Source organism: Lycorma delicatula, chromosome 5 (genome assembly GCF_047948215.1).
Source record: "Lycorma delicatula isolate Av1 chromosome 5, ASM4794821v1, whole genome shotgun sequence".
Taxonomy (NCBI): domain Eukaryota; kingdom Metazoa; phylum Arthropoda; class Insecta; order Hemiptera; family Fulgoridae; genus Lycorma; species Lycorma delicatula.
Genome location: NC_134459.1, coordinates 6,375,919 through 6,482,219, shown reverse-complemented (window position 1 = coordinate 6,482,219; position 106,301 = coordinate 6,375,919). Strand labels below are relative to the sequence as shown.

Below are 106,301 nucleotides of genomic sequence, written 5' to 3'. Positions count from 1 at the left end.
AAGTACATTTTTTATGTATTTTTAAATAATATATTTCTACATATTTTTAAGTGGAATTCGATGTATTTTTTTTAGGGATAACTTACGTACATAAAAGAATATTTAAAATGATTTCTAATTGAGAGTGGATACAATTATAATATTATGTAGCCAACATCTGCAATTGTATGATTGATTCATGTACAGTAGGTTCTAACACGTCAGTACTGAGCAGAGTGATTCAATGAACACACCAATATTGTATAAAAATTCACTGTGTATGCACATACAGTGGTTTCATTCTGTTTTGTGATATACAGTTACTGTGTCAGGTTTGTTGGGTTAAGAGAATAAATTTGCCAAGAAATGCGTAATTGAGCCAAACTTCTGTTACAAGTGTGGGGATTCGATGCTTGAAGAACAACTATTAAGTTTGACTGCACTAATTAAAAAATGCTATGAAGTAAATTCCGGCATTAAGGTTTGAGATCAAAGTTAGAATTGATCCCATCACATCTACTATTCAACCTGTGTGAAACATCTCACTGTCTGGGCTAGGGATAATTAGCACATGAGTTTTACCATATCAATATGTGGCATGAACTACAAGATCATTGAACTATTATTTCTGTATTACAGAAACAAAAGAATAGCTAATATCCAAACGTACACCATCTGCTATTAGGAGAGTGCCTCGTGGCGAGGATTTAACTTTAGAAAATTAATCAGAATATGAGGTAGCCATTGAATTCTGACAAGAAGAGCAAGAAGGTCCTACTTTTGAAGCAGAATCCTCTTCCCATGAATCTTATTAGGTAATTCAAAGTGAATTATGACCTTGTTCAGGATTTGAATTTGTGAAAGGCTGGAAACTACTCCAAACTGATATGAAATATATTTCTTTCATTATTATCAGGAAGAGTTTCAAGATTGATATTCTGAAAAAAATAATTTAGTGTTTTGTAACAATATTTGTGCTGTGATGGATTCACTGCATAATGAACATAACTTTAAAGAAAGAAGATTGCTCATCGATTCTTTGAAAATTAGTTTAAAAATTGTCCTTTTGCACAACGGAAAAAAATTTTCTTCTGTGCCATTAGCAAATGCAACTAACATAAAAGAAAAATATGAAAATCCGATTAGAAAAAATTCAGTACAAGTACTAGTGAACTGCCGTTTACACAGAGGTAGCAGATTACAAGTACCATTGAACTATATGTTGTAGTTTATTGCGTTTTTAATGGTTTGCAATTCAGCTGCATTAAATTTTGTTACTTTCTGTGCAAATGGGGCACCAGGGGCAAAACAAATCATTATAAATAAGGAATTAATAACCAAAGCATGAAACATTTATGCCTTTTCATGTTAGGAACAGATATACTTAGAATTTGATCAAATACTGTATTGTATTTAATTGTGCTTATTCATTTAATATGTCATTTTGTGTTCTACTGAATACAATTCCTTACAGTGTGTATACAATATCAACACTATTTTCTATTTTGGTGGATTTATAACTCATATCTACGAGATGCTTGGAGAGTATTGAATATATTCCTACAGAGAGATTTTAGTTTTCAGTTGTTGAGAATTTATTTGTATTTCTTAAAAACTATAAACAAAGTTCCAAGCAACTCACATTGTTATCAAGATGATTATGCATATTATATGTAAAGTTAATTAATTGCCTGTATGATAAACAATTTGTTATTATTTATTTTATTTTTTTCTATTATTATTAAATTATTTTTATTATTCAGTTAAATCTGATATTCCAATTTTTTTATTTCGTAAGTTAAACATTTTTTCTCTTAAGAAAAATATCGATGAAGCAATATATAATGGAGCTGCTTCCTGCTGTAGAGCTTTTAGTTTTTCATTAAGTCACTGATGTCTAGAGATTACCACAATTATTGCTGTAGAGTTTAAAAGGGTAATGCAGCAACAATGATATTCCTTTTTTATTTAGCTGTCAATTCTGCATTCTAATTTGAATAATACCAACATATTTATATTTTACCATTTGGTCTTAAGTTTTGCATGAAATTATATAAATTTGTCCAAAGTACAAGAGGAGAGATCATGCCAGAAATCAAGTTCAAGAAATTTGGACATAACAGATAGAACAGATTGTAGTTAGGAAGCAAGAAAATAATAAGCAAAGAAAATAAGCAAGAAGGAATCCGGTTGTATAAAACTTGCCATAAATAAAGAGCTTGATTATCTACAGCAATACATGTACGGAACAGAATAAAAACAAAAAGCTTCATTATCACAACCGGAAACAAGTATGGAAGTGACAACTAATCTTCAGGTTCACAGTATCTTAATGGCTCTAATTTCTGCCATACAGCCATGAAACAAGATCACCTAAGTTCATTTAGAGAACTGATACAAAGAGGTAAGAAGAAGAAGTACTAGACAAGAAAACAAATTTTTATGAGACACGCAAGGATGATTTTTCTTTTTTTTGAAAATGAATGCCAATAAAAATACAAAATATGATTATATAAACTGGTTAAATCACAACCGATGAAGACTTTTCATTCACTCAGATTGATATTAAACTAAGAGAGCAGGATCGACCAAAGAAATTAGAAAAATAATACATGAATCGAGTGTAATAAACTATTTAAAGAAAGAAATGTTTTAGCGTATATCCTTTGTTGTAATCTACAGGTTGGATTCCAAATTTAAAAATAAAATAAAATTATTGATAGATTTATTAGGAAGATTTGCCGATTGGCCATGCATTTTTAAAAAAAATAATGCCACAAAAATTAAAATAATAAATAATCCACTATCTGAAGAGCAAAGGAAAGAAGACTGAATATTAAAATGGACATTTTTTAATAAAAATAAATAAAATAGTATTCTTTATCACGTCATTTTATGTTTATTGTTTTGAATCGAACAGAATAGAATTTTCATATTTTAATATTTAATTATGCTTATTGATAACTTTTCATACACTTTTTGTTCAATATTAATAAATTTAAAAAAATGTTATAACTAAAAGATAAATTAATTAATTTGGTTCTTTATATTTTGAGTATTTTTTTATGAATACTTTTAATAATAATGATAAACACTAAAATATTTTTATAATAAAAAAATGTAACAACAAATTAATAAATGTTAAAAATTTTTGTTAAAAAATAAAAATTATTTAATTACTCATTTACATTAATAAATATTATTAATTTAATAATTATATATATATTCACACACGATTATCAGTGGCGGCTTGTAGCTAAAATTAGTGGGGGTGCTGCTCCAGAAAACGTTTTTCTGGGCCTTTTCAAGGTAGGATTAAACGTTTCTGTAAAATAACAGAACTGAAAAAAAATTAATCAAATGGAATAGCTGGAAGCAGGGTAATAATTTATTTCTACACTTGTATCATATTCAAGAATATGGTACACAGTTTTTGAGCACATTGTGCTTAAAAACCGTATTCACTTTAATCGAATAAATAATAAAATGTCAATACCGCTAATATTTTTTAGTATCATTTGATAATAACTTATTAAAATATTCGCTTAAAAACACTACAGTGCAACGGTGCTTAATTTAAATTTCTATGTATACAGAAACAAATACATAATTAGTTTTTACTAATTATCTTCTCTTTCCAGCTTGTTTTTGGACAGATTTGGCAATCAAAGAGCCCTTGCTTTCCGCCATCTTCTGATAACTACTGAAAAAACAACTAAACCGCTTTCATATTCCTTCTACCGACTAAACTAGAAAAGAGAACGAACAAGGAATATTCCATACACTTGCGAAGTAAAAAAAAAAAAACTACCTTCTACCAGATGCCAGGGTCAGCACTGCGAGAGCAACAGTGCTCTCTCTCTCTCTCTCTCTCTCCCTCGCAGTCTTGTGTGCAGCTTCCTTTGTGTGTACGCACATAGGAAGATGGTGTTTGATCTGTGAAGCGCCACAGTTCCATACAAAGATTTTTGTATGAAAAAAAGATCATTTTCATAAACTGTGGGTGGGAGATAGCTATTGACATTAAGCTAAGGATTATATATTGTACAAGTGTAAAGAAAGAAGGACTCATTATATTAAATGCTTTCAATAATATGAAGTAGAAATAGGGGGTGCCCCACATTTCATTAATATGTAACTTTAATGTCATTTTTATTGATATAGTTTTGAAGTTTGCTTTGTTATTACAAAATGCAAATCTATGTAAACTGCAATCTAGTGGTAGAAATATATATATATATATAGGTTACCCTAGTTGAATTTTAATTTTATAATTTTTACCGTAATCTTCTTTTGTATTATAATATACTTTTTTTTGTTTAGCTTATTGTTTTTCAGTTTTCAATACAAGCCAGTTTTGGTTAATTAATTCGTGTAGGATGTTTGTATATTTTTTAACTTCATCATTGTAATTTAAAATACAATATCTTTTATTAAAATGGGAATGCAAGGAAATCTCATTTTTACTTCCTTGTACAAAGTAAAGGAAATATTGTGATCATTAAAAATTTCGGTTTTAAGACTTTAACGGAAATATCCATTTTGACCATCCCTGGATCCATTTTGATTAGTTTCGGTGTGACATTGTATGTTTTTACTTACATATGTATGTAAAATACATAACTCAAAACAATTAGCCATAGGATGTTGAAATTTTGGATTTACGATTGTTATAAGATCTAGTTGTGCACTACCCCTTTTGATTGCACTTGACTGGACCAAAAGTATCTAAAAAAGCCCAAAATACAAAAAATCTGGAGTTTGGGTATTTTCTTAACTGCAATAATAAGCTCTCATTTAGAGCTTTTCAATGATATGCCATAAGTGGTATTTACTTTCATCGGTTCCAGAGTTATAGCCAAATAAAATTTTAATTAATGAAATATTTGAATCTTACAAGGGGAAGGCACATCGGTTTAAATTCGACTTCATCTTTTGTTTTTTTTTTTTTAATTTTTTTTCAATATATTGATTAAAAAAAAAATGTGTATGTAATTTAATATGCGTGCAAGGAAGTCATGTGATGTTCACTTAAGATTTTTTGTTTTAATAGGAAGACAAAAATAAACACAAAACAAATTTATAAATTGATTGATTTATTTACGGTCTGTAAAGTTTATTGTTACACAATGTAACATTTAATCTATACAAATCACCTCGATAAAGTTATACATTTCTCACTAAAGTACTTTTTTCATGAACTGCTTTGTATCCTAACCAGTATTATTTTTCAATAATTTAAAATTTTTTATAAATTAACAAAAAAAATTTTACATTCTAAATTTAGATTGGTCATCAGTTACAAAAATGCTATAAGTTTTTCCAATGATGAATGAAGATACTTTTTAAAAAATAAGTGTCTCGTATGTTTTCACAGAGGTCATATTAACAATCAGTGTTGCTCAAATAACTTATGTGATTTATGTGAACGACACTACACACTCGTTCATACTGATAAGATAAGTAATGATAAATTTAATAATAATGACTATTGTTTACAATTAAACAAAAATGTAATTTTGTATACTGCTGTATGTAATGTAGACAATGTTTTTGGTCATTCTTATTTGTGTAGTCTTGTTAGACTTAGGCATATATGTTTGTTTGCAAATTGGGATTTCAATTCAATAAACATTTGCCTATTTCAGGCATAAATAATGCATTAGTCAAATCTGATTATGGTGTGGTACTTCATTGCATTCACAATAAAAAAACGTTTCATTCAAGGTGTATTGTGCTGTTTTGCCAGACATAAAGTAACCTTCCATTACATAGAGTTGAAACTTCTTATCTTAATCTACCTTATATTAACTAATATCGATATTTTAATTGAGCCCAATTTTATTTAGATATTATATTACCTTGTCCTAATTTATTCGAGATTTAAGATATCCTGTTATTCAAGAGACATTTTCTTCCTCACACAAATGATTTAAATGTAAACCTCAAAAATGTATGTTTATAAACCCACATTTATAATAATGCTATTGTGAAATGAATAATGGATTTATTTATTGAACATTATTACAAAAAAATGACAAAACTACTAAAGTTATTAATAATTGAGTTTCAGATTAACATAATTTTCCTTCCACGTCATGTATAGCTAATTATTGGCTCCTTCCTGTAGTAAATAGGAATGAAATAAAATTAGCTGTATATGGCATTTTGGAAGAAACAGTTTCATTAATCTGAGACTGGTAGTCAAACTTTAAACCTAATATGGATTCAATTAAAAGTAAAACAAATGACTTTAGAGAATTAAAACTACATTCAGATTTTTAAAGGAAGACAAAATGGAAGAAGTTAATGAATAAATTTTCAGATGTAAGAGGGAAATCCTTTTGTTGTTATTTATTCTGTTTTATCTTTTTATTTGTGTAGTGGATGTATTAATGCATTTTTCAGTCTTGTGAAGTTTTTTTCAGTTTTTCATATCTTTTCTTAAAAGAAGTTCTTCACTTTTTCTTGGCTGTTTTCATGATTCTTTCTCTAATTTTGTTGCACTCAAGCATTCACCTTGTTTAATTTCTGGCTAATCTTTCAAAGTACTTACTACAATTTTGCAATTGTCTTTGTTGTTAAGACCTAACTTTCCATTTTTATCCAAAGAAATGGCTGGATGATTAACAGCAATTTACCTCTTTATTTATTCAAATAAACAGGCATGAAATCCATTAATACAAAATCATATAAAAAAAAACAATAACAAAAGATTAATAGTTAACAAAATTAACATTCATAAGATAGAATAGGTCTTGATTTATTGGCAAATATTAAATCTATCCTCATCAGATGTGATTCAATACTTGCTACTTTTAACAAATTTGAAATATGAATTATTAAGTTATGATGAGCAAAGTGTATAGAATCACTGATTTTATAGGCAGCACATTTAAGAAAGATTGTATGAGGTATGTCTGATAAATTTAATTGCAAATCAGTAAAAGGTCACCAGAAAACAGAGCAATAATTTAGTACTGGATATAAAAAAGCATAACCGTAAAGTTCTGAAGAGTTAATATTTCTAAAATTTGTAAAGAATAACATTTAAAATTTTGAATGATTTAGATAAGTATAACCAATGTATTTACTTAGGATAACTTGATATCAAAATTCAGGGTCATTCATGGGAACTGGATGTTTTTGAAGTGGGTTGTACTCGGGCGTTTGTGGTGGGAGGGGCACGTCTTTAACAGTAGCTATCTTTTGTGTTGTAATATTATTCAGTAAATAATTATGTCAACATTAGCAGACTTTCCAAATTGAATATGAAAACATTCTTTTTAAGTTACAAGAAATAACATTTGTCGCATCTCTTTTGCATAGAGCTCAAGTCAATTTGAAGTAATTGAATATCAACTATATTTGTAATAGGCTTAAACAATTTCATATCATTTGCAAATAAAAAAAAAAAAAAATGGGAATAGTATATTATTAAACTAATGTCATTTATAAATATTGTGAAAATTGGAGATCCCAGATGCATGCCTTGTCACACTCCACATGTAACGTAAAAGGCTTAGAGGTAAAATTACCAATTTTAACACAGGGAATTCAGTTTGTAAAATAAATATACTCAAGACAACAATTTATTATTAAATCCACATAAAACAAGCATTCTAATAAGTAATTTTATATTGGCTATATCAAATGCACCATGAAAATATTTAAAAATTGCTTCTAGATATCTTCCATATGTGCACATAAGTTAATTTGTGTAATTTACTTTCAAAAAACCAAGTTGTTCAGAAGTATAAATTACCGTATGCATGTTCTAATTTTCATACAAACTAAATTATCTAAGAATTCGGCAGAAACATTGCATTTGCTGATAGGACAATAATTATTGATATTTGAATGTTAAGACTAGTAAAAACACCAGAATTCAAATAACTATTGAAGAGTTTAGTTAAGAACTGTACAAAAAAGGCAGAGCATTTCTTAACTAAAAGAGGATGAATATTTTTTGGGTCCATCAAAGAATTATCATTAAATTGACAAATGGTCTCATCAGCACCATTCTTAGTTAAAAGTAATTTAACTGAATTAATTAATCATATTAGTTAAATGTAATATCAGTCTAGGAAAAATCATTGTTAATATAGACAGTGTCACATTTTTAGCAAAACGTTCTACAATACCATCGCCCTCAGCATATTCATTTTAAAAACAAATATGAAATGGATGAGATGTATTGTTGTCTATTTTATTAGCAAATTTAAAAAAATATTTGGGAACAGTATATAAAAATTTCTCAACTTTAACAATGTAATTTAATAATAAATCTCTATGACTCAGAGTATTACATTCAATTTGTTTTTAAATAATTCTTAATAATAAGTAGATATGTGTTGTATTTGAAGCCTATACAACTTTTCCTTATTAATATTTGCGATAATAAGTTCACTACAGAAATGCTTCAGAAAATTAATTTTTTTTATAACTACTTTTGTTGTATATGTATCAACAATGTTAATATATAATCAGGTCAATCCATTTAAAGTGACCCAAAGGTGGTTGCTTGACCAATTCAAATAAGAATGAAACTTACCCACTTGTTTTCTACGTATCTCAGGACCTTAAAACTAATTTCTCTAAATTTTTTATTTAAGCAGTTTATCTATGGCGGCCATTTTTGTTACGGTGCGCCCACCTATTCTTGTGATTGCAAGGGTGTATGGCAAACATTGTAACTAAAAACCTATTGATCCTGGAAGGTTAAAACAAAAAGCAATTTATTCATATTTTCTCAAGGTAAAAGGTTGCTCTAGTGATTTTTTTACCTATCTCTCTTCTTTCTATGAGAAAATTACCCTCTAATAAAGCTGAACATGAAAAACTGTGAAATTTCACTTTTGGTAATTGTTTTCAAGAGGCAGGGATGACTTACACAGTTTTTTGAATTATTTTTTTATGTATAAGTATATGTAGTAGTTTTACCGTAAATCATATTAATGATGATACACTTACCCCTAAATTTTTATGAATTTTTGAAAACTAATTTTTATTTAAAAATTCAGATTTTGGCTTCAAATAACTCTGATGAGGCTGATGATAAAAATGTCAAATTTGTACAACTTAGTGTTTTTGTAGATGTTTATGGCAAATTAGAAACGTTTCTTGTGTATTGTACTAATAAAGAAGTTATAACTTCTCAAAAATCATGAAAAACCTGTTAAAAGCAATACTGTTTTGAGTCAAAAAAGAGGTGCTCCAAGGGAGTTTCTTGTCTTCTTGGCACTTCAATATTTTTATACTAATTACTATAGTTGAACTAGACTTGTTCGAGCCATTCAACTGCAGTGTTCATGTTATAACAGGCGCTTGAAGTTATTTCCAGTTGTCAGGAAAATTAATATTGTTGCAACATGCTCATTTATGCTTGTTGCATCATTTAGCTTTGCAGTTACAGACTGGTCAGTCTGATATTAGTCAAGGACCTGCTCACATCTTTATAGAGTGTCACAAATTTCATCTTGTGTTCAGGAGTTTTTTAAAATAAGTTTTACTTAATAATATTATATTTGCAAATTTTAAATCAGTTAAATTTTTACATTATTTTCTAGTAATTTCGCATAAAACAATGTTCTGTAGGAATTTATGTGAATGAAGAGTGTCGTAAAACAGTGTATGGAACCAAAAGAACTCACTAAAATTTGTAAATTTAATGTGAAAACAACTTATTTTTTATTTGTTAATTCAGATGTTGTCAGTAATGTTTGTAAATGTCTTCAAAAAGAGTTAAAATTTCAAAATTCAGTCACCTGTATGGACAGCTCTGTTGTGACCCTTTAAGAACTCATAAAAAAAACAGTTAAGAATAACTTAAGACAAATAACATTAGAGCAAGCTCTTAAAGAACACATTTTTCCAAATGTAATTTTAGTTCCTGGAAATTATCTTTCTGTAAACTATTTCAAAATTATTTTTTCTCGGCAGAACAAAAAACGATATGAATTCAAAAACCAAGAGCAATACATTGCTCCACATCACAATATTGAACAATTTGATGCTGCTTGTAGCATTTTGGGTGTATCAACTCCATCAAAACTGAAAACATTCAGTATGGATCAAAGGCCATCAGCATTCAAATTTAAAATAAATACGGTACCACAATAAATAAAACTTTCATTGCTACAAAAACGCTATTTCATTGAAGTACAATTTAATTTTTGCTACAATTTATTTTTTATTCCATAGTGTTTACAAAAATGAACCAATACAAAAATAAAAATGAATTCTTGAAAAATCATTTAGGCTACTTATTGAAATTTCAGTTTTGATAAGTTTTGCTAAAATTTTTGTATCAAAATTGTATTTGGATACTGGTATTGGTTAAGTTATTAAATTAGATGTATCATTAATAATTAAAAAAAAACTATTTTAAAAATATTGAAAACATCAACTTCAACACAAGAAACTTTTTATTTGCCATAAACATCTACAAAAACAGTCCAACAATTGTGCAAAATTGAGATTTTTATCACCAGCCCCATCAGAGTTATTTGAAGCCAAAATTTTAATTAAAAAAAAATAATTAGTTTTCAGAAATAGATAAAATTTTAGGGGTAAGTATATCACCATTAATATTATTTATGGCAAAACTACTAACATATACCTACATAAAAAAAATTATTCAAACTGTATATGCCATCCCTGCCACTTGAAAAAAATTACCAAAAGTGAAATTTCACACAGTTTTTCATGTTCAATGTTATTTGTAATTTTCTCATAGAAAGAAAAGAGATAGGTAAATAAGTCACTAAACCAGTCCTTTACTTTGAGAAAATATGAATAAATCGCTTTTTGTTTCACCTTTCTAGGACCAGTAGTTTTTTAGATACGATTTTTTCCGTAAACCTTTACAATTACAGAAATGCGTGTGCACACCGAAACAAAAATGGTTGCCACAGGTACTGTGCTTAAATAAAACATAAATAAAAAAATAGTGAAACAAGTGGGTAAGTTTCATTCTTTTTTGAATTTTTCAAGCAACCAGTTTATGTTTTTCTAGGACATTTCAAAAGGATTGACTCAGTTGCATTTCCTCTGCAAAAATTTCTATATCATGATCAATATTAAATCCTGGTCAGCATGGCATTTTTTCATACACTACAAAATTTGATTCCCATGTTCTATGCACAAGCTTCAAGCTTATGGGGTGTTGTATAAAAAATGAATAATAATAAATAAATATTATTTAGGGATCAAACTTTAGTAAATGTTTAATCTTACAAAATTAATATTTTTGTAATCTGGTATGTATTTATCAGATATAAGATTAGAATCCAAAATCTTAGGTAAGATTATCTCTAAAGGTAAATTATATTTTATTTATCACGATAAAAAATTCCATCATAAGAAATATGAATGCTACGTCAGTAAGATTAGAAAAAACCAATCACGTGAATTACCACAACAATTTAACAATTTATTTGATTGTAAAAGATTACAATTTGTAGAAGAATCTTTAAGGTGAGAAGCTAAATTTGGATAACATTTAGTAAAAGAAACTTTTTCTAGGTTTTCCCATACAAAACCTCACACATTAAAGTCACTTAATAATAATAATAATAATTGAACTATGACTGCACTGTTAATGTGTGTGGTAAGTGAATTAAAGATACAATTTATCTTTAACCATTCATGGGGCTCATCATGTTCTTCCCAAGGCAGTGTGGTTGATCAACTGAGGCAGAACTTAGATTTCTGCTTATTGAATGATGAATCTTACATGTTTGTATCATCTTCATCAGGCACATTTTCGTGCATCGATCTGTCGTGTTCAGCATCCCTACTTCCTTGTCTTAACTGGCGTGTTTCCAAAAACATTTTGTAAGCGATCATAGACCAGTTGTTATCTCAATCGATAGTAAGGGTTTGTCTCAGTCAGCTATGCAGAAGGATGGTTGGGAAAGCAGACTGGATCAGCTACAAAGCTTCAATTATCCAATACAACAAAAGTGGTGATGTGATCTACCAAATTTCCAATTTTTCACCCCTGATACTTGATAGTGCAAGTGAATATATCCCTCTAACATCTGGAAAATCAAGGCACCTGCTGTTCTGAAAAACAGAAATTGATAGAATGAAGAATGCAGAAGTGCATTAAGGGATCGTTGCAGTGCTTTGTGTCCTTTCAATCGGCCTATGATAGAATGCTTTGCGCCTACTGCAATGTGAAAGCTGTGTGCAATCGAGTGTTTCAGTGTGCTAAACAGAAATCATGGCTAAATTATGTCAGTACCATTTCTCAGACAATTGCATCATCTGTTGTTTGGAGAAAAGTACAGGCCATGTGCGGGTCAGGACAGTCACCACCGTCAATTGGACTGAAAAGCAACGGCATCCTCGTTACCTTACCAATTGGTGTGGTGAACGTGCTTAGTTACTCTTTTAGGTCAGTTTCACTTATCATCATACTGTCCTGAGTTTATGAATTATAAGTTGCAGGTAAAAAGTGTCCTTTTATTAGCGAAGAATTGCATAATGAATTAAAAGTTGCTTTTTCTTCTCATTACGGGAGGTGTGCCTTGAATATTTCCCATGATATTTCCACTGGAAATGCTATATGATATCGATCATATAGTTGCCTTGGAATCTGCTATTCAAAACACCTTTCGACTTTGCCAATGCCTGGTTGCTGTATTTTTTGATGTCCAAAAGAAGTATGTCACGGCTTGGAGGAGAGGAATCCTAAATACACTGTGTGAATGCAGTATTCTAGAAAATCTTGCATTTATCAGGGGTTTCATCCTGTCAGCCGTTTTGAGTAGTCGGCCCTTTTGAGTTTGAGTTGGAAAGACGATATCTGAAAATTTCACACTAGAAAACTGAATGCTTCAGGGAATTGTCCTAAGTGTTACTTTATTTGCCGTAGCTATAAATATTAAAACTAACTAACTCTTTATTTGTTGATGATTTTTCAATTTACGTAGCATCTAGAACTTTGTAACTACTAGCGAGAGACTGCTCCAAAATAAAACAACCCATTTAGAATTGTGGTGTAAAATGACTGAATTTGCATTTTCTCCAGGGAATATGAAATAACATCTACTTTTAATTTTGAGGGAAGATACTGACCCTCAATTGTTTTTGCATGGTGAACCAGTTGAACTATACACAGTGGTTAGATTTTTAATAATGTTGTTTGATCAATGACTAATGTCTGTAACATTTTTAAAGGAGCTGAAAATAAAATTTTAAAAACGATAGACATGCAGAGAGAGTTTTATCTAATAATCGATGAGGAGCTGATTGAGTATGCATGTTGCACTTTTACTGAGTTCTAGTCCATTCTTACATGGAGTACAACTGTGTAGCTTATTCATTCAGTTAGTCCACCATTCTTAGAATGCTAGCTAGATGTAGTTTATCATTCATTCATCCATCTTACTGCAGGTGCATTTCATTCAAGCTCTGTTGAAAGTGGCGAAATGCCATTAGAATAGACAAAACCAAATGATCTGTACTTAGCTCATATTAAAGTGCAACAAAATCATCCAATTTTTGATGTAGAGTTCTCTAACGCATATGAATCAATATGAGGAACAGTCGAGATCTACTGCTGGTTTTATTTCATTTTTTGGGTTCTTAGTTTTTAATTTTTGATATTTATTTACATACTATATGATTATCCTTTCTTGCTGATGAAAACGACACTTCCTTGTGCACCCATGAAAAAAGAAAACTGAAAGGATTCAGAACACAGATTATTTTTCACTATAGTAACTCATTTCTTGATCCACTAAGGCATTTTAGAAAAACACAACTCACGGAACAAAACTTGCTGAATTGAAGGATGAACAGTTTAAAACTGACAATAGTAGATTCATGTAGTAATATACACAACCAGTAATGGTGCTAATCGAAGCAGTGTTTAAGGTAACACTCAAATAACAAATTTAAACTTGCTCAGTTTGGTTTGTAAGTTGCTCACCGTATGTGTGTTATTTGTTATTGTTCGTCTAGAAATAATCTAACAGAGATTATTTCTACAATCAAGTAGCTGGGAACAATTGTGTACAAATTGTCACAATAAAATGTTCATCCAGCATCAAGTAATGGTCCAGCAAGCTCAGACACATAATTTTCTGCAACCCCTGTGCTTGAAACTGCTTCTTTTCCAGCATTTATCATGAGATTCCATGTGTGGCCATAGTAGATAAGGCATAATTTGAAAAGTTTCACCCCGTACTGATGTCATTTGTTTGCAGTAACAAAAAACAAGCCCTACTGTGAAAGCAATTATTTTTAATTGATTCATATTTTTTGTTGGGGATTCATTGCATATTGAATGTTTGGGAGAAGCAAGTCGATGAGTTGTCGAACATTGTACGCTTCTTGGAGGTTGGTGTCTGTACCTTTGCTGTTATTTAATCATTAACTAACTGTAGAAAGGCATTGGGAAAAATAACTGGTTTTCACCAGAGGGTCCCCATATCTAAATTATTAACTGCAGTGAAGATTAGATTTATTGTTTCTTTCCCTGTTACCATTGTGTTGTGCATTGTTGAAAACATTGGACCGTTGGAGGCACCAATAGTGCATACTTCAAAATACTCTGTTTCATCAGGAATTCAAGAAATCGGAGTATTGTTGCTATTACTTGTATCAGCGGAATTACTAACAGAATCAGACAAATTCATAGTTCCATAACCTTTGCTTGGCCCACTCTCTATAAACCTTTTGATTTTTTGTTGTGTCATTTACAGCTGGTTTGTCAAATTTTGATCTGTATTCAGGATTTTCATCAAAATAGTTGCCAAAATCAGCATTATCACTAGAATCATTTAAAAATAAATTATCATTCAATATACAAATTGCATGGCAGTCTCTCGGGAGATGATTTTATTGCCAAACGTATGAAAAAATGTTCATAAAAACATAGGTCAGAAAACTGTCTACTTGTGAGATTTGCCTCGCAAAACATTTAGCTCTGCTTTCTACTCCCTTTGTGAAATTAAACTATACAAAAACTTCAGTGTATAATCGTTTTTGGTGCTTCCTTATGGTGTTTGATCTAAGAAATTGAATTGACCTCTCTTTCACTTAGTTTTTAATAAGAGTGTGGTAAAAAAGAAACATTTTTATTAGAAAATATACTTTTTTTTAAAATTTGGAATAAAATAACTTTACCAAGAAACAAAGAAAAATTTCTTGTTAACTTAGCAGAGAATTTACTTCTGAGAAAATTTTTGTAAATATGTCTTAAATTTAAACACAAATCTGAAAAGTTCAACTTTAATTAGAAACAGAACGCACAATCTGGATTGGAAAAGTGATGTGATTTTAAACTGAACAATTTTCAGCAGTGTTTGGGCAAATAATGTAAATGAAAAAAAAGAAGAAAACATATCAATAACAGAAAAATAATAAAAAATATATTTCAAAAAATACCAACCACATACCTTTTGGTTTTTTCTAAAAATTATTAAACATCAAAACTCTTCTTACTTGATAAATTTGCAAATATTTCTTCAAAGCAGTACCTCAGTGTGGCTGTCATTCTGTTCAATGCATAGTTCAGCTCGGCAAATCCATGCTAGTCAGGCACGTCTAATATCATCATTATTATTCCCAATAGTAGCTCCTGCTTTTATCTCTAAGCACAGAGCTCAACTCTTTGAAGTAACTGAATATCAGCTACAATTGTAATGGACATAAACTATTTCATATCATTGGCAAATAAAAAAAAATGCAAATAACTTATTAAACTGTCATTTATAAGTAGTAGAAAAATTGTTGAACCAAAATGCATGCCGTGTCTTACTCCAGATCCAACATAAATAGGCTTAGAGATAAAATTATCGTTTTTAACACAGAGAATTCTGTTTGAGTGAAATTAATTAAATTTATTAAATTTTAAGAGAAATTTATTAAATTTCTCCAAAATTAAATTAAATTAAATTAAAATTAATTAAATTTTTCCAAGAGAATTTATTAAATCCACACGCAGCACGTTTTCTAATAAGTAATTTTATGTTAACTACATCAAACGCACAACGAAAATCTTTGTAAATTGCATCAAGATAATAACTGTCATTTAGCACATCAACAATATCTTCCAAATATGCACTTAAGTTCATTTGTCTAATTTACTTTCCAAAAAAACCATGTTGTTCAGAACTATAAGTTACTGTATTCAAGGTCTAATTTTTTATAACAAACTAACTTATCCAAGAGTTTAGCGAAAAAATTGCATTTGCTGATAGGACAATCATTATTGATATCTGAATGTCACAACTAGGAAAAATATCAGTATTTAAATAACGATTGAAGAGCTTAGTTAAAAGTGAAGCGATCATTATTGTTAAATCTAATTTCAGTCTAGGAAAAATCAGTGTAAATACTTCCAAATTTTTTAGCAAAAACTTCTACAATATCAGCACCTTTATCAGCATACTTATTTTCAAAACTAATAAGAGATGGATAAGATCTACTGTTGTCATTTTTATTAGCAAATTTTAAAAAATCTTTGGGATCAGTATATAAAGATTCCTCAAGTTTAACAATATAACTTAATAATAAATCTTCACGACTAAGAGTATTACGTACAATTTGTTCTTAAATAATTCATAATAAGTAGATCTACATTGTTTTTGAAGCTTATTAATAATTCTGGTAATAAGTTCACTAGAAAATCACTTATTCTTTTATGTTTACTATTATTTATTAGTATTTTCACTAGAGAAAATTAATTTTTTTTTATAAGTACTTTTGGTACATATGTATTAATATATGGTTGCAATTCCTCAGCAAAAATTTCTATATCATGATCAATATAAATCCCAGTCAGCATGGTATTTTTTCATACACTACAAAATCAATTTCCATGTTCCACACACAAGCTTCAGACTTATATGTTGATATATAAAAAATAAAATAATAATAAATAAATATTGTTTAGAATCAAACTCTCATTTAGTAAATGTTGACTCTTACAAAATTAATATTTTTATAATCTGATATGTATATATCACTTATAAGTAGAATTCAAAATTTTAGGTTAGATTATCTCTAAAATATTATCATATGAAATATGAATGCTGTCTGTAAAATTGGAAAAACTAAATGAAGTGAATTACCGCAGCAGTTTATCAGTTTATTTGATTGTAAATGATTAGATTTTGTTGAAGAATCTGTAAGTGAAGAGCTAAATTTGGATGAAACCTGGCACATTAAAGTCACTTAATAATAATAATAATATTTGAACTATGGCTGCTCTGTTAATGTATCTGGTAAGTGAATTAGAGATAGTTTTCTCTTCATAATAAAAATGATGAATTATTAATCATAATTATAATAATTATTCATAACAAAATATCATAAATATACTTACTTTGTAGCATTAATTTTTTGTTTTGTGTTACAGCAGAAAGATTTAATGAGACTGAAGGAGGAACCGCTTGATATTAATAGTGATATTCCAAAAGATCCTTTAGCAATTGAAGATACAAACTTAGTTAAATCAGAAAATGTAAAAGTTGAAAATGAAGTGGTAAGGATGTTAGATTTTTCATACAGGGAACACCAATTTTCCAGATTTAGCCCTCTAATTACTCCAGCCCATAGCTCAGTCCCATAAAGCAGTGTGGTGTACGTCACTCCCATAAGTAACCTTCTATGATGCAGGGTCGGTCTGCCACTGTTTGGGAGGAGGCGAGTAGTCAGTCTCGCAGTCCTCTCAGATTTTTTAGCCGCTCTATGGCTTGTATTCCAAATCTTAGCCTAGTGTCTATCCATATGATATCCACATCACTTCTATCATCAATCCCTAGCTCCTGTCTGAGAGGAAACAGCTTGTTTATATTGCGAACCTTCTGCACATCCTATCCTGAATGACATGGGCTCTGGGCTTTATGGCTATCCTTTCCAGTATGTTGTAAGGCCTGTCCTAAGGATCAATTTCTACATCTGTAATTAGCTTCTTCCAGGATCTCTTTTTAGCTTTGCGAATGCATGTAACTAGATCCTTACATTCGCGATATCTGTCTGCCATCCCAATCTCTTGTCTGCAATCGCGATATCTCTTTAAGGGCATCCCAACCCCATAGGGGAAGACATCCACCTTGTAACATTACCAGTTGTCACACCACCTCCTCTGTTCCGAGCCTTGAGGGGCCTTACTGGAGGTTGTCTTTAGACCCTCTAACTGATTACATCTCACAGTCATCAGCCAGGTCTCGTTCAGGATGCCACTAATGTAAATGCCTCGGCAGACGTTTGCATCAGTAAAGTACAAGTCAGATTTTGCCGGAAGCACAGACCCCACGCTTAGTCCAAATTTGACAACACCGTTTGTGACTGTGAATGCCTCAGAAAATGAACGAGTTATAAGTTAAATCATTGCTACACTCACACCAATCAAATTTATATTTTACGCAAGGTAGAAATTTAGACCTACATCCAAATAAGCCAACCAAATAAGTTAGGTGACTTAGCTAGATGAACTATACCCAATAAATTAGGTGACTTTGTTAGGTCACCTAACAAGGGAATGTAACCTCGTTTTTGTCCGCACAGTAGCCGGGGACAAACCCTGCATTTCCACGTGGTCCCATCATGGAGTCTGTTCAGACAAACAAGATCCAGCGCCACAGCTGTCTGCATTAATAACCTTGCCTTGACTGTGAGTCCTAGTGGAGCCCCAATCTGTGGACCACATATTGAAATCACCTACAAGGAGTGCAGGGCAATTTACAGGAAGATCCCTTGCAATAGCGGCAAATTTCTCTCATACCTCTCAGTTGGGATATTCGGTGATATATAACAAAAGTAGAGGTAAATAACCCCGACTTGCCCTGATGAAGCTCTCCTGCAGGCGCACATCCTGGATGGGTGAAGTCCCACATGTCCAGATGGCGGCACGCCTGTCTCCTGACAATACCACTTTGGTGGTGGGTGAGTGACATATGGCCCTGAGATGAGTATGATATTTGCTCCCATCTCTAAGGCATATCTGGCCAGTAGATCATGAGCCAATACAGCATGATTCAAGTTAACTTGAATTATCCTCATTTCCATACTTTAATCTGGCCAGTCCTCATTAGCAGTCTCCCTTCCAGTTCCTCTAGGGCATGCAGTAGATCCTGTACATTGTCCTTTGATGCCACAGGACAGACATTTGGAAGTCTCCATACAGTCTGCTGCCCTGTGGCCCTCACCACCACAGTTACAACATGCTCCAGTCCTTTTGTTTCAGCAGCTACTTCTTGCCGTATGGCCTGCCACAAAACATCTGAAGCACCTCAGGGGCTGCTCCATTATATCGACATGACAGAAGACCATACTAATTCATATGCAGCCTTCTGCACGATTGACGCAGACAATGTTGCAGGGAACCAGCATGTGGCAACCTTATTGTCACTGTAACCAGTTCTGATGGTACACATTTTCAGGCAGATGTGGACCAGCAGTTTCCATGAGTTTTTCATCTATGTCTTCCATTCTTATGTTACATTCAAGATCCTGGATGCGGAGTGCAGCAGTTATGGTTCTCTTGCACACTGATACTTCTTTAAGGGCGGTAGTAACCACCTGTTTAAATGCTCCAGCATTATTTTTATCTCTAATCTCATTTTGTCACCAGATTTCTGAATGAAAAGTATTTCAGCCTTGTCAGGGACTGTAACACCCATCCTGATGGTTCTCAGAAGGTCAGCATATGAAGTTTTTGTCTTCAATATGAGTGTCTATATTTAATGATTAAGCTGATCTTGCTGCTCGCTTCGCCAAGCAGAGGGGGATTTGCTGCCTGGTACAGCCACATAATAGTTCTGCTCACTCATCCTCCTGTCACATTCTAATATTTTATTTTACGCACGAAGGTAGCACACTTCATGCCTTAAATCTCTTGTCTGTACGGGTTCTATGTTTCTGCCGTTAATCCTTATTTTACTGAGGATGCCAACTAATGCCTGGGCCAGGTTGGAACTGTCACCAGAATTTATGTAGGCTATATGGAATGTATCTTTACTGGAACCTGCTCTCCTATTTTCTCACCGACTAGTTTAGTCTCTATAGCAGCTGTCAAAACATTACTTGCCTGGATCCGTGAAGCATTCAATAACCACATCACCTGTGAGTGCCTCATTGTTAGAGCTTTTAATATTCTGCTCTTGGCAATCTCGCTATCTATTACTGTGACTGTATTCACTGTGGATACACTGCCGGAGAGGACTGTGTCCTCCGGCAGCCTGGTGTATGCATTACGATATGCCTTCACAGGTCATTTTTTCTTAATAAAATTGGTCGTGAGCTTGGTTGGAACTCCATCTCCAGGCCATCCAAGTTAAGACGATTTCAAAACAAAGAGCTGGTTGCGAAGGACACAATGAACAATAATATTGGGATTCTCTTCTAATTTTTTTTTTTTTTTGAGTGCACACTCAGCATTTCCTCTGTGGTTTTCTAACAGATTCATTCTTTTCCATTTTCCGTGGAATATGAATTTGGGTCTTGCCAATGCCTCTAAAACTGCTGGTTCTGATCTTATTTTCTGTTGGTTACTATAGATTAATTTTTCAATAATACGTCCTGAAATTTTAACAATGTCATTTTCTTGTTAGGCCTATATATTTTATACAGTAAATATGCGTTATTCATCTGGCATTGTCGAACCACTTAAATACACAAATACCTTTCGTGGTATAACCTTGCTCAATTTCTCCGCTTGAAATTCTTTTATTAATATGGACTGGATTTTTTTTATGGTTTGCTTTCAGGGTCCCCGTTACATAAGTTTTTATTTCCAACAATTCATCGGTCAAGAGGTGCATTACTGTAAAAATTATCCACATAAACACCGTGTCCTACATCTAAATAATCCTGGAGCAAGTGTTTTACAACCTCTTCTACTTGGATCGTACCACCCATTTGATTATCTTCAATATCTGAATTCATTAGGAAATTAAACACTTCTTCCAATGACAAGATTCTTTCTTCTGCAGTAACGAAGAGGTTTCTTTTATTTATTCCTGAAGGGCATGGCAGCTAAATTTTTATAAGTATATGTAAAAGTATATGAATCAATTAAGGTAAAGCAATATTTTCAAAGAAATTGAAATCATGTACACGATTATGTGACATAAAATAAGAACTACTCTCATTATGTGACCGATTTTTTTAATTTAATTTTTTATAAATTTTTAAACAGTATGCGCTAAAAAATGTTTTGTATTAAAAGTATTTAGTATTAATACTAAAGTAATCATCTGTAATAGTTTCAGCCAAGTATATAAACATAATACAAGATAAGTAGAGTTTCTTATAATGACTAATTAATATTCAAAACCATATTGATTATGAATATATGTTTAAAAGTATTTAAATTTTTTGTACATATTTAGTGGCTTTTTACAAGATATAATTAATTTAATGTTGTAATTGATACAGATTTCTGCAATTTACTTTTCCACGCAACTGATTTATCACAGTATTTAAGTAGAGTTTCACAGTTTATGTTTGAGTGACTTTGTCACAAAGGTAATTGGCATCACTGTATGCCTCAATTTGTCTAACAGTTGTTTTACTATAACTAATGCCATCTTCAGGAATAGATTTACAAATGTCTGAAATCTCTTTTACCAAATTAAAATGATGGTTGAATTTGTGCTCCAGATGCATTATTCAAGGCAAAACTTAAGTCTGGTGTTTTGCCTGAAGCTAAATAATTTAAGCTTCCATTTCCCTGTAATTTTCATCATTGGAGATTAGAGGAGAATTACCAGGTTACCAATCAAGTTCAGTTGGAAAGATTAAGGTTTACAGTCACTAAACCCATATTTTGGTCGAATTAACTTTGCATATACTGATTGGACCATCTCCATAAATTTGTCCATTACAATGTTTATCCCAAGATAATTTTCCACTTCATTTATTTTTAATTCAAATCAAGGATTTAACTTTGTGATTCAAAGGAAGATACTCATGATCATTGAAGAAGGCCCTGTAATAAGAACTGTCGTCAACATGAAAAAACACTACAATTTCTTTACTGTAGAACAGCAGAGATCTGTCTTGCCATCTTCTAGAACAGACTGCTATAAGAAGTGTTAGGTATTTATACAAACACTTAGAAACTTGTTTAAGGCCATACAAATGTTTTAGTAATTCATACTCATTTTGTTTTCCATCTCATTTCCTTGAGGTTATTGCATGAACACATTCTTGTTTAGTTTGCCATTAAGGAAAGTGTTCACATCATGAGTAAGCTAAAATTGTCCTGACTGTCTTTAAGTGGGTAACAGAGCTGAAATTGTCAAAATAATCAATCCCTGGATGTTTGATGATAGCCCTTAGCAACTAGTCTTGCTTTATAGTTTATGATGTCATCTGAATCAGTCCAGACAGCACATACCCACTGGTTATCCACCACTCCACAATCTGGAGGTTTCTTCTCTAGCCTGCCGTATTTGATTCTGATGAAGAGAACTTATTTTTTCATCTATCACTTTCTTCCATTTAGACGCTCTGTCACTCTGCATAGCCTCATGATAATTTGAAGGTGATAGATGAAGAAAAACATATTCCTCCTCTTGATAGCTGGAATGTCTATTTGTTCCTGGTTAATTAAATAGTATATGTCCTCATTGTTACCTGTTGATTTTTCTAAAGGAATCAAACTCATAGCTTCTTAGACATATCAGTAAGGTCTTTACTCTGTATGGAAGAAAAATTATGATCCCTGCAGACAACCTTTTACTTGTCTAGAAAATAAACTCTATAACCGCAGTCTACATAACCAAACTGTAATGATTTTAAATCAAATTTTCATCATTTATTGTCCAGATTCCAAGGAAAAAATTCTGTGACAATTGATATTCACTTACCTTTTCAGAAACAACTCAAAAGAGGTTTTTACTTTCACCTTCATTGGTGCTGTTCTATGTAATGTATATGAAGCAGAAAGGACTGCTTCATAACGCCACCCCTAAGCGATTTGGGTAAGTGGAGTGCAGAATGCAACCAGGATTTTGCCATCTCGCAAATGATTCTGTTTTCTGTGTCAGCTACTTCAGATTGTTGTGGAGTATAAGATAGTCAGAATGTTAACACTAGCATTAATTTTTCCAAGCCTGTTTTAACAGAATGTTTGTTATTACATGGACATTCATTTGATTTATGGCTCTTTAATTTGCATTTATAAGAAATAAGTCCCACTCACCAGTTTTTAGATGATGGCCTAATTTTCCACAAGAAAAACATTTCTTGTCATAGAGATTGGCCGTAGTGTGACTCCCCTTTATAGAATTAGATCTAGAAGCACACTTCTTGGGTTGAGAAACGCCCTTGAGTTAAAGATTTTTCTTGTCCTTTTAACCTCAATTCATAGTTTAAAAGTCGTTACTGCAATTTAGACCTTGTCTTCTGTTCTGTTGGCAAGTCATGCCATGTGATATAGATGGGGTAAAATTCTTAAGGCAATATTTGTAAAAGATCTGCAGATGTCATCCTCATATATTGTTTTGCCTAAGAGTGTCATCTCATTTGAAGTTCATCATATTTGGCTAGTGGAATGTCAGATTTTGTTTTAGTTTCAACCTTACTTCGTGGGCAGTGATGCAACTAGTTTCCTTAAAAAAATTTCTGTCTAGAAAAAGAATAATTCTTTTCTTGGTCTCTACATTTGCTATGTTACATTAACAAGTATCTTCTGATAATAAGCACTTCCTGTCTCAGGCCTTACAAAGGTTGCATTAACAACTTGAAAAAATTATCTTTGCTTAAACATGTCTGCACAATAATATGCCTTATAAGGTTTTTAATTTTGTTTTTTTCCAACTTCAACAAATATTCCACAGATTGCCAACTAGACCAAATCGGTTGATAATTATATTTAAATTTAAGTGTTGGAAATACTTATCTTTCCAATTGTATATTAGAAAACCCACGTGGTCTATTCTCCATATCTAATTTGTTAATAACCAAAAACTGCCCACTACTTACTATGTCCAGTAAAACTCACTAAAATAAACTGAGATTGGTTACAAAAAACTATTTGAACACTCAACAAAATAACAAAAAACACAGACAGAATAAAAACATCATAACTAACTAATACATGTCTACTAAATAATATCGCAAATTATCGATTCTATTAAAAAGCCTCGGAAAATAAATAGAATCTCACAAAAATTAGAATTAAAAATAATATTTGAAAGTGATGTTTATAAAACGTATGAACATTGTACATAAATATTAATACCCCTTTATAATTAGTTCTTCCTCTTGCTTATTAACATTTAATATTCAATATAAAATTTGTTGTTAGGAATGATTATGAATTGAATAAATCTATTATTGCTAAAGTGAATGTGCTAGTATTTCCTGAAGGGTGTTAGGAGACTTATGGTCATCTGGCTTTAGTTAAAGTTTAATAATTTATTTATTGAATTAAACATTTTATATGTACATAATTTGAATTGTATGACAATGATGGTTAGCAAAGTATAACCTAATGTCAAACTAAGATATGAATAAAGAAAGATGTACAGACCAATATTATGAATCTGTTTCACAAACATGACAATAATATAATAAATAAGAGTTACATAAACTTGTGCTTATTGACATTTTTATATCTAAACAAGTTTGCATTGTTAATTTTTTTGAATTCTGCTTAATCTGATTAATATAGACGTTCTTTTTATCACAACTTATTTTAGTGATATTTAAATGTAATATTAATTAAAAGTATAACATGCTTATTTATACAAAAACTTGTTTGAGCCACATGCAGCTTACACAGCTTCTTGATGTGAGCCTTAGAGGGATTACATGATTAATTTTAATATTGTTTACAAAGTATTCTTTATAAATTTTCTTGTAAAGGAAAGTTATGTTTATAACTCTAAGGAAACTACCTATTTCTGTCTCCTAGTACTATTATTATTATTATATTACTTACATAAAACTAAGTTACAAAAACAATATTATATATAAAACAATAACATTACATCATTCTCTTCATCATTTCTGTTATTTAATTATCAATTTTGTTATAATTTAATTCAGAACATTTTTACACAAAATCATGATCAACAAACTTTCTATTGAAGGTTTTATGAGATAACAAAACCAGTCAACAGTTGAAGTAATCGAGACAAAAGAAGGCATCACACAAAGTACATTTTGTCATCACCCTTTTGATAGTTTTTCTGAGGTTTCTCTGTCTTCTGTTAGCTTTATTTTGTGGCAGCCACTGCACCTCTGCCTTGCTGTTGACTTCTTACCTTCAGTGTTAATCAGCCTATTTACTGTTGCAGACTCTTCTGTAGATCCATCTTGACTGACTTAAGTTTGCACATTATTGTCAAACGTCTGTAAGAAATATAAAAGCAATTCTTCCTAAATATTAGGATTTTCATTGGAAGTTGTTGTTTGATAACAAGGTCCTTCCCTCTTTTCTGTTTTGTTACCATTTTGTCTGTGTTTTGTTGAAAACATCAACACATCCTGTTAATTTTCAATTTCAATATATTTTTTTTACCTGTACATAGGGCTGTAACTACTTCACCTTTTTTCAGTTCGGTTTCTGTTAATTATTTAGTATTTCCTTTTTGATTAGCCATTTATGTACCAACAAGATTTGTATAACAATCATGTAACTGAGAAGCCAGTGATACACTATACCAATTTTCATGATAGTATTCATTCAGCTTCGAGTAATGGTCCAGCAAGCTCCAACACGTATTTTCCTGGAACCACTTTGCCTGAAATTGCTCTTTTCCAGCATATGTCATGAGATTTCATGTGTAGCCACAGACAAGACATAATTTGAAGTTTCACCACGTGCTGGTGTCTTTCTTCTGGGAGAGTATTGATGAAAGACAAACTGTTCCCTAAAAAGAATTATTTTTTATCGATTCACATCTCTTCCTGGAGGATTCATTCCATCTTGAAAATTTGAGAGAAGCTAGTCGATGAGTTGTTGAACTTTGTACAGTCTCATTATTTGGTGCATTTCCATTATTTGAAGCATGGAACATTTTCAGAAGAATCTCAAATATTGTACAACAAGTTAACTTACTAACCTGGTTAGAATACATTTGCTATATACTCTGCATTTTACCAAGACCCATCCACGAAATTATTCTACAGAATCTTTCCATTTCATTTATATCAGGTATATTCCGTTTCTTCAATCTAGAGCTTTTTTATAATTATCGATTGCTCTTTTTCTCCTTCGAAATTCAATCTTTTGTTTTCCATAATGATTTGTCATTATGTCATTAAATTTGTCAAGAAATTGAAAATGCATGATTGATGAAAAGTGCATAATACACTTCTGGGAGGTTGGCGTCTGTACCTTTGCTGTTATTTTTCATCATTAACTAATAGTGGAAAAACATTGGGATAAAATATCATGTGTATCTAAGCAGTTAGATTTAGTTACATTAGAGTCATTATCTCCTTCATTATTGTTATCATTGTATAGGTGGACTGTTGAAAACATTGGAGCATTGGAGGCTCTAACGGTGAACACTCCAAGATAATCTCAGTTTACCATTAATAAAAGAAATCTGATTATCAGGAAGACTGATTATCAGTCTACGTTATCGAATGCCTTTTCTAGGTCTATAAGCGCCAAGTATGTTGGTTTGTTTTTCTTTAATCTTCCTTCTACTATTAATCTGAGGCCTAAAATTGCTTCGCTTGTCCCTATACTTTTCTTAACTCATACATATTATTATTGTTATTTCCAATTATTCCCCTTTAGGAGAGCACGTGACCTTGAGCCAGTCATGGCTTTACTCCCTTCTTCTCTTTCTAAAACCTTTTTATCTCTTCACTATGTTTCTTTTTCCTCTCCCATATCAATCTTCTTTCTGTTGTTTGCCATTTTTGTTCTTGTTCAATTTTCTTATTTCTAATTTCATCCCTAAATTGTCTTTTGTGCTTGATTTCTTCTCCTGAGATGTTGAGTTGTTCCAGGTTGTCTTGTGTTTTTCTCATCCTAATGGACTTTAATTTACTTGCCTTGACGATGTTGAAAACTTTCTTATTGAATCTATCTTCACTCATCCTGCTGAAGTGTCATATGTGTTTTTGGTAAATGAATTGCAAAAAAGTCAATTGAAAAACCCTGTAAAATAAAGATCAATAAATTGATTAAAGCAAAGATTTATTTTTTGAATTAATGTATTAGTTTTTCTAAATTGCCTAGTTTTGATTTGAGCAGTCCAATTAGTTGGACATCTAGAAAATTGGCACCCTACTGTATTATTATTTTTCATTATTACCTTATATGTAAATTTTGGATTACATGCAGTTCATTTTTCATTTATTAACCCATTTCTATATATATATATATATATATATATATATATATAGATAATTCATTTATACACACATGCATGCACGCACACACGCACACACACACACACACACACGCACACACACACACACACACGCACACACACACACACACACACACACACACACACACACACACACACATACAGTGGATCCTTGAATCTCTCTTTCAAGTTCTCTAACTACTCTCTAATTTGGTACGTTCAGCCTCATACCAGGAACAGACGTGGAGGACATGGTCCACCATGTCAGCAACCCTGCAATCCAGGCATAGACTTGAATTTACTAAATGAAACCTAGCCAAACTCATAAAAATAAAGACAACATGGAAATCCTAGCCAAATATTTCAACAAACTCCTAAGTTGTAAAGAACAAACATAATTCTTACACTTTAATGCCAACACCCCAATGATAACACCAGCAGAAAACATCAACCCTCCCACAATAAAAGAAGTTTACCAAGCCCTGGGTGAAATGAAGAATTACAAAGCAGCTGGAGAAGATCAGACTTTTGTAGAGATCTGGAAACATGCAGGAAGATAAGCGAGTTTCCCTTCAACATCTGGATCAAAGAAGAACTAGTAGAACACTGGACGACAGTCCTCATCCATCTGATACACAGAAAAGGGGGCAAAACAGACACTAACAATTACAGGGGAATCATTCCTAGACGCAGCATACAAAATTCTTTCAATAATCATCTTCAACAGGATCGGTCTTCAACTCTAGAAAGAACTAGGAGAATACCAGGGAGGTTTCAGAGCCTGGATGAGCTGTCCAGACTAGATCATGATTCTCAAGCTAATAATGAATTACAACAGGAGAAGAAACAGAGATATGGTCATAACACTTGTAGATTTCAAGAAAGCTTATTACTGCATCCACAGAGAATCCCTACTAAAAATTCTGAGACACATTGGACTACTTATAAACTTAAAACATGATAAAAATGACCCTTACAAACAAACTGTCCTGGTTTCACCGCCAACTTGGCACTACTAGCAAACATCATTGAAGAAACAACTAAATTACAGGTATTAGAACTAATAATCATTGCATATAAAATTGGCCTCAAAATTTCATTCAAAAAAGACAAGATATTTTGCCCTAAATACAAACACGATTAAAAGGAGTAAACATAAATGGTAATAAAATCAAAATAGTAACCCATTTAAATACCTCGGAGAAATAGTAACAGACAACCTAAACTCCTCTGTACCTATTACAAATTAATTTATATTTAATAGAGCAACCCTAAATACAGAACTATTAAAATAGGATGACTTACCTTATTTCATTACATTACAGAAGTGCTTTCGTGAATTTGATTCTCATCATCAGCTGCATACATGATATATATATATTTTACAAACCATCAAACACTTGCAATCCATGGCAACATACTGCCCATTCACTTAAAGTAATTAAATTTAACTTATACTTTAAAACCTTTAATTTAAATTAAATTATAACCTCAATGAGAGATAAAAACATAAAATATAAAAGAATTTAATGAGTAATGTACTTTGTAATATAAATAGTAACAATACTTCTGATTGTATACAATTTGAGTGGTATTCATAAAATTATATGTAATGATTCTGACCATATTTATATTGGTAAGACCACTTGATTCTTTAAAACCAGATTCATGGAATATTTTAAAGTTGTAAAAAAGGCAAACTGGGTTTTTTGAATGTATCAGATCATTTGATAAAAAATAAACACACAATATCAGATATTCAGACAAACTTAAAAATATTACAAATTAAAAAATGTTATTTTAATTTTACAGGTTACTATCGATAAAGCAACCATCAGTGGAAGTACCAAGCGTTGTATTACTTGCAAGAGATGTGTAAGTAATTCTGTAAATGATGGTATTATTAAAAAAAAAAATCAAGTGACTGTAAGTGTGCATATTGTGAAGTAACGACAGAAGAAAATTTAGTTGAGAATATAAGTAGTGAAAACATGTTACCTATCCAGAAAAGAAAGAAATTGGTTTGTGAATATTGCAATGAAAGATTCAGATGTAAATGTTATTTAAAGAGAAACATTAACTTTCACGGTAAAAACAAAAAAAATAATAGTAACGTTTGTCAAAAGTCTCCTATTCATGATAATGATTCAAAAACCCACCTTATTGCGCATAAGGAAAAGAAAAATTATATTTGTAACTTTTGTCAGAAAAATTTTAATCAGCGTTCTACTTTAAAATTACATTTAAATATTCATACCAAGGAAAAAGATTATATATGTAACTTTTGTCAAAGATCTTTTAATCACAGTTCTACTTTAAAATCGCATTTAAATATGCATACAAAAGAGAAAAAGTATGTTTGTAACTTTTGTCAAAAGTCATTTAATCATAGAAACAGTTTATATACACATCTTAATATTCATACAAAACAGAAAAATTATGTTTGTACCTTTTGTCAGAAGACTTTTAATCAAAGTTCTCATTTAAAATCACATTTAAATATTCATACAAAAGAGAAAAATTATGTTTGTAACTTTTGTCAGAAGAGTTTTAATCAAAGTTCTTCTTTAAAAACACATATAAATATTCATACTAAGAAGAAAAGTTATATTTGTAACTTTTGTGAAAAGACATATTATTCTAAAAAGAGTTTAAAGACACATTAATAATATTCACACAAAAGACAAAAATTATGTTTGTACCTTTTGTCAGAAGACTTTTAATCGAAGTTATGCTTTAAAATTACATTTAAATATTCATACCAAGGAAAAAAAATTTATTTGTAACTTTTGTCATAAATCTTTTAATCAGAGTTCTACTTTAAAATTACATTTAAATATTCATACTAAGAAGAAAAGTTATATTTGTACCTTTTGTCCGAAGACTTTTAATCGAAGTTATACTTTAAAATTACATTTAAATACTCATACCAAGGAAAAAAAAATTAATTTGTAACTTTTGTTAAAATCATTTAATTATAAAAAGAGTTCAAAGATACATATTAATATTCGTGCAAAAGAGAGAAAATTATGTTTGCAACTTTTGTCAAAAGACTTTTAATCAAAGTTCTTCTTTAAAAATAATTTAAATACTCATACTAAGAAGAAAAGTTATATTTGTAACTTTTATCAAAAGACATATTCTAAAAACAGTTTAAAGACATTTGAAAATAAACAAAAATTAAAAATTTTGAAATAGACGTCTGAAATCATATTAGTCCTATTACATTCCCAAATATATGCTCTGTTCACAATTGAAAAGGAGCTGCAAACCTAAATAATAGAGTTCAGAGACTTTGATGCCATGTCACTCGCCGTTCTCTGAATTGATACTTGAAAATTTACAGAGAAATTTTTGTAAGTATATACTGTCTAAATATGTATTTTAAAATGTTTTTTTTTTTTTACTCTACAAGTTACAATATCCCTAATAAAATTAAGAATTAAAAAAAAATTGTTACATTTCTTAAAGAAATTTTTTGTTGTATATTAAGAGATTTATATTAAAGAATTTTTTTTTTGACTGATGAATAATTCATTTAATTCTCTTATGATAGATTATTTTTAATATTTATAATTGTTTTTCGTAGGAAATATATAATCCTGTTTTTTCACAATTACTTTTAACACTTCTATTTGAATTTTTGCTGGATTATCCTTTTTGTAACCTAAACTTATTGTATAGGGACAAGGGAAGCAATTTTAGGCCTCAGATTAATAGTAGAAGGAAGATTAAAAAAAAACAAACCGACATACTTGGCGTTTATAGACCTAGAAAAGGCATTTGATAACGTAGACTGGAATAAAATGTTCAGCATTTTAAAAAAATTAGGGTTCAAATACAGAGATAGAAGAACAATTGCTAACATGTACAGGAACCAAACAGCAACAGTAACAATTGAAGAACATACGAAAGAAGCCGTAATAAGAAAGGGAGTCCGACAAGGATGTTCCCTATCTCCGTTACTTTTTAATCTTTACATGAACTAGCAGTTAATGATGTTAAAGAACAATTTAGATTCGGAGTAACAGTACAAGGTGAAAAGATAAAGATACTATGATTTGCTGATGATATAGTAATTCTAGCAGAGAGTAAAAAGGATTTAGAAGAAACAATGAACGGCATAGATGAAGTCCTACGCAAGAACTATCACGTGAAAATAAACAAAACAAAAGTAATGAAATGTAGAAGAAATAACAAAGATGGACCGCTGAATGTAAAAATAGGAGGAGAAAAGATTACGGAGGTAGAAGAATTTTGTTATTTGGGAAGTAGAATTACTAAAGATGGACGAAGCAGGAGCGATATAAAATGCTGAATAGCACAAGCTAAACAAGCCTTCAGTAAGAAATATAATTTGTTTACATCAAAAATTAATTTAAATGCCAGGAAAAGATTTTTGAAAGTGTATGTTTGGAGTGTCGCTTTATATGGAAGTGAAACATGGACGATCGGAGTATCTGAGAAGAAAAGATTAGAAGCTTTTGAAATGCGGTGCTATAGGAGAATGTTAAAATTCAGACGGGTGGATAAAGTGACAAATGAAGAGGTATTGCGGCAAATAGATGAAGAAAGAAGCATTTGGAAAAATATAGTTAAAAGAAGAGACAGACTTATAGGCCACATACTAAGGCATCCTGGAATAGTCGCTTTAATGTTGGAAGGACAGGTAGAAGGAAAAAATTGTGTAGGCAGGCCACGTTTGGAATATGTAAAACAAATTGTTACGGATGTAGGATGTAGAGGGTATACTGAAATGAAACGACTAGATAGGGAATCTTGGAGAGCTGCATCAAACCAGTCAAATGACTGAAGACAAAAAAAAACCTATTGTTTCTACCACATTGAGTTTCAGTGTTTTCCTCCATTCTTTTATGAATTAAATCTTTTATCCATTCTTTTATCACATTAAGAAATTACTGGATTTAAATTACTGGAAAGAAAGAAAGAAAAGAAAGAAATTACTGGAATATATTGAAGAGTTATACGGAGGAAATTAATTAGAAAATGGTGTTATAGAGGAAGAAGAGGAAGTTGAGGAGGATGAAATGGGAGAAACAATACTGAGATCTGAATTTAAGAGAGCATTAAAAGATTTAAATGGCAGAAAGGCTCCTGGAATAGACGGAATACCTGTAGAATTACTGCGCAGTGCAGGTGAGGAAGCGATTGATAGATTATACAAACTGGTGTGTAATATTTATGAAAAAGGGGAATTTCCGTCAGACTTCAAAAAAAGTGTTATAGTTATGATACCAAAGAAAGCAGGGGCAGAAAAATGTGAAGAATATAGAACAATTAGTTTAACTAGTCATGCATCAAAAATCTTAACTAGAATTTTATACAGAAGAATTGAGAGGAGAGTGGAAGAAGTGTTAGGAGAAGACCAATTTGGTTTCAGGAAAAGTATAGGGACAAGGGAAGCAATTTTAGGCCTCAGATTAATAGTAGAAGAAAGATTAAAGAAAAACAAACCAACATACTTGGCGTTTATAGACCTAGAAAAGGCTTTCGATAACATAGATTGGAATAAAATGTTCAGCATTTTAAAAAAATTAGGGTTCAAATACAGAGATAGAAGAACAATTGCTAACATGTACAGGAACCAAACAGCAACAATAACAATTGAAGAACATAAGAAAGAAGCCCTAATAAGAAAGGGAGTCCGACAAGGATGTTCCCTATCTCCGTTACTTTTTAATCTTTACATGGAACTAGCAGTTAATGATGTTAAAGAACAATTTAGATTCGGAGTAACAGTACAAGGTGAAAAGATAAAGATGCTACGATTTGCTGATGATATAGTAATTCTAGCCGAGAGTAAAAAGGATTTAGAAGAAACAATGAACGGCATAGATGAAGTCCTACGCAAGAACTATTGCATGAAAATAAACAAGAACAAAACAAAAGTAATGAAATGTAGTAGAAATAACAAAGATGGACCGCTGAATGTGAAAATAGGAGGAGAAAAGATTATGGAGGTAGAAGAATTTTGTTATTTGGGAAGTAAAATTACTAAAGATGGACGAAGCAGGAGCGATATAAAATGCCGAATAGCACAAGCTAAACGAGCCTTCAGTAAGAAATATAATTTGTTTACATCAAAAATGAATTTAAATGTCAGGAAAAGATTTTTGAAAGTGTATGTTTGGAGTGTCGCTTTATATGGAAGTGAAACTTGGACAATCGGAGTATCTGAGAAGAAAAGATTAGAAGCTTTTGAAATGTGGTGCTATAGGAGAATGTTAAAAATCAGATGGGTGGATTAAGTGACAAATGAAGAGGTATTGCGGCAAATAGATGAAGAAAGAAGCATTTGGAAAAATATAGTTAAAAGAAGAGACAGACTTATAGGCCACATACTAAGGCATCCTGGAATAGTCGCTTTAATTTTGGAAGGACAGGTAGAAGGGAAAAATTGTGTAGGCCGGCCACGCTTGGAGTATGTAAAACAAATTGTTAGGGATGTAGGATGTAGAGGGTATACTGAAATGAAACGACTAGCACTAGATAGGGAATCTTGGAGAGCTGCATCAAACCAGTCAAATGACTGAAGACAAAAAAAAAAAAAAAAAAAAGAAATTACTATTTCAACAACTGTTCAAAATGTCCTCCTTCATTGTTAACAGTACTCTGCTCATTTTAAAATTCCTTTGGTGGCTCTTTCACCGAATCTGGATTATTTCGTAGAATTTCAAATGCATTGAAAATTCTTGCCATCAATTCTTTTTGTAGTTATCTTTTCAGCATATACTATCGATTTCGTATGTCCACACGTATAATAGGCCATTGGAGTCAGATCAGGTAATATAGGACCAATTAATTGGTCCTTCTTGCCTGATCCAGATGCTCCTAAATGTTACGTTCAAATAATTTCTGACTACTTCACAAAAATGTATAACAAACCCATAGTGTTGAAAAATAATTTCTTGCCTTGTTATTAGTGGAATGTCTTCTTAAAATTAGGGCAGGTTATTTTCTAAAAGAAAATACTAGTTTCCTGTAAGGCTACCATCAAAAATAAATGGTGCAATCATATGCTTATCAATAATGCCACACCAAACATTAACAGAAAACCTGTGTTGAAAACTGTATCTACTAGCACGTGGATTTTCAAAATTCCATTGATGTTTATTTTGAGAGTTAACTCCATCTCTTATAAATGTTACCTCATCAGGGAATAAAATAGAACATACTTAATGACAGTTTTCTTGAAGCCAATGACAATACTTTAGATGCAATGCAAAGTCGCCAAGCAGTAAATTTTGAACCTCCTGATAGTGGTACAGGTAAGAGATTTTCTTTAAGTATTCGCCATACTGTGCTATGTGGCAAACCAATGCAATTTGAAATTTGTCAAGTATTAAGTCCCGGGCTACATTGAACTTGCTATATCACGTTCTCCTTGTAAGCGACACGACATTGTTCTTGTCTTTCAACAGAATAAGAATGTGTAGGTAAAGAACCAGTTCTGCGTAAACAATGGAAAGCTGAAATTAAGGTTTTGATTTGGAACCCTTATATTAGGAAATCTTTTTTGATATTGCATTTTTGCAGCCAAGGAGTTACCATTGCAATAACCATAAATAAAAATTGTTAGCATATTCCTCATTTGAAAACTGAAATGAAATTTTGAGATCGCGGAACACAAAACACTCACCTTCACACACACTGCACAATTGAATACAACTTTTAAAAATGTACAAAACTACTCACATTCTGTAGACAAATTATGATTGTTTATCAGCTGTTAAAACCAGCTTATGAAATTAAAAATAAAAAATTTATTGTACCATTAAATTTTTTTTTGGACAATTGTGGATAAAGTTATTAAAATGGTGTTTTATCTTACTTTTTTCTGTTGATCTTATTTTTGTTAAATAATTTTATTTTTAGATGTTCTCAGATGTTAAAAGTATTATTCTTTCTGTTTGAAAATTAATGTATTTTTTCAGCCACATTTAGGATATTTTGATGTTAATAAAATTAATTTTTTGTAGCTTTGTTTTGCTTGCTAATAGTTTATTTACATCATTTTGTTCAGAATTAAATTCTCTACAAGTTTTGTGTAACATTTTTTACTTATTTATTACCCATGTAACAAAGTTATTGCACATTATGTGCAATAACTTTGTTACATGGGTTTGCTGGAAAATTAATTATCCCCAATAATTCCACCAATTAGTAAAATATTGTATCGATGCTTTATTAATATTTTTATAATCTGTACAATCTAATAGATCAGAATAATAAAAGGGAGGTTGATTTTTTTATTTTTTCAGAAAAATGGATGATGGACTTTTGCAAAAATGGATTCATTTTGATGATAATTATTTAGAAAGATGATGTGCATTCAAAATTCATTAATTTTTGCATGTTGTTTTCTCCATGCTGATTATAATTATACTAAAAAATCACTTTATTTTAGTTTTTGACTTATAAAGATTTTAAAATCAAAAAGTTGTGACAGGAGTAGTGTTTTGAATTTGTATGAGCATTTACATTTTTTCTTTTTCAAATGATCTGTATATAATTTTTTTGCTATTTGTTCTTAAATAAATTTCATTGAAATTTGTATCAACCAATAAGATTGTAAAGAATGTTATTAAATTAGTTTGAGGGATTTTATTTCATATTTCTGCAAAGATTATCATAACTGATTTGAGTTATTTTCAGCCCTTCATTCTCAAAACTACTTTTAGCACTCCACAAACGCTAAACCCAAAAATTTACTACATTAGAGTGACACTTTTTCCTTGTTTGTTGATGATTAACACGATGACCACAACAGCATATGCCAAGATTATTCTCTTTTGAATGCACATCATCTATCTAAAAAGTTATCTTCATTTTTCTTTAAAAAAAAAAAAACAGTAGTTGCCATTCATCTGTCTCATATTATGTATAAAGATACACATGAGAACTATTGTACTGTAAATATAAACATATTTTACGCCAAATTAATATGCAGTTTAAATAGTATTATAGGGTGGGTGGTTTTATTTGTATAGTGTAATAAAATTATTATAAGTGTATATTCAGAAGTTTTTTTAATTTAAAACTTTAAACTTTTTTTATGCACATATCGCTTGCCAAAGGGATATCTACTTAATCCCTTAAGAGAGATTGGAAGTGTCAAAAACAAGTATCGCTTTGTTGAGGTGAAGCTTAATTCCAAGAATATGCGTTAAATTAATTTCAAAAAGACTTTAATTCAAAAGTTGTTTTAAAAAATTTACAGATAATTGGCATGGAGAGTAAAAAATAGAACTGAAAAATCACAAACCCAACCCAACATCGTGATATTATTTTATTCTGTTTTTAACATATAAATAGATGTTTTTGCTTTTGTAAAATTAATTACTAATTTTCTTATCATTAAACTATTAAAATCCTGTATTTTCATCTTTCACATACCATTTAATTCATAAACTATCTACAATGTCGCTCATCATAGAGTTCTTAGTTTGCTAGTTTTAATTATTATTACATTATACACTTTCTCATAATTGAATACTTTCTGGATCTATGGAAAATAGCTGAAACCAGGCAAACCACCTAATGACATAATATCATATCAGCCGATTAGCATGCTACCTGCACTTAAAAAGTTTTCAAGAAATCTACTTAGATGATTAAAACCTTTTTAGAACAAAGCAAACTAATATCTGATTCCAGATTGGCTTTCAAACAGATCATATTACCATCGAAGATTCATAGTCATTGCTAATATTCAGTTAGCTTTATACAAAAAACAGCTGTTCTACTGGTTTTCTTGATATCTGCTAAGCCTTTAGATTAACGGTGGCACACTGGTCTTTTTGAAATTAATCAGCATCTACCTTTTCAGTATTTAACATTTTCATTTCTTTTTTAAGTAAATGATATTTCAAGGTTAAATTCCAGACTGAAGTGTCTCTACTATTTTCCATAAATACAGGCATTCCTCAATGAAGTGTATTCCTCACACACTTCCAGTTTACCAATTTCTCCCAACACTAAAATAGCAGCTTGTACTGTGTAAAAGTAATTCACACGTCACCAGACATCATGTTACAGCACCTTCAAGAATAGTTAAACAGCATTGAGCATGGTGAAAAATGTGGCAAATAGTCTAATAAAAATAAAAGTATGCATGTTAGTTTTATTCTCTGAACAAATGTCCATTTGTTATACTCGATGACATTCAGCTACCACAATCAAATTCTAGAAATACTTTGGTATTCACCTTGACAAAAGGCCCACATTTGGAAAAACGAGAATAACTGATTACTAAATTTTTTCAGTTGTACTGGATTCTAAATTGAAACTCAAAATTATCTCTGAACAAGTTAATTATTTACAAAGTCATATGGCAGCCGGTTACTGAGAATATTAACAGAATCTGATGCAATTATATTATTTTTTAATCCAAAGTTTATCACACCTCACAGATTTACATTTTTTTTTATAAATAATACTATAAATGACTCCATATACCTACAATTCCAGAAGAAATCTCACCTTATTAATCAAAACTCAACAATCATCCAAATGTTCTGATAATTAATCGTCAAACTGCATTTGACACTTATATCCTTTTTTAAAATTCAAGATTTTTAAGAAGTAAATCCTTCTAAGAGAAGTATGAAGGAATTATTTTTTTAACCTTTGCTGTTGAGCTTTTCTCCTTCAAGACATTTGCAAACATACATTCACCTCATCTATACATTGTCCCGAATGAACAAATTTTAGATACCTAGTTGCATTAAAAAATTTTATATCAGCTGATGTTTATTTCAACCACATTCTTAAGTAGGTTTAAACTGATTTAAAAAATAAACCATCCAATAATGTCATCTGACACCAGTGTGAAACAGCTGTGAGGTAGACTGTTTCCTTATTTGAATACTAGATCGTGGATACTGGTGTTCTTTGGTGGTTGGGTTTCAATTAACCACACATCTCAGGAATGGTCGAACTGATGATGTACAAGACTACACGCTTCATTTACACTCATACATTTCATCCTCTGAAGAATTATCTAAATGGTAGTTACCGGAGGCTAAACAGGAAAAAGAAGGACGGTTTCCTTAACCCATCAGGTTGGTCTAGTAGTGAACACATCTTCCCAAATCAGCTGATTTGGAAGTTGAGAGTTTCAGCATTCAAATCCTAGTAAAGTCAGTTATTTTTACACAGATTTGAATACTAGATCGTGGATACCGGTGTTCTTTGGTGGTTGGGTTTCAATTAATCACACATCTCAGGAATGGTTGAACTGAGACTCGACAAGACTATACTTCATTTACACTCGTACATATCATCCTCTGAAGTATTATCTGAATGGTAATTACCGGAGGCTAAACAGGAAAAAAGAAGACTATTTCCTTGCTCAATTCCTGTCGTGTCATGGCTGCTTCAGGCCATACCTGTAGCGCAGCGAGTATGATTTGTGGTTTTATTGTGGCACCTTCAATGGTGTTGAAAACGTGATCTTCGTGTACGTCACGTAGCCGAATCCAAGGGCAAGCTATGTGGCGGTAATGGACCCGCTAGACACGATCAACATAATTGAATGCGATTTTCAAGTTAGTGAGAAGCATCAGAGTGTGTAAGGTGGCTGAGGAATAGAATGGTGGCCAGCCTGCTGGAGTGGTGGGTCAGTTAAATTTTAAAGGCAGTTGCCTTTACTAGGAATTGAACCTTAGAACTCTCGACTTCAAAATCAGGTGCTGTGTTTAATCGGCCACTTTTTTACACGTCCATTTCAATTGAGGAAATGGAATTCTATTATTTGTTTTTCAAACTACAGATAAGTTTGTTATATTTTTAATAATTCAAAAATTTTTTTTAATGTTTCGTTCATTTTTTTACTCATTTTCAATTTTTTTTCATTCTTTTTTTTTTATTGTTTAAATCTGGTTATGGTTTTTTTTTATTACTTTTCATTTGCTGTATTAAACAAACAATAGAATTTTGTCCCAATTTTTATCCCTTAATATTAATATTATTTAATAATAAATCCGATTGCTTGATATGTTCATGCATCCTCGGGCGTTCAAATAACGCGCCAAGAGTAGTGTGTGGCGCGTGACTACAATCGGCCTGTTTCGTTGAAGTTAGGCATCCTCACTTGCCTGTCGCGAGACACAAGTTGCTGGGCCGGCTCCTTCAGCTGAGTCCGCCGGCCAGGGTGCTGCTCCGGCGGGGATGTTGGCATCCGCCGATATTAAATTAGGCATGTGGCAACAACACTAAAAAAAGACAGCTAATATCTTATAAAATATTTGAAGTATATTTTTATACAAAATTATATATAATTTTGCTTCGGTTTGTCGTTACAGAATTATGTATTTTTAAATTGATATCATCTCCGACCGTCATGGACAAAAATCTATACAGAAATTAAAAATAATTACTAGTTTAATTTATTAATGAAAATGATTTTTTGATGTTTAACTATTACGTTTTTGTGTTGCATTATTTTTATGTTTAACAAAAAGAACATTATTATTATTATTAAATGCTGACCTATTATTATTATTGTTTTTTTTATAAATGAATAAATCTCAATCGCTTCTAAGAATTTTCTGAAAATTTCAGTAAATTTTTACTTTTATTTTAAACTTGTTTAACTGTTACGTGAATGAAAAATTACTTATTAAGTCTGTTGTGCAAATCATATGTATTTATATATTTTTTCCAACATTATAACGAGATATCGTATGTATTGAAGTGTACAATTGCGTGTGTTGGCATTATTTATCAATAATTCTATGACCTGTTAGTGTGAGTGTTGTAAAGAAAAGATTTATATCCTAATTTCAGTATTACTTATTTATTGGTTTTCATTTTTGTTTATCTAAGTAAGTAATTTTATACCATTCTTATATAAATTAATAAAATTTAAGTTGAGTTTTTGTATTGATGGATTGGTGGTGTGGGCTTTTAACTTGTGATAAAAATTCATTTGAGTGCGTCGTAAAATGGTTTTTTTAAGCAAAAATTCATATATCGTGGGCATATTATCATTATTAGTTATTTTGGCATACGAAGTTTGTTCCACCCTAATGGTTTTTAACGTATACGCCATTACTGACATGGTGTAAATGAAGGTTAGCGAGCATATGTTAAGTTTCGTTAAATTATATTTATAAAATAAAAAATTGTTATATCAGGTGATTAGTTTTGATTATTTAAGTAGTAAATAATTGCAATAATTACCGAATTTACTACTTAAATACTCAAAATATTAACAGTAATGACTGAAACGTAAGGGGTGGAACAAACTGCACAAGTGCCGTAATTTTCTTTCTATTTATTGGAAATTATAATACTTACTTTCTTATCCGTTATTCCCCGATACTAATAAAAAAAAAAAAAAAAAACAGTTGATAGTTGACCAGTTTTGTAATAGACTGTTTAAGCTTTCCATTATATTACAATTAATGGAAAACAGATCTGTTTCATGATAACTCCTAGCAAACGTCAATGGTTTTAAGTATGTCAAGTAGAACTCGCTAAAATAAACTGAGGTAGGTTGCAAAGAACTATAGTGTCCCTGAACCAACCGTGAAAACCATATTCACAATTAATTACATACACCTGCATAATAATTTCGCAAAACTATCGATTCTATCAAAAAGTCTCAAAAATTAACATTTCACAAAAACAAAAATTATAAGTAATTTATGAAAAAAATAAAACACGATTATTGTACGAAAATATTAATGCTTCTTAACTTTAAGCTCTCAGAAATCGATAATTAACATTGAATTTTCATACGCATGACTGTTTTCATACCTTTAAGCAGATGAGTCCTTTCGTAAATATATCGGTTGCCTGTTTTTCAGATTGAATGCTTCCTTCTTTCTCCATCTTTCTCACATAATGGCATCTAGTTTTCTTTATTGTAGAACATCGCTTTATTTTTAAGTTTAATGGCAATCTGATTATCTATTAAGAGAGTTTGCTTTGGATTGACAGTAAGTGTAACAACTTTCTTTTAGATGTCAAGCCAAACCAACTATTTGGTTGCCTCTATTGTACAAATATATGCAGCTTTCGTAGAAGAGAATGATATAAATTTCTGCAATTTACTTTTCCACACAACTGATCTACCATTGGATTTAAGGAGAGTTTCGCCAGTCTTCCTTCAAATGACTGTCACCAACATAATTGGCATCACTGTACACCTCAATTTGCCCATTGGCTTTTTTTATTATATGTAATGCCATTTTCAGGAATAGATTAGAAATATCTGAAATTTCTTTTTACCAAATTAAAATGGGCCTTTATTGGTTGAATCTTTGCTCCAGTTGCAATATTCAAGGCAAAGCTTAAGTCTGTTGTTTTGCCTGATGCTAAATAATTTAAGCTTCCAACAATTTCCCTATCATGTTCACCGTTGGATATTAGAGGAGAGGTTCCAGGTTCCCAACCAAGTTCAGTTGGAAAGATTAAGATTTGCAGTCACTAAACCCATTTTTTTTGTATAATTATCTTTGCATGTACTGACTGGTCCATCTATAAATTTTTCAGTGCCTGCATTATGGCAACGTGAGAAATACAGTTAAATGCATTTCTCATGTCTAGGGTAATGAGAGCACAAATACCCCGCCGACTGCCTCTCATAATTCTCCTAGCCACCGCTAGCACAACAGTATTGAGAGCAGACGTTCCCCTGCAAAAGCCGTACTAGCTTGAAGAGAGCCCACTCCCTCCTATACTATTGTGGTGCTGGAGCATGTGCTCCAGTACACAACACAGCAGTGGCCATTCCGTGTATCATAACCAGTGGCCGGTAAGAGGAAGGAAGCGCGGGAATCACAAATGATTCTGTTTTCTCTTTCAGCTACTGCAGATTGTTGTGGCGTATAAGATACTGTCATAGAGTGTTAACACTTACATTATAATTTTTCCAAGCCTGATACAACTGTATCACAGTGCTATTAGATGGCCATTCACTTGATTTATGATCCTTTAACTTGCACTTACAACAGATAGGTCCCACTTAACAGTTTTTAGAGATTGCCTAATTTTCCACAAGAAAAACATTTCTTACCATTGTGATTAGCATTAGCATGACTTCCTTTGTAGAATTAGATCTAGAAGCACACTTCTTGGGTTGAGAATCGACCTTGAGTTAAAGATGTATCGTTCATTTTAACCTCAATTCATAGTTTAAAAGTCGTTCCTGCAATTTTAGACCATGTCTTTATGGCAAGTCATGCCATGTGATGTAAATGGGGAAAAATTCTTGAGGCTATATTTGTAAAAGCTCTGCACATGTCATTATGATGTATTGTTTTGCCTAAGAATGTCATTGCATTTGAAGTTCATTGTACTAGGCAAGAGGAATGTCAAAAATGTCAACCATATTTTGTGGGCAATGATGTAACTGTGCTAAAAAAATTTCTGTCTAGAGAAAGAATAATTTTTTCTTGGCCTCTTCATTTGTTATGTTCCATTCACCAGTTTTTTGATATCAGTAAATATTCCATAGATTGCCTCTTAGAAGTAGAGAAAAAACAAATATTGTTTCGCTTGATAACAGTGTACTCATATACACAATATAAAGGAAAAGTCCACATGTCTGTTTTCCATCTGAAAACAGACATTTCTGTTAATAATTGAAAATTGCCCGCTCGCCTACTATGTCTTGTAAAACTCTCTAAAGTAAACGGTCATCGGTTACAAAAAACTATTTGTTTTGACACGCAACAAAGGAACAAATAAACACAAAGACAGAATAAAAATGTCTTTATAGCTAACTAAATACGTATGTCTACTTAATATTGCAAACTATCAATTCTCTTAAAAAGTGTCTGTAATTAAATAGCATCAAATTAATACCCCTTTATAATTAGTTCTTCATGGTTATTAACTTTTAATATGTAACATAAAATTTGTTGTTAGAAATGAAGATGAATTGAATAAATATGTTATCACTAAAGTGAGTGCTACCATTTCCTGATGAATGCTAAGAGACTTAGGGTCACGTGGCCTTAATTAAAGTTTAATTATTTATTTATTAAATTAAACATTTTTATAAAATTATCTATACATGATTTAAAATGTATGACATGGTGGTAAGCAAGGTAATAATGTAAGGTAAGGTCATAATGTCGAACCAAGATATGAATAAACAAAGATGTACACACCAATATAATGAATCTGTTTCACAAACATGATAATAATATTGTAAATAAAGGTTCCATAAATATGTTTATTGATACTCATATCTAAACAACCTTGTGTTGTTCATTTTTTTGAATTCTGTTAAATCTGATTAATTATCATTTAGTATTTACCCCATTTTTGGTAAAAGATTTTGAACCTTTATTAGTGTGGACATGTTAAAAAATACATTTATGCTAAAATCACGCTCATTTTTTAACAAATTGTAAACGGTTGAAACTGACCTGTCTGCTAATATTTTATTGTATTCTGTTACAAGGTTTTTATCTTAATTTATATGATTAAATCGTTTATAAGATTAGTTATACCGCATCTAAGTTGCTTCCGCATAATTTTGCTGTTTTATTTTTAATTATTAAAATTCGATGTAACTTACATTGACGGCAGAAGTTATTAGTTGTGCTCTGTTAAGCATCGGGCATATGCATAAAACTGACATCAGGGGAATGAGACGTTATCTTTTTTCAAAAGTCATTTAAATGTAATATTTATTAAAAGTGTAATAGAGATGCACATTTATACTGGTTTGAGCCACATGCGGCTCACACATGCCTCCCAATGTTCTTCAGTTTGTGGCATGAGATCGGTGTAAGCCTTAGAGGGGCCACATGATTAATTTCAATATTATTTACAAAGTATTCTTGTATAAAAAAAAGTTATATTTATAACTCTTAAAGAGTTTCTTTAAGATATGTACCTATTTACATATCTTAACTGCTGTTATTACTTACATCATACTGTGTTATAAAAAACTATTTACAGAAAACACATTACATCATTTTAATTTAACATTGTCAATTCTGTTCATCATTCTGTTATTTCATTATCAATTTTGTTCTAATAATTAAATACAGAACATTTTTACTCAAAATCATGAACAACAAAGTTTCTATTGAAAGTTTTATAAGAAAACAAAATCAGTCAACAGCTGAAGCAATCGAGACAAAAGAAGGCATCACACACATAACTTTTTGTCGTTGCCCTTTTGGTAGTTTTTTCTGAGGTTCCTCTGTCTTCTGTCAGCTTCCTCATTTTGTAGCAACCACTGCACCTCTGTCTTGCTGTTGACTTCTTACCTTCAATGTTGATCAGTCTATGTACTGTTGTAGTCTCTTTTGTAAATTCATCTTGACTGACTTCAGTTTATGCATCATTGTCAAACATCTGTAAAAAAAAGGTAAAATCAATTCTTCCCTAAATATTAGGATTTTCATTGGAAGTTTTTGTTGTTTGATAACAAGGTTGTATGAAAACCATTGACAATTGAAGTTCCAAACAGTATTTCAAAAATGATTTTTTGATACCACTTTATTGAATGTAGATGGCTGGTGGAATATATGCTCATTTGGTCAGATAAATCAATAAATTCTTTTGCAGAGTTGTAGTCTGTTACCACCTTGGATTTCATGATGTCCTTCCCTCTCTTCTGTTTTGTTACCATTTCGTCTCTGTGTTTTGTTGAAATCATCAACACATTTCCGTTATTCTTCTATTTCAATATATATATATATATATATATATTTTTTTTTTACCTGAATATTGGGCTGTAACTACTTCACCTTTTTTCAGTTTGGTTTTTGTTAATTATGTTGCATTTCCTTTTTGATTAGCTATTAATGTACCAAAAAGATTTGTATAAAAATCATGTAACTGAGAAGCCAACAATACACTTGTATACCAATTTTCACAATAGTGTTCATCCAGCTTCAAGTAATGGTCCAGCAAGCTCCAACACATATTTTTCTGGAACCCCTTTGCCGGAAATTGGTTCTTTTCCAGCATATATCATGAGATTCCATGTGTAGCCACAGACAAGACATAATTTGAAGTTTCACCCCGTGCTGGTGTCTTTCTTTTGGGAGAGTATTGATGAAAGACAAGCTGTCCCCTGAAAAGAATTATTTTTCATCGATTCACATCTCTTCGTGGAGGATTGATTGCATTTTGAAACTTTGGGAGAAGCTAGTCGATGAGTTGTTGAACTTTGTACAGTTTCTTCATTGTATGGTGCATTTCCATTATTTGAAGCATGGAACATTCTCAGAAGAATCTCAAAAATGTTGGCTTAGAATCTCAGTAAGTTAGCTTACTAACCCGGTTAGAATACAACAGATTTACTATATACTCGGCATTTTACCAAGACCCCATCCACAAAATTTTCCACAAATCTTTCTGTTTCATTTATATCAGGTGTATTCCATTTTTTCAATCTAGAGCTTTATTATAATTATCGATTGCTCTTTTTCTCCTTCGAAATTCAATCTTTTGTTATGCATAATGATTTGTCTCATTACCTTAAGAAATTGAAAATGCATGATCGATGAAAAGTGCATAATACACTTCTTGGGGATTGCCATCTGTACCTTTGCTATTATTTTTCATCATTAACTAATAGTGCAAAGGCATTGGAATAAAATATCACGTATATCAAAGTTATTAGATTAAGTTAGATTAGATTCATTATCTCCTTCATTGTTATCACTGTATAATGCATTGTTGTAAACATTGGAGCATTGTAGGTTCAAACAGTGTACACTCTCAGTTTGATCTGGAATAAAAGAAATTCGAATATCGTTGCTGCTACTTACGCCAGCCGAATTACTGACAGAATCAGACATTCATAATTCTATCATAACTTTCCTCTGAATCGCTCTACAAACCTCTAATTTTTTGTCTTGTCATTTACAACTGGTTTGTCAAATTCTGATCTGTATTGAGAGTTTTCATGAGAATCTGTGCCAAAATCAGCAGTATTACTATAAATCATTTAAAAATAAATCAAAACACGAAAACGTTGTGCTGGAAAATACTAGAATTAGGTTAGGAATAAAATAACTTTTTTAGGCTTTGAATATAAATTTGTTAATTTACCAATAAACGATTACAACTTTCTAGTTTGTAGAGAATTTACTTCTGACGAAATGAATGTGAAATAACATTTATTAAAATTAAACAGAAATTTAGTTTAATAAAAAACAAAACACACAAACTGAATCTGGAGCTAAATGAAAACAAATAGAAAACTTAGCAGTGGCAGAAAATAATTGTTAAAAAATATATTTGAAGAATAAAAATCACATACATTACCACAAATCAAAGAATCAGTGAGCCAAGGGCCATTTCACATGGCCTCTTAGAGAGATTAATTTGAGCCATGTATATGGCATCATCTGTTAATATCATTGGTCTGTTCTTGTGCTCTTAAGTTTTTCATTGAGAAAGCTTGCATCAGCATCAAATATAACCTCACTTAAGCCACCATAAAACATAGACAAACAAAAATCATTAAGGAATTATAAGAGAGCTGTTTATGACAGGTGTAAAAGAGTCAAAGGTATTTTTATTAAGGTCTATTTTTATTATGGTTATTTATTTTAATTTTGTTTTTCTTTACAGATAATGAATGTGCCTGTAAATAATACTTTTACTAATGAAGCTGTGCTTCTTAATAAAAATATTAAATTAGTGACTGAACAGGATAATGCGGCACAAATGATATGGCTTCTGTTACCAGTGACTGAAACTAACACATCGCATGAGCATGTAAGCTCTTTTCTTTTTTTTTTATTTCTCTTCTGCATATCTTCTTTCCTGGTTTTCCAACAGTTCTTCATTCTTTTCTTTATTTTTCCCTTCTTTTTTCTAGCTTTCTGTGAAATCTTTACTGGTTTTCTGAACATTGTTCTGTATTGAAAAAATATTTTTATTTTCATTTACAACCACTGAACTGTGTTGATTTCCATTCTTTTTTTCGTTAAATGTGGTTGAAAATCTGTTTTGTGAGACTGAAAAAAGATTTGGCTCTCTTTTTTCTGATGAAATTGACCTTTTCTCGGTTTCATTGTATATGTAAATGTTTTTGTTACTTTGGTTCTAGAATCTTTCTCAAGTTTTTACTGTATTTTTCTATTTGATTTATTTTATCTGATTTCAAACTGAAGATGCGTCTGATGATGCAAACAGGTGCTCCGGTTTGATTAATGTATTTTAGTGTCTGATTTTGGCACCGAGATGTTCTTGTTGAAAATATCCTTTGTTGGTAGGCTAATTTTATTTTTCTCTTTCTTGTTTGATTGGCTTTTTTATCCAAATCAATAATTTGGATTATTTCTCCCATATATTTAAATTTGTTAACTTGATTGATTTTCCATATTTCGTTTTTAGGGACTCGGGAGAATCTTGGTTGGTCATGAATTCTGCATTTTTCAAAGAAATTTTTAACCTTATTTCCCTTGCAAATTATTTTAGTTGGTTTACTTGTTCTGCTGCCTTTTCAAGGTTCTGTAAGAAAATTGTAATATTTTCAGCAAAGGCTAAGCAGTTATTACAATTCCTTTCAGTTTCAGACTCAATTTTATTTAGTGGTGTGTTCCAACTTTTTTCATCTTATTTTCCCAATTTTAGTTCTAACTTTGTGATTGGAAGAGTCTGTTCAGTAATGTTAATTGCGTTGGGATCCACACCAAATTCTTCTAGGAACTTTGAATAAGGAAGTTCTGTAGATTGAGTTGTATACCTTTTTGAATCTACGAAGACAATTACTTAGTTTTATGGCTTGTAATTTTTCCCTTATTGTTTAAAGGTTCAAGATTTGCTCTACACATGATCTTACTTTTCTGAATCCTTCTTCATATTCTCCCAGTTGTTAAGTCTATATTAATTCAATTATATCTCGAAGTGCATTTCAAAGGATTTTATTTGTCACAGGTAAGAAGGAAATTCATTTGTTGTTGTTTACTTACGTTTCATCTTCTTATTTGTGTAGTTTATGTATTAATGCATTTTTCCAGTCTTGTGAGATTTTGTTCAGTTTTCTATATCTCTTCTAGCAAGTTCTTCAGTTTTCTCTTGTTTTTTTCATGATTCTTCCTGTAATTCTGCTGCAGTTAAGTTATCATCTGCTTCCTTATAATTTAATTTCTGGGTGATTTTGTCTATTTTCATTTAATTATGTATTTTGGGTTTTTCAGTTCATGTTGCTAGATTTTGGAATTGAAATATTACCTCAGGTTCTTGGTAGTTTAGTAATTTTTCAAAGTACTTGCTGGAAATTTGCAGTTGTCTTTGTTGTTATGGCCTAATTTTCTATTTTTACCCTAAAGCAAAGGCTGGGTGATTGATATTTGGTAAGTGTGGTAAATTTTAATGTACTTATTTATTTAATTGAAATAGACAGGCATGAAACCCATGAATACAATATCATATTAAAAAAAAAAAAACATAAGTACTTAACAAAATTATCATTCATAAGTTAGAATAGCTCTTGATAAGGTATTAACTGTACTGTAAGTGTACTTTACACAGTAAAGGTAGTCTAGTAATAGATGATATATGAGATTTGATTGAACCAAGAAAATATTGAAAATTATGCCTAAGCAGTCTAGTCATTATTATATGTAAGTCAAAACTGAAATAATTTAGGATAGTCAAAATAACTACTAAAAATTTTATTAGCAAATATTAATCTGTCCTTGTCATAGGTGATTCAATTCTTGGTATTTTTAACAAATTAAAAATATTAATAAAGTTAATGATCGGTAAAGTGCATAGAATCACAGATTTTATAGGCTGCATATCTAAGAAAAATTCTCTGTGGTATTTCTAGTAATTTTAATTGCAAGTCGGCAAAAGGTCACTAGACAACAGAGCCATAATTTAGTACTACAGTATATAAAATGCATAACCAAAAAAATTCTCCCGAGTTAATATTTCTAAAATTTGTAGAGAATCTCTTAATTAAATTTACAATTTTTAGTGTCTTACAGTATAATCTTCGTATTGACTGAAGGATAACTTGGTATCAAAACCTACACCTAAGTCTTTAATAGAAGATAGCTTTTGTATTATTCAGTTACACAGTTATATCAACATTTGCAAACCTTCTAAATTGAGTATGAAATCAATTTTTTTTAAGTTGGAAGAAATAATATATAAGTTAATTTTTATACAAAGTTCAAGTCAACGAAGTAATTGAATATCAGCTAGATTTATAATAATAGGCTTAAACAATTTCATATCTGCAAAAAATAAAAAAAAAAATATGAGTAGTGTGTAATGAAACTGATGTCATTTATAAATACTATGAAAATTGTAGAACCTAAATGTATGCCTTGTCTTAGGAAAAGAAGAGCATTTCAAGAATGATTGAAGAGCTTAGTTAAAAACTGTATAAAAAAGGCAGATCATTTCTTCATTAAAAGAGGATGAAAATATTCTGGGCCTGTCAAAGAATTATTAGATCAAATGGCCCCTTTCAACATCATTCTCAGTTAATGTTTAACTGCAGCAGTTAAATGTAATTTTAGTTGAGGAAAAATCATTGCTAGTATTCACTCCCAAATTTTTTTTAGCAAAAACGTACAATACCAGTGCCCTTATTAGCATACTCATTTCAAAAAGCATACAAGGTAGATAGATCTATTGTTGTCATTATTATTAGCAAATTTAAAAAATCTTTGGAATCATCAGATAAAGATTCCTAAACTTTAAAAATATAAATTTTCTATGTTTGAGAAAGTTTCTTAATAATTTTAATTAAGATTTAGCCCAAAACTAGTCTTATTTAAACATACAGTGTTTCTTACGAGACAACCTATCTTTAGTTTCAATGATTATTTTTTTGGGGGGAAAACACATCATTGTAATCATGGAAACAATTTGAATAAGTTGACGATATTTTGAAAATAAAGTATTTAATATTAAGCTTTTAATTGAGTTTGGAAAGATTTGAAAAGATCATTCAAAAAGTACAGTCGCAGCTAGTAGTTGAGCATGTATCCTGTTTGTTGCTATTATGACCAGCGACATGCAGGCATGGTTAATATTGTCTTTCACACAGTTTTATCAGATACTTTATACTTTATAAATATTATAAAGTATAATTTTTGCATTATTATTATACTGTTGGTGTTGTTATTTTCATTTATTTTTGCAACTGTTCGCAATATTTCTATCAAAGACTCATCTGTATAAAAAGAACAACAGATTACATAAAGGTATTAAAAAATCATATCAGTTAACATTATACATTTATTTTAACTATGAAACTTAAAAAGTGTAAAAGCAGTTGCAAGCAACCATTTTTTCTGGAAACCACTACTGGATTTCAGCTTTCCTCCAGTTGTTGGTAGTAACTTTATTTACCGCAAACGGGTGATAAGTTGCGTTTCCATTCTTATTACACTTCCTTCTTGTAAATAATTTAAAAATTCATTTGTAAACCAATTTTTAAAACTGTCCCTATTCATTTCTGAATGATAATCTGAAGAACAGGCTTTCAATTTACTGCTGTAAACCTTACGTTGTTTAAGAATCCTGTTTTAGCTGAACCTGCATGACATACTATTAGACTGCCTTTCTGATGAGCATTTTAGTTTTAATGTGTAATTTTCTTTGAATCTTTCCATATGCATTTATGAAAATGATTTTCATTAAGCCATGTCTTATCTATGTAAAATATATGATTATCAAATATATTTGATCATCACATGACACTTTTAATTTGTGAAATATATTTAAAATTCAATTCTTTTTAATGCAATATCTGGTTTTTCCATCAAGAAATGTTGACCATCTTCAGTTTTTTTTTTTAAATAACAAAAAACAATTTTTTTCACAATACGGCGAACGGTCGTAGACGATAGATTTACATCCAGTTTTCCCGTACTTCCTCTTTGTAGTTCTTAATGGTAGGGATTTCATTCTGAACGGTAGGGGTAGTACTGGTATAAGATTGTTGACAATGCATGACTGTTGAAATATTCCAGTAACAGATTTGCATTCCGTGTCCTACTTTCCTTGGCATTTCAAACTGAATGCAACTGTCATTACAATAGCACTCCTACATATCCTTTGTAGTGACCTTCATCTCTAATGTTCATGTTTCGGTGATGGGTTCATGAACTTTATCAAAGTAAATTGCACTACGGAATTCAAAGTCTTATAGCTTTTGAAAAAATGTTTATTTATTGCAGATTGCTTTTTTCAAACCACTCTTAATTGTACAGCCTTGTTGACCAGTAAACAAAGGTATCTCCATCTCATTCATATTACACTTAAGATAGTTATATTACACTTTAACTTATTACCCAATAAAAAAATGCTTAACTTACTATTCTAAACTGTCTTTGACATAGGGCGATACTGTTAAATAAACTTGCTAAGAAACCAGCACGAACTGAACATATCAAAATAAAATATTCGTATGATTTATTAGATATCATAGCTAAGGGCTTAATGAACCCATCAGACTGAAGACTGGCATTGCAATTGATTTTTACTAATATACAATGACATAATATTAATATACTGTAATCAATATTGAGACTGTACTGCCTACTGAGAATGCTTCTTCAGCCCTTCACATATTTCCAATTTCCACAATTTTAAATCTATTATTATGATCCTCACCATAAAACAGGAATGTTTATTAATCCAACTCAACAAATAAAAATTCTACAAAATTAATGCCTGATATTAATGGAAATTTATTTTTTTTACACCTAATGTTAACCGAAATGTGATGTTTTTACCTGAAAACAACCTGTATGCTTAAATAGTAGTAGTTTTGGGCTAAATCTTAATTACAATTATTGAGAAACAATTGTTTAATCTAATTTTAAAAATAGAAGCTTTTTATTATTGGTTTGGATTTTATAGCAATTTAAAGTAAATGTTTTCAAAAAAAACTGCAAGAAATTCACCTTTCACGCCCCTAATTTTCAAACGAATGACTAACTAAAATCGGCTGAATCCAGTTTAAAAAATAATTGGAGTTTCTGATACCTTCATTTTTATTGTGTGATTTTTTTTTTTTAAACTAAGATGCAATAGTTTAAACACAAGCGCCATCTTTCATAGTGACCACTGTAATACATAGCTGCAACTCTTCAGCAAAGATTTTTATATCATGATCAATATAAAATTCCGGTGAGGCACGACATGTTTCATAAGCTATAAAATTCCATTTCCATATTCAACACACAAGCTTTAAGCTTATGTGACAACAAAAAATAAATAGATATTTAGGGTCAAACTATCATTCATTAAATGTTGAATCTTACAGAATTTATATTTTTATAATCTGGTATGTATTCATTAGATATAAGATTAGAATTTAAAATCTTAGGTAACATTATCTTTAAAGGTAAATTATATTTGTCACAGAAATTTCACCATAAAAACAATATTAACACTAATGTTTGTAAGATTATAAAAACCGAGTCGGTAGAATTACTGCAACAGTTGAAAAAATTATTTGATTGTAAAAGATTACAATATGTAGAAAAAATCTGTAAGGTGAGTGCATTTTTAACGTTTGAATTTGGATGATTAAATTTGGCCTAACAAACATTTTCTAGGTTTTCTCATACAAAGCCTGGGCCATTAAAGTCACCAAATAATAATAATAATAATTTGACTGTGGCTACATAGTTAATGTGCATGTGTGTGTGGAGGGGGGAGTGAATTAGAGGTATAGTTTATTTTTATTTTATGAATTGTACAAAAAATCATAAACATTTACTTTGTAGCATTCATTTTTTGTTCTGTGTTGCAGCAAGTAGATTTAGTACAACTGAAACAGGAACCGGTTGATACGATTAATGGTGATATTCCAAAAGATCCTTTAGCAATTGAAGAGACAAACTCAGTTAAATCAAAAACTGTAAAAGTTGAAAATGAAGTGGTAAGGGTGTTAGATTTTGCATACATTGGAACACCAATTATCTAGATGAACCTTTGCAAGGCCAGATCTGGATAACTGGAAAAGATAATTTAAAAAATTTAATATATATATATATATATATATAGTAAAATTAAAAATAAATTTTTAACATATGTACAATGTAAGAAAAAATTAATATGGTACAGTAATGTGGTGCAAAAAATGCAATGTGTAGAAATTTGCTTTTGTAATTACTTAAGGAAAGTCCTATATATATATATATATATATATATATATATAGTATACTATAGCATATATAGTTTATCTATATATAGTTTTTTCTATATGAATTGCCAAAAAGGCAGTAAAAAAACCCCCATAAAATAAAGATAGAAAAAAGAATTCTTGTTGAAACAAAGATTTGAGTGTACAAGACTACACATTTTTTTACATGTCATACATATCCTCATGTCATTGAGCCATGGTGGGGTAGCTTTATTGTTCACACTAGTTGAACAAATTGCAGTTATTTAAGAGACTAATATATATATAATGACCTATATATATATATACAGGTCATAATCTTCATAATATAATAACCTTTGATAACATCTGGATCCATTGCCTTCTTTCTTTCCATACTACTTCTACACAATCCAATTTGTGTTTAGTTGTCAAACCTAAAACATCTCGTTTATCTTGCCGCTTCAACAACATTTTTTCCACCTTATCACACTCTGCATGAATTTCATTGTTGTTTAATTTCTTTTGCAATTTATGTTTTGGAATACTATGCCTGTATTTTCTTACATTACCCGTAAGTCCGTATTTCATTCGCTCAAAGCCAAAGCAAGTTCAGAGGCAATAATAATTATCAGAATAAAAACAGTAACCTTTCTCTGACAGGTTATATTTATTAAATATTAGTTTGTTTTCACAGTTTATAAGGGTTTTTCTTTATCTTATTTTTAAAGGAATCTGAGAAAGTTTTACCGCAGCTTAATCTTAACATGAAAACCGATGAACTTGAAATAAATTATTTACACACTGTGAAGACAGAAGAAGAGGTAGAATTTTATCCAGATCATGTAAGTATTTATTATTATTGGATATTGTAACAAATATGATTGATTTGTCTCCTGTTAATTTTATTACTGTATTTCCTTGTTAATTAATGTATTTTTTTCATTTCTGTGAGTTCTGTTTTAAAAAGATTGTTTTTAATTTTATTTATTTCTATTTAATTAATACGGACGTATTAAGTTGTGTGTAAATGATAAATTGTTAATGCGTGAGGGCAAAAGTGTTGTTTTTAAACTTCAGTGATGTCTAAAATGTGTGTATTTTAACTTGTTGATAGAGTTCTCATTTTAATAAGCTCTGGGTAATCGGTTGTTAATTGAAATCATTTGTCATATTTGAATATTTATTAGGTTAGTAATTAAACCTTACCCGATACAGATTAAACAGTCATGACATATAATTTTATTAATGAAATAAAAATAAAATAAAATTTAATTCTGTATTTACATTAGGAAAATTAACACATTTTCATATTATTACAAAAGATATTTGAAGTTATTACCCTGCAGACATGTTGCAGAAATGCTAAAGTAATCATACTGACAGTCATCTGATGCAAAATGTTATCAATGACTTCACTTTTTTTGTGAACGTTCACCTTCAGTTATTGTTAGTGCAATTTTAAAAATACGGTAGTGTAGAGGGTTTTATATTTGTACAGCATTATAACGTTATAAAAAATGTATGTTCAAAAATGTTCATTTAAAGGTTTTTTAATTTCTGTATAAAAAACCCATGATCCTCTCTAACTTTGTTGCCTAAATAGGGATTAAGCACATGTTAGGTCTCGTATAAAATACCAAGCTGTCTAACCAGAATCTAGACCCTTCAGGGCTCAGATAAACCCAGGTGAATCTTAGCCTACCCCATGGCTGCAGATGTCGCTTCGCTAGCCATTCCCAATTTACCTGGACTGGCACCCTGGACACCGCAAAGTTTGCTTAGGTTGCCATCCACTCAGAGGGCTCCACCTTCTAGTCCTTCGCATTGTATGTTATCCTCATGGTTGTGAGAATAATACTGATAAATAATAATTATATTATTCTGTCTTTACAGAAACCTGAAAAAGAAACTAAATTACAAAATAAAGAATAATAAAAACTGTGGTAACTAAAGTACTCATACCTTTGATGACAAAAAATTCATAACATTTCTTTGCAATGGTAGCAGAAATATAGTAATGAAGTAAAAGGATTAATCTATATTTTCCTTAATGAATATCTTTAATCCACAACTTCACCCACCCTGGGAGCTACGGACTCGGTTGAAGGATTAAAACCTTCTCTGGGATAACACGAGTTTATCCTGCAAATTCGAAAATAATTGGTCATTTGGTTCTTGCATGATGCGTTTACAAACAAACAGACTATATATATATATATACATTTCCAAATAATTATGATCTGGAGAGTGTACCTGATTCATGCAAAAGTTAGCTTTTAACCTACTAAAAAATACCCTGTTCGAATTTTGAAAATTTGACAATTGTTTGCAGAGATGTTACAAGAGCACCATTTGCACCTCCCAAAACAACGCCCTAGGGGCATCCCGATTGTTACCTGTTGATGTTAATGATTGGTCTAGTTTCCCATGAGGTGTATGTATATCTCACCACTCTAGCCTCATACGCAGTCTCCACAGGAAGCCTTATGTTAAACAGAAATCTTTTAAATTATTTAATATTACTTGTACTTGTAATATTATTCAATTGACTGATACGCATCATCAGCTCAAACAGTGATACAGACTCACAGTTCATTTATTCAATTCATTAAAGTTTATGCTTCAACTGGCAAATCTCCACTACTACATACATATATTTTTTTCTACATCAGAAAGATATCAAAAAACCTCAATATGCTGAGAAACACTGGTAAAAATATGGTTGCGATTGATAGAGTAGTTTTTCTGTTTATCCCTAACAAACAAAAGTGCTCTTCCTCTTTGTATAACAGTATTGATATAGAAAGGAAGTGTTATCAAGTACTGCTTTGTTGAGGTGAATTAATTTGAAGTTCTTCCAAAAATCTTTTAATTTGAAAGTTGTTTAAAAAAAAATTACAGATTGCTTGCATGATTATATAAATGTAAATGTAAATATATAAATAAAAAATATGAGTGGAAATCTCATACACAACCCAACAGCTGTTTTTAATGTGAATTGATTTTTTTAACAACTTTATGTTTTCATGCAGAACAAACATATTTTGCTGCTTTTGTAAAATTAGATGCTAATATTTTTATAATTAAACTATTAAAATCCCCCAATATCTTCATCGTTCGCATACCATCTAATTCATAAACTATATACAATGGTGACTTCACTTGTCATAAAGTACTTGTGTAGCTATTTATAATTATTATTGCTTTACATCTATTCTCAAACTTGAATATTTTCTGGATCTATGGAAAATAGCTGAAACCAACAGAACTAGGTAAATCACCTAATATAACATCATATCGGCCAATTAGCATGCGAGTTGTGTGGTGGTAACAGGCCCACTAGACACAAACAACATAGTGCTTGCTAGAGTAGTGAAGTAGACTATCATCGTGAAGGCGATCATCTGTCCAGCTGGGTGGTTGTTTTTTTTTTTCATGTTGCTGGATTTTGGAATCGAAATCTTTCCTCGAGTTCAAGGTAGTTTAATAATCTTTTGAAGTACTTCTATAATTTTTCAATTTTCTTTGGCGTTAAGGCCTAATTTTTTTCATTTTTATCCTCAAGCAAAGGGGTGGGTAATTTGTATTTTGAATCGTTGGGTAAAGATTTCTCAACGAAACAGTATAATTAAAAAATAAATCTTTGTGACTAACAATATTACATATACTTTGTTCTTAAATAATTCTTAATTATAAGTAGATCTATATTGTTTTTGAATCTTTGGAAGTTTTTATTATTAATAATTGTGATAATAAGTTATCAGCTGTGATAACCACTTTGAAAATTAAGTTTTTTTATAAATATTTTTGGTACATGATAATCAACAATATTGTTAATACATAACTGCAATTCCTTAAAAAAATTTGTTTATCTGTGGTTAATATCTAATCCCTTTCAGGCATGGCATTTCTTTTATGCTATAAAATTCAGTTTCCATGTTCCATGTACAAACTTCAAGGTTACTAATATAAAAGAATAAATATTATTTACAATCAAACTCTCATTTAGTGAATGTTACAAAATTAATATTTTTATTTCTGGTAAGATTTTATGAGGTATAAAATTAGAATTCAAAATCTTAGATAACGTTATCTCTAAGGTAAATGATATTTATCCTGATAAAAAAATTTCAGCATAAGCAATATTAACATTAATGCGAGTAAGATTAGAAAAAACAAAATCATGAGAATTTACCTCAAGAGTTTTAACAATTATTTGATTGTAAAAGATTACAATTTTTAAAGAATATGTAAGGTGAGTAGCAGTATTTTTTGATAACACGTAGCAAAACCCGGCATCTTAAAGTCACCTAATAATAATAATAATAATGTAACTGTGGCTGCACTATTTATGTAAGTGTTAAGCGATTTAAAGATGCGATTTATTTTTATTTCATAAATTATACAAAGTCATAAACATATTTACTTTTAAGCATTCATATTTTGCTTTTTGTTACAGCAAGTAAATTTACTGCAGCTGGAAGAGGAACTGCTTGATGTTAGTAACGGTGATATTGACAAAGATCCTTTAGCAATTGAAGAGACTGACTTAGTTAAATCAGAAAATTTAAAAGTTGAAAATAAAGCGGTAAGAGTGTGAGATTTTGCGTACAGTGGAACACCAATTATCCAGATAGACCTGGCAAAGCCAAATGTGGATAATTGAAAAGAATAATTTTAAAAAGTTTTATCTTATAAACTGCACTTATAATTTTATATTTAATGGGTAAGACATAAGCAAAAAAAAATTAAATGGAAAAAGTAAACATATTTAAGAAGAAATTTGAAAATGAAAATACAATGTTCAACGTAAGAAAAAAGATATATAGTAATATGATACAAAAAATAGTATAAAAATTTACTTTTATAATTAGTTCTACAAAGGCCAGTTATATATTTTTGCTAAAAAAGTATATATAAGTATATAATTGCAAAAAAGGCAGTTAAAAAATCCAGTATAAAAAATATTGATAAAAATAAGTGGTATTGAAGCAAGGATTTGTTTGAATAATAATTAAATTTTTTAAATAATGTACTAGTTTTTTTTTTAAGTTCTTTGTCTGGATTTTAAGCAGTCCAGTTATCATCTGGAAAATTGGTGTCCCAGTGTATTATCTTTTCATTACTATTATTATTATCTAGTTTGTAAATTTTGGATTACATCCGATCCATTTCTAAACTCATATGTAGTATTATTTCTGATTATTACCTTTTAGGAGAGCATGTGAACTTAACCATCATGGCTCTACTTCCTTCTCTTTTTAAAACCTCTTCATCTGTTCACTATATGTTTCTTCTTCCTCTCCTCAGTTCATCTTCTTTCTATTGTTTGTCGTTTTTGCTCTTGTTCAATTTTCCTATTTCTAATTTCATCCATAAATTTTCTTCTGTGCTTGATTTCTTCTTCTGAGATTTGCAGTCGTTCCAGGTTGCCTTGTGTTTCTTTCATCCAAATGGACTTTAATTTACTTGGCTTGATGATGTTGAAAATTTTCTTAGTGAGTTTATCATATTCAGTCATCCTGCTTAAGTGTCATATGTGTTTTTGTTAAATGAATTGCAGAAAAGTCAGTTGAAAAACCCAGTAAAATAAAGATCAATAAAAAATTTCTTATTGAACCAAAGATTTATTTCAATAGTGTTTAAATTTTTCAAATAATGTATTGCTTTTTTTTTAAGTTGCCTAGTCTGGATTCAATTAATCACCAACATACTTACCACTGTGCCAAATAACCTCAAATAACAAAAAAATAATCACCAAACATAATAACAGAACCCTAAAAACCTAATATGAAAATTTGACTTTCATGGGATGCTGCATTGTCAGTCTGTACAAAATCCTGTAACAGAGCTAATCAAAACTAAGGAAGGCAAACTTAAGGGTAAATTTATGATTATAGTCATAACATTAATACTAAGATTATTTAACATGTTTTTGTATTATTTAAGTTGTTACAAAATAGTGTTAACAACATAACAGATATAACAGTATTTTTTTACTCCAATTTATACCATATTGTAACAAGACCGGTATAGTGAGCCTGAGTAAGGGATTCCTACCGATTATAAAAGTAATGTTAAGTACAATTGCAGGAATCCAGAAAGGGACAAAAAAGGAGAAACTTTTTGTAAAGTATGGTCGTTTAACAATTATTCTTTGTTATACTGCCTGTTAACATGCAGTGAACACCTGTTTTATGGTGAGAAGAGGCCAGGTTTGGAATTCATGGGAACAAAAGCCTTGAACAACTGTTTTCACACTATGAGTTGGGTCCAGTCTGGTAGGTAAAGAGGCTAGAAGTATAAATAGCTCAGTAAAACCGGCTAAAAGAGTTCTATTAGAATCAGTCTGCAAGGTGTTACGACGTCAGTCCCACAAGGGCAGTTCAGCAAGGAGAGGCTGCGAGTTGTGTGAGTTCGGTGGAGTTTTGCAAACCAGTCCAGCGAATGAGAGTCACAGGTGTGTCTGCGAGATGGGAGTGCAAGACGTCAGTCCAGCAAGGAGAGTCTTGAATCCAGTTCGATAAGACTAAGATGATGCCACGAGTAATTCCAGTAAACAAGAAATACTATCGGTGAGTTATAGTAAAACTATAAGTGTATAAGTGGAAGAAATAATGCGATAAACTTTAGGTAGATAGCAAGGGTATTTGCAAGTGAAATTTATAAGATCGTTTGTTAATATAAGACAAAGTGTTTAAAAAGGGTTAAAACTAGCAGTTTCTTTTGTTAATGAGTTGATTCTAGTTTTGTTTTTTCTACCTGGAATAAATTCTGAATGATTTTTTGAAATCTGTCCTATGTATATAATCTGTATTTACTATTGACACTTATGACTATTTGATGTGTAATATTTTGATTGTTATTCTTTGTTGATTACATTATTTATTTGGATTTGTTATTGACACGTACTATTATCATTTACTACTATTATCCTGATTATTATTGTGGTTGTAATTACTATATTAATAATTGTGTTCACTATTTGTTTTATTATTGTCACTTATTATTATTAATTTGTCTGGTTATAATTATGACATTTTAAACCAGTAAGTTGTAATTATATAAACATTCTAAATTGTCCACCTCTCAATATTCTGATCGAGCCACGAAACATGCGACAATATACTAAGCATAAAGGTGTACAACAATATAAATATTATTTATTTACATCATCTTCATATTCTTGTATCTTCTTCACATTACTAAATCTAGAATGTTGAATCTTAATGATGAGTATGGGCAGTCATTTGTTATGGTATTATTATGTTTAATTATTTTTATTCTTTTTCTAAGATAATAAATTTAAATTTTAATTCATCTCAGTCTTTAACAATATTTTTTTTGTTTATAAGAATTGATGAATTTTAGTAATTTGCTGTCTGAATTGAAGAGAATTGTACTTGCCACCGCTTTTCTTTTGTAAAACAGAGCATTGAACATAGTGATATTTAAAAGTTGGCAGAACTGCTTTTATATCAACCATTATTGTCTTTTCTTTCGAGTGGGAGTGCGCTCAGCATTTGATCCATCCTATCAACTCTGTCCATAAATATATAATCATTGACAACGTTTGGAAGCATTACCTTCTTTCCTTTCCTTACTACTTCTATGCATTCTAATTTGTGTTTAGTTGTCTAACACAAGACATCTCATTTATCTTGCCGCTTCACCGACATCATTTATGACACACTGATTTCAATTTCATTATTTAATTTTAAAGTAGATTTATGTTGTTTTTGAAGCTTATGGAACTTTGTAATTGTGATAAAAGCATTTATGTTTTGCTTTTTGTTACAGCAAGAAGATTTACTACAACTGGAAGAGGAACTGCTTGATATTACTAATGGTGACATCGAAAAAGATATTTTAGCAATTGAAGAGACCAATTTAGTTGATAATGAAGTGGTAAGGGTATATTAGATTTTTCATACAGTGAAACACCAATTATCCAGATGAATCTTTGCTAGGCCAAATCTGGATGATTGAAAAGGATAATTTAAAAAAGGTTTATCATATATACTGTACATATCATTCTAATGTTAAATGGGTAAGACACTAAGTAAAAAAATTAAAGATAAAAAGTAAATGTATTTTAGTAAAATTAAGAAGAAATTTGGAACGTATGTACAATAAAAGAAAAAGAGATATAGTAATATGGTACAAAAAGTACATTATGTAGAAATTTGCTTGTATAATTAGTTTTACAGAAGTCTGTGTAAAAAGCTACCACATTTATTATTCAATAGCTATCAGTTCCATCATATTTCTGTTTGCCATTCTCGGAGGGAACCTTTTTAAAATTATTTTCAAAGGGGTGGAACTCGCCCTCTCCACTATACCTATTTCAATTCAAAAATCTTAAATGGCAATAGTAACATTTAATTACATTAATCGACAAACCGAAAAAAATAATTAATTTTGGTGAAAAGAAAATTAAAATCCACCCTCCCATTCGCTCAGTAGGTGTGAAAACCATTTAGGTTGTACTTTATTAAAATCCAGTCCAACAAACTAACTATAAAGTTATTGATATTACTTCTTAAACCATTTGAAATAATCATAATCTGTAGATTAAAACTATTTTTCAAATTACCAACACAAAATTTTGCTCTTAAGTATTCTCAAAAGTTTTAGGAGTTGAAAACTTATTTTTTTTAAATGAGACAATGTAGGTTGTGATACCTCATTGGAAGCCCCTTTGCATGACAAGTAATTTTGTACAAATAAAATAAAAATTGGTTCACTGGTATTTATATTATGATTAAAAATGTGGTTTTTTTAATGTTATGTTGAGATACAGTGTTACTGACCCAAAGCATTAGGTCTGAAGTCATCCATTCTTGTTAAAAATATGGGTTTTAGGTTTCTCCATTATTGATAAAACGTACCAGTAATCACAGCATTAAAACAAAAGTTAAACATAAAAAAACCAATAATAAGGTACCTTATCTTTGCTAGTAACATGCTAAACAATCTATTACCAGATAAACTTAATAAATAATTAAAAACTAATTCATAAATGAATAATAGTTAATCAAAAAATAATGTTTTAATTATTCTTTACTTAATTATATATATATATATATATTGCCTACAGCAATTTTTTGTTTTAAATTGTACAAATCTCAAACTTTTCTTTGTTACAACTTGTAATAAAATCCCAAACAAAAAAGTCCAAAAGACTGATGATATGTGGGAGATCTAGTTGGCTATGCAGTTGGACCTCTCATCTGATCCAACATCCAGGGAAGCCTTGTTCAAAAACATGGTAACATCTCAATAAAAATGTGTGAAGCACTATCTTGTTGGAAACTGTATCCTGCAGGAATCTGAGGAACAACAAAGTTTTCAAGCAGTTGAGGTACGTTTGCCTTCAAACAGTGGGCTCCATGAAAAAACAGACTGATGGTGCCATTTTTATTCCGTCATAATCGGACATTGATTTTTGATTTGTCTCTTTCATTTGCGATTGTAATTATTAGTTATTTTTAATTTTACAGGTTACTATCGATAAAGGAAACATCAAGGGAAGTACCAACATATCCAATGAATGTAAGTGTGCATATGGTGATGTAACGACAGAAGAAAATTTAGTGCAGAATTTAAGTAGTGAAAACATGTTATTTTTCCAGAAGGGAAAGAATTTGGTTTGTGAATATTGCGATGAAGGATTCCGATGTAAATGTTATTTAAAGAGACACATTAACTTTCATTGTAAAAACAAAAAAAATAATAGTAATTTTTGTGAAAAGTCTCTTATTCATGATAACGATTCAAAAACCCACCTTATGCATAATGAAGAGAAAAATTATATTTGTAACTTTTGTCAGAAATCTTTTAATCGGAGTTCTGCTTTAAAATTGCATTTAAATGTTCATACCAAGGAAAAAAATTATATTTGTAATTTTTGTCAAAAGTCATTTAATCATAAAAACAGTTTAAGGACACATATTAGTAGAACTCATGCAAAAGAGAATTATGTTTGTACTTTTTGCCAGAAAACCTTTTATCGGAGATCTACTTTAAGATCACATTTAAATACTCATACCAAGGAAAAAAATTATATTTGTAACTTTTGTCAAAAGTCATTTAATCGTAAAGACACTTTAGACGCGCATATTAATATTCATACAAAAGAGAAAAATTATGTTTGTACCTTTTGTCAGAAGATTTTTAATCAAAGTTCTGCTTTAAAATTACATTTAAATATTCATACCAAGGAAAAAAATTATATTTGTAACTTTTGTCAAAAATCATTTCATAATAAAAACAGATACAAGGTTCATATTAATACTCATACAAGAGAGAAAAATTATGTTTGTACCTTTTGTCAGAAGACTTTTAATGAAAGTTATACTTTAAAATTACATTTAAATATTCATACCAAGGAAAAAAATTATATTTGTAACTTTTGTCAAAAGTCATTTAATCATAAAAACAGTTTTCGGACACATATGGATACTCATGATAAAGAAAAAAATTATGTTTGTACTGTTTGTCAGAAGACTTTTAATCGAAGATCTGCTTTAAAATTACATTTAAATATTCATACCAAGGAAAACAATTATATTTGTCATGTTTGTCAGAAGACTTATAGTCAAAGATATTCTTTAAAAGTACATTTAAATACTCATACTAAGGAAGAAAGTTTTATTTGTAACTTTTGTCAAAAGTCATTTAATCGTAAAAACAGTTTAAGGACACATATTAGTAGATCTCATGCAAAAGAGAAAAATTGTTTGTAACTTCTTCCAAAAAGTTTTTAATCATCTTTCTAATTTAAAGGTATATTAATTTGCAATCAAAGAGAAAAATTGTTTGTAATGTTTGTCAAACATCTTTAATGAGAGTTGTACTTTAAAATCAAATCTCAATAATATGAACCATTATGACCATTAAAAATCTTATGTTAAGAAATTTGATTAAGGAGAAAAAATGAAAAGCATTCTTTCAAGAGTACATAATTTATAAAACAAGTACAACAAAATTTATTTAATCTTTATAATTTAACATTATATTTTTCTTATTTTTTACCACCCAGGACATCCTGATTAAAACCCTAGACACTAGAACTCTCACCACAGAGGCCAGCCTTTGCTATAAACTACTTACAGAGAAAAAAAAAGTAGATTTATATATTACTCTAGTTTATATGCAGATGATGTTATGCAAATTGTTCAGCTCAGAACCATGCCAATCAGATAATTTGTGGTACTGACAAATTCATAAAGGTGGTCTAGACCACTTTTATGAATTTTTTAGTATTAAAAACAATACTAAAATTACGTTTTAAATATGTTATTAATGTTGACCTTAAAATCTTTATTAGTTTTTAATCTTTTACCAATATATATATATATATATATATATATATATATATATATGTAAAAAATGACTGCTTCTTTTGTATATCAACTTTAAAAATTGATTTTATTGTTATATCCCGGTTGTGAATAATTTTCCTTTTTTCTTTCACATTAACAAACATGATTCAAAATGTTTGATAACCTTGAAAATAAACAAAAATAATATTTTAAAATAAACGTCTCAAATCACAATAGTTCTTATTACATTCTCAAACATATTCTGTTTACAGTAGAAAAAAATTTTAGAACGGATAGGAGCTGCAAACTTAAACAATAGACTTGATGCCAGGTCACTCACTCTGAAATTCTATCTGCATCTCTACTATAAGTTAACTTTAACTCTGCAAATATGATTGATATTAGAAAATTTATCAAAATGTTTTTGAAGTGTAAAAGATTTCAGAATGATGTAATTTGATTTTATAATTTGTCTGTGAAAACTTTAACGTTCAGTTAAATATTAGTATTGTCAATTAATTTACAGGTTTACTTTCTATGTTATTTATTTTTTAAAATTTAATAAACAGTGTTCCACAGAAAATAAGTTGATTTTTATTTAAAACATACACCATTTTTTTGTAAAAACTAATTGTGATTTTTATTTTAGTGTGATCAGATGAAAATTTATTGTTTATCTTGTATTAGTTATAATGAATAAAACTAAATTAAAGCTCCCCACTTTGTCCAACCTAAATGGTGGGAGTGGTAGATATGTGTCTACATTCAGGTTTTAAGTTTGAATCGTGGTTTTGAATCTTTTAACACATTAAATAAATAAAATATGATTTATCACTATCTTTTTGTATTTAAAAAAGTTTTTTGATCAATGTGTTTTAAAAATGATGTGTAATCTTATCCTTTTCATTTAATATTTTTAGTGTGTCAACCGTTGGGATTTGAGTGTGGCGACCTCATATAAAAAAATAGATAGTTTTGAGGTTGTATCATTTTTAAAAATGTCATTTTTCTATGTTTAATGGTCAAATAGTTATTTAAGTGTGTGTTTATACAGTGCCTATACTTCTTATTCTTTTATATGTCATTATTGTAATGACATATAAAAGAATGCTTTATTTTCTTGTTTACGGAAAGTGTTAAAGATAATTTGTATCAGCATTTTTTTTTTGTTTTATGTTTTGACTCGTTTTCTTTCTTTTCTTCAGTCCATTTCTTTCCACAACCATCTTATTTTTCTATTTCTTAACTCATAATTGAAAATTAATTTTCTAAGGACATCCTGATTTCTCATGGTTCCTACAGGCAAGAAAAGCCAGGAAATACAAATTTAGTTAGGAAATTTTAGGGAAAAAAATCAGAAAAAACTTTTAAAAATTGCATTTTTGTTACCAAATATTATATTAGTTATTAAATCAGTATTTTTTAAGTAATGCCAAATTATATTTGATATACTTTCCCTTTATATATTTGAGAACAGGACATGTATATCAAATATATTTCTCATTTACATTAACTCAATTATTCTTTTATAATAAAGTGAGGAATATTCCAAATTGCAGTTAATTTTTTCACTGGTGAAATTTAAAAAAAAATTTGCCATTGAAAAATTTAAAGTTGTTAACTGTTCTTGGAATTTATTTCAAACTACCGTGATTTTTTTGTTGTATTCTAGATAATTAATAATTACTTTTAAATGGTGTATAAAAATACTTTAATGACAAGTGGTTAGATATAAACTTACACCCAGAATTCAGTCAGTCGAGAAGAGGTTCCTACCTCTTCTCACGCTGTTATCATACTTTTTGTTATTTGTGTAAAATAATTTTACACCGAGCAATATGGATCGAAAGGAAATGATTTCACATAGTTTACTTTGTGAAGTTTGCTGCTTTTCTTGATTAAGATAGCAACCATTGAAAAATCTTTTTATCTGCCGACAGTACTTCAACTCGGAAGACTAAAACTTTGATCTACAGTTGTGAGAACAGTGGTTGTGATATATATGTATATTCTTTGCCCGGACTCTCCCCCTCACCCCTTCTAATCAGAGTAATAGCATTTCAGCAGCAAATGATACATTTGAATCCTGCAAAATGACAATACAATTACTTCATTTTGTTGTAATGATTATGTTTCTAAGGAGGAGATTATGTGAGTTCTCAATATTGTACAAAATAAGTTATACTTAAGTTTACGTGAAGATATTGGTGCAACTTTTAAAATTACTTTTCCTGATAGTTGTATAGTGTCAAAATTCCAGCTTGGAGCTATTAAATGCTCTTGTCATCAATCATGTTCCTGTAATGTACTTTGATGGCATTCTGCAAATACACTGGACTAATAATGACAAAATATTTTCAAGTAAATATTAGTAACGTTTGTTTTCTGTTCTAGTTTTCTTATCTGTATTACTTTTAGTTTTCCTTTAAGTTTTAATCATTATTTTCCTTATTACATTGAAATCTATGTATCTTAATGTTTTTAAACAAACCAAGTTATGAAATATAGTTTTCTTTTTACTTGACAAAATAATGTAGGCTAGTTTTTGTGAAAAAGTTAAGCAATTCCTTGTGTGCCAGTTATTTTAAAATGTTTAAAAATGCTTTAGTTAGCTTTTATTTCTTATCTGTAACTTTTAGTTACCATGATATTCATCAGCAAAAAACTTATTATAATTTTGTTATTTTTTGTTTTGTACTTTACAGTGTAAATTACTGAAACAATTTATCACAAAAATTAGCCCAATTTTAAATGTATATTGAAAAAATCATTAAAAAATGAATTTAATAATAGAATAAAAAGTGTGAGTTGGGCAGCTACGGGTACGGTAGACTGCAAACAAAAATATTTATGTACTTTGTGGAGTAAACGGCAATAGCATATCATTATGAGAGTCAGGAAATTTTAATGAATTGGTCAGTAAAGTCAGGAAAAACGAACCTTAAAATTCAGTGAAAATCCTGTTTATAAAAATTTCTTCAATTCATACTTATTGGAGATCCTTTGTAATTGTTTCAATTTAATTTATTTTGATTTTTATTTCAGCAGAAATATGTTAATTTTTAAAGCTCAATATAATAATATTTAAAAGTTGTTGCCATCAGTTTCATAGGTATATAATTTACAATACTAGAGGTACTATTGTTAACGAAAGGGAGGGCGGTGCACTCTATTTTTATTTGTGGATTTTCGCTTTCTGCTACAAAGAAGAAAAAATCCCACCTTAGCTCTGTATCATTATTAGATTTCCAGTAACACCTCAAAACTTCTGTAATATTATTATTAAATTATTTTTTTTTTTTACATCACTGCAAAGCAGTAACCCAATCATTACTAACAAAACAGATATACCAGAAAAATAATTTTACATAATAACAAGTTCCTTACAAAAATGAAACGATCAGAAAATATATTATCACCATTAAACCCACATTTACAAGGATGAAATAAATAGTCATATATTTTATAAATTAGATACATATTGCCAAAATACAGTATAGAAAAATTTATCAACCGTAAACAAAATTAGAGCTATCTTCAAAGAAAAGCTATTACATGTCGGATTAAAAAATTTTTTTTAATAAGCGAGCTGGATCTTATCGCACTCATAGAAATTGGGAATTAGTCATCTGAAATTTACATTACAGATGGACTAATATTTATTAGAAAGAAAGAAAGAGAATCATTCAAAAACAGTTTTACAAAAAAAAAAAAATGAAAATCTACTACTAATTAGACGGACATTTTAATTGCCAAACAATAATTTGCAGTACAAAAAATTAATTAAAACTAAATATAAATCTTAAAAAAGATCTAAAAATAATTAAAGTAAAAAAAATCTCCTGGAATTTCTACCTATTTTTTTTTCACAGAAAACCTAGAAATAAAAGCTAAAAGTCAATTCCAGTATTTTTTATAAGTTTGGTAGAGACAAATTTTTCACTCTCTTTGGCACTGCTCACATACTGGAAAACTTTAAACCTTCCCTCTTATTAAGGAAGATTATGTAGGGGTTTTAAGTTGTATCTTGGATAAGCCAATACAGTCATATGTAGTTTTACAAGTACAATGATGTTTAAATGTGCTGCTGCTTGTCTTCACTGCTAAATACGTTAAATAAGTATAAATCAATTTTATTTAGAAAAGCACAAACGTTTTGTATAAATCGGTTTCAACAGTGTGTCAATACAGTGTTTAACAATTGTCATACAAGAATTTAACAATATTTTATTATGCATGTGTGTGTGTATACACACATACTTAATTAGTGTATGTATGTGCGCGTGCTCACACACACACAATACAATACATAAACATACAATATAATAATATATACATATATGTTTTATATTTTATTTAATTATTTATATATATATATAAAGAGATTTATAAAAGACATACATATATATATATATATATATATATATGTCTTTTATAAATCTCTAAGTCTTTACATGTTTATAGTATGTTTTTTTTAAATTACCTATAAATTAAATTTTGATAAAATAATATAAGATAAATGGTATTTCAAACTATCTTGATCCAATTAGAATTTTTTTAACACTAAAAATTGAAAAAAACAAATCATTCTGTAATATGACTGTCTGAAGACATCAATGTAAAACAAATTCTACAAAAAAAAAAATTATAAACGCAAGGAAATTATAAAACAATGGTCATGGTTCTGATATAATTTTTTCCCCTGAAAATCAACATATTCCATTGAAATGATATTTATCAAAACCTTAACAAGCTAATTTTTTTATAAGAAAAAGTTCTGATGAAAAGTGAGGGTATAGTAGACATTTGAAGAAATTTATGTCGGTTAAATCATACAGCAATGAAAATTTCAGTAGGCAGAATGATCTTCCACACATAAATTAACCTATAATTTTGAACTAATCAGATTTTTCCATTTTTGCATTTACTATTAATATGTTGAGGTAATAGAAATGAAGTATGTTTTTTTACAAGAACCGCTTTGATACAATAAACAAGCAAATTTTATTGAAAGAATTTATCCTTCAATTTAACCTGAAAGCCTGGATCTTAACCTACAATTCTACATAATCCCGACCTAGATTTAGGCACTTATAATATAGTGTGATTAGCTTCTGCAATCCAGCTTCATAGAAATCTGCTGCCTGAAAAGTTAACCATCGCTGAATGGCTGTTCTTGATGTTGCTGTCACTGTTACCAAGGCACAGACCACCAAGGTGCTGCTTTAAATGCAGGAACAAGTGGTAGTCACTGGCTTAGTACTGTATGGTGGGAAATCAATTTGATTTGAAGCTATGTGTGAGAGGGGGGATTACAAATCCCCCCCTCCAACTTGAGGATGTGCTTTTTCTGTTTGTGTCTATTTCATGTGATTAGAACATTGATGGCAGCCTCGCAATCCCCCCAAACCCTTCCAGGATAAACATATGTCTGGATGATTTTAAAATTAAAGATTTTTCAAAGAACAGTCTTCATTTCAGCTTCTAATTTCACGAAAGTGTTAACAAAAGGCGACTGCCACTCCCCAACACTCGTGAACATGATGTAAATAATACTCTAAGATCCAAACTTCTTTTTTCACCTCAAGAAGACAAATGAGAGCAACGAATGAGGTAGAAAAGCCCAGCAGTCGTCAGCCAGAAGAGAGAAGTGGCCTGCCCATGATGCCCAATTCAGGGCCACAGGACAATACAAGGTTTATGGTCTGTAATTTATTTACAGCTGGTTTATGGAAAGGCAGGCTTAAGAAGAAAAGAACAAAGAATGATAAGAGGCCCACCGACACGGGCTGGAGTTCGGCTGACCGAGCTCAGCTGAGATGTAGCAGCATGACAGCCAGAGGGAAGAAAGTCCTGTAACTTCACCTCACCAAACACCCAACATCCTTTCCAAAACTTACAATTTTGTACCGACCCGTACATGTGACTCCCTTTGGAGAGAGGAACGGATTGCTTCCTCCAAACACTAGGGCCCCGAAAGGCATATTCCTGTTAGGCCGGAAGGTGCTAGCACTGAAAGGACTTCAAGGGAATGAAGTGGAATCACGCAGGGAGAACAAAGCTTATATGCACCTAGTCTCCCGTGATCAGCCCCGGTCAATTATCCTCACTGGTCTTAAGGACCAGAATACAAACAATTCCATCCGTAAATAAAAACACAACAATCTATATAACTGCCACTAAATAAATAATGACCCACCCGATACAACGAATGACATCAGCAAGGGACATTTGTCCATGTTCTGCAATTTGCAGGAAGTTAATAAAATCTCCCGCCATCTTTCCATTCCGTTCCTTCTGTTTTGGATTGCATGACTCAGTTTAATCAGTCTCAAAATATGACTCATTATTTATCACTTCATCCTAAGGCAAAAAATCAACAACCAATGGCCCTTGTCTATCACAAAACACAGTGCACATGATTTTCAGGGCTGACATTGTTTGCTTGAATTTCACTTTCTTGGGAGATGTTGAGAGAATTAAGTTAAAGAAGTTTAAACTAGAATTCTATACAGAAGAATTGAGAGGAGAGTGGAAGAAGTGTTAGGAGAAGACCGATTTGGTTTCCGGAAAAGTATAGGGTGAAGGGAAGCAATTTTATTTTGGGAAGCATGTTTATTTTACATATCATTAGTATTTATAGAAAATAATTCACGCATAAGTTTTATGTGTAATTAGTATTAAGCAATATTAAGAAGATAGTTCTACTAATTTTTGCATAAAGTACATAATAAAATATTAATTTTTATGTACATTATTGATTACACTGACTAAAATAATCTGTATTCTATTTAAAAGGATATGGAAAACTTGCATGCAAATCCCATACAAATTCTTGCGGAACTGGCTAATGATGAGTGGTGATTGTTTAGAAGATAACCAACCGTCTGTGGGATTCTGACGATAGTGAAACAGACTAAACATTTTTTCCATCTTAAGATGAAATTAACTGTTTTTCCAGTACCAGGTGTGTCTTAAAAATTCAATCTATTGAAAACCCATTGAAATTGTTGGAAGGAAGAAGTAACAAAAAACTGACTCTTTAGTAGTTTAAGTTCCACAAGCATAAAATATATTTGAAGATAATAGTAATGTAATTGTTCTTGAGTCAGAAAATTTGTTTGAAAAAAGTGGTCGCTACTGGAAAATACAAGTTGTCCCTAACACTGAAAAAATTGCAGGTAAACACATTGTACACATCAGATCAGGTCCAACAAAAAACATTCGTGCAAATTCTGCAGAATGTTTCAATTTGTTTTTTACAGATAACATATTGAATGAAATTTAATGATTATCTAACAAAGAAATTTGGAAAAGAGAGAAAATTATACAACATACAAGGGAGTACAGTATGTGCTATGTGAAAAAAGCCTTACTATTCATCCATGTAATAAAACAAAAGGAGCAGTAGACACTTTTGACCGAATGTGCATGAATATGAACTGCGGTAGAAAAACAAGATCGTCTATTTTTTTTAACTTTCTTGCCTGGTGCTGTAGCTTTAGAAGGGAAAGTATTGGAATCGGTCCAGTTTGGGCATATGCAGTTTTCATCAGATCTTTTGACACCTACGGAACCCAAAAAACCAGATGGAAATTTTCTAAATGTTCGTATGTACGTGTGTGTATTCAGTGTTAGGTGTCGCACCCTAAATTACCTTACACTGTCTAGAATGACTCGATCAATTTTGACCAAACTTGGTCAGATTACTTCCACATATGGGACATTGATGCCCATTAAATCTTCAACTAAAAGGTCAAGGGGTGAGGCTGTAGAAGCAATATTTCAATATCTCAAAATTTTGCCTAATTAAGGTCTTATTTTTCTTAGGCGTATTTGTTAACAATTAAAAAATAATATTTCCAAAAACGTTTTTGCCAAATTGCTCTCTCACCCCAAAAAATGCTCTAAATAAACTAGTGGCTGAGTGGGTATAATAAATATGTCATTAGTACCTACTTTCACTGTAAGGAGTACCAGTGTAGCACTGACACACAGCTCTTGGAGTCGGCTGCTATGTTGTGATGTTACAGGTATCCAGTAGAATTAAAAAAATGAATAATATTTAAAGTGTAAAAAAGTATTTAAAGTGGTCACTAGCACCACCACACCTGTGCAAATGAAATACTATACAGTATGTGTACGCACTTTAGTTAGAATCACTGAATTAAATAAACAAAAAAATATTATATTTAAATACAATGATAAATGTTTTAAATTAAGCTATGTGTATATGTGTGTGTAAGCCGTGCATTGCCAGTCTTTTCTGATTTCATCATCGATGAGTTTCAACAAGTTCTCTGTGATTATCAAGGGTCTCCCTGAATGTTCTTCATCATGCACATTAATTCTGTTATTTCTAAACCTTTCACACCATTTTCAGATTTTTCTTTCGTTCATTACATTATCATCATATACAGCAACCAACTACCTATGAATTTCAGCCAGCTTGATGGTTTAAAAACTGACTGTTTTTCACAGTCGGCAGCAACATCGATTTTCCTATTCATTATATAATGTAATAACTCACAATGTAATCAAAGATACTACAACACAACAACTTACAGACAACAATGCAGTGGCCATTACCAGCGTGGCCATGAATAACAAAGGTTTGGCAACTTTAAGGAGAGAAATTTCACATCAGTCTTTACTTTAGAGATATCCCTTGTAAATATAATTATTTTATCTGTAATTAATCTACTTTTAAATAATCTTTGTTTTACTTTGTAAATAATCATTTGTATTAGAATTATTTACTCAAATAAATACACGTTTGAGATTTTTATTTGTTATCATTATTCTTTATTTTTTTTAATTCTTGCAATTTCTAAAAGTAAAATATATGATGAAAATAGGTGTTTATGTAAAGAAAATATTTTATTAATAAAAGAAAAAAAAATCACTCAGATATGTTAAAATTAGCAACTAAACATATACACATCAAATTTACATATACTTGGTATCAAAATATTAGGAAATAACATTAGTATTCTAGGGTTAAAAGGTTGTTTGATGAAAAGAAGCCAAACATTTATTGGAAAATAGGGGAAAAAACTAATACCAAAAAGAATTTGAAGGCATTTTGCGAGTTTATCATTTTCAAAAGTAACACTTAAGGGTTTCAGCTACCTTGCAATCAGAGAAATGGGTGTGCTACTTTAATCAAGTCTTAAGGCCTAGTAAATTAATTGAAGGGGAAAGAATGTGATAAGCCACATGATGTGAATTTTTTAGTAGGGCAGTTTCTAACTTTTGAAAAACTCTACAATTGTTATGTGATATTTTAAATAGTCATACATCATATATTACTGGTAAATTATGTTTCAAATGAGTCATTTTATTTGCATTTTAATTTCATTGTTATTTGAATAAAAATGTTTTTTAATCAAAAAGTCACACATTTTGTGAGTTGTCAAATTTTTGCTTAAAAATAAATCCTAACTTATTTGGAGGGGATGCAAGGTGATATAACAATAGAGTGTTCTTTTTCAAAAATTAAACAACTTCATCATTTTATTTTGTACAATTTAAAACCATGAACATCAGAAATATGAAATTATTAAAATTCATAAGATATTTTTACTAAATTAGTTCAGATTCATTGTCAATGTCCACGTCTTTGTTTGGTACAATTGTATTAAAATAATCGTAGTAAATCGGTGGAATGTATGGTAGGAGAGATTTCACATCTTGAAATTTCTTTTCACTTATTTTTAGTGGAGCCTAGTACTTTGGTTCAAGTGTTATATCTGCCAACTCTGATAAAATTCACTTCTTTGAAGTTTCCATTTATTTTATGTTTAATAAAGAAACTTGCTGGGTTCTTGGTAGTAAAACAAAATGCTACAGCTGATGCAAAATCAACCGGTGCCCCACACTAAGTTTTTTGGCCTTGGTCACATTTTGTAAGAAATTACTTACATTTAAAATATCATTTTGTGTCATCATTTTGACACTGAATATGTTTTTCTTATTAAATTTTCTTACTACATCCATCCACATGCTAGGAACATAGATATGTTCAATTTTCTTTTGGCATTTTTCTATTAATGCAAAATCTCAATCAGATGGCAAGTGTGTATGTCCTGGTATTAAAAAGTAATGTGTTATCCCAGTAAGGGTTTTCTCTCTAATGTACTGCATCCAAAAGGCTGTCATAGCCCAGTTTTTATTCTGTCCTGGACAGTTATCACAGAAAACTACAAGATTTTCTATTTCTGGTTTAGTGGTTATGAACTTGATTAGAGCACTGCACATCTCATCTCACTACCCCTATGTCCAGTTTCTTCTCCCCACAAAAACATGTGTCCTTTGCTGTTGGTACAATCATGCAACCCGAAGTTATAGAAACATATTTTTCTACAACAAAAAGCTGGTCCAAACGTTAATTTTGGAACTGGTAAAGCTTGCTGAAGGTCAAAGCTAATGACCAGTGTTCTTGGGTCTTTCTTTTCAGGTTCAGTTTTAAGAAGAAGTCTTGTATTGTATTGCCTTGACCTGCGCCTGAGGGTATTTTAGCTTATTTTCTATCGCTTTGACATCTTCAAATTTACCCTCCAAGTGCAATGCTTGTATTTTAACGGTGCATTCATCACATATTTTGCAAGTATTAGACTTTGGCATTGAAAATCCTATATTAAATTCCATGCAGAAAATTCTTCTGTATGTATCCTGGCTAACCAGATGATGAATATTATTTTCTATGCACCACGGTAAATAATAAATAATACTCTTCATACAAACGCGATATTGACAAATCACAACCAAAGTAATGTTTTCCATCATTAATTGACTGACTATAGTGATTGACTGAATAGTGACTGACTATAGTGATAGTATTTAGGTATGCTGTTTATGTAGTCCCTAGTGGACTGTAAGTCTGCTACCACTAATTTTATTAGGCCTATTGTTGTGCTAGCTTTGGTTGTCTGGTTTTTTAGGAGTGGTTGCTCCCTTTTCGATGTCAGAAACAAGGCATTTAATCTGCCTCTTGAATTTTGAAGGCCATGTATACTTTAATATTCAGTTTTGAAAATTTTAACTTCCTCACCATTTATTTATTTACATATGATGCAGAAATTTCCTTGAAGAAACTCTTTTTAGTTTTTTTAGGATATGATCTTTTTTTAGACTGTATTTTAATGCAGCCAATTAAGTATGCATTTTTCAAATTGAAAGAACCAAGATTCCAGAACCCATTAAAAATCTCTTCTTCTCTGCCGGCAATTTTAGATCTGCATTTTTCCTGAGGGTACATGCAGGACCAAGAATACACCCAGTCACCTTTTCCTGTGAAATAGCACTAAAATACTCCCGTCCTTCATTCCTTCATCACTTGCTAGGCTAGTATTCTTCAAATGCAAAGAAGGGCTCCTTTTTCTCCATCAATGCTGAGGCTTCTTTTCAGGAGTTATTTTTGGAAGTCTTGATGTGCAGTTTATTTTTCCATTATTTTCTATGTCTTCCTGAAAGTAAGATCATTTCCAATTAAAAATAATATAAAAATGAGATAGTCTCTAATCTAAATTACTAAAACTTAGTTGATGCAACAGTAAGACAATGAGTAGGAAAAATACACTTTGTCCTCTTTGTGGCATTTTGAACTCAAAAGTTCATCGCCGCATTGACAAGATGAAAATAAACTTGTCGAAAATAAACTTTACTATTATTAATATCCATTTCCTAAAATTAATTGCCTTACTAAGTTGGAAGTAGCATTTACCCATACAAATATAAGTACAATTAAGTGGTACGAGTATGACCTGCCACACTTAATGCATAAGAGGTTATAAAATGTACAATTTCAGTCCATTAAATGAAATTTTAAATTGAATTACTGAATTAACACACAGTAATGAGAAAATGTTAATAGTTTTGCTGCTAATAATTGTTAAAACTTTTGTAGCAATAGTATGTCTAGCCACAAATTATTCTGTATTCAACTCACCTCTTCTGTAGATGATGAATTATGGTTTGAAGGTTAACAGTCTTTATCTTCATCAGTATTATCAATATCTGAAGAGGAATCATCACAATTATTGCTGGACAAAGTATTTAAAGAAAATAATTTTCTCCTAATACACAACTGGTTGTTCCTACTCTCTGCTATCTTTGGAAGCGGCTTGTTATGTTCTTCATCAAAAACAGCTGAAATGTCTTTGGAGCAATAATATAATTTGATGCAAATTTGTTAGAATGTACATAATATATAACTATATAGAGAAACAAAATAGCATTTTGCACAAAATACCATCTATCTTCAAAACCTGGGGCTTATCGTATTCTTGCCCCAAATGTGATTGCGGCCTGCTTAATACGTAGTGGTGAGGTGGTAGGTATATGATGTGGTAAATAGACCTGTAATAGGAGTAGTGCTTAAGAATTTTAAAAGGTCCAGGATATTCCCAATACGTAAAATAAGGTAATGTGTCGTGGTGTGAAAAATTATTGAAATATTTCTGCATTAGAAAGATTATTTCCGGAAGTATTGTTGAGAAAAATCACATAAGTAAAGGTAATATGCATTGCGTGCTTAATTTCATTATTTCCTATACGAAATAATCCAGCCTATAGGCTGGATTTAGAAAGGGCACTTGACTAATGACATTATATTTAATTTATATAATATTCAAAAATAAAAATTAAGGGATGGAATAAAAAGGTTTTTCTGTAGATCTGAGTTGCATTTAAAAAAAATCAATAGAAATGTGACTTTTTACAAACTTTATGACTTGGGGTTGTCTAACTATTTTATCTGTGTTGTAGAATTGTATGGAGATACTATAGGGTATACTATAGGGTAGGAGATACTATAGGGGTTTGGGGTAATATGATAACAATTAAAAAAAAAAAAAATGATAAGTGGTCTGAAACGGGGATGTTTGCTAATCGCTTGCTTACTATTACTGTTTTTATTGCTTATAAATGATATTAATAAGTATACAGGGGATGGGAGTAACAGGATGATATAAATATTAAATATTATGTTAAATGTGGATGATCTGATTTCATTTGCTTCTAAGCTAAAAATTTTGCATAATAAATGAGCTAAATGATTATTGATTTATTGACATTAATGGTAATGAGTGTGAGATAGTTGATACAAGAGAGAAGAATAAAGAGGAGGGTATGTGAAAAGCTATTGAGTTCAGTTTTCACAGAAGATATGTCAGTGAATACGGATACAGATAGGAAGTATTTAAACCTAGGTCTAGAAGGAATAAAATTAGTTTGATATTTATCAAATGAATATCAGAACTAATATCTGAATTATGGAAGAGAAGAATGGTCATGGTTGTGCTCTTTATGGCAATTTGAGAGTTAATAAGTACCATTATATGTTTTCTGGGAGGGTGTCTAAATTTTAATAGTATATGTAAGATCAAGTTGGAGAAAGAAATTATGGAAGAAGAGGAGGAAGTTAACAATCAGTTAGATGGGAGATAATGGGAAAAATTAGTCATATCTACGCCTATGTAGAAGTAGCTTTGCAAATAAGGAATTTTAATTACTGAGTGTAGATGGGGGTAAAGTATATTAAAGCACTTATTGGATATTACACGGTATATTATTATAGATTTAAAATTATCTTGCAGGTGAAGGTCACATGCTTATTCCCTTCCACTACATAAGGGAAGGGGAAATACATTCCCCCTAGACCACGGTAATAATACAATACTGAATTATACGTTTTCTCTTTAGAGATCAATGTTTTGTCAACTTGCCTTAAATATTTATTGTTATTGCATAACTCTGGTGTGCATAAGAAGTTACTACCTCACATCTGAAACTTTTGATTTCACGTAAAAATTTTCCTAATTTTCCCACATGTTCAAAAATATGGAAATGTAATGGCAACATTTAAATATGGACTTTAAAGCTGAAAAATTTGTAAAACTTTACATCAAATCTAAGTAAATTACTACAATGTATTGTAAGTGGTCATTCTGCAATCAAAATCTTTATGAAAATCTTCTACTTGAAGGTTTTCTGCATTTTTTTTTTTGTCTTGAGTCATTTGACTGGTTTGATGCAGCTCTCCGAGATTCCCTATCTAGTGCTAGTCATTTCATTTCAGTATACCCTCTACATCCTACATCCCTAACAATTTGTTTTACATCTTCCAAACGTGGCCTGCCTACACAATTTTTCCCTTCTACCTGTCCTTCCAATATTAAAGCGACTATTCCAGGATGCCTTAGTATGTGGCCTATAAGTCTGTCTCTTCTTTTAACTATATTTTTCCAAATGCTTCTTTCTTCATCTATTTGCCGCAATACCTCTTCATTTGTCACTTTATCCACCCATCTGATTTTTAACACTCTCCTATAGCACCACATTTCAAAAGCTTCTAATCTTTTCTTCTCAGATACTTCGATTGTCCAAGTTTCACTTCCATATAAAGTGACACTCCAAACATACACTTTAAAAAATCTTTTCCTGACATTTAAATTAATTTTTGATGTAAACAAATTATATTTCTTACTAAAGGCTCGCTTAGCTTGTGCTATTCGGCATTTTATATCGCTCCTGCTTTGTCCATCTTTAGTAATTCTACTTCCCAAATAACAAAATTCTTCTACCTCTATAATCTTTTCTCCTCCTATTTTCACATTCAGTGGTCCATCTTTGTTATTTCTACTACATTTAATTACTTTTGTTTTGTTCTTGTTTATTTTCATGCGATAGTTCTTGCGTAGGACTTCATCTATGCCGTTCATTGTTTCTTCTAAATCCTTTTTACTCTCGGCTAGAATTACTTTATCATCAGAAAATCGTAGCATCTTTATCTTTTCACCTTGTACTGTTACTCCGAATCTAAATTGTTCTTTAACATCATTAACTGCTAGTTCCATGTAAAGATTAAAAAGTAACAGAGATAGGGAACATCCTTGTCGGACTCCCTTTCTTATTACGGCTTCTATGTTGGTTTGTTTTTCTTTAATCTTCCTTCTACTATTAATCTGAGGCCTAAAATTGCTTCCCTTGTCCCTATACTTTTCCTGAAACGAAATTGGTCTTCTCCTAACACTTCTTCCCCCCTCCTCTCAATTCTTCTGTATAGAATTCTAGTTAATATTTTTGATGCATGACTAGTTAAACTAATTGTTCTGTATTCTTCACATTTATCTGAACCCTATTTTCTTTGGTATCATTACTATAACACTTTTTTTGAAGTCTGACGGAAATTCCCCTTTTTCATAAATATTACACACCAGTTTGTATAATCTATCAATCGCTTCCTCACCTGCACTGCCAAGTAATTCTACAGATATTCCGTCTATTCCAGGAGCCTTTCTGCCATTTAAATCTTTTAATGCTCTCTTAAATTCAGATCTCAGTATTGTTTTTCCCATTTCATCCTCTTCAACTTCCTCTTCTTCCTCTATGACACCATTTTCTACTTCATTTCCTCCGTATAACTCTTCAATATATTCCACCCATCTATCGACTTTACCTTTCGTATTATATATTGGTGTACCATCTTTGTTTAACACATTATTAGATTTTAATTTATGTACCCCAAAATTTTCCTTAACTTTCCTGTATGCTCCATCTATTTTAATAAATGTTCATTTCTCTTTCCACTTCTGAACACTTTTCTTTAATCCACTCTTCTTTCGCCAGTTTGGACTTCCTGTTTATAGCATTTCTTAATTGCCGATAGTTCCTTTTACTTTCTTCATCACTAGCATTCTTATATTTTCTACGTTCATCCATCAGCTGCAATATATTGTCTGAAACCCAAGGTTTTCTACCAGTTCTCTTTATTCCGCCTAAGTTTGCTTCTGCTGATTTAAGAATTTCCTTTTTAACATTCTCCCATTCTTTTTCTACATTTTCTACCTTATCTTTTTTACTCAGACCTCTTGCGATGTCCTCCTCAAAAATCTTCTTTATCTCCTCTGCCTCAAGCTTCTCTAAATTCCACCGATTCATCTGACACCTTTTCTTCAGGTTTTTAAACCCCAATCTACATTTCATTATCACCAAATTATGGTCGCTATCAATGTCTGCTCCAGGGTAAGTTTTGCAGTCAACGAGTTGATTTCTAAATCTTTGCTTAACCATGATATAATCTATCTGATACCTTGCAGTATCGCCTGGCTTTTTTCAAGTGGATATTCTTCTATTATGATTTTTAAATTGGGTGTTGGCAATTACTAAATTATACTTCGTGCAAAACTCTATACGTCTGTCCCCTCTTTCATTCCTTTTGCCCAGCCCATATTCACCCACTATATTTCCTTCCTTGCCTTTTCCAATGCTTGCAGTCCAATCTCCAACTATTATTAAATTTTCATCTCCTTTTACGTGTTTAATTGCTTCATCAATCTCTTCGTATACACACTCTACCTTATCATCATCATGGGCGCTTTTAGGCATATAGACGTTAACAATCGTTGTCGGTTTAGGTTTTGATTTTATCCTTATTACAATGATTCTATCACTATGCGTCTTGAAATACTCCACTCTCCTCCCTATCTTCTTGTTCATCACGAAACCTACTCCAGCCTGCCCATTATTTGACGCTGAGTTAATCTTCTGCATGTCTAATGCATTTTCTCCAGTCATCTATTGTTACGTGGTTTATTGCATCTTCCAATAATATTTTTACTTCATCTATTAGAAATGTACTATTTTTGGCTGTCACCTCACTTTTTATGTGAACCCAAATTATCTCGATTGGATTTCATGTCCCATTTCTGTCTTCAAGCTCAAACAGTATGTATTATTCTGTGTTCATTAATAATAGACAGTAATTCAGGAATTGTGTGTGAAGGACTGTGTGGTATTTTCTTCTTTTCTAACCTTGAAACAATTTCCACCTTTTTTAAGTTTGTCACTGGCACTTTCTCTTTAAGAACTAAATGATAGCTGGGGTTATCCATCACAATAACACAGCTTCTTCCAAAGACTGTAACAAATTTATAATCCGTTCTCGAAATACATCACCGTTCATTTCTTGGTGGAAGTCCCCTGTATGTTTTGACTGAAAAAATAGAGCACAGTCTTTTATAAAACCAAGTTCATAATAACCAGCGTGGCAAATACCTAAACCAGATCCTTTCCCAACCAGAATCTTAAGCTTCAACCACAGCTTGTTGAATTCAGCAAGATGCATTTCCTGGAATGGTTCTGGTTTACTCGCATTTCATCTAGGTAAATTACTGATCTAGAATAATGTCAGACCTCTCCATCAAAAATGTATGGATCATTTCATTTATGAAAGCAGAACCCTAATTTTCTTACAATTTTCCACATGTAATATGTACTACTGGAAAACATTTTTTTTTTCAAAATGAATAATTTTACTGCTTGTGAATACTCCCCCTCTTATCATAAAATTCTTGAATGGAACGACAAACTATATCTTTATTAAAATCATCTAGATCCATGTAATTATTAATATCTTTAATTGACTAGCTCTTGCTTGTGCATGATATTTTATGATCTATTATCCTTTGATATTTTTCCATACACTTAGATATCTTTGTTATCTATTTTACAAAGATTTTGTATATTTTATAATACAATTGGAAAAAACAACTAAAATCCTGTTAAATTTTACAAGTAGCATCCATAAACTTATCTTTTGTAAAACTCCAGTCAGTATAATTTATGGTAAAAAATTTTAGTTTTTTTTTATACTCTATTCACAAGAAAATCTACAATGTTGTGATTTACTTCAAGATTTAAAGTTGCGAACATAGTTTTACGGTCTGTTAAAATTGGCTTCAAAACTGTTCGTTCTCTTTTATATTCTAAAAATCAGTGTTCTATCAAACAATTACTGGAGGGCTAGGCAAGGCCTCTAACTTGTAAATTTATTAATTATTCTCTGATCCTTCTTAATATGACAATTAAATACTGATGAACACAAAGCATGTAAATTATTCTATCTTATAAATATTGACATAATTACACATCATTATAATACTAAAATTTTTATCTACTTTGAAAATCTTGCTTTACATCTAAAAAAAAAACAAAAAAAACAACCCATTCTGCTCCTGATATGAGATAGTTAGTTTCCCTGCAATGTAATTCAAAATTTGTGAAGCTTCATTAGTAAAACAGCTCATATTTACTATCTTCAATCATTACATTATCTTTAGCACTGTCAAAATTATATTATAAGCAACAGCATATGTTACTTTAATGCAATAATTTTTTATATAAGTCTCAAGATATTTAAAAAAATCCTTTTTATTATAAATTATAATAATGCATACTTTTGGTACAATGTATTTTAGTTACAACTGTGTTGACATCTACACAAAGCTGAAATAAAATTGGTAATTACAAACAAATTTATTCATCTCATGAATGCAATCATTTAATAGGAACTTGAAATCAGTATAGAAAAGTTTAAGCAACATTTATATGCTTCGCATATACACAACCCAGACAACCAGGTCACAAGACAACCCAGAATAGAACCAGGTCTATTAAATGTAGTTTCAAGATATTCATCAACCACTCTGTCTGATGGTATTTCTTGTAAAATACAACCACGAGGCTGTTAAGACTAAAACTTTGTTTAAATTCACTTCATATACATAACAATTGACTTGATTTTTTAAAAAAACTTGTTCTATGACTGGACAGGAAAATTTAACACAATTATTTTATCTATTTATATTATCTGCTTGAAGAGATGATGTTTGTGAGAATGCATTTAATATTAACTTTAGTGTTATTATATTATAATTAACAATTGCCCAAATCAGAACATTAAAAATATCAATATTTGATCTGCAGCATATACTACTTACGTAGATTAACATATCTAACCTTAATTTTATTTTTTTAGACAGTTCTCATATATATATTTTTTTTCTTAAAAATTTTGTTTTTTAAAGTTACATATTTAAATAAAGTTAACAATTAAAATATTTAAAGTTTTTTTTAAAGTTAACAATTAAAATATTTTTATTAAGTGATGTTTTTTTATATAACTCATAAGATCAGTAATAAATAAATATTGCTACAAATACCAGAATGATTAGAATATAACAGAGATTGAAAGAAAACTGAATTATTTACTTCATTCACTTAATAATCATAGTAAAAGAGAGTGGCAGAGAATTGGAAAGTGTTAAAAAACTGTAGAAGGAGAAAGCTAAGATATTTCAAGTAAAATCTGAACTATTGTGCAAAAGTTAAATTAAATCTAATTAAATTCAATCTCTTTAAGTTAAATTAAAGTTAAATCTAATTAAATTCAAATGAATATCTTCGATACTGCATAAAAAGCAATGAAAGAAACTGATAAAATGGTATCTAAATAATGTTATAAAGCAAAATGTAGAAATAGATTCATAACAGAAATGTATGTTTCCAGTATAAAAAAAAATGTAAATATTAATTATATTCTGAGTTTTTCTTGCTTCCCCAAAATTATTTACAAATTGTAGTTCACTCAGACATAAAATTTTCATATATATATATATATATTAAAAAAAACACAGATTAATTTAATTAATATGGACCATATTCTAATCCAGATATTCGCAATTAATTTACAATTCAAGCAGCCTCCATTCACGTAACTATCTTAAGGGGAGACAGTAGTTCTGTTTCCAACCTATCTTCCCGATACTAACATAAGCAGCATTTTCTCAGCTTGTATTAATCTGATCATTATGAATTGTTTGTGCTGTTTACTCTATCCTTGATACATATTTTAACATGAGGAGGATTTTTAAAAATTTTGATTTAAAAAATAAATAAAAATGTTTTTGTATTCAAGTGTGACATGTATCAAATTCTGGTCAATTAAACTTTATAAAACATACAGGAACTATTTTCAACAAATATCTCTTGTTAAAACGTGTATATGGGTATGTAAAGACATGCCTGAAAATTTGGGCTTGATTGGTCATTTGGTTTCCGAGAAAATGTTCCTTTTGTGCTAAAATCATAGAACTCTCAAAACTGTAAAAATAAAATACATCTTTAGACAGCCTAAAAACAGTCCAGCTCCATATTCTGCTTCCTGCTACGCTTCCAGCTTTATCTTGGCAACCTTCTTTTCTCTTGTGGCTAATCTTTCGTAATATGAAACTGACTTTTCAGCTTGTCAGATTCATTGTGTGTCAAGATCTTTATGGCCTTTACCATGTAATATCCAGGTTGAAGTCCAAGTCTATGAATAACATCACAAAACTAATGTTTCTTTTGTTGAATGTAGACACAGCTTCATGCACGCCAAATTATAAATACATTTTTTTGGAAGTACTGTCCACACTACATTACTGAAGGATTTATTTACATTTTCTGTAGTTCAATGAATACACTTAATCGATAAATTACGGTCTGATAAAGCTTGAAAAACAGGTATTTTTACTTTCAAAACTGCCCCAGGGATACTTCTCCTATGTTTATAAGGTGGTTGCTGAGGATCTACCAAGTGTTTATTATATTTACACCAACTCTTTATTCCTTTAGGAGACAACCTGTTACCACCTGATTCATCACTGTCATGAACACTGGAGAAAAATCTATTTGCAGCACAAATTTCAAAAAGCATAATAATGAAATACAGACCTGAACTAGCAACGGCCTTTAAAATCTGTGAAAAAAGGTAGAAGTCTGTTTGATCTGCTGGTAAATTGGCAAGTATGATTATATCCTTACCTAAATGTAAATCATCACAACCATTCTCTATGAGAATCAATGGATTATCCATACTTATCACTTCCTGCAATAAAGATAAAGTATATCATTAATGATAAGTATATATAAAATACAAGTTAGTATAAGCAAAATAATAAGTATATAAAAGAAAAACTTCCATAACGTACAGTACTTATTTACTTGCTTAATAAGTGTCCGATCAGAAAACCCTAAAAAATTTCATTTTCTACAATTACATTATGATTTCTCTTGTAAATCACTTTAATTTTAAAGCTTGCCGAATAGTGCATAAATTTTCAATGTTTGCATTATGAAGTGATGTTGGAAAACTTTATCAGGCTCATATGGAAAAATGCATAACACTTGTTTCAGAGATGAACAGTGGTGGCTTGTAGCTAATATTAGTGGGGGTGCTGCTCCAGAAAACCTTTTTCTGGGCAATTTCAAGGCCATGGTTAAAGTTTTTTTGTAAAATAAAGGAACTGGAAAAGAATGAATCAATTAGAATAGCTGGAAGCAGAATAATAATCTAATTCTACACTTTATCACATTCAAGAATATGGTACACGATTTTTAAGCACATTGTGCTTAAAAACTGTATTCAATTTAACCGAATAAATAATAAAATGTCAATGCAGTAATATTTTTTAGTATTATTAAATAATAACTTAATAAAATGTCTGCTTAAAAACAAAAGTCCTATGGCCCTTAATTTAAATTTCTGCATACAGAGAAACAAATATATAATTTTTTTTTACTAATTTCCTTCTCTTTCACTTTTCCAGCGTGTTTTTGGACAGATATGGCAATCAAAGAGCCATTGCTTTCCACTATCTTCTGATCACTACAGAAAAGACAACTAAACCAGTTTCACATTCCTTCCACCAACTAAAGTAGAAAAGAGATCGAACAAGGAATGTTCCATGAACACATGGAGTAAAAAAAAACTACCTTCCACCAGCACGCCAGGGTCAGAACTGCAGGAGCAACGGTGCTCTATCCCTTGTGTGCGTGCCCACAACAGACAAACACCACGCTGCTGGAACTGTGAAGCACACAGTTCCATATAAAGATTTTTGTATCTTTTTCATAAACTGGGGGATGGCTACTGACACATTAAGCTTAAGGATTATACATTGTACAAGTATAAAGAAAGAACTAAAGAAAAAAGGATTCATTATATTAAATTTTACCTAATATCAAGTGGAAATAGGGGGTGCTGCAGTTCCACAGTGCCTACACACGAGCCACCACTGGAGATGAATATTCTGATAATGATTAAATTGCAACAATTTTAATAACATTAAGTCACCTTAGGAATTTTTTTTGTAACCAGTACAGAAAGTATACACTCTCTTAATATTCAAATGATACTCAGTGATGATGAATGTGATATTTTAATGATCACAATTCAAAAAATTCACACTCATTCATCCATGCTTCTACAGTGGAAGTTTGAACCCTGTTCTCAGGATATTATAGAGGAATGTAAGGAAATTTGGAACAACAGTGGCATTAGATATATCTCCTCTAGCTAATATTTCATTGACTTAAATACCTGCACACTTGCCCTTTCTTAATTTTCAAATAAAAGTCCACATCTTTATGATCATATCTGCTTAGAAAACCTTCCTTTGCACAGTGGTACCTTCAGAGAAGTACATTTCAAAACATAGGTACAAAGAATAACTTCTTGGTCTATTTGGTACTCATTAAATGCTGAATAAGATTCAAATTTATGATTCAATTTATAATACCAAAATGCAGCCACAAAAACGCCTATTTTGAAAGACTTCCTTGTATATCAAATTCAGACTGTCCAAAGTCAGAACCTACTAATGATGTGTTTTGGCTATGCCAAACAACTTGGTTGACTTGACTATTAAAAAAGTAATTTATTAAATCAGCAGTACGTCGAGGTACTAAGTGACTATACTGATTGTGGTTTTTTCTATCTAAGTGAGGTTTTGACTGAAGTTGAATTTTCCATACCTATCAAAAACAAATACTTTGTCATAAGCATGAATAAATTTAAATTTTACAAATCCAACCAGCTCTCCACTAATACATGAACAGCAGTAAACCGGGAAAATAATGTGGAAGCATGAACAACTACCTCAACAACGGAACTAGTGAAGAACAGAGAAATATTGATTATATCCATTCTAATGCTTTCAGAGTTGATGATGGCTGGTGAGACTGAAAATTCCATCAAATGAAAAATGGACTGGTGGAAAATTATTATCACAAAAACAATTTTCCACCCAGAGGGAAAAAATGAAAGCAATATAAAACTGGAACTGACAATACGAAACTGACAACAGGAAAGTTTAAAAAAATAATTTTTTATAAGGAATGTTCTTATCATAGTTAAAATACGATGATTGCAGACAAAGAAAAATTAAGTTTTTTATGAATTTTTTATGAAATAAGTGTGTAACTATGATTTACTTTGCTAATAAAAGTATGTTTATTTTCTTTTCAGTTATTTACTTTACCCTTAACATTACAGCAAAGGATTAAAAAAAAATAACATGTGTATTGCAAATTAAATGTAGTTTTAAGAAAACAAAAAATTAATGCACATAGACAGATGACAAACCAGTCAAATTAAACATCTTCTCATCAGAATAACAATAATAATTTAATAATTAACTCAATGAAACAGATTATAGGTTTCAAATAACCGATTTAATAATTTATTTAGTTTAGTGCAACTGCATGATATACAAACACATTGTAACTGCTTATCTTCACATCAATGCTTTACTGCAGAAATGAAAAGTACAGTCTGGGATTATTGGTTTGAATCATCTGTAATACAAGATTTATACTGTAAATACAATTTTACCAATCATGTCTAAAGAAGACATTCAAAAATGTTTTTAGACAATAACAGTATGTTTCTATTTGTACTATCACAGACCTTGAAATACTGTATTCTCAGCTCTCACTCTCCTAGCAACCATCCTATGCCCAACAACAGTCTCGTCTTTTTTTTCAATTACCCTCCCATCGTTTCCACTCACCACATACTATGATTTGTAAATGTACATGGATCTACTTCATACTCCAGTTACTAACCTGCTTGGTTTTTTGTTAGTTAATATATTTAATTTGCTATACATTATTATTATTATTTTAGGTACTTAAAAAAAATTATAGTTGTTGATTCATGTATAAAGTTTGCCATTCTATACAGATCTATCAACATTTAATAAATCAATGTAGATAGCTCTGTTAGTTATATATTAGCAGCTGCTTTGTACCTGATAGTAAGGTGCCTGACTGTACATTGGCAGATTTTAGTTTAGGTCCAATGAACTTTTTACTGGAATTTCTAGTGGGATTACTATCCAGGAGCTGAGCATGCAATTGCCTTACACATTTATAAATTTGTTTATATTTCCCAAAAGATCTCCTTAAGGGACACAAATGCCAGGGTAGGGAAGGAGAAGCAAACAGTTTCAATCCAAAGTGAAGGAGAAAGATGGGAGGAAGTAAACAGGATGAAACAGTAGGGAGGAGGATCAAAAAGGGAGAAATTAAGAAAAAGTGAGGGAAATAGGAGTCATATGATATAAGTGAGGGACTGAGGGTAGAGGCAGTTTTCATAACTGAAATGCAGTAGGGAGAGCTGGGTTATTCCACATATCCAATTGCAGGAAGCCCACCAACCAGGTGCAAATTCCAACAGGCAGCACCCAGATCCATCAGCTCCTATAACAGACTCAAAAAGACCGAGAAGATGGGGGAAAATGGAAAATATTGGATAAGAAAATAGAAGGATTGGTAGAGCTAGGAGAGAAAGAGAAGATATGATCAGCTAACATCCTGACTTCTAGTAGGCTGAAAAGTAGAAAATGAAAACAAGAAAACAATGATTTATTATAATCACAAAAAATATTGAAGCCAGTCATTGTACTTAAATATATTTCTGATGTAGATCATTTAGTGTAGCTGGGATGCATCTTCATATTTTTTTAAGTTTATGTTTATGATAGTTTATAATCAGATGATATGGTACAAAAAAAAATTATGTATAGTTTTACAAAATAATAGAAGTTTGTGTAAGAAACTTTTGTTGTTTCTACAAGAGCTATTATTACAAGGAAAAATGCATGAAATAATAGTACTGACTGAAATATTGGTTTTTGAGGAAGAATTATTTAAATATCAAATAGATAATTGTAACTGTTTCTCTAACAGTAATTCTGGTTATAGAACAGGAGGAGTTATTGTGTATATTAAAAAGGAATAGAGGGCAACATTGTATTGATTATTCTAAAATAAATTTTAAATACCACACATGGTATACAAATTGAAATTGAGTAAAACAATTTTAATTTTAATCTAACTGCTTTCTACATATTTAATTTGGTGTCAAAGGATATCTATTTACAGGAATTAGAGAATTATTTGCAAGCAACTGAATATGAGAATGCAATTTACACCGGTGATATAAATATAATTAGTATGATCGATAATGCAACAACTGCTATTTATTTACTTCTACTGCAAGGTCATGATTTTAGTTTTATAATGAACAGTCCTACAAGACTTATATCTAGTAAATGTATAGACAATATTAGTAACATAAGGAAAAAATAAGTTCTGAAAATTATGATTTTGAAATTCTTGATAAAGACACTACAGATCATTCATCGATCACAGTATTCATAATTTTAGTCTAACATGTAATAAAATTAAGGATAATGTTAGTAAAGTTTACATGAATATTGATAAGCTAAAAGAAAAACTTAATTCTATAAACTGGAGTATCGTCTTCAAATCTGAAGATGTGGACAATGAGTGTTTCAACTCAGTAAAAAACATATATACATGTAAAACTAAAGATAATCCCTTAAAGGCATGAATAAATGTTAATCTAGTATGTAGAATTGAAAAAAGAAATACATTGTATAAAAAAACAAAACTGCATGCAAACAACATAAATATCAAAAATGTTATGTAAAATATAAAGATAAATTACAAATCGATTCAGAAATCACTAAAGATAAATATTTCAGTGATCTTACTTTCAAGAACCAAAAATAATACAGAATAATGGATGTGCATAGATCATTTATTAGGAATAGCTGGAGCTAAAAATAGTGAAATAGAATCATTAAAACTTATTGATGATGATGTTAAATGAGACAAATGCTTAATTGTGGAGGAATTTAATAATTACTTTTTAACTATAGTGGAGGAGATTAAGAAAGAAATACAAACAAGTGACATGCATTCTGATAAAACATTAATAAATACTGCCATACTGACATAAATCATTATTATCTGCGTCTCAAAAACTTCTAGAAAAAATTATAAAAACAGATTCCTACAAAAACAAAATTTTTAAATAAAAATCAATATGGTCTCACAAAGGAAAAAATACTGAAGATACCCTTTTAAATTTTATGTCCAATATAATAGAAGGTAAAAACAAAGGTCAACAAGTAGCAGGTTTGTTCTTGAATTTGAAAAGAGTGTTTGATGTTGTTGATCAAAATATTTTGCTTTAAAAACTAGGAAACCAGGAATAATAGGTCAATACAATAAATAGTTCAAGATATATTTAAGGGGAAGATCTCAACAGCTCAAGATAAGAGAAAAAATGAGTTCTCAAGGTACTGTTTAAGTACAATATCCTGCAGCGCTCTGTACTTGGAACTATTTTATTTATTATAAACATAAATGATTTATGTAATGGAAAATTTAATGGTACAGTGACAACATTTGCTGGTAACAGATCATTAGATTATGAAGCTGATATATGAAATAAAGAAAAACATTGAAGAAGACCTTATGAAAATTAAGTAGTGGTTAATGAAAAACTACTTAAATTTAAATTTAATGAATACATATTATATAATTTTTCAATTAAAATGTCTGCCAGAAACGTTATATAGCATAAAATATCACAATTTAAAATGTAATATAAACATAAATTGTACATACCAAGCTATACTGCAAGTAAATACAGTTAAGTATCTGGTAGTAATTTTATATATATATCTGTTTTGCAAGGAACATATAAGATAAACAAAATAAACAGAATTAAATATGTGTAAATTTTATTTCTTGGAGAATTTTTGTACAAAAAACTTACTAAAGATGTTGTACCATTCCTTGATAGAATCGAGATTAATGTATGGTATGTATAACTTGTTGGGGAGGTATGAATTATTCTAATATAAATGCATTATTGGTAGCACAAAAATACGTAATAAGAATGATTTCTCATAAAACAGATTTAGCGAATCTTTACCAATTTTTAAAAAACTTACCATATTGCCTTTAAGATATTTGTTTGTTTTTAGAGTCCAAAAAATTTTTTATAAAAGGTGTAATATGTATAGAGTAATGCACACATATGCCATGGGTAATTTAAGTAAGAATGATAAATTGTGTCGCCTTTACCAAAATTGGAACAGTATAGGCATTTTTATTCACTTGTAGCTCCGAAGGTGTACAATTTATTATCTAATAATACAAAGCAATCAAGAAATTTTAGAGAATACAATACTCTATTATTTGTATGATTACTAGAATCTGATGAAACTGAAAAGTTATTATTGTAATTTTATTACACTGGTCAACATGATTTTTGTCTCACGAGTACCAACAAGTGTACTTATGCAGTATTTTATCCTGTTTTCAAATATGTATTTGGAATTTCTGCATCACCCACAGTTTTTTATTTTAATTTTTTTAAATATTTTAAAACGTTTTTTCGTTCATTTGTCTATTGAGAAGTAAAAGCTCCTAGAGTATTGTAAATATGATTGAACCAAATGAGCTAACTCAAAGGGTAGTGTTGCTACTGTTGTGTAGGTTCAGATGTGTACAGATATGTTCTAGTGTAGGCATCATTCATTTAGTTCTGGTTCATTTAGTGTCAGTTATGAAATAGTAGTGAACCAGTAAACATGTCATTGTGAGTGCTTTGTGTGTCTGAATTATTGTGTATTACATATTTCCAACTTTATTTCTTTTAATTAGTCGTTAGTTACAAAATGCCCAGAGTTGGTTTAAATCATCGTAACAATTTTTGCTATGTATATGGTGAAAAGAAAAGTGACGCTCAAGTCACTTTTACTGCATTAGTAAAAAAGTGTTATGAACTTTATTTTGGGTGTAAAGTCGGGAACCAAACAAAGGCCTGAGCCCCAAATATCTGTTTTTTATTGTGTTCTAGGCTTTTTACTGCATGGAAAAATGGCACACGCCATATGCCATTTGCTATCTCTATGATTTGGAGGGAACCCAAAGATCACGTTTCTGATTTTTATTGCTGCTTAACAGACATTAAAGGGATTACATCAAAATCAAAACAGAGTAGTGTACTCTAACTTGCAATCTGCAATGATACCAGTTCCACACTGCAAAGAATTGCCCATACCAAAGGCTCCACAACATGTGACATAAGATGAAGAGAGCTCAGAGTCTGATGGAAGTCAGGAAGAAAAAGAAACAGATTCTAGTGATATAACTTTTGAACAAAGCTGTTCATCTGAGCCTTATTTACTGACTCAAGGAAATCTTAACAATCTCATACGAGATTTAAAGTTATCCAAAAAACAGTCTGAAATGCTTGCTTCCTGGCTAAAAGGATGGAATCTTCTTCAAAAGAATACAAAGATATGTACTTATTGCAATTGTCATTCTGAATTTAAAGACTATTTTTCTGAAGAAAATGGCTTAGTACTTTGTTGAATGGCACTTGTTCATTGCTTCCTTTAAAGTTAGTAAAAAGAGCTGTGCTTCTGCGTAATGCAATAAGTCCCATCAGTACCTGTGGCTCACTCTGCTAGTATGAAAGAAAAATATGAAAATTTTTAATTTATATTGGAAAAGTTTCAATATGCAGTATATGAATGGAATGCTTGTGGTGATACAAAATCAAATTATACCCGCCAATTAATTATAAAAATATCATGTAATTACGCAAATTTCAAAACTAAGTTTATACTTTTGCATATATATGTAAAGCTATTCATGTCTGTATTATATACATTTATACACTACCTTTATATCCAAGTTGTTAAAGTCATAATTTCTTCATAGGCGCATCCATTTCTTTTTTAAAAAATTGTCACCAACTTTCCAGAGCAAAATCTCCTTTGCATATGATGACCGACATTCTCGTTGGTCCTTAGGTCCTTAGATTAGCCACCCGCAATGTGCTAGCTTTTTCTGCTTTGCTTGAAGATGACATTCATGTTGGTTTTCAGATTCAACCACCCGCAATGTGCTAGTGTTTGCCTAAATTTCTTGAATATTACATTCATATTGATCCCTCAGATTCAGATTCAGTTACCTTCAATGTGCTAGCATGTGCCCGTTTCTTGAAGGTGACGTTCTTGTAAGTCCTCAGATTCAGCCACCTGCAGTGTTCTGGCATGTTCTCACATAATCTGAAGCCATTGCTGTCAATGATCATCTGTTTCATCTGTTTAAGAAAGCTTTGTTTTCTTCGTTTTTGGTTAAATTTGACCATGGACCTACATTTTTTTTAGACATACAAATCACTATGTTCAAGTTTATACACTTGTCAATGATAATATTATCTGAAATTTTACTGAACACTATGATCTGAATTCCCTCACCATCAAGAAACTAAGTTTTATACATTGCATTTCAATCTTAACTTATTCACTTTTATGTTCAAACTGAGGCAACTGATATCTCACACCTTTTATATTGTTAAAGAACTTTCGAGATCTTCTCTATTGCAAGTGTGCTCCAAAACGTTCTACAAACATTCAAAAGAATCTAGAATGGTCTAGCTAGAGGTTCTAGTTAAAAAATTTCCAAAATGAAAATCTCTTATAATGTTTAACCTATTATAATGTTTTAAGGTTCTCACCTTACCCATCAGTCCTGCAGTAGTTTTGATAGGAGTGTCTAACACCCATAGTATTTTGCTCAGTTAGTAAATAATAATTGTCCCAAGTTTGTCAGTAATTGATCCTGTGGTTTAGGAGAAAATATGGAACAAATAAACGTAAGTTGTTCAGAAAGTAAGAACCGTTTGCACATAGCAGTTTCAGTCACAACAATAGATCAAGGCCAGCTAGTCTAAGTTGTTCTGTTAGCAATTTATGAAATTTTGTAGGTGTACTGTGTCAAAGATTGACCTTGTATGTGTTTATAATGAATAAAAAAATTGAAAATCCTGCCGACTGTGAGGTACGATCAGTCATATTTATATTCTTTGAATGCATAAATTGTTCATCCTGTGAAAATGCATTGTCAAAATACTTCTGTATATGGTGACAGTGTAATGAATGAAAGAAACATAAAGAAATGTTGATTTAAAGGTATTGTTGATTTATAACACGGAGGACATCTGTTCATGATGAGCAATGCTCAGAATGTCGTACTCTCATTAATAAACAGCTGAAAAAGCAGATCTAAAGAGAACCAGTATTTCACATTAGAACTTAGTGATAAATTTCCTGTAAGTACATGAAATGTAATGTTTAGGTGTTAAATTTCCTGTAATGTTTGAACTTATGAGTTAAGTGTGGGGAGAAATAGCTTAAAAAATGTAGATTATGATGCATTTAAAAAGTTAAATACAATAGAGTTGTTATAAAACAAAAATGCCTTTTACTTCATAGATGGCTTTGTACATAAATACCCATCCACACGATCACATATACACAAACAATGAGTTTATTTATATTAAGATATGATATGTAAAAGCTTCTACATCAATGCATTTGAAGAATTTGAAACTTTAAAAACTAGTAAGGACAAAAATAATCAACATCTATTATTATTTAATGATAATGTAGAATACTAATGATAATATAGACTATTAAACAATAGAGGTTTAGGTGTAAAAAATTCAAATTACAATATAGCCATGTCAGTATATTCTTAGCATTTTTAAGATGCATTATTATAACATTGCCAGTACGTTCTGAAATACTTAAATATGCAATGAGGAATATATTTTTATTTATTTTAGTGTATCTAAGGTTAATATGTGAACTCCATGATACAATAATTCAGACAACCTCCATAATACGTCTCATAACAAAATGTATATTACAAAATGCGTATCGAAATACATATTTCATCAAAAGTCACAAGGTGGATAAATGAAAAAGATGTATAAACAATTTCTACTTACTTTCATTTCTCCTGAAAAGAAAATATTGTACACAGAGATATGTTTCATCAAAGTTTTAGTTAGATCTGTTTTGCCTTTTATATCATCAGAGAAAGAAGCTGATAATAAATTATTTCAGTTTTATTGATACAACCTGTATCAATGTGGTTAGTGGTTAAGAATCTTATAAATAACAACAGAATAGTAATAACTTTCATTTTCAGTGATAACTAATAAAAAAAGGATGAAACATTAGGAAATCCAAAAAAATGAAAAGCAACTTTTTTGACTAAGCACATTCATGCAAAACAAGAAACATTTAATAAAGTAAAATAAGCTGCATACCTGATGTAAAGCAACTTTTTCCTCATTGTTATTATAATCAACAACTAGAACTGGAAATCCAGTAAGTACAACCCATGAATCTACAACATCCTGAAATCTTACATTCATAGATAGTGCACCTGATCTATGTCCTGCAATTGTAAGTAGTTTCCAAAGATCACTATTGATGAATCCATCTTTATTAGTTGCAAAAAAACTACTTATACCTTGTTGAAATAGATTTTCACCCAAAATAAGAGATATCATTCGAAACAACAAGGCACCTGCAAAACAATTAATTTAACATAAATGTATTACACAGTACAATTACAAATCACAAAGCTAAAATGAATATTTTGAGATTATACTTTTTAAAAACCCAAGCTACCTGAAAATTTTATAAACAAATATTTTATGTGACAAAATGAAAAATAATGATCATCTACGTTTAAATTACCATTCATATGATCACAACATTTATCGTATGAAAGTTGGACGTCATATTCGTAATAGTTATAAGCAACTTAACAAAACACTTGTCAACTCTCAAAATAATATGTAAGAATGAAAATCACATCAACTCTCAAAATAATATGTAAGAATGAAAATCACATGCTCACATGTGACACTCCTTAATGATAAAGATTTTTTTCAAAGAGTGAAGATTTTTAAGCAGAGAAAGTTATGAAACTTAAATGACTTCGTTTGGTATAGTTGAAGTAAATATACCTTTCACATTTTGAAATCATACAATTCTATACCTTATTGCTATAGTATATATAAATTATACAAATAAATATTTTTTCAATACCAGACAGCAAAATGTACATGTAAGTTCATAATATTATTCAAAATTTCAAAAATATAAAACAATTTTGAATAAATTGACAAACAATTTAAATATTATGTTTTAATGTAATATATATTGATTTTAATACAACTGATGATGTAGGATACTGCAAAAACTAGTTACTGGAAATTAATATCGTAAGTTTTACTAGTCTAATTATATTTTATATATTAAAATAAATATATAAAAATTTATATTTTATATCAAGTAAATATTTATATACCATGCATTTTGTGGGATTTTTATTGTTATAAATTCTGAATGGAATACAAAGTTTAATTATGTTGACTGACTGAAAAGTAAATGGCCGCTTTGATGGTTAAACAGTCATAATCAGTGGACTCTGAGGAAAAAAATATATAAATGCAAGAAGATAAGTAAATAGATGAAATAAATAAATGAAAAAAGAAGAAATAACAAGCAGATATTGTCTGATAAACAACACTTTTGAAACTATAATAGCTAAATAAGTTAAAATTTTAGATTTTAAGTAAAATCTTAAACTTTACATTTTAAATAAAATCTAACAATTTAAGATTTTAAATAAAATCTAACAGTTTAAGATTTTAAATAAAATTGAAAGATTACCATTATGAGTGTTCTATATATTTAGAACTGATTATTAAAAACATCTATGAGAATAAGCCAGATCCATATGAATTGAGGGGGGGGAGTAAACTGTTCCCAGAGAGTAAAATTTCAAATGACATATTTTATTAAAGGATAATTTACATTGGTTGTAGAAGCTTTCTTTAAAAATGTGGCAATACTATTTATTGATAGAACCCAGCATGTCTTTTATTCACATTTCAGCACTCATCCCTATGGATATACAACCAGTAGAAAGATAACAGAAATGCTGTTTAAAAATTTCTATCAGCATGATTCTGTATTAACAATAAAATCTTTTGGTTGAAATCACTCCACCAGAACTGAAGAAAATTTTGAAACAATTAGGGAACCCATCTCATAGTGTTCACTGAGAAAACATGCAGGTTCTCTTGGTGCAATATCTTAAAATGACAGTTCATAGTATGTTGTAGCAGAATCAGTAATTTAATCCATGAAAAATTGAGTGCTATTGATCTAATTGTTAAGAGAAATATTTATTTAATCAACAGATATGTTGTCTTTCTACTAGTTGTGGGATCCATGGGGATGAATGCTGAAATATGAATAGACATGCTGAGTTATATCAATGGTATTCCTACGCTTTTAAGGAAAGCTTCTACAACTGATATAAAATTTCCTATAACACACTATGTCAATTGAAAGTTTAGTTTGTGGGCTATGCTATTATGTACTCCACTGTCATAAATACATTTTAAATAATCAGTTCTATATAGTCCAGTAATAATCCTAATAATAATTCAACAACAATTTTTATCACAGAATCATAGACCCACATATCTTTGAAGACCATGATAAAATTGTAGTTAGAGTGTTATATCAAAGTTTGTGGGCATTTATAAAACAACAGCATCATCATCATAAAAATAATTGTCATATAACGTAATGCTCACACTGCACTGACAACAATGGGTGTGTTAAAGGAAATGTTCTCAAGTCATGTCGTGTTCTAATACAAAAATGTTTTACAACCTGGTAGTTCACTATGATTTGGTTTATGGTTTTGTAATTGTTTTAGGGATTCTGAAATATTTTATTAGTCTTATTTAATATTAATTTGCGTAGATAGCCTGACAGGGTATCTAGGCTAGTTCAAAGGGAATTTGAATTAGTTCAAATTCCCTTTGAACAGCACACACGGGGTTGAAACCAATATTTCTACGTTCTACTGTGTTTTGTTGTATATTTGTTTCTTTTATTGTTTATGTTACTTCAGTTTCTGACATTTATTTTTTATTAAGTAGACGTTATTTTTTTTTTAACAGCTATTGTTAATCTTTATTTGTATGGAGTTTGCTATTGGTCAATGTCATCAGTGTGTGCATGATTATGGATCCATCACGTTCTCACTTACACCACACATCTACTTGAAGTCGGGGTTTTCTCCATGCGTAAGGGTTAGGGTGAGGACCTCCACATCTTGGTGCAGGCCAATAGCAGTGATGCTGAACAGATAAGCAAGGATATTTCTGTGAAAGTCGAGGGCACCACTATGGCTGTGACAGGAAGGAATGGTAGGAAGGTCCACATCCTTATTAAGGATGTGGATGTACTCACCAATCAGAATGAATTCATTACAGAGTTTTGGAAAATCATGGGGGAGTCAGTGTCGATCGAAGTTATGTCCATGCGACCGGCCTATGTGCAACGCAGGTGGTCACTAAAAAAAAAATGTGGCAAACGTTTATCCTGGGGATAAATTATTGGCTGATGGACGTATCCGTATTGGATAGGTGGGTTGTAGGATTATGAGACGTTCATTTGACGACCTTTGTTTTTGCTGTTGGAAGCCGGGCCACAGGGTCAATTCATGTACTGGGCCAGACCATAGTGGCCACTGTTTCACCTCTGGTGAGGCTGGTCATCTTTGGAAGGACTGCCAGTGAGAGGCTGGTATCCTTCCTGTCGGTTGCATGGACATGAACCCAGAGGTAGAGCAAGGCTTCACCTGCGACGTGAAGAAGGGGTGCCTGCTCGGTGCTGATGGGTGTCTCTGGGGGACAGCCCCATCCAGGAGTGGGAGGCTCTGGCATCCATCATCAATGATTGGACGAGGGCTCCTTCACAGCGCCTCTGGAGGAGGGAATCTAAGACCTTAGTCTCGGTGGGGGATCCCCTTGGGGGTTCCCATTAGAGGCAGTGCATTAAGACTGGAGTCCTACTGAGGGGACCCCATTGGAGTCCTCTCATTAGAGGTGTGGTATATACTGTAAGACTTGAGTCCTGGCTACCTGAGCGGGACCTTGTGTTCTGCCGAGGTAGTTTGAAGCGAAGACCCCCCTCAGGTGAGCTGAGTTATGCTTAGTTGCTTAATCTGGCTCCAGGAGGCGGGGTAAATGAAGGAGAATAGAACAAAAAAAAAGTCATCAGTGTATGTGCTTGTTACTGGCCAATTGTTTTTATGTGTTTATATTTATAGTTTGTAAACATTGTTTTTGTTTAATTTTAATTAGTTAACATTGTTTAGGATACTGATTTTGTTGTGTTTATGATTTCAGAAATCATAAAGGAAAAAATGGTAAGTCCAAGCAGGTTAAACCTAGCGAGGAGATTACGGGAATGAATGAAATTAGGCTCGACGACTGTTCATCCTCTTCTGGGAATGAGGGGTCACGAGCAGGTGCACCCAGTTCTTCACAGGCTGGAAAGAATAAAGATCAATTAATGATTAAGAAGTTTTCTAAAGGTAATGGGAGGGCTGGAGATTCAGTCCTGTTAGTATGGGCGTTTGTGGTAGGCTATATAGGATGAGGCAGAGGGTGGGCGTTACGTGCATGATCTCTTTCCAAATGTTGGTTTATGAGACACCTCTTGCATACACCCTAATAAACATGTGACGCAATTTCTTTCCAAGCATCGGGCTTTTAGGGACAGAATGCAGAAATTCGGCCAGTTAGATTCTGGGATGTGCCCTCAGTGTAGACAATTGGATGAAACCTACCACATTTTTTATGAGTGCTCGAAGTACGAGTTAATATGCACAGAGACCATCTGTTGGCTTGATCTTATCGGGTCGGTGTTGGATCTCTCCGTGTAAACTGGAGCCTGGCCGAATGGGCGATAGTGGAGAGTTTTATATAGTGTACTTAGCAAAGGAAAGAATTGCTGAGGATATCTAGAACTTTGCTTGGATTTCTCTTGTATTCTGTTTTTGTTGATGTTTCATTTTATTAATTATATTTTTGTTCTTTGTTTTGTTTTATGTTACTGTGTTATTATAGTTATGTGTAATATTTTATGTTTTGTGTTGTGTGTTGAAATCACTTTTACCTTCTACAGTAGGTAGTTCAGTTCCTTTGTTTAGTTCAATTCTTTCAGTCTTACTTAAGACTCAGTAAGATGTGCTTTGTTTTGAGTTCATTAAATAGTAGTACACTGTTGGAAATGTCATTCGTGGCAGTTACATCAGTGGCATCCTGGGTGAGGCGGACTGGAATATGTCAAAAGCTAAGGTCTCAAAGATGACTTCCGGTAAAGCCCATAAAAGCTAGGAACGGAGAGTGTCTTCCCCTACAGGGGTCAGGATGTCACTAATTTCTGTAACTACTAGGCATAAGCAAACATATACATATTTTTTTCATCACAAATCCCAGAAACATCAATTAACTGCAACACAGGCTAAAATATAACATAGCAACTATCTCTAAAGACTCTCCAAAAATTCTGGGGTTGAATTTGTTTTGAAATATGGGGCTTATGGTTGAGAAAACAAACCTCCTTTAAATCATCATCAGTGGTACTATTGACAGCTTGTAAAAATTGAAACAAAGAAGATAATAGATAAAGAAAATTTAATTATTATCTAAAGAAATGTGACAAATAAATTAAATGTGATATAACAAATTGATAAAAAACAAATTAATTAACTGCCTTACTTGTAGACATTAGGATTGTTATAATAAATAAATTTTTATAAAACAGAATTAAGTCATAAGGATAAAAATAAAACAATAAAAACAAACTAAAATTTCATTTTATAACAAATTATAAAACTAAAATTATATATTCTGTCCATTATATATAAGAAATAAAAATAAAGAAGAAAAAAATTGTAACTCTTAAAATGATTTATCTCTTAGTAGTTTTTTTTAATTTTATTTTAACCCCTGGGACCATTGTTAGGTATTGCTTTAGAGGATGAAATGAATGACAATTTTTTTTAGCGTATGAAAATTCCACGCCTGACAGGGACTCAACCCGGGACCGCCAGATGAAAGTCTGAGATGCTACCATTCACACCACAGAGGCTGGCAGTTCTTAGTAGTTAGATGCAGTTATAATACTTTTATTTTTCATCTGTAAATAAAAAATTGAATGCATAATGCAATTTATTCTTGATGAATCTTTTATTACTATAATTACACGGTCCGTTTCATACCATTTCAGCAAGTTTGCAGAAAAAAGAGTGTCATGTATTCTGCGATTTTTTTTAAAGTAAACTACTGATAAAGAATATTTTTTACTGAAAACCAAAAAAATAAAATGAAACATCATGTAAAATTTCTTATGCAAAATAAATGTAAATAACTGTATAATATTAAGGATGGAAAATATTTTTCTAAGGATACAAAAAATTTTTTTTATATTGAATTTTTACAAATTGAGTTTTTTTTAATTTACTATTTTGAATATGTGAAGCAATTTAAATTATTTAACTATATTACAATTTGAAAATTGAATTAAAATAAAAAAAGAAATACTGGAACTGTAAAATGTTTAAAAAAATCACCTTGAAAGGAAATCAACTGTACTAAGAGAACAAACAAATTTTAACTTAAATGATACTACAAATGTACAATTCTGATGCAGTCAAACTAATCCAAAATTTTTCTGTCAGAAATTAGGAACAAATTAGGAAATTAGGGCTTGCTTTATAGATATTGACTATGCATTGACAGCAGCACACCAAACAAAATTTAGTATGTTGAATATGATTCAACAACATGATTGGAATAGCTAAGACTATTTGATTATGATACCACCAAACAATTTAATGACTAATAAGCTTTGCCCATTTCTACAAAATTTCTATGGCAATACTTAAATGCTTCAACACCATTCATTCACCTTTACTAACTTCAATGATTGATGTGGTCTTCGTTAAGAATTTTCTCAATTATCTTATAGAATTTGCCTTGTAGTTCTCATAACCCTTTACCAATTTCTGATCATCCATTGATTATTTTTGGCAGTCAATACACTGACAGTTGATAAATGTCACTCAAACCTCTATTGCTTATTTAAGACGTTAGCTCATATTTAATCACAAGATCATTCATCATTCTTATTGTCATTCAAAACATTTCAAGTGGTTTATTTAGGTGTTGCAAAATAACAAACAAAAGATAAAATTACTTAGGTAATAAAGAATCAAATAAAAAATCAGGTTCAGTAAAGAATAAAATCAGTTAAGATGAACAGCCAACCTTCTTTTCTCCAAACCCCTGAACAAAGGTTATGAATAAATTAATAAGCACAATAGTTATATTTATAATGAATTTTAGCCATACTTAAAGTTATGAAGATTTACTTAAAAGTGGTGTGGGAATAATGTAGATTAATGCTTTTCCAAGAAGAATGATTGATAATGAAAAGATTGAAAATGAATGATTGATGAAAAGATTGATATAATTACAACAAATAATTTTATTGCTATCAGTTTCTCAATTCTTTCTCAGTACCACTTTGTTACTGGGTAATAGGCAGTAACACATTCTTTATTGTAAATGTAGGAATGTAGGGTGTAACAAAGTCATATATACTGTCACTTAATGAAAAAATCTGATGTGAACACTACATGACTTCCTTTTACACCTATTAAATTACATATATTTTTTATAACATATTTTTTTTATTTTCTTTTCATAATTTTTTTTGTTATTGAATTATTAATTTTAAATTTTTTTACAAACAAAGGTTAATAATTATTAATAAATTAATATATTTAAATTAAAAAAAAAAAAACAAAAATGGAAATGAAGTCTGACTCAAACTGATGTGCCTTTCCCTTTTAAGATCCAAATAGTTCATTAATTAAAATTTTATTGGGCTATAACTCTGGAACTAACGAAAATAAGTACCACTTGTAATATATCATTGAAAAGTTCTCAATGATATTACTTATAGCTTATTACTACAGTTAAGAAAAAGTAAAAAATCCAAATGTTTTGGATTTTGGGCTTTTATTGGAGACTTTTGGTCCAGTCTATTGCAATCAAATGGGGAAGTGCACAACTAGATGTTAAAACAGTCCTAAATCCAAAATTTCAACATCCTACAGCTAATAATTTTTGAGTTATGCGAGATACTCGTACATACGTACAGATGTCATGCTGAAATAGTAAAAATGAATTCAGGGATGGTCAAAATGGATATTTCTGTTGAATTCTGAAAACTGAAATTTTTTGCGATTACAATACTTACTTGCACTTCGTACAAGGAAGTAAAAAAACATGCAGCTACCTATAACTTAAAATTGAAGAATGCTTAAAATGCAATATAAAATTACAACTTCAGAAAAAAAATCATAATAAATAACGATTACCATTAAATATATTTAAACTGGTGATTTTTCTAAACTCTATTATATGATGATTCAACCAAACTGTTTGCTTTAGAAATATCTGTAATATTATCTGACTCAACTAGCTCTACTAATGGATTCATTGTAATGATGTTATCATGTTTCATTCCAGAAGAAAGCTGTTAAAAAAATGTTAATTTTTGGATATGTGGTCTTTTAGTTACCTGCAATACAAGAAATAAATATAATTTCCTTCAAAAAATGCACAGATAAATAACATGATTCAAAGAATACACAAATAAATTGATTTAAACAAAGTTTAAGCTATAGTCAATGTTAATAACAAGGATTTAGTAATGACTCATTCTTAATATTATAGAGCATTTGTTCTTCTGGAGTTACACTAACAGCTAATGCCATTTTCATAATGATTTATGTGTCTTGAAAGAATGCCTAAAATTTTATAAGAGCTATTTGGAAAGTTCTCAGCCTGACAAAGAAACAAGATTTTCCAGAAATATTTTTTCCATCTTCAATGTAGTCAGTTAGTAATTTAATACATTTTGAGCGATGCCTTTCCAACATTTTATTACTCTTAGTATAATTCAAGATTCAATTTGTCCAACTCTACAAAATAAGCTCTTTCTCAGCTTTGACTTCCTTATTTGAAATGAATCTTTGTTCAACAAGCCACTTCTTCAGGTCTGAGAAGAAGTAATTGTTAGGAACCAAATCACCAGCACTTCAAACCGTAGATTATGGAGATTTTCACAACAAATTGAGACTTGTTTGTAGTCTCACACATCTGTGATAAATGAAAATCTATAATTTATTAGATTTCTAAATTTAATTTTGTGGTGTAAGAGCACTTTTTTTGTACAGACATGGATATTTTCCCTGAATAGCACCCTTAGTTTGGTAGTGAAGTGTAATACTCCTCAGTGAATGGTCCTGTCTTTTTCCAGATACTCTATGGGCATCACGCCATGAGAATTCAAAAAAGGCATAGCCATAACGTTTCCTCAGATGAAACCATTTTCTCTTTCTTTGGCATACTTTCATCTCCTCTCAACCACTGCTTGGTCTTTGGTATGTAATGGTGAATCCATGTTTCATCTACTGTTATAAAATGTCAAAGAAAAGTCAGCAGAAACTGTTAAGTTTGCGATTTAAGTAAGCTCAAGCACCTTCACATAGCGACCATTTAATGTGGCATTGTAGATTTTAGCGATGATTTTGTCACGGTTTTGGGCATCCTGAGCATTTACAATCTTGACTGGAAGTACAGCTATGTTTAAATTCAGTAGCCCACTTTTTTATCACCAAAAATGAAGAGGAGCAATCCTTTAAAGTGGAATATATATCTGTCTGGATTAAACCTTCATTTCACCCACCATGAACGTATTTCACACCAACTCAGCTTATCATGGTTATTGGAATTGACAGTCCCAATACTCACATAAAAAATTTCAGGAATTTCCTACTTTTTCATATGTCTGTCCTTGCAAATAAAATCATTAACACAATTTTGAGAAGTGTCAGTCAAAACTTCCTTCCACAATGTCTGTCTTCCACAATGATGAAAATCGGTGACACCTATTCTATCAGATTTAAACTGTCCAATCCAGTTTTAAAATTTACATGACTAATACACTTTTTACTATATCTTTTTATAAAATTGGCGAGTGAACTACAGCTGGTTTTACACCTTCACAAAATAAAAATCTTATCATAGCACACAGTTAGTTTATCGTAGAAGTTTCAAGTGGTGCTGACTGTTTTAAATAATCAAATTAATTTATAATGATGACAATTTTTGTCAAATAGCTTTATTTTCAACACAAGGGGCCAACTTGAAAATCAGACAGTTTCAGTTTATTCTCTCCATAGTTTTTCCTGATTTAAGGCAAAGGATTGATGAAACAGCTGTTGCTTCCATTTTTTCAAACTGGTTAAAGTAAGGAACAAACTCTCTGATCAATTAGATATGTGCTGCTTGATGAAAAGTGCTCACATTGAACACCTACAGGAAAAACTGTAAGAGTTACTTATTTGAGACTCATTTTGGAGTAAATCAAAGTGAAGAGATGTTAAATAGCTTTAAACCCCATATTATTTTTTACAGACCCTGTTATATGTAAATAATAACATATTATATATATATGTTCAAAAACACACACACGTGATCAGTTATATGACTTGTCTGATGCAATTTTCTGTTGCTTGGTATAATAAGTTATTTTCTTTTCATTTACACGAACAAGGTCTGTTCAGAAAAACCGAACCGTAATTTTTTAATCTTTATTATTAATTTTACAGATTTTGGTCCTTGTTTCCTTCAAAGTACTTCCCACTTCCCTTCCCTATTCACACACTTTTCCCAGCAATGTTTCCACTTTGTGAAGCAGTCTTGGATAGTTTCAAATGAAATGGCATTTAAGGTCTGATGAATTTGCTTTAATGTCATCGATAGTCCCTAAATGGTGTCCTTTCATAACA

The 106,301-nt window shown here is 30.6% G+C and overlaps 2 protein-coding genes across 4 annotated transcripts; one reads left to right on the top strand and one right to left on the bottom strand.

Annotated features, from left to right (window-relative positions):
* The first annotated feature begins 40,040 nt into the window (after window positions 1–40,040).
* On the top strand, window positions 40,041–64,738 carry LOC142324688 (uncharacterized). Of its 2 annotated transcripts, XM_075365583.1 has the most exons (7): window positions 40,041–40,132; window positions 46,863–47,009; window positions 53,023–53,151; window positions 54,105–54,218; window positions 57,836–57,964; window positions 61,177–61,284; window positions 62,880–64,738. In XM_075365583.1, exons 2-7 carry the CDS (start codon window positions 46,866–46,868, stop codon window positions 64,122–64,124), a joined length of 1,869 nt encoding a protein of 622 aa, XP_075221698.1. In that variant the 5' UTR covers window positions 40,041–40,132; window positions 46,863–46,865; the 3' UTR covers window positions 64,125–64,738. The 2 variants fall into 2 exon arrangements, with proteins under 2 accessions (XP_075221698.1, XP_075221699.1); XM_075365584.1 differs by lacking the exon at window positions 57,836–57,964.
* Window positions 64,739–74,193: 9,455 nt separating this feature from the next.
* On the bottom strand, window positions 74,194–104,020 carry LOC142324686 (aminopeptidase N-like). Of its 2 annotated transcripts, XM_075365580.1 has the most exons (5): window positions 103,824–104,020; window positions 95,821–96,083; window positions 85,260–85,413; window positions 76,654–76,853; window positions 74,194–76,171 (listed from the first exon to the last, which is right to left on the bottom strand). In XM_075365580.1, exons 2-4 carry the CDS (start codon window positions 96,064–96,066, stop codon window positions 76,687–76,689), a joined length of 567 nt encoding a protein of 188 aa, XP_075221695.1. In that variant the 5' UTR covers window positions 96,067–96,083; window positions 103,824–104,020; the 3' UTR covers window positions 74,194–76,171; window positions 76,654–76,686. The 2 variants fall into 2 exon arrangements, with proteins under 2 accessions (XP_075221695.1, XP_075221696.1); XM_075365581.1 differs by lacking the exon at window positions 76,654–76,853.
* Window positions 104,021–106,301: the final 2,281 nt, after the last annotated feature.

What these genes read in the sequence shown, in the direction of transcription:
- LOC142324686 (XM_075365580.1), bottom strand. Translation starts at nt 96,066, where the DNA reads ATGATATCTCTTATTTTGGGTGAAAATCTATTTCAACAAGGTATAAGT. An exon ending in AAAAAGTTGCTTTACATCAG is followed by an intron (nt 85,414 to 95,820) that starts GTATGCAGCTTA and finishes TCTTTATTGCAG; the next exon opens with GAAGTGATAAGTATGGATAA. An exon ending in AAAGGCCGTTGCTAGTTCAG is followed by an intron (nt 76,854 to 85,259) that starts GTCTGTATTTCA and finishes AAGACATTTCAG; the next exon opens with CTGTTTTTGATGAAGAACAT.
- LOC142324688 (XM_075365583.1), top strand. Translation starts at nt 46,866, where the DNA reads ATGAATGTGCCTGTAAATAATACTTTTACTAATGAAGCTGTGCTTCTT. An exon ending in TAGAATTTTATCCAGATCAT is followed by an intron (nt 54,219 to 57,835) that starts GTAAGTATTTAT and finishes TTTTTGTTACAG; the next exon opens with CAAGTAAATTTACTGCAGCT. An exon ending in TAAAAGTTGAAAATAAAGCG is followed by an intron (nt 57,965 to 61,176) that starts GTAAGAGTGTGA and finishes TTTTTGTTACAG; the next exon opens with CAAGAAGATTTACTACAACT.